The sequence below is a fragment of the Lynx canadensis genome, chromosome B1 (assembly GCF_007474595.2).
Source record: "Lynx canadensis isolate LIC74 chromosome B1, mLynCan4.pri.v2, whole genome shotgun sequence".
NCBI lineage: Eukaryota > Metazoa > Chordata > Mammalia > Carnivora > Felidae > Lynx > Lynx canadensis.
In genome coordinates, this window is record NC_044306.2 from 142,614,029 (window position 1) to 142,722,737 (window position 108,709).

Sequence of the window (108,709 nt, forward strand, 5' to 3'; positions counted from 1 at the left end):
AAAAGTGTTTGCATGTTCTACCAAACTTCTAATCAACAGTGTGACTCTGTAGAGCACCGTATTGGGGGGGGGGGGGGGGGGGGCGGGGCGCGGAATCTGAGACCATGTAGAAATCAGTGGGAATGAATTCTGTGATTCACACCATCTGTCACAATTTGCCTGGTTGGAGATGGGGGATGATATAACATAAGCCATGAATTTACAGTCCCCATTCTAGGTTGAGTAGTAATTGACATTGCATAATGTACCAGAAACAATACCTGTAAAACTTTATAGGCCTAATTTTTTAAAATGTATATTTATTTTGAGAGAGAGAGAGAGAGAGAGCGAGCACACGCATGCAAGTGGGGGAAAGGCAGAGGAAAAGGGAAAAAGAGAATCCCAAGGAGGTTCTATGCTCAGCCCAGAGCCCATCACAGGGCTCAATCTAATGACCATGAGATCATGACCTGAGCTGAAATCAAGAGTCAGATGCTTAACTAAGCCACCCAAACACCCCTTTATATGTCTAATTTTATTGAATATTCGGATTCAGATTTAAGAAGGGGGTAATGTTCAAAACCAGGTTCTAGAGTCTGACAGAGAACCCTTCATTATATAGGATAATTCGAAGAAAAATAATCCCTCCCAAGGAAGCCAGTAACTTGTTAGAATTGGAAAATGATTTCTTCCACCTTTTAATTTTTAAGAAAAATTTATTTTATAAATTATGTAAAACTCTAGATCACCATGTTACAACTTTAATCTATGGAAAGTGATATTCTAAATTCCATTTCCTCTACTAACAGAATTTAAAAATTCTTCATATATTATTAAAGAATGTCACAGTCAGCAAAATGGTTAAAATGAAAAACATAAACCAATTAGTGGCAAGGATATGGAGCAGGATGTGGAACTCCGACATGTTGGGAGTGTATATTGGTACTATGTTGAAAAGCTGTTGAGCATCATCAACTATAAATGAGCATATACCTCACTTATGATCCAGTAAATCCACTTCTTAGGTATTTATCCAACAGAAATGCATATATGTGTTCACCAAAAGAAACAGACAAGAATGTTAATAAGCAGCATTATTTGTAACCCTAAGACTTCACCAGATGTACAAGAATGTTCATATCAGCATTATTTGTAATACCCTTAAACTGTAAACAATCCACATTATCAATAGTAGAATGGAAAACTGATACATTCATACAGTGGAATATTCTACAGCAATTAGCATGTGAGCAAAATTACAACTACACACAATAATATGAATTTCATAAACATAATGACTGAATGAACCCAGACCTCCCCCTAAAATACTTATGATAATTATTATTCTACTTACATAAAGTTTAAAAATAGGTAAAACAAGTATGTGGTCTTAGAAGTCGTATTGGTCACCTTGAATAGGAGTAGTTTCCAAGAAAGGAATGAAGGGGTTTCTGGGGTGCTGGTATTATCTATTTCTTGATCTATGTGCTACGTACATACTCACTTTGGGAAAATTCATCAAGGTGTTTATATATATATTTTTAGATTTTTTTCCTACAATTTATTTTTTATAATTTACATCCAAGTTAGCACACGGTGCAACAATAATTTCAGGAGTAGATTCCTTAATGCCCTGTGCCCATTTAGCCCACCCCCCCTCCCACAACCCCTCCAGCAACCCTCTGTTTGTTCTCCATACTTAAGAGTCTCTTATGTTCTGTCCCCCTCCATGTTTTTTATATTATTTTTGCTTCCCTTCCCTTATGTTCATGTTTTGTACCTTAAAATCCTCATGAGTGAAGTCATATATTTGTCTTTATCTAATTTGGCTTAGCATAATACCCTCTAGTTCCATCCACGTAGTTCCAAGATTTCATTCTTTTTGATTGCCAAGTAATACTCCATTGTGTGTGTGTATATCCTATATATATATAAATACATATATATGTATATAAATACATATATATGTATATGTATACACACACACACACACACACACACACATGGGGCATTAAGGAATCTACTCCTGAAATCATTGTTGCACCACGTGCTAACTTGGATGTAAATGTGTATGTATATATACATATATATATATACACACACATCTATTCATCCATTGATGGACATTTGGGCTCTTTCCATACTTTGGCTATTGTTGAGAGTGCTGCTATAAACATTAGGGTGCACGTGTCCCTTTGAAACAGCATACCTGTATCCCTTGGATAAATACCTAGTAGTGCAATTACTGGGTCATAGGGTAGTTCTATTTTTAGTTTTTTGAGGAACCTCCATACTGTTTTCCAGAGTGGCTGCAACAGTTTGCATTCCCACCAGCAGTGCAAAAGAGATCCTCTTTCTCCGCATCCTTGCCAACATCTGTTGTTGCCTGAGTTGTTAATGTTAGTCATTCTGACAGGTGTGAGGTGGTATCTCATTGTGGTTTTGATTTGTATTTCCCAGATGATGAGTGATATTGAAGGGTGTTTATATTTCTGAATTAAGGTTGTAAGTCAATGAAACTTGCCTTAAAATTAGTGGGCAATAACAACAATGTACAGGTTTACAGCACAGTTGGAACTTGAATCCTTATAGTTTAACTCTAGGTTTGTGATCTTAATCACTATTATTTTACCAATCTAACTTACAGAAGTACTCACTCATACTTGCAAAAAGACACACATATGTGTTCATCAAAATGATATATGTGAAATAACCTAAATATCAACCAATAGGTAATATATATATTACCATACACCTGGTAATGAATGTACCCCGATATATATTACCAGATGTATGGTATTTATGTTAGGTAATGTATATATTACCATATACCTGGTAATATTTTTCTATGATACCATATACCTGGTAATATATACATTACCTAACATAAATACCATACATCTGGTAATATATACATTACCTAACATAAATACCATACACCTGGTAATATATATCGGGGTACATTCATATTATGGAGAAATACAAAACCTTTTAAAAAATATAATAGTCATGGAATAATGCTTGATATTGAGTGAAAAGTTAATTGTGAAATATTAAATACAGTACAATACAACCCATATTTATCCATATGTCAATAGGCAGATGTAGGAACAGAATTTGTAAAAGTATAGAAGATTCACATGGAAGTTGGGTGGGGGAAATCAGAAGTTTGGCTCTGATTGAACCTTTTTACCACGGGAATCTGTTCATGTGTTTATATTTGTTTAACAAAATGAAATTGACAATTCTCCCCTCCAAAAAATAAATAAGCAACTTTTTTTGCATTCAAAGAATATTTCCTATTGTATATACTTTCAGATTAATAAATATTTTGAGTTCAAAGAAATATAGTTATTGATTTCACAGAAATCATAGGAGACATTTAATAAAAATTCAAGGAATGAATGGGCCTTAGAGATTTGTTAATCCTATCAGTGCTACTAATTCTTCCTAAATATCCATCCAAGCTATAGTGAGCTAATGTAGTGGGCATCTATTGGTTTTCCTCCCCAGCACTCAACAGCTATTTCTTTTGGTAAAAGCACTTCAGTATTCTGCTGTGGAATTTCTTCTATCCTACTGCACACACCTTAGGTAAGATGATCAATTCTGTTTTCTTTCAACCAAAGAGTAGGTGTGTAAACTAAACTAGGCCAACCAGACTCTCTCCCTTGAGAACTTAAATCTTGAGTGGAATGACATAAAGTCAGAAAACAGAGCTGATTCAGTACGGGAAGAAACTGTCCATTGGTTCTTGCTACTTAGATTCCATTAGCTGCTTCCTAATCTTTCCCAATACCAGTTGTTTGGCTTTTCCTTAGATTCTGTGAATCATCCCATTTCCTTAGAACACATTCCTTCTCTGGTTAAGTCAGTCAATTTCCATTGACAGCAACTGAAGAATGCTATTGATACAGCTGAATGTAAATACACTCAGTAAGAAGAATCCACAGCATCTATCTAAGTTTTGTTTATTAACTTTGTGCCAGAATTTCCTTCTTTATAAAACCTACATTAGTTCTAACTCTACTTCTGGAGCTTCATAGTATCCAAGCTCCATCTTGCAATGGCACATATTTAAAAACTACTATCAACTATACCTAAATACTTTCTCAGCAAAAAACTCATTTTCTCAATTAAAATATGTGTGACTACTTTAACTCATTAGAAATGGCTATAATAGGGGCGCCTGGGTGGCGCAGTCGGTTGAGCGTCCGACTTCAGCCAGGTCACGATCTCGCGGTCCGTGAATTCGAGCCCCGCGTCGGGCTCTGGGCTGATGGCTCAGAGCCTGGAGCCTGTTTCCGATTCTGTGTCTCCCTCTCTCTCTGCCCCTACCCCGTTCATGCTCTCTCTCTGTCCCAAAAATAAATAAACGTTGAAAAAAAAAATTTAAAAAAAGAAATGGCTATAATAAAAAAGACAGACAATTCCAAATGTTGATAAGGATGTGGAGAAACTGGAACCTTCATTCCTTGCTGGAGGGAATATAAAATGGGATAGCTACTTTGTTTTTACTTTTTTAATATTTATTTATTTTTGAGACAAAGAGAGAATGAGCAGGGGAGGGGCAGAGAGAGTGGGAGACAGAGGACCAGAAGCGGGCTCTGCACTGACAGCAGTGAGCCTGATGCAGGGCTCAAACTCACGAACCACAAGATTATGACCCGAACCGGAGTCAAACACTTACCTGACTGAGCCACCCAGCTGCCCCTGGGATAGCCACTTTGGAAAGCATTTTATATAATTAACATATTTATATGATTTAGTGTTTTTAAATTGAATTTATAAATAATCACCTATTGTAATGTCATCCTAGGCAATGATACCCATGAAATCATGGGTATCTTTATACGTTAGCTATATTTTTCTATGATATATTAAAGATTACTTAACTATTAATTTAAAATGTGGTTCACTTACCATTCAAATTCATTTCTTGTGCAACTAATGGTATATACTTATTGCCCTTTGGGAACCACTGGGTTTTTTCTATTTAGAAAAACATATAAATTAATTTTCATTAAAGCAATTGCCAACTTAGTAAACAATACTATAAAATTTATGTAACATATGATGAGATACAGAAAGTGTTAGACCTTTCATGTAGCAAACACTTAGTGATTGCTTTTGGTTGCCTTTTCTCAAGAGTAAGTGACTGAAGAGCTGGGAACGTGGGAAACCTCCAGAGTCAAGAAGTCTCCTGTCTACTCTGTATTCATGATCACAGCCATGCTCTTACAGGAGCAAAGGCGACTTCCACATAGGTAGAAGGGAAAAAAGGAACTACAACAAAATGTTATTTAAAGAATTATGGGCCATTGTTTTCTTTTAAATTTTCATTGTTTTTCCTTTCTCTGCTTTGCCAAATTTATTTATTGCTCTTCTATTTTTTTTAAAATAAAACAATACAGTAAAACTTTTTGTTCCGCAGATCAAAACTGAATATTTCATCCTTCAGATGAAAACTGAATATTATTTCAACCTATTCCTTATAATAGTTACATTTCTAATTTGATCTTTTGATTCAAAAACAAAAATGTAAGTAAAGATACCAACTTCTTCCTTATTTTTTGAAGTATTGATAGTTACATACAACCTTTGGTGGCTAATTATGTTACTATGTACATGTACTAAGTTCTCAGAGCAACGGAAATAGATATTTGCCCATTATTACATGAAAAATATACTAAAAACCTGAATTACAAAAAAAAAAAAAAAAACCCAAAACTGAATGCCCTAAATGGCCAAAGTAGAACACAAAAACAATGGGTTCTGAAAAATGGACCTAAAATCTTCTTATAATTATATCTTGATTATTCTTAAAACGCTATAGGTTAAGAGATATGATATATGGAATTTTTCAGAGAGCCATCTAGCCTAATGGATAAGGTGTTGGACTCTGGATATGTAGAATTTGCTTTTATTTTTTTTTAAGTTTATTTCTTTATTTTTAAGAGAGATCATAAGTACATGAGTGTGAGTGAGGGAAAGGCAGACAAACAGAATCCCAAGTAGGCTCCACACTGTCAGTGCAGAGCCCAATGTGGGGCTCGAACTCAGAACCATGAGATCATGACCTGAGCCAAAACCAAAAGTTGGATGCTTAACTAATGGAGCCACCCAGGCACCTCAAGGGATTTGCTTTTAATTACTCTAGCAGGGATAAGGATAAACTGGGGAGTTGTGGATAGATGAAAGGGATAGATGTAAATAGCACAACTGCATAGTGCTGATAATTGCTGAAGCTGGGCGGTGAGTAAATAGGTAAGTAAATTTTTCTGTATTTTTGAAAAATTTTATAATAAAACAGAAACAAAAAACTCTAAATACGCACTATTACAATGACAACTACAGCAAACGCCATAGTATGTTCAAAATAGAATAAAATTTATTAAAAACCCGTTATGAAACAAAGCTCCAAATGGTCTATATAGTAATTTTGCTTTTTTATCTGTATACTCAAATGAAAAAACAAGTATTTACCAATACGCACAAGGCTATTTAAAAGTTGTATGAAAGGTTATGATCGCCACCTACTGGACATTCTGCGTAACTGCTTGCTACAGGAAAAACACTACTGAATTAAGTGCCCCTATCCCACGCCAAGCATCTGGTCTTTCACAAAATAATCCTATTAATACCATTAAATTTAGGTTCACGTGTGTGTTTATATTAATAATGTTAGGTTACATAACTTTTAACAACGTGAAATGCCACCTTCAAAAAGATCATAAAATTTTGTCAGAAAGTATAGTGGTGACCATCTTATGATGTCCTTATATTACAGAAGAAAGATGCCAGATTTTGAAATGTTTTCTCATAGAGTGAGAGCCAGAATTCAAATTATTTACACACAGAGATAGACCAGAAACCTATAAATTAGTCCTGGCTCTTAAATTTGGCACATTATCTTTTTATCATCCCCGTCTTTTAAAATCTCAACTTTTAAGGGGCATTAAGGAATCTACTCCTGAAATCATTGTTGCACTATATGCTAACTAATTTGGATGTAAATTTTAAAAAACATTTTTTTTAAATCTCAACTTTATTGCAAATTTTACATTTTTTTATGAGCTAGCTAACTGCATATACTAGTGATTCTCAACCCCAGTGCATTAGAATTAACCTGTGGAATTTTTACATAAACTGTTGCTGTTACTACAGCCAGAGATTTTTTTTTATCTAGCCATGATTAAAAGAGCCATTAGTAAATAACAGAGGTTCTCAAAGTGTTGTCCATAGAACAGCAACATCATCATCACCTGGGAATTTGTTAGAAATGTGAAAAGGTCAAGGTCCACCCAAAACTGCTAGGCAGAGCCCAGAAATTTGTGAGTGTGAGTCCACCAGGTAATTTGGAATGAGGCTAAGTTTGAATAGTACTAGTACTTAATATAAAATTTTTTAAGTTTTTAATTTCTTCAAATATAAGATTTAATTTATTGTTCTCTAAGAACAATATAAAAGAGAAAGATATTTACGTTCAGAGTTATCTAGTACAATTCTGTTTTTCCAGAAACATACCATAATAAACACTCAACTTTAGTTCTAGTTAGCCAAAAGGAAAAATGCGTAATGGAAGGGTAGGGAATAATTTGTCCATAGGCCAGTTAATTAAACCCTGGAATGTTCCTGCCCAGAGTAAGTTTTCCAACCATATTTCCTTGTTCAGGTTTGATCTGATCACAAAGGCACCTTTCTAAGACATAATTAAGACTCCTACCCATACCATACCTTTTAACCCAGTAATGTCACTGCAAGGAATAGAGAGGAAAATAAATTACAAATCCAAAGCATTATAAATAATAGAGGAGGGGGATCTGAAAGTGAGTTAAATGCCCAACAATTAAGAAATAATTCCATAAATTATAGCATCAACAGGATGGAGTATTATTCAACCATTAAAATGATGCTTTTCCTAGAAGACTAATTAATATGGAAAAATGCTTACTTTATAGCATCATGTGTATGTTCTGTCTCTCTCTGCCAACTGAAAATGGAGAGCACCAAAATATTCATGCTGGTTATCTTTGAGCAGTAGGATTATGAGTAGATTTATTTTTTATGTTTATTAGTGTTTCTAAAACTTTCAATTATAAGAGCATACTTAATCTACTAATCAGAAGAAAATCTACAAACATAGTAATAGAGCTTCTACTCTGAATTAGGATCTCTAAATAATGATTAATCAGTAAGTTTTCAAAAGACAGTAATTGGGGAAAACAAGTAAAATACCTTTTTCTCTCCATCCTAACACTACTTTTTTCTCACACCACTCCTTCTAACCCTTTTATTTCTACTTTCTCACATCCACTCTGCCATAACCCCATAACTAGAGATACCAAGACACTGAAGTATAATTCTTCAATATTTTTAAAATTTTAAAGTGTTCACATAAATAGGTTGATTTATCTTTTAAGATATATAAAAAGGAGGTACCATACCCCAATGGTTAAGAGAACAGGCTTTAAAATCACACAGATCTAGGTGTGAGTCTTAGGCTAGGGAAGCTCACATAGGTTTCAATTTCCTTACCTGTGAAGTGGGAGTACCAAATCCCCCTCACCGAACCGCTATGAGGATGAAATGAGACAGTGCAGTAAAGGCATAAGACGGTAGGTGGGCACTCAACAGAAGGTAACTGCTGTTACTATTTTGTAGTTACTGTTAACTTTTGTAGTTACTGTTTTTGTTAAACAGCCTTTACATTTTAATTTTCCTGTGGGGGGAAAAAAAGCTTAATGGGGTACAGTGATTGCTCATGGTCATTTGGACTTCTCTGACAACTTCCACTTCAAAAACAATTTGGGAGACCTACATGAAGCTGCCAAAATATTCTTTACGAAGTGAAGATCCCACCAATGAATTTATCAATGCTACTATTTCATGAAAGAAGCAGCATTTGAACATCCGTTAAAAATAAATAAATAAAAAAGTAGAAGATAGTCTCTGAGTGAAGGAGATCATTCCAAAGAAAGGACAGTGGGCAACTGCATGCCAAGATTGTCCTTATGTTTTTTATTTTTTCACCTACCAGTAAATACTTAAGAGATCAACACCAGTTTGCAAACTGACACTTGGTGAAAGACACTTAACTTTCTAGCCTGATTCTTCTCCATTAAATGAAATTGTTCTATCTACATCATGAGATGTTCAGTCAACAAACACTAACCAAACCTATTACTTGCTATTAAGCAAAGGAATTCAGGCTCAAATGAGATTAAGTATATGAAAACACTATACACTGCATATACAGCACAAAGCACCATAAAATTATACACTACTGTTACTGCAAAAAACCACAAATATTATAAATTAATTCCTAAAAGAAAAAAAGCTTTCCCACCTACATTTTAACGTCTTAGTCATTTTCTATATGCATGCTATCACAAATGATATTTAGAATTTTTAGAAAAAACACTTTCCATATTTTTTCCATAGAAAATAGACGTATTTAGGATATAGCTCATGACTCTGCCATTCTCTGTCCTATGAAAATTGAGAATATTACTTTTCCCTCAGAATGGTATGACTCTCAAGGGAAAGTTATTAAGCTAGAAATTTCTGCTACAATTACCAGCGTGCAGAATCCAAATTCTAAGGAAGACAATTTAATATAGGTTCAGACAGAGAAAATTTTTTCTTATTTCTGAAAGTGTTGTAAGATTTTTCCAAGTGTTAAAATCAAGTATGATGATTAAGAAATAACAAGACACCAAATGTAGAAATTATACAGCTTTATAATTGTCTCCATTGCTTCTTAATCCACTGAAAAGAATTTCATAATGTAACATTTTTAGGCATCTTCTTTGTTATTTTCTTTGGTTTCTACTTCTTTAGGCAACAATGGCTCGATCTTTAGTAACAAACCTTCACTTGTTGAAGTACGAAGGAAAGCTCGTACCACAAAAGGTCCTGGAAACAAAGACAAGAATCAACTTTTATTTTACTCCACAGATACATAATGAGCAGATATAAACATACAACAACAAACCTTATATAACTCATGTTATATTTTCCACTTGAAAAGTACTGATATTACTAAACTAAGATTTTGAAATATAAGGAACACAAGATCATTTGTTTTCTAGAGTAGAAGACAAACTAAAGAAACTCCAGCATATTAGAGATTTACCCTTGAAACTACATAATCTATAATAATTCATTTCTCTCTTCCAGAAGATGATCACCTAGAATTTATTTTACTGCAAAGTCGAAAGTGAAGGGAGCAGGTGGTGATATTTACATGTGATGGCAATATTCTAAATATTTATTTGAAATATCAAGATGCTATCTCTGTGTTACTAAACATTTAGTAAAATTTCCTAAAAATGAAAAAGCTTTTCATAAGAACAATTAAGAGACTTCATTTAAAATGGCAAAGCAAGATAGAGACAGTTCAAGATGGCAGCATAAGAAGATCCTTAACTCACCTCTTCCCACAGATACAGCATATCTACAGCTACATATGGAATAAATCCCTCGAAAAAGTCCTGAAAACCAGATGAGCAGTATCTCCACAACAAAGGATAAAAGGGCTGCATCAAGACAAGTAGGAATGGCAGAGACAACACTGTCTGCAAAAACCCCACTCCAGGCAAGGCGACTGAAAATCGGGAGGGATCTCAAAAATACAAAACTTTTCCCTGAGGACAAGGGCTTTGTTCCCCAAACTAGGCACCCCAACCACTGTGTCCTGTATCAGACAGATGAGCTCCCAAAACATATGGCTTTGAAAACCAACAGAGTGCACCCAAGAGAACCACAGAACTGGAAAGAACAGGGAACTCAGTGTTAAAGGGCTCACACATAAACTCATTCCACAACCTGGTGCAAAAGAAGCAGTGTGAAAAGCACTAGGCCATATGTGAAGGAAACCCACTTATTAATCTTAAAACAACTGCTGGAAAGAAGAAACCTGTTGAAACTTTCTTTGGGGATAAGAGTGCATTTTTGCCATCTCATTCAACCTTGCTAATGCCAGCTGGCAGGAGCCATGCTGGCAATCCTACTCTAACCTATCAGCGCCACCGAGCATGCTCTGCCCCCCTTCCATGCCACATCCAGAGCACAGCTGGTGGGCAACCTCGCTGTGGGGCAGCCAAACTGCAACCAACCAGGTGAGCAACCCCACCCAATAGGGCAGCCTGTTGCACAGGCAGCCAGTTGAGACCCAACCCACCCCCTCATTGCTACCATACCCGTGCCATAGACAGACAAGTACCCCACACCCGTCCCCACCCTCCCCGCACACAGCTGGCAGGTGCATGAAGCCCACACAGGGGATACCTTGAGCACCAGGCTCTGGTGGCTGGGGGATTACACTTCTAAGCCCCACAGAAAATCTTGTACATAGGCCACTCCTGATTGGGAGAGGTAGCTGTTTCAATACATAGAAACACACAGAATCAGGCCAACTTAGGAGATAGAGGAATATGTTCCAAATGAAAGAACAAGGCAGAACCTGAGAAAAAGACCTTAATGAAATGATCATAAGTAATCTGCCTGACAAAGGGAGCAAAGTAACAGTCATAAAGATGCTCACTTGGGGGAAAGCATGGATGAACACAGGAGAACTTCAATAAAAAGACAGAAAATATATGAAAGTACCAAACAAAAATCACAGAACTGAAGAATAAAATAAGTGAACTGAAAAATACATTGGAGAAGCTCAACAGCAGACTGAATGAGAAACAGATCAGCAACCTGGAAGACAAAGCAATGGACTCACTCAGAGAAGGAAACAAAAAGAAAAAAGAATTTTAAATAGTGAAAATAGCTTAAGGAACACAGAGGACAACTTCAAGCAGAGTAATATTCTCATTATAGGGGTCCCAGAAAGAGAAGAAAGGGGCAGAAAACTTATAAAAAAGAGAAAAATAACTGAAAACCCTAACTTGAGGAAGGGAATTGACATCCAGATCCAAGGTCAGAAAGTTCTAAATAAGATGAAACCGAAGAGATTCACACTAATTAAAATGTCACAAGTTAAAGACAGAATCTTAAAAGCAGCAGGAGAAAAATAACTTGATACATACAAAGGCAGCCCCATAAGGCTATCAGCAAATTTATCAGAAGAAACTTTGTAGGCAAAAGTGACTGATAGAACATATCCAAGGTGCTTAAAGGAAAATATCTACAACCAAGAACACTGTACCTAGCAAGGTTATCATTCAAAATAGGAAAAGGGATAAAAAGTTTTTCAGATAAGAAAAAGGTAAAGGAATTCATGATCATTTAATCAACCCTACAAGAAATGTCAAATGGAATTCTTTAAGCTGAAAGGAAGTAGTGCTAATGAATGACAAGAAAACATACTTAGTAAAAATGTCACTGGAAAATGTAAGTATATTGTAAAAGTAGTGCATGTACTCACTTATGAAACCAGTATAAAAGTCAAAAGACAAAAGTAATAAAATTAAACCTATATTAATTAGTTAATGACATCAAAAAGTGTTAAAATGTACATCAAAACCATAGAACACAGGGGATGGAATAAAAATGTAGAGTTTTGGAATGAGTTTCAATTAAGTTGCTACCAGATGAAAACAGACTGTTATATACACAGAATGGTATATGTGAACCTCACGGTAACCACAAAGAAAAAAACTTATAGCAATATAAAAAGAAAATGAGAAAGGGATCTAAACATAACTCTAAAGAAAATTATTAAGACCAGAAGGAAAGACAGAAAGAAAAGAACAGAGGAACAAGGAAAAAAGCCAGAAAACAATTAACAAAATGGCAATAAGTACATACCTATCAATAATTACTTTAAACATAAATGGTCTAAATCTTTCTTTTGTTATTATTTATTTATTTTTTTTAATGTTTATTTTTGAGAGAGAGAGAGAGAGAGAGAGAGACAGAGTGCGAGCAGGGCAGGGGCAGAGAGAGAGGGAGACACAGAATCTGGAGCAGGCTCCAGGCTCTGAGCTGCCAGCACAGAGCCCAATGCAGGGCCGAAACCCACAAACCATGAGATTATGACCTGAGCCCAAGTTGGACTCCCAACTGAGTGAGCCACCAGGCGCCCCTAAATCTTTCAATCAAAAGACACAGGGTGGCTGAATGGATTTAAAAAAACAAACAAACAAAAACAAGACTCATCTATACACTGCCTATAAGAGACTCAGCTCAGAAGTAAGGACTGAAAGTAAAGGGATGGAAAAATATATTCTATGCAAATGGAAACAAACTGACAAAAAGCTGATGTAGCTAAATTTATTCAACAAAAAATACTTTAAAACAGACTGTAATAAAAGACAAAGAAGGGTATTACATAATGATTAAAGGGTCAAACTGGCAGGAAAATATAGCATGTATAAATATCTATGCACCCAACATAGAAGCACCAAAATATATAAAGCAAATATTAATACACCTAAAAGGAGAGACAGCAATAGTAGGGGATTTTAACACTCCACTTACATCAATAGATAGATGATCTAAACAGATAATCAATAAGGAAACATCACCCTTAAACAACACATTAGACCAGATGGACTTAATATATTTATACAGAAAATTCCATCCAAAACAAAAACAAAAAATAAAAACCACATTCTTGTCAAATGCACATGGGACATTCTCCAGGACATATCACAGATTAGGCCACAAAGCAACTCTCAGAGTATTGAAATAGTATCAGGCATCTTTTCTGACCACAATGTTATGAAACTAGAAATCAGTTACAAGAAGACTGGAAAAAAACACAAAAACATTAGAAATTAAATAACATGCTACTGAACAACCAATGAGTCATCAAAGAAATAAAAAGGAAAAATCAAAAATACCTAGAGACATATGAAAACAGAAATACAACATACAAAAACCTATGCGATAAATCAGAAACGGTTAAAGGAGAGAAGTTCATAGCAATACAGGCCTACCTCAAGAAACAAGGAAAATCTTAAATAAACAATCTAACTTTAAACAGAAAGTAACTACAAAAAGAAAACAAATGAAATGCAAAGTTAGGAGAAGGAAAGAAATAGTAAATATCAGAGGGGAAATAAATGAAATAGAGAATAAAAGGACAATAGAAAAGATCAATGAAACTAAGAGCTTGTTATTTGAAAAGATAAGCAAAATGAACAAACATTAATTAGACTCACCAAGAAAAAGAGAGGGTGGGCTCAAATAAATAAAATCAGAAATGAAAGAGAATTACAACTGATACCATAGAAATACGAAGGATCATAAGAGACTACTATCAACAATTACATACCAACAAACTGGACAACTTAGAAAAAATTATTAAATACCTAGAAACAAACAACTTCCAAGATTGAATCAGGAAGAACAGAAAAATCAGAATAGACTTATAATAGCAAACAGATTGAATCAGTAATCAAAAACTTCCCAACAGACAAAAACCCAAGATTAGCCAGCTTAGCTAGTGAATTCTAACAGACATTCAAAGATTTAGTATCTAGCCTTCTCAAACTCTCCCCAAAACACTGAAGAAGATGAGAGAATGCTTCCAAACTCATTTTATGAGGCCAGTATTACCCTGATACCAAAATTAGACAAGGACACAACAAAAAAAGAAGAAAATTACAGGCCAATAATCCTGGTGAACATGTATGTGAAAACCCTCAACAAAATATTAGCAAACCAAATTCTAAAATACATAAAAAGAATCACACACCATGATCAAGTGGAATTCATTCCAGGATGAAAGGATGGTTCAATAGGTGCACATCAATGTAATACAGATTAACAAAATGAAAAACAAAAATCATACGATCACTTCAATAGATGCAGAAAAAGCATCCAACAAAAGTCACATCCATTTACAATAAAAACTTTCAACATAGTGCTTAAAGAGAGAACGTACATACCCCAACGTAATAAAGGTCATATACAAACCCACAAACAATATCATAATCAATGGTGAAAAGTTGAAAGCTTTTCCTCTAAGCTCAGGAACAAGACAAGGATGCCCACTCTCCCTACTATTATTCAACATAGTATTGGAAGTTCTAGTCATAGCATTCAGGCAAGACCAAAATAAGGCATCCAAATAGAAAAGGAAGATGTAAAATTGTCACTTTGTGCAGAAGATATGATATCATATATAGGAAGAGCCATAAGACTACACGAAAAGACTGTTTGAACCAGTGAACAAATTCAATAAAGTGTCAGGGTACAAAATCAATAAACAAAAATCAGTTGTTTGTATACACTAACAACAAACTATCAGAAAGAAATTAAGAAAGCAATCCCATATATTATTGCATCAAAAATAACAAAATACCTAGGAATAAATTTAATAAAGGAGGTGAAAACTTAATACATGGAACACCATAAGATGGTGATGAAAGGAACTGAAGATGATACAAAGAAATGGATATTCCATGTTGTTGGATTAGAAGAATTAATATTGTTAGAATGTACATATTACCCAAAACAGTCTACAAATTCAAAGCAACCCCTATCAAAATTCTAGTGGTACTGCTCACAGAAACAGAACGAATGATTCTAAAATTTGTATGGAACCACAAAAGACCCTGAACAGCCAAAGCAATCTTGAGAAAGAACAAAGCCAGAGATACCAAGCTTCCTGATTTCAAAACTATACTACAAAGCCACAGTAAATTAAAACCATATGGAATTAACATAAAAGACATATGGATTCATGGAACAAAATAGAGAACCCAGAAATAAAGCCACACATATATGGCCAATTTACAACATAAAAGGATATACAACAGAGGAAGGGCGGCCTCTTTAATGAATGGGGTTGGGAAAACTGAACAGCTACATGCAGAAGAAGGAAATCAATACCTCCTACCACATACAAAAATTAATTCAAATAGATTAAAGACTTGAAGGTAAAACCTGAAACCATAAAACACGAAAACACAAGTGGTAAGCCCCTCAACATCGGTCTTAGTAGGTTTTCTGGATGACTCCAGAGGGCAACAACAACAACAAAATAAACAAATGGGACTACATTACATTAAAAAGCTCTGCACAGCAAAGGAAAGCATTCAAAACAAAAAGGCAACCTAGTGAATGGAAGAAGGTATTTGCAAATCACATATTTGATAAGGGGTTAATATCCAAAATTTTATAAAGAACTCATATAATTCAATAAAATAATAAATAAATCCACTTTAAAATTGGGCAGAGACACTCTCACCACTGTTGTTTAACACAGTGTTGGAAGTTCTAGCATCAGCAATCAGACAACAAAAGGAAATCAAAGGCATCAAAATTGGCAAAGATGAAGTTAAGTTTTCACTTTTTGCAGATGACATGATTTTATAAATGGAAAATCCGACAGACTCCACCAGAAGTCTGCTAGAACTGATACATGAATTTAGCAAAGTTGCAGGATACAAAATCAATGTACAGAAATCAGTTGCATTCTTATACACTAATAATGAAGCAACAGAAAGACAAATAAAGAAACTGATCCCATTCACAATTGCACCAAGAAGCATAAAATACCTAGGAATAAATCTAACCAAAGATGTAAAAGATCTGTATGCTGAAAACTATAGAAAGCTCATGAAGGAAATTGAAGAAGATATAAAGAAATGGAAAAACATTCCATGCTCATGGATTGGAAGAATAAATATTGTCAAAATGTCAATACTACCCAAAGCTATCTACACATTCAATGCAATCCCGATCAAAATTGCACCAGCATTCTTCTCGAAACTAGAACAAGCAATCCTAAAATTCATATGGAACCACAAAAGGCCCCGAACAGCCAAAGTAATTTTGAACAAGAAGACCAAAGCAGGAGGCATCACAATCCCAGACTTTAGCCTCTACTACAAAGCTGTCATCATCAAGACAGCATGGTATTGGCACAAAAACAGACACATAGACCAATGGAATAGAATAGAAACCCCAGAACTAGACCCACAAACGTATGGCCAACTATTCTTTTACAAAGCAGGAAAGAATATCCAATGGAAAAAAGACAGTCTCTTTAACAAATGGTGCTGGGAGAACTGGACAGCAACATGCAGAAGATTGAAACTAGACCACTTTCTCACACCATGCACAAAAATAAACTCAAAATGGATAAAGGACCTGAATGTGAGGCAGGAAACCATCAAAACCCTAGAGGAGAAAGCAGGAAAAGACCTCTCTGACCTCAGCCGTAGCAATTTCTTACTTGACACATCCCCAAAGGCAAGGGAATTAAAAGCAAAAATGGGGGCGCCTGGGTGGCGCAGTCGGTTAAGCGGCCGACTTCAGCCAGGTCACGATCTCGCGGTCCGTGAGTTCGAGCCCCGCGTCGGGCTCTGGGCTGATGGCTCAGAGCCTGGAGCCTGTTTCCGATTCTGTGTCTCCCTCTCTCTCTGCCCCTCCCCCGTTCATGCTCTGTCTCTCTCTGTCCCAAAAATAAATAAACGTTGAAAAAAAAAAAATTAAAAAAAAAAAAAGCAAAAATGAACTACTGGGACCTTATGAAGATAAAAAGCTTCTGCACAGCAAAGGAAACAACCAACAAAACTAAAAGGCAACCAACAGAATGGAAAAAGATATTTGCAAATGACATATCGGACAAAGGGCTAGTATCCAAAATCTATAAAGAGCTCACCAAACTCCACACCTGAAAAACAAATAATCCAGTGAAGAAATGGGCAGAAAACACGAATAGACACTTCTCTAAAGAAGACATCCGGATGGCCAACAGGCACATGAAAAGATGCTCAACGTCGCTCCTCATCAGGGAAATACAAATCAAAACCACACTCAGATATCACCTCACGCCAGTCAGAGTGGCCAAAATGAACAAATCAGGAGACACTAGATGCTGGAGAGGATGTGGAGAAACGGGAACCCTCTTGCACTGTTGGTGGGAATGCAAACTGGTGCAGCCTGTCTGGAAAACAGTGTGGAGGTTCCTCAAAAAATTAAAAATAGACCTACCCTATGACCCAGCAGTAGCACTGCTAGGAATTTACCCAAGAGATACAGGAGTACTGATGCATAGGGGCACTTGTACCCCAATGTTTATAGCAGCACTCTCAACAATAGCCAAATTGTGGAAAGAGCCTAAATGTCCATCAACTGATGAATGGATAAAGAAACTGTGGTTTATATACACAATGGAGTACTACGTGGCAATGAGAAAGAATGAAATATGGCCCTTTGTAGCAACATGGATGGAACTGGAGAGTGTGATGCTAAGTGAAATAAGCCATACAGAGAAAGACAGATACCATATGTTTTCACTCTTATGTGGATCCTGAGAAACTTAACAGAAACCCATGGGGGAGGGGAAGGGAAAAAAAAAAAAAAGAGGTTAGAGTGGGAGAGAGCCAAAGCATAAGAGACTCTTAAAAACTGAGAACAAGGGGCGCCTGGGTGGCGCAGTCGGTTAAGCGCCCGACTTCAGCCAGGTCACGATCTCGCGGTCCGTGAGTTCGAGCCCCGCGTCAGGCTCTGGGCTGATGGCTCAGAGCCTGGAGCCTGTTTCCGATTCTGTGTCTCCCTCTCTCTCTGCCCCAACCCCGTTCATGCTCTGTCTCTCTCTGTCCCAAAAATAAATAAAAAACGTTGAAAAAAAAAATTAAAAAAAAAAAAAAACTGAGAACAAACTGAGGGTTGATGGGGGGTGGGGGGTGGGGGGAGGGGAGGGTGGGTGATGGGTATTGAGGAGGGCACCTTTTGGGATGAGCACTGGGTGTTGTATGGAAACCAATTTGACAATAAATTTCATATATTGAAAAAAAAAATAAAATAAAATTGGGCAGAGAATCTAGACATTTTCCCATTTCATGGCCAACAGGCACCAAAGATGCTCAACATCATTAATCACCAGGGAAATGAAAATTAAAACCACAATGAGTTATCACCTCATAGCTGTCAGAATGGCTATTATCAAAAATAACAAGTGTTGGCAAGGATGTGGAGAAAAAGGGAACTCTCATGTACTGTTGGTGGGAATGTAAATTTGTGCAGACCCTGGAAAACAGTATGGGGATTCCTCAAAAAATTAGAAACAGACAACCATATGATCTAGCAATTCAACTTTTCAGTATCGATCTGAAGAAAATGAACACACTAGTATCAAAAGATATATGCACCCCTATGTTCCTTGTGGCATTATGTACAATAGCCAAGATACGGAAAAACCTAAGTGACCATCTATACATGAATGAATAAAGATGGGGGGTACACACATACACACACACACCACAACGGAATACTACAATACTATTCAGACATATTAAAGAATGAAATCTTACTATTTGTGACATTAATGGACTTGAGGGTATTATTATGCTAAGTGAAATGAGTCAGAAAGACAAATATCAATGATTTCACTTATAAGTAAACTCTGAAAAAACAAAACAAGCTGACAAAACCAAACCAAACCCAGTCTCATAGATACAGAGAACAGAATGGTGGTTCCCAGGAGGGGAAGGGTATGAGGGGAGGGGGCAAAGTGGGTGAAGGGGATCAAGAGATACAAACATTCAATTATGAAATAAATAAGTCATGGGGATGTAATGTACAGCACAAGGGATACAGTCAATAATGGTCTATTAACCTTGTATGGTGACAGATGGTAACTAGACTTATGTGGTGATCAATTTGCAACATATACAAATGTTGAATCACTACGTTGTACACATGAAAGTAAAACAATATTGTAGGTCAATCACACTTCAATTAAAAAAATGACAAAAGAGTATACATTGGTTTTTGAGATTTACTGTCCATCATTCCACTCCTGTGACAGCCTCAGAAGATCCTATACTGAAATCAAACTGCTCCGTGGAATATAAGAATGCGTACACATACAATTACTAAGTACTATGGCCATATCTATGACAGCAGAATTAACAAATGAGGTATTTATTCACCAGTGTGTTTAACTCCCAAAGAGATAAAAAAATAGCTTAAGATTGTGTTTTAATTATACACTTGGTTATAAAACTAAACCTGACAGAGTCCTATAAGGCTAAGTCTATAAATGAAGAGTCTATAGTGTAATGAACCCTTTTTTTTGGCTGCAACCAGCCAGGAGAGAAATATGCACAGACTATGCACAGCACAGAATGGAATAATAAGGACACTGTAGGTGTTCCTAGCCTATTAAACAGCTTTCATATCTCAATCAAGTTTCACTGCTCTCCATGAATCACTGTTTGTAAGAAATGTCTCTCAGGACATAATTAAAAACTTTGTTCTTTTCTAATGTAAGTAAGATTAAGAAAGACAATTGCTAATGCCAGTGACAAAGTGAATGGTCTGGACTCAAAATATTTCATAAATGATTTTAGTTTCTATTTAACACTACTGTAAGTTTAAGGTGATCAGTTACAGTTTTCTTTCAAAGTTTATTACATTTAATGATAGAAATAATGTGGGAATTTACAAAGATTTCATGATATGTTTCTTATTCATGTTAAAGAGGTCTCTTATCCAAACAACTACAGCAACATGTTAATAAGGTAATTAGGAATCCTTTGGAGAATTAAATTTTATTTATTTAATCCCTGAAAATACTACTGCTGTTGTATATTGTACTTGCGTATCAGCTTGATTGTTTTCTTAGTATTTTACACTTTTTTTAAGTTTATTTATCTATTTATTTTGAGAGAGAGAGAGAGAGAGGCAGGGGGTGGGGGCGGCGGGGTGGGGGGGAGAATCCCAAACAGGCTCCATGCTGTCAGTACAGAGCCTGATGAAAGGTTCAATCCCATGAACCATGAAATCATGACTTATGCCAAAATCAAGAGTCAGATGCTTAAACAACTGAGCCACCCAGGCACCCCAATATTTTACATTTCTAAAGAAACAGAAAGCTATAGGCAAGTCTACCCAAGCAAACCACTCACCCAAACTGAGGGGTCTGTGCTTACAAACTTCACTGATAACTGCTTGCAGATTTGCCACTATCTGGTCACTTGGCATATCGAGCTGAAAGAAAAGGATATATAACATTAATAATGTGAAAGTGAGAAGACAATACAACTTTTAGTAACTGCATCAGTATTTATTTTAGGCAGTGTCTTTCAAATATTCAACTAATGCGAACTATTAAAAGACCTTACTCTGGAAGAAAAAGTTTCTGTAACTCTTCTTTTAGAATGCTACATTCACATGTCCTTACATGTCAAGACTTAATTATCTTATGGAACATGTCATAGTAAAGTATTTTGAAGTTGTTCTACTTGAAACTCCTTAATTTCCAAGTAATTTCCCCAAAGCACATCCTGAGACAGAATATACCATCCCCTGATCCCTACTCCCAAGGAATTAGTGATATTTCCTCTTGAAGTTTTTTTATTAATTTACTTTTACAGGAAACTAAGAAAATGTTTAGAAGTTCATGCTTTCAGGAATACAAAATAAAACTACTTAACACACACACTCACACATCACATATCTGATACAGAGACATTTTCAGTATGCTATGGTAACACTCTATGCGGTAATAATTACCCCACTACTCAACAAAAATTACAGTAAGTAAATATATACTGAACAAGCACTACTCATAAAACTCCAAAACCTAGCTCCTAAATTTGTAAAGTCCCTGTGTTTATCATTCAAATTCAATGCATGTTACTCTTCTAAAATACACTACTTAAATTAGTTATATTCCATCCCAGTGTTTAAAGGATTTTAAGCTTTGTCAAATGAATCAATTTTTTAAAATTCGTGTAAAACTCATAATAGCATAACTGGCAAAAATCACATGGTAACAGTTCAAGTTCAAGCAAGGTTTCTGTTTTCCAACGACTCTGAGACCATTGCAAGAAATGTGCTGGGTAATAAGCATAAAGAGAATTCCTCATGAAAAAATTATTCTCATTACCAACAGACAACATTTATTTGACACTCACTTGAACATGATGCAATACCAAACTCTAAATGAGAAGGTTTGGACATTATTGGAGGAATTTTCACTTTATGCCAATCCTTAAGTGGGAGTTCTAATAGGAAAAAAAAAATCAAGCAATGCTTAATTCACCTTCTGAAGTCCACAGAACTTACAGATTTTAATCTGCAGTGAATCAAGTAGTTCACTGGCAGAAAAGGCACCTTACATTTGCTATGTTAAAAATCAAATCAGTCACTGAAAAAAATTAAAAGAAATGGGGTGCCTGGGTGGGTCAGTCGGTTAGGCATCTGATTTCGGCTCAGGTCATGATCTCGCCATTCGTGAGTTCAAGCTGTGCATCTGGCTCTGTGCTGACAGCTCAGAGCCTGGAGCCTGCTTCCAATTCTGTCTCTCCCTCACTCTCTGACCCTCCCCCGCTTGTACTCTGTCTCTCTTTCTCTCAAAAATAAACATTAAAAAAAAATTTAAATCAAAACAAAAACCTTATTCTCCACATTAATCAAATTGTCCTTTTTATCATCCACTGAAGTAACAGTTACAGCTCTAGTAAGTTCATTCACCCTTTGTTAAAGACCTACAGCTACCTTAAATTTGGGAAAGTAATAGATACAAGAAAAAGCAAGATGTCCAACATATTTTTTTTTACTATTTAATAACTATTAAGTTATGCTCTACATTGTTATACTATCTATAATACACTAAACTCAACTATACTTTCTGTAGACTTATACTGCCTACAGTAAGCTAAAATAAAATGCTACACAAATGCAACATGTGCTTTAGAAATACAAAACAAAGACTTCCTCAGCAACTTTCAGAACTAGGATACCTTCAATGATTTCATTAAGTTCTAAAATATGTAAAAAGGTTTTTAAACATAGTTTACATTTTTGTCCAAATTTTAGCACCTCTAATCTTTAGTACTGTATCCTCTGTGGAATTCTAAAATATATTTATAACCATAACACTTCATTTTACCTTTTCTTTTAGATATTACACAAAATTATGAAAAATTATATATATATTATGAAATATATATTATATATTATATATATGATTTACATAATAACTTGTTATTTTTTTAATTTCTTTAATGTTTATTTATTTTTGAGAGAGAGACAGAGAGACAGAGCATGAGTGGGGGAGGGGCAGAGAGACAGGGAGACACAGAATCCAAAGCAGGCTCCTGTCTTTGAGCTGTCAGCACAGAGCCCGACAAAGGGCTCGAACCCACAAACCGCAAGATCATGACCTGAACTGAAGTCGGCTTAACCAACTGAGCCACCCACGCATCCCTAATTATGATTACTTAATGGGCTACTGATGCTAAGATAATTATGGACCAAAAAAAAAAAAATGTATGCATGCATGAATTTTATCAAAACTAGCACACGAAATGTACTTGGGCTGACAGTAATCTAGAGAGAACTCAGGAAAGCAACATTTGCAAGCTTTTCTACCAATATCTCAGTTACTCTGCACTTCCATGGTGCTCTCATACAATATTCTCATGCAAAAAGGCAAGGATGAACCATTTTGAGGAGATGGTATTATCTGTTAGATTCTCAGTATCAGAGCATAAGACTTGGTACAGCAGGAAAGAAAAAAAAATGGGACTGGTGGACCTTGACTATGGTAAGCACTGTATTTGCATATGTGTATATGTGTGTATTTGAATATCTAATAGTCACAATACTATCTATGTTTAGCTAAAGACTGTTTACTATAGGGCAAGACAGTTATTCCTCATTCTGTAGCACACATGGTGTCAAGAAATGAAAATTCTGAATCCTACTTCTGCTTAACATCCCTCCCGTATTATGTCAGAAATAATTCCCTAAGCAGACTAGAAGGAAGATTTACCAAAGATGTTTGGGTGGAGGTGAACTCTGTGACTCTCTTTGCTTTAACTATCAGATTTTCATCTTTCCATGCAATTCCTAACCTGTCTTCATGAGTTTCTACAATTATGAGAAACTAAAAATCTGCTGTTCCTGACCATTTTTTAATCCCTTTGAGATGCAGATGTATGCAAGGCAAACTGTATTCATGAAAGTGTCTAAGGCAACAATTTTTTTTCCAGGTTTTTAAATTCCAATTGGTTAACATCAGTGTAATACTAGTTTCAGGTGTAGAACTTAGTGATTCATCACTTACATATAACACCCAGTGCTCATCTCAACAAGTGCCCTCACTTAATGCCCATCACTCATTTAGCCCATCCCCCCCCAACTCCAGTCCAGCAGTCCTCAGTTTGTTTTCCATAGTTAACAGTCTGTTTTCTGCATTGCCTCTCTTTTTCTTTCCCCTATGCTCATCTGTTGTTGTTCTTTTTAAATTTTTTTTTTAACATTTATTTTTGAGAAACAGGGCATGAGCAGGAAAGGGGCAGAGAGAGGGAAACACAGCATTAGCAGCAGGCTCCAGGCTCTGAGCATTCTCTACAGAGCTCAAAGTGGGGCTCGAACCCATGAACCATGAGGTCATGACCTGAGCTGAAGTCAGACACTCGACCTACTGAGCCACACAGCTGCCCCACCTGTTTTAAGTTCCACAAATGAGTGAAATCACATGTGACTGACTTATTTCACTTGGCATAATACTCTCTAGCTCCCTCCACATCCTTACAAATGGCAAGATTCCATTCTTTTTGATGGCTGAGTAGTATCCCATTGTGTGTGTGTGTGTGTGTGTGTGTGTGTGTGTGTGTGTGTGTGTGTGTGTCTGTATATGTACACATCTTCTTTATCCATTCACCAGTCAATAGACATTTGGGTTCTTTCCATAACTTGGCTATTGTTGATATGCTGCTGTAAATATCCAGGTGCATGTATCCCTTCAAATCAGTATTTTTGTATCCTCTGGGTAAAACCGGCTAGTGCAATTGCTGGATCAAAGGGTAGTTATTTTTAACTTTCTGAGGAACCTCCATGTGTTTTTCAGAGTAGCTGCACCAGTTTGCATTCCCACCAACGGTGCAAGAGGGTTCCCCTTTTTCAGCATCCTTGTCAACATCTATTTCCTGTGTTGTTAATTTTAGCCATTCTGACAGGTGTGAGGTGATATCTCATTGTGGTATTGATTTGCATTTCCCCGACGATGAGTGATGTTGAGCATCTTTTCATGTGTCTGTAAGCCATCGGTATGTCTTCTTTGGAAAAATGTCTATTCATGTCTTCTGCTCATTTTTTAAAAAAATATTTATTTTTGAAAAAGAGAGAGAGAGAGAGTAGGGAAGGGGCAGAGAGAGAGGGAGACAGAGTATCTGAAGCGGACATCGTGCTGACAGCAGAGAGCCCAATACAGGGCTCAAACTCACAAACTGCAAGATCATGACCTAAGCTGAAGTCAGGCGTTTAACTGACTGAACCACCCAGGCACCCCATCCTCTGCCCATTTTTTAATTGGATTGTTTTTTGGATGTTGAGTTTGAGAAGTTCTTTACAGATCTTGGATACTAACCCCTTACCAGGTATGTCATTTGCAAATATCTTTTTCCATTCCAAAGTTTGCCTTTTGGTTTTGTTCACAGTTTTCCTTCCTGTGCAGAAGGTTTTTATCTTGATGTAAGTCCCAGTAGTCTGTTTTTGCTTTTGTTTCCCTGGCCTCGGGAGATGTATTAGATCCCTGGCTGTGACCTTTTCTTGTTTTTTCTTTTGAGACAAATTCCTCCATCTTGGCATTTCGTCTCTGTCTTCTGTGTATTATGAAAGCCTGTAATGTTTCCTGATCCTGAGAGTAATGGCTTTATGAAGAAGAGGGAATCTAATTTTCAGGGCCTAGCACTTCAAGAAGTGTCTCTGGAGTGTGCTGTATGCACTCTGCTGCTGTGTTATGGCTGCTCTATCCCTCAGGTCAGTCCTCTCTCTGCAGAGTTTCTCCTTGGCTGCAGTGGGGAGCATTTGGACCTTAGCCAGAAATGTGGCAAGTTTTAACTAGGTGTGCTCTAGTCAGCTTGCTAAAAGAGACCTGATGCCATTTCTACTAGACTTGAACTTTTGCAGAACTCTATGGTCAGCAGACATAGTGGGTGTGGGGGCTTGTGCTGGTCTTCTCAGGGAGGGGTCCCGCTGGCACCAGTCGTTAGGCAAACTTACCCCAGCAGAGCGCAGGGTGGGCGGGACTTGGTGTTCAGCAGGTTAGGCAGCCAATGTTGGCACTGTGCTGTTTACTGAAGTTGGTTTATGCTGAGGGGTTGGGGGAGTGAAATGGTGCCCACCAGTTCTTTTGTCCCTGGACAGGCAATGCCACCTCTCACAGATGCGCTCCAAAATGTACTCACAGTCCCTCCCCACTCCTTAGATGATCTTCATATTGCACAGCTTGCCCTGGGTTGTTTGCCTGCCTCCACTCCAGGAGGAGTACAGCACCCTCAGGTCTTTATTACAGCCAAGCCTGGGGACCTTTGAAAACTCCAGTCTTGGAGCCCCAGTGGCTGCAAAAACTCAAAATTCAGCCCCTCTCCTTTTCCCAGCCAATGGCTTTGGGGAAGTGTTCTTGTATCTATCCCTGTGTGTTCCACTCTCTCTCTCTGGCCTTTCTCCACAACCAGGACTCCCTCCCCTCTGCAGCACCCTTGATCAGATACATTTCTCTCCTAAACCAGGTCTCCACACTTCCTACCTTCCTCCAAGCAGCCTCTTCTCTCCCTCGAATTGTGGAGTTTGTTCTATCAGTCCTCAGGTCAATTTCTTGAGTATTCAGAATGATTTCAGAATTACCTAGCTGTGTTCAAGGAGGACACAAGGCAAGCCTAGGGTCCTCCTACGATGCAACCATCTTAGCTCCATCTTAACTCCGCCCCGCCCAAGCAATGACTCTTAAACTTTTTTGGGTCATGAAACCTCACTCCAGAAAACTGCACACAAGCACACAAAAAAATTACCCTATGCTTTCACAGGCTTCATGGATTATCTGATTAAAAGAAAGGGAAAGAGAGAAGAAAGGCTTCTGAAAAAAGTGTGTCAGCTAAAAGGGATCCCTAGTCACACTTTTGAGAACTGCTAGCCAAAAGGTAAGTCTTAAAATATTTTGGAAGACTAAGGATTACAGTGTAGGAAAATAATCTGACTGAATTTTTTACCTTTTACAGAGGATAAAAAGAAAATACACACACAAGCAAAATACATATACATGATTTTTAAACAATCACATGATCCTCCTAAAGTGGCCAACTACTGTCACTATAAATGTTCTGACAGCCTCTAAATGTATGATCATCTCTAAGTGGAAACTGTAAAGAGGACTGCTCCTTTGGAAAGCACTTGTTAGAACATCTGGCCTCCCAAATCTCTTCCAAATGCAATGTTCTAAGATTCTGCAGATGGGCAAATCCTCTTAATCACCATGACTCCTTACAGTCTAAACCAACGAAAGGAAGATAATCTGTGTGTCCTCTATACAACATTAAGGAAAGTAATAATAATAATAATTGATTGATTGAGCAGCTCTATTTATTGAGTAAATTCTCTGAGCCAAGCTCTATTCTAAGCATTAAACATTCTCATTCATTTCTCCTAAGAATCCTTTGAAATAGGAACTACTGCAATTGCTCTCTTACCATTAGAAACTGAGACCTAGGGGGCTCCTGGGGGGCTCAGTCAGTGGAGTGTCTGACTCTTGATTTACGCTCAGGTCATGATCTCGTGGTTGGTGGGACTGAGTTCCACGTCAGGTCTGTGCTATCAGCCTGCTTGGGATTCTCTCTCTCTCTCTCTCTCTCTCTCTCTCTCTCTCTCTCTCTCTCTCTCAAAATAAATAAAAACTTTAAGAAAAGAAAAGAAACAGACTTGGAAAACTTTGTTAACTTATCCAAGTGCACACACCCTGGTAAGAAGTAGCTCAGCAGCTATGTTCATGAGCTCTAAAGGCAGAGAAATGTAAATCTGAACCCCATTTCCTCTACCTTGTGACCATGGACACAGTTTTTAAGTGTTGGTAATTCTTACGAAAGATGGAGTATAAGTTTTGGGAAAATACAAAAGGAGTTTGTTATAAACTAAGAGCTGAAAAAGAGGAAACTAAGTGAAATACTTAATGGAAAAGAATATGCATTTAAGTGGGAAAAATATGAATTTTTCTTTCTGCCAAATGAATCCTTTACTACCCTCCAAGCTTTTAGGTGGTTACACCCTATCATTCAGCAACCCTCTCTTGGCCCCCACTCTGTCCATCATCATCCTGGAAGCTAGAAACAGAAAGATGAGTAAGAATCAAAACTTGCCCTCAGGGAGCTTAGAATCTGGTCACTAAAATACAACATCACAGGTGACACTCTAACTATATGAACAACGTTCTACAAGGGCACAGAGGAAGAAGTGATGGACTTTGACAGAGAAGGCTACCCAAAGAAGGTGATACATGGGCTTAAAGATTAAGTTAGTCTTAAAAGATGAAAAGTTTTGAGGAACAATGAGGATCTTCCAGGCAGAAGGAGCAGCATGAGCTAATGTGATAACAAGGTAGAACAGGTTACCATTAAGTGACTCATTATATCTAGGCCTAGGGTTGCAAACTCAAATTCAAATGCCTACAGTGGCCAGACCAGGTAATGTGCAGGATTGAAGAGGCCTAGGTTTGAGTGCATATGTCTACAACACCTGTGTGACACAGGCTGTGCAGAGGTGGATAGCAACACTCCATATGGAGGAGATAGTAAGCTACTCGACACTAATAAACTGTTACACTGAGGGCTGTGGGTCCACTGTTACCAGAATCCCCGACTTGTCAAGAACCAGAAATCTGAAGTTCTTTGTGATATCATCTAGTTTTTAAATGCTGATTCAAGAAAACAAAACAAAACCACTATCCAGGCCCAATAAAATAAGTTTGGGGACCTAATTCAGCCTGTAAGCTGCCAATTGGTAACTCCAGACTTTAGCCTGCCTCCCTGAAAATAGCAAGAAATGCTAAATTTGAAATTGATGTAGTGATTCGAGACTACAAAGAGATGTGAATATAAAGATAAAGATTTTATTTAGAACTGTGAGCAGTGAGAAGCTATACAATGTTTCTTAGCAGACAAATGGTATATCTGATCAATGTCTTACAAAGAATTCTAGAGGAAGGGTATGCATAAAACAGTTGGCAAACTTTCTCTATAAATGGTCAGACAGTAAATATTTGGGGCTTTGCAGGCCAAACAGTCTGTGTTGCAACTACTCAATTCTGCTATTTTAGCAAGAAAGAAGCCATAGACAATACACAAATGAATGACTGCACCTGTGTTCCAACAAAACGCTACTTACAAAGACACGTGGAGAGCTAGAAATGGTCCCCAGGCCAGTTTGCAAACCCCTGATGTGGAAGACAGACTGAAGGATGTTTGAGGAAGTGAATGGGCAAAAAAAGCCATTAATTTTTGTGCAATGAAAAAGATTTTTGTTTTGTTTGGTTAACAGAAAGCTTTGTTGGGTGCTGAGAGATTTTTGGTATCCTACTACGTATCCATCTACTATGCAGATGAAGCAAAAAAAAAATGTTTTGTCAGGCTAAGAATTGCATTGCCATTTAAAGTAACAGTAGGGAAAATGCTTAGCAACTGTTTTAACAGCTGTTGTAAGCTTAGATATGTGTTTGGAAGAAGATGTTGCATGGGGCTTTTCTGGAAGTTTCTTCAGGACTGATTATCAGGTCCTAAATATGAAAGCAAAAAAAGGCATTTAATACCCTATATTCTAAAGAAAGATACCAACAATTAAGGCCGCCAAAAAGGTGCTATTATAATCAACACCTACCTAAGTAGAAGCAGGCCAAGTGAGGGGAGGCAAGGCTCCAAGAAGCTACTCTGTGGAGATGGGGGGGCACCTGTCAGAAGGGGAGACTAGTGGGCTGAACATGTGGTATTAAAGACCTCAAACCAATAAGGGCTGGCCAGAGAAGCAGCAATGATCAAGTGGGGGCAACAAATTCAGGCAGATAAGCAGAGGCATGTGCCTTTCCTGCCTTAATACCCCAGGGTAGTCAGGCCTGAGAAACAGATTGGGGCAAAGTATCTCAGAAGTGAATCAAGTCATTGCAGAACTCTAAGGTCTAGAGTGGGAGGTTTTGTGAGTGAAGACTTCATAAGCCCTCCTCACATCAGATCACATAAACAATAAAAACCTGGTTCCAAACTGAGCAAGGGAAATCTTTGCATGGGAGATTAGAGTTCTGAACTGCATCAGACTGCACTTGTAATTACTGACAGTCACTGGAAACTATGAGATCTATCTCATGTGCCAGGGAAGGGAACACAGAAAGGAAATCATACCCATGGCACAATAAGAAAATGGAGGAAACTATTCCATGTTTGTATTCCACTAAATTCAGACTTCAATAGTTATAAATTTATACATACTACTTCTATACATATGAAAGACATGTCAAGATTAAAAAGCAGTTAAATTGGCCTTTTTTAGGTGTACAGTTGCACACATTGTAACTCACACATACAATTGAGTAACCACCATAATACAGGATACAGAAAAAACTTCCTGATGTGATCTCTTAGCTACTGCTACCCTCGCAAACCCTGATATGTCACTATATAGTTTTGTCTTCTCAAAAATGTCATACAAATAATAACAGTATGTAACCTTTCCTCTTTTCTTTCCTCTGTAATTTTTTAAAAACTGTGCTGAAAATACAAAAAATTTACCACTGTAATTATTTTGAAGTATACAGTTCAGTGGTATTAAGTACATTCTCATTTTTGTGCAACTCTCACCACCATCTACCTCCAGAACTTTTTCCATCTTTCTTGTCTAAAAGTAGGGCACCTGTCGATGGATGAATGGATAAAGAAGATGTGGTGTGTGTATGTATGTATATACACACACACACACACACACACACACACACACACACACACACACAATGGAGTATTACTCGGCGATCAAAAAGAATGAAATATTGCCATCTGCAACTACGTGGATGCAACTAGAGGGTATTACGCTAAATGAAATTAGTCAGAGAAAGACAAAAATCATATGACTTCACTCATATGACTTTAAGATGCAAAACAGATGAACATAAGGGAAAGGAAGCAAAAATAATATAAAAACAGGGAGGGGGACAAAAACATAAGAGACTCTTAAATATGGAGAACAAACAGAGGGTTACTGGAGGGGTTGTGGGAGGGGGGATGGGCTAAATGGGAAAGGGGCATTAAGGAATCTACTCCTGAAATCATTGTTGCACTATATGCTAACTAACTTGGATTTTAAATACATACATACATACATACATACATACATACATACATGAATAAGGGGCGCCTGTGTGGCTCAGTCAGTTGAGCAGCTAACTCTTGATTTTAGTTCAGGTCATAATCTGACAGTCGTGAGATCAAGCCCTGCAGCAGGGTCCACATTAGGCGTGGAGCCTGCTTGAGATTCTCTCTCTCCCTCTGCCCCTCTCCCACTCACGCTCTCTTTCTCTCAAAAAGTTAAAACTGTGCACCCATTAAACACTATTTTCCCCATTCTCCCTTTCCCCATCCCCTGGCACACTTCAGAGACTTTGCATGTTCAGTTCCAGAACCACCACAATAAAGTGGAATATTGCAATCAAGTGAATCACCGTTCTACTGTCTGTCTCTATGAACAGGATGGCTCTTGGTACCTCAAATAAGTGGGATCATAGAGTATCCTTTGTCAACTGGTTTACTTCACTTAGCATAATGTCTTCAAGGTTCATACATGTTACACATAGCATGTGTCAAATTTCCTTCCTTCTTAAGACTGAATAACATTCCATGGTACATACAGACATACCTCATTTTCTTAAGCTTCACTTTATTGTACTTTACAGACACTACATTTTGAAAGTTTGTGGCAACCCTATGTCAAACAAGTTAATTGGCACCATTTTTCCAACAGCATTTACTCAATTCATACCTCAGTCATATTCTGGGAATTCTCACAATAGTTCAAACTTTTTCATTATTATATTTGTTATGGAGTCAATCGATGCAGGAAACTGCATTATTGACTTGTTTTAAGAAACTGCCACAGCCGGGGCGCCTGGGTGGCGCAGTCGGTTAAGCGTCCGACTTCAGCCAGGTCACGATCTCGCGGTCCGTGAGTTCGAGCCCCGCGTCAGGCTTTGGGCTGATGGCTCAGAGCCTGGAGCCTGTTTCTGATTCTGTGTCTCCCTCTCTCTCTGCCCCTCCCCCGTTCATGCTCTGTCTCTCTCTGTCCCAAAAATAAATAAACATTGAAAAGAAACTGCCACAGCCATCTCAACCTTTGGCAATCACTGCCCTGATCAGTCAGCACCCATCAGCATCAAAGCAGAATGTCTTGATATCAACAAAAAGATTACAACTCGCTGAAAGTTCAGATGATGGTTAGGGTTTTTTAGCCATGAACTATTTTTTAATTGTTCTTTTAGACATAATGCTGTTTCACACCTTAACAGACCACGTATAGTATAAAAATAACTTTCATATGCAGTGAGAAACCAAAAAATTCATTTGATTCACTTGATTGCAATATTCCACTTTATTGTGGTGGTTCTGGAACTGAACATGCAAAATCTCTAAAGTGTGCCTGAATATACGTTTTGTTTATCCATTCGTCTGTCATGGACACTTGGGTTGCTTCCACTTTTTGGCTATTTGAATAATGCTCTTATGAACATGGCTCTACATACACCTGAGTTCCTGCTTTCAATTCTTTTGGGTATACACAAGTAGAATCTATGGATCTACTGTAATTCTATGTTTAATTTTTTGAGGAACTATCATGTCATTTTCCATGGCAACTGCACTATTTTATATCCCTACCAGCAATGCACAAGGGTCCCGATTTCTCTGTATCCTTGCCAACACTTATTTCTGGGTTTTTTTTTGATAACAGCTATCTCAATAGGTGTGAAGTAGTATCTCACTTTGGTTTTAATTTGCATTTTCCTGTTGGTTAATGATGCCGAGCATCTTTTCATGTCTTTATTGGCCATTTGTATATCTTATTTGGAAAAATGTGTGTTCAGATCGTTTGCTCACTTTTTGAATTATTTATCATTTTATTACTGAGTTACAGTGGCCCCCCACTTTATCCATGGGAAACAAGACCCCCAGTGAATGCCTCAAACTGAAGATAATACCAAACCTCTAAATTATGTTTTTTCCTATACATTCATATCTGTGATAAAGTTTAACTTACAAATTAAGCACAGTTAAGAGATGAACAATAATAAAATGGAACAATTATAACAATATTCTGTAATAAAAGTTATGTGAATGTGGTCTCTCTCAAAACATGTTATTGTACTATGCTCACCCTGGTGATGATAGGGGATGATAAAATGCCTACATGATAAGGTGAAGTGAGGTGAGTGACACAGGTGTTGTGATATAGTGTTAGGCTGTCAGTGATCTCCTGACAGTGCATCAAGGGACCATCTGCCTCCAGACTGCAGTTGACCATGGGGGAACTGAAACTGTGGAAAGATAAACCACGGATAAGGGGGAACTACTGTATAAGAGTTCTTCATGTATTCTAGATACAAGTCTCTTACCATATATATATGATTTGCAGATATTTTCTGCTATTCATTTGGCTGCCTTTTCACTCTGATATTGTCCTTAGATGTACAAAACTTTTAAATTTTGATGAAGTCCAATTTATCTCTTTTGTCGCCTGTGCTTTTGTGTTAGTATATATAATCTTTTGAGACTACTTTCACTTGGGTTATAGAATGTAACCTTCTGGGATTCATTTAGGTGGTTCCATCAACAGCTCACACCCTTTTTTTTTTTCCAACGTTTATTTATTTTTGGGACAGAGAGAGACAGAGCATGAACGGGGGAGGGGCAGAGAGAGAGGGAGACACAGAATCGGAAACAGGCTCCAGGCTCTGAGCCATCAGCCCAGAGCATGACGCGGGGCTCGAACTCACGGACCGCGAGATCGTGACCTGGCTGAAGTCGGATGCTTAACCGACTGCGCCACCCAGGTGTCCCAAGCTCACACCCTTTTTATCACTGAGTAGTAGTCCACTGTACGATGTACCAGACAGGTTTTTTTTAATCCATTCACATATAGAAGGACAAATGAGTTTTTCCCAGCTTTTGATGATTATCAATAACAGTTCCTATAAACATGTGTTCAGATATTTGTGTGAACTTAAGTTTTGATTTTACTTTAAATGCTTCAACTCTATGGGATAAAACCCCAGAAAATTTGTGGGCTATACAATATATGTTTAGCTTTATAAGATACTACCAAACTGTTTCACAGAGTGGCTATACCACTTTGTACTTCTACCAGAGAAGTGTGAGAGTTTGTCCATAATTACATCATTATTTAAGTAATTTTCTGCATGACACTTCCTTCTTTTTGGGACACCAATAATATGAAAGTTAGATCTTTGTTACTGGCCTCTAGGACTCTAAGGCTTTATCTTTTTTTCCAATCTTTTGTCTTTGTTTCTCAGGTTGGATAATTCCTATGATCTATTTTCAAGTTATATCCTCTGTCATCTCTATTAATTTCATCTCCAGTAGTTCATAAACAATTTTCATCAGGTCCCTTTCCCAGGTTGATCTTCCCAGTACTTTCTGGTTCCCTCAGGCTCTCCTTTTGGAATCCTGCCCAGAAAGCTGGGGCTTTATTTACCCCATTTTGCTACTTATTCTCTGTAACTGTTCCTGCATTGGGAGCTAACTGACAGAACAGAAAGAGAAAAAAAGCAAAGACAGTGTGCCCTATCCTCTTGTGACCTCAGATCCTCCAGTCAGAAAGGAAGGTTCCCCTGTCTCAAATTTTAGGTACCTGTATCCTCTTCGGCACCAACTGTCCTCATTAGGATGCATTATCTCTATTTCTCAAGCCTGAGGTAAAGGGCTTCTCCCAAAGCTCTGTCTGCACCAGTGTCCACTTCTCAGTTTCAAACTATGTTGAGAACAGGTCATGTGACAACACAAGAGAAACATGGCAAACTCACCACCAGTAGTGAGTGGTGGTACTTCAAATTCTAGTCTTCCCTAATACACCTGCTACTATTTATTTTTCAGAGTCTTCAAATAGCTACTCCATGCATTCTGTCCAGGTTTTATGATAGTTGCATTCAGTGCGAGACAGGTTGTCATGTGATTACATCATCTCACCTGGAACCACAACTTCAGGCTTATGTATTATGTATTTATATTTTAGGGTTGGCAAACTTTTTCTGCAAAGAACCAGATGGCAAATATTTTAGGCTTTTAAGGCCACATATGATTTTTGCTGCATATTCCTTTTTTTTAACACCCCTTTTTTAAAAGACCATTCTAAGCTCACAAGTAGTACAAAAACAGACCAAAGAGCCACTGTTTGCCAACTCCTGTATTAGAATACATTATTTGTCTCCAAATATATACAAATTCATGCAAAGACAAGTTGTGATAGGAGTTATGCTTTACATCACTTTAACAAATTCTTTATCTTTGCCAAAATCTAAATGGGAGAAGGAGGGTGCTCTCAGGCAAAAGCAACTTTCATCATTGCTTATAATAAAGCTACTTAGAAAATGCTTAATTTTGTCCTTCTTTCTTTCTTTTTTTTTTAAACAAGGCTCCACACCCAATGGGGGAGGTGAATTCATGACCCTGGAATCAGAGGCTCTACCAACTGAGCCAGCCAGGTCCTCTTTATGTTTCTATTTAATATATTTGATAATTCACAATAGGGTCTTATTGGTGTTTTATTATTTACTGCAAATACTATATTAGCGAATGTTATTTGTTTGAAAGTAACACTAATGAAACTCACAAGGAATTATCTTTCAGATCTATTCAATTTCTTCTCCCAACATTTGAATAAAGACAGAATTCAGTAAAAGCTATCAAACTTATCACTGGCTTTTGAAATAAAGTTAACAGGGGCACCTGGGTGGCTCAGTCAGTTAAGTGTCCAACTTCAGCTCAGGTCATGATCTCGTTGTTTGCAAGTTCGAGCCCCCTGTCAGGCTCTGTGCTGACAGCTCAGAGCCTTGAGTCTGCTTCGGATTCTGTGCCTTCCTCTCTCTCTGTCCCTCCCCTGCTTGTGCTCTGTCTCCCTCGGTCTCAAAAATAAATAAACATTAAAAAAAATTTTTTTAATGAAATAAAGTTAACAAAAGAAAGCTGTTTATGCAATATAATGACAACTACTTATTAAAAAATGAATTAACAAACAAAGGGAAGCAAGTTGGTTTACTCCCCTTTTACACGTTATCACACAAATGTTTTTCAGCATGTTATTCTATTAATCAGTGATCACTACATTATTACGTTAATACAATGAATTAAAAAGAAAAGTTAGCTGTTTCTCTCAAATGTTATGGTTTTTCTTATGCTACAATTCATATCTGGTAAAAGGTGAAACTCACACTTTCAATTCCCAAAAGTTCTAGGAAATTATCTAATTTCATAACAGTATATAAGTAAGAAAACTAGAAGTGATAATAAACACTTTTTGATTTAATACTCCTACTGGGAAGAACACTGATAAATATCCATCCAAAAGATATAATGTAAAAAATACTATAAGGATTATTCATCCCAGTTAAATATGCATAGCTCTCACAATAAGGGATCAAGCAGAATGCTGGCACATATTGGGTTCTGGATAAATAGTTTCTCTTTCCTCTTTTTTAGCCCCATACACTTGGATATCTAAGATCTATTGCCAATCTACTTCCTTCACTTTTTTTTTTTTTTTAATGTTTATTTATTCTTGAGAGACAGAAACAGAGCACGAGTGGGGAAGGAGCAGAGAGAGAGGGAGACACAGAATCCAAAGCAGGCTCCAGGCTCTGAGCTGTCAGCACAGAGCCCGATGCAGGACTTGAACCCACGAACTGTGAGATCATGACCTGAGCTGAAGTCGGCACTTAACTGACTGAGCCACCCAGGCACCCCCCCCCCACCCCGACTTCTTTCACTTTTAATATGAACAAGCACAGAATTTGACTTTACATTCTATAGTTTATTTTCTTCTGTTTTTAATTCCCTTATCTATGACACAGCATGCTATAGTATACCACCAATAATGTAACAAAAGAGAAGTTAATTATCAACTGGAAGGAATGGAGAAAAAGGAGAGGGGAAGTAGCACTGAGCTATGAACCAATGGCCTACCACCTTTTATCCAACTGTTGCTTGTATCTAACTGATTTAAGCAATATTCCTAGCTTGCCACTTTCTCAACTTATAAGCCTCACTGCTGTAAAATAACCCTTCAATTTCCAGGTACTATGTTATCCACACCTTGCTGTTCAACTGAACTTCAGCATATTCACTTTTCCTGTTGTAACATGTTTGCTAAAACTGGAGGCTCTGATTTCAACATAAGATTTTACTATGTTTACATTCTCTTGCCCTGAACTTGTTTATTTTTGTTATAATATACTTCAGCTTTTATCAGCTGCCACATTAACAATATTCTTGCCACAAAACAATTCACTATTACATAAGCAAAGCATAGTGATACATGCCTATGAATGAACCATGTCCACAACCTTAAAAAGGAGAGAAAAGCACATCAAAGTCATTGCCTTTATATTAAGTGTGTCAAAGATCCAAGTATTTTTGAAATCTGAACAAGAAACACCAGTTAAATCAGGTCTTGGCATGATACAGTATAAATGTAAATCTGAGCTGTCTTGCCCTGTTTTTTTCCTTTTAGAAAATGAGTATAGGTTTTATCCGCCAATACCATTAACATTTACAAGTCTTCAAAATCTGGTTATTTATGTGATTGTAAAAGGGCTACAGCTGTTTGTATTTATTTATTTTTTGAATGTTTACTTATTTTTGAGAGACATAGAAAGACAGAGTGCGAGCTGGGGAGGGACAGAGAGAAAGGGAGACAGAGAATCTGAAGCAGGCTCCAGGCTCTGAACTGTCAGCACAGAGCCTGAAGCAGGCCTTGAATTCAAGCTGTGAGATCACGCACGACCTGAGCCGAAGTCAGACACTTAACTGACTGAGCCACCCAGGGGTGCCCCTACAGCTGTTTTTCTTTAATGTTATGATAACTGTGCATGTCAAAGCTGGTCTATGACATAATGTATATTTTAAAGATATCCTTCAAATTTTCGATCATATTCAGAGAAGTTTTTAGAAGTCTTCCTCATTGCAAATTATTCAAGGTTTTATGTTCTAAGTATATATTAATTAAAAGAATAGAGGGGTGCCTGGGTGGCTCAGTTGGTTAAACCTTGGACTTCAACTCAGGTCATGATCTCACAGTTCATGAGTTCAAGCCCTGAATCGGGCTCTGTGCTGACAGCTCAGAGCCTGGAGCCTGCTTTGGATTCTGGAGTCTCTTCTGGAGTCTGCTGGAGTCTCCTTCTCTCTCTGCCCCTCTCCCACTTGTACTCTCTCTCTCAAAAATAACATTAAAAAAAAATTAAAAAAAAAAGGATAGAAATAGTTTCTAAACAGAAAAAGAACAAATGACATACATATTTTTAAAGTACATAGTTGCTTTAGAATACTCTCCTTTTTTTAACTTGATTTTTTTTTACTTGATACTAGTGGGATCTTGTCCTGTGATATAAGAAAATAAATAGGAAAAGTAGGACTCCATTCACTTAAAGGAGGAATCAGTGTTTCATAATAAACTTACTAATGCCACTAACTTGGAATTAGTAATAATTCAGAGACTGTCAAATATGTTTTTTAAAAATTTATAATGTAACAATTTAATAATATAAGATTACAGAAAAACACTTAAACATCTTTAGAGAACAAACTTTTATATTAAAAATTGTTTTTAAATAAATAATTAAAGATATAGCATTATTAACTTGGGCAACATCTACCAGACAGCTTTTGATTAGATACCTTATGTAATCAAAGTTAATTAACTCACATGTCACTGAGAAACTATTCTGTGGTATTCATTTCCCACTAATTCATACTAATTTTCCCATAAATTTAATTATATTTTCATCTTCCCAACATGTAGGTGGATAGCCAGAGAGAGGGAAGAGTAGAAATGAGGTAAGAAAAGCAAAAATAAAGAGAGGAAAGAAGAAAATAAAAAAGAAAAACTTCAAAGAGCTATTAAAAGAAAAAAATAAATAAAAAAGAGAGGGTATGGAAGAAAGAAGGGAAAGGGGAACCTGAAAATAAATCTGACTGCTAAACAGTACTACCACTACTGCTATTATTATTATTACTATTATTGTTGTTGTTGTTGTTGTTATTATTGAACCAAGACTCATCTAATCTCCTCCTGCCAGAGTTCTGAAAGCCAAGTCAAGGGAGAAGAGGGCAGGGGATGGGGGGAAGAATTTCTCAGCATTCGGTATACATAGATTCACTTATCTCCATTTTCAATTTTAACTCCTGATCTCCCCCAGCTTAAAAACTCTCTCTTTTAATCTTTACAACCATCTGCCAGCATGGGAAAGGGCAGTCACCCAGTGTCACGAAGTATGTAAGAATCTTCAATAGTTTTCAACGAATCTCCCTTATTTCAGAGGTCTCTTGCCCCATTCCCAGACATGCCACTAATACCTGGTTCCAGAAGTATCTAAAGCCAGATCCTGAGCCTTTTTAAAGATTCTGAAATTTAGACTGTACTAATTTTTTGGCTTTCTCCATTGCTGACTTACATTTGGCATCTTCTAATCAGTTATCACTGTGGTGTTCAATCCACTATCTTTACCTGGAAGGCTCATAATACATGCTATTTTCAAGTGTCATTGGTATACTTGAAAACAGACTATTAATGTTATGCCACAGGCCACAATGAAAGACTCAAGAAATTTTTAAAAGTAGAAACTACAAAGGGTGCATTCTTCAACAAGAAGGCAGTCAAACTAGAGTACAACAAAAAGTTAAACAAGCTAAAAAAATTTCCAAATTTTAAAATATTCTGCCAAATAAGTTTAAAAAGTACCATGACACATTATTTTAAAAATGACAAAAAAAAACCTAAATATAAAAACATATAGAGAGGCAAATTCATATTTAAACTCTTTCATTAAAAAAAGTAAAAACTCAAATCTCATACAAAATTTAGAAAATTAAAAAACCAACAAGAGCAAAAATCTCAGGATAACAGGATAAAGAAAAACAACAAATCAATAAATTATAAATAGAAAAAGTACCAATAAATAAATTCTAAAAGCCATATTAAAAAATAAAACTACTTTGGGGGCACCTGGGTGGCTTAGTCAGTTAAGCATCCGACTTCAGCTCAGGTCATGATCTCACAGTTTGTGGGTTTGAGGCCCCCGTCGGACTCTGTGCTGACAGCTCAGAGCCTGGAGCTTGCTTTGGATTCTGTGTCTCCCTCTCCCTCTGACCCTCTCCTTGCACTCTGTCTCTCTCCCTCTGTTTCTCTCTCAAAAAACTAAATAAACATTAAAATAAAATTTAAAAAAATTACTTTGGAAAGCATATACACATAAGAGAATGTTCTAAGGTTCTGCATGAGAAAATAGGGGTGAAGTGTTACAATGTCTGCAACTTAATTTTATGTGTTTCAGAAAATAAAAAGGATATCTACTACGTTCACTAAGCAAACTAATTTTACTAAGCAAATGCAACAAAAGTGGTGAATTTAGGTGATGAGAATATAGTATGTAGGTGTTCATGGTACTATTCTTTCAACTTTTCCATTCATTTAAATTTTTTCAAAATAAAAAACTGAAGAAAAATATGAAGACATTGGGGGTATTTACAAATAAGAGCTTAACTAGAAGTAAGAATTTATAAAGCAATAAATTCCAAGAAAATGTGTGGTATTTAATTTCTTTACTTTCTTACCAGAAATATAATGAATATGGTTTAATTGCCTTTCAGATTTTCTTTTCTAAAGTGCTATGAACCCAAGGAGCCTGCAGTGTTCTCCGATAAAATGAAGATAAAACATCAAGATTCCTGATTTTATGGTTTTTCATAAAATATTATAATGAAAAATCACTTTATTTTAACATTTATTTATTTATGAAAGACAGAGAGAGACAGACAGAGCGTGAGCAGGGAAGGGGAAAAGAGAGAGGGAAACACATAATCCGAAGCAGGCTCCAGACTCTGAGCTATCAGTACAGAGCCCAACGCAGGGCTCCAACTCAGGAAAGGCAAGATCACGACCTGAGCCTAAGTTGGATGCTCAACCGACTGAGCCGCCCAGAACCCCCTGAAAAGTCATTTTAAAAATCCTCACTTCAGGGGTGACTGGGTAGCTCAGTCGGTGAGGTATATGACTCTTGATTTCAGCTGAGGTCATGTTTTCACTGTTGACAAGATTGAACCCTGTGCTGGGCTCTGTGCTGACAGCATGGGGCTTGCTTGGGATTCTCTCTCTCCCTATCTCTGCCACTCCCCAGCTCATGCTCTCTCTCTCAAAATAAATAAACATTTTTTTAAAAATCCTCACTTTAGGGGTGCTTGGGTGGCTTAGTGAATTAAGCATCTGACTCTTGATTTCAGCTCAGGTCATGATCCTGGGTCATGGGATCCAGTCCTGAGTCAGGCTCCACACTGAGCTTCATGAAGCCTGCTAGGGATTCTCTCTCTCACTCTCTTTCTCTCTCTCCTTTGCCCCTCTTCCCCACTAGCATGCTTGCATTCTCTCTGAAATTAAAAATTTTTTTTAAATCCTCACCTTATGTACCTGTATACTAGAAAATAATTCCTTTGAAAAGTTAGAAAAAGTTAACTGGAAATATATAGTAGGCCCTCACTAACCATTCTTTTGAAGGTCAAACACATTTTATAAAGTATGGAAAATTCTGACAAGTTGCTGTGCTGACAGCAAAACACTTAATAAAGAAGCCAAAACTACAAAAACAAATTAATCTGAAACTAAGTAGATTCACAGCACATTGCACCCTTTAAAAGGTCCAGTGCTCATTACAATGCAAATCTATGTCTTTATCCTTAAACTTGATCCAACTTTGTTAATCACAAAAGATTTTTCAACTAGAATTCATTTGAAAATCAAAGCCTAAAACCTATGAAAACTATAATAAGTACTTTTACATATGTAAGATACTAATAAACTGGACTCAGACATAAAAGTTAGCTTAGTTGCTATTTGAAAACATACATACAGAAACACGGGTCTGATTTTATAGGCTCTTTTAGGAGTATGTATAATAGGCCATGAGAGGCATATAATTCATTATGATATTAAATAGTATGATAGGTTAAATACACCAAGTAAGCAACTATAAATTTTCCTTTAAACTATACTACATGTCCTCTCTTCTGGATAAACGCTTTCTACTACAAGTCTTAATGTGCCATATTTTATAGCTCTAGTAATTTCTTCCTAATGAAAAGTTCTGTCCCTTGATCTGCACCATTCTCAGCACTACAACATTACCATGCTTGTTTCTGAAATATGTGAGACAGTCAACATTAACCAAAGTGAAAGGAGACAGAGAACATTTTAGTATTTGATAAATATAAAAGTACTCTATGTATCTCTGTAAGATGGAAAATCCAATATTAATAGAAAATTAGAAAGAATTTTTACCTTAAAATGAGGGAAAATAAGAAATAAAGGAAAATAATAAGAGAGCATATCAACAAGGCAGCTGTCCTATAATTACACTTAGAAGTGTTCTGAAAAAGTAGGCTAGAGGCCAAGTATGTTAAATCACACAAGAAATCTATCAGTGAGAAAAAAATAAGGCATGTTCTGAAAGCCTCACAGCTAACATAAAATGGATTTGTGGTATGTTATAAAATACTAATAGGCACCCTGTGAAAAGTACTTCAAAGTCTTTATTCTGGCAGGTTTATGCTTTAATATCTGGACACAGTTTAATTTTGTTGTGTAATGTCAAAATATACACTAGGCTAAGCATTCATATAAATAGAGGACAGGATTCTTAACTCTGACTCTCATTCTGAGAAATTCGACAAATTACACTTTTTACTTTCAATATTACTCCATTAAGATTGTTTGAAAAGTTAGGTCTAAATCAGTCAAATTTTTATAATAGAAGACACTGATTCACTATCTATACATTTAAAATGGCTTTTAATTATTTCCAACTGATCTTCAATTGGCAGCAGCTTTTGTTATTCATACATTTGTACATTCATTCATTCAACAATTACTTATTGAGCACCTATGATTTACTGGGGATACAACAACAAACAAAATGAACAAAAATTCCTTTCATTTTCTTATTCTTTAAGGTTTCTTGGCTCCTCCTTGGCTGTACCAAAACCTTAATTGTTTCCCAAATCCAGCCAGTCTTTTTTTAAATAAAGTTTTTTCTGGGCACATGGCCACTCAGCTAGCACAGACCTTCGGCTAAAGCCATGTCAATTAGTTCTGAAGCACGGTATGCGGGCAGAACTGATGAGGTCAGTGGTTCACATGCTTGAAAGAAAGATGCTTTCTCTCCACCTCCTTCTTGCCTCCTTCACACAGGCTACACATGTTATTGGCAAGATTCAACCACACAGAATAAAAAATGCTGGGAGATGAGAAAACAGCAACAACAACAACAAGGGTGGGGGGGAGGGTAGGGTGCAGAAAGGGAAAGAACCTTGACCCCTGGATGACTCTGGGACAGAACAACCCTAAGCTACCCACCAACTAGCTCAAACCTGGGAGAAAAGTAAGTTTCTACAGTGGTTAAGTCACTGTTATTTGGTCCCTTAAAACAGCTGAACCAATAGAGATGTATAGCAGTCCACTTGTCATTTTGTGTATTATTATGAAAAACGATCTTTAATTTACCTGGTATATATTTTCAAACTCCTCATAGAAGCCATCCTTGACCTACTTGCTGCTATGATTACATAAATCACTGCTCTTTTTTTTTTAATGCAACTTCTTCACATTTTATACATATTTCTATTTTTACACTTATCACACTTTCCTATAATTTATTTCCATACTTATCTCACTACTAGGTATCTTTCTTAAGAAAAAAGGTATTATTCTTTTTTTGTATCACATTGTGTCTGGCACAGAGTCAGTACTTAATATTTGTTAAATAAAATTTATACATTAAATTGGTTGTTTCTTGTTTTTATTTTTTTTATTTTTTAAATTAGGTTGTAAATGAACTAATTTTTCCTATTCAGAGATACAGTTTAAGAAAAATCAATAGATGAGGATTTTTTTTTATGTATGAAGCAGTGAAAATCTCTAGTTCTTTATGGGTCAGAAAAATCAGTCCCAAACTGGATAGAAAAGACCTTATTTTCAGTAATTAGCAAATGCCAGGCAATCTCAGTGTTTGTAAATGCTTCAATTTCACAAGCAGTCAACCTTTAATGACCATAGGTCTTGTCAATTTCATTTAGTAGACGCTAGCAAGTCATGGTAGAGGTGAGTCAGACAGGGTCCACAGCAAAGGGAGCCATAGGAGCCCACACACACAAAAAGAAAGTGGTGGAGAATCAGGGCAGGCCTAGAAAAGTGAGAAAAAAGGAGCAAGAATGGGGAGGGGAGGTACATGAGGAAACTCAGAATCTTAACAAGTAGAACAGAAGACTGGAACCCAAGAAGAAACCAATGGTAATGTGTACCTTGGAATTTTTAAGCTGTTAAAAGTACACACAGACTCACACACACACCAGTAATGTATCACCTAACAAACTGATAAAGTGATTACATTTGATAATATCTAATGCTGGTGCGTGAGGCACCATAACACACCATTTGATGAATTACAGATTAGTGTAAACACTTTGGAGGGTAATTTAGCAATACTTACAATAAATTTTTGAATATACATTCTATTTCTAGAAATTTATCTTATGGGTATACTTGGCAAAAACCAGCAATATATATTTGTAAGAATGTCATTAAAGTATTAATTTGTAATAGCAAAAAATTGGACATGATCTAAATGTCCATCAATAGCAAACTGATTCTTGTACATGCACACCAGGGAATACAACTCTACACAACCATTAAAAAAAAAAAATAGCAGATCTCTTTGCATCTTTGAAGATATCCATGCTATTTTAAGTGGAAAAGAAAGGTATTGAACAGTGTGTGTGGTATAATACCTTGTATGTAAGTAAATTTTTCTAAGGGTGTTTATGCTATGCTTTAACATTTCTAGAATGACAAAAATCTATTCTTTTAAAGTTTATTTATTTTTAGTAATCTCCACACCCAACATAGGGCTCAAACTCGTGACCCCGAGATCAAGAATTGCATGCTCTTCCAATTGAGCCAGACAGGTGCCCCAACAAAAAACTATTAATAAAAGTTCTAGAAGAAAACATTGCAGGGAGAGGGGCTTTAGTGTTTCCTTTTTGTAAACTGATTAAATTTAACCAAGTGTATATATTAATTTGAAAATTGTTAACTGTCAACAGAGTTGACAGAGTCCAGGCAGCAGAATTATGACTATTATATACTGTTTTTCTGTATTATAAACACATACAAGTCCTTTTAAAATGATCTAATTAGTACCTGAAATCAAACTACTACTATTTAGAATATATACACTAGCCAGGTATATAATTATGTCTCAACATTTTAAAGACTCTACATTAGTTTCATTTCTTTTTCATGAAAAGAACCATAATTTTTAAAACTTAGGGCTCAGTTAAAGAAATGTGCTTTTTCTCTCCTGTGTATCTTTACTTTTAGTTTTATGCTTTAAAATCTTTCCCTTGAATTTGATCACTTAGCAGCTTACTTTTACCCCAACCAACATATTCTTCACACTACGAGAAAAGGTGACTACATGACAGTGATATAACTGACTGAAAAATTAAATATTCCAGTGATGACCTGTTGTGTTTGCATGATGTTCAACATATCATTTAAAAGGCATTTTCGGGGCGCCTGGGTGGCGCAGTCGGTTAAGCGTCCGACTTCAGCCAGGTCACGATCTCGCGGTCCGTGAGTTCGAGCCCCGCGTCGGGCTCTGGGCTGATGGCTCGGAGCCTGGAGCCTGTTTCCGATTCTGTGTCTCCCTCTCTCTCTGCCCCTCGCCCGTTCATGCTCTGTCTCTCTCTGTCCCAAAAATAAATAAACGTTGGAAAAAAAAAAAAAAAAAGGCATTTTCATTGATAGGAGCACATGATCTGATAGCACGCAGTCACAACCAATTTCATGAATATGTAAATTATAGGTACAAATGGTAGGAAAGATTAGGAAAGAAACTAATTTACCTGTAAGTAACATTGCTGACAAGTGTTAGATATTGGCTGGCTAGAAGAGCATTTGCAGTTTTGATATACAAAGGCATTAGTGTTGAGTTCTAACACCCAAGATACTAATCTTCACGTCAGATAACTAAGAAAGATCATTCAATTGATTATACTTATCACATTAATACAGAAGGAAAACCAGCTTAAACTAATCAAGATCAATTTCATGTTCCATCAATACTAGAACTGGATCTTAAAGCAATGTGGCAGTATAGACCCTTTGAGAATTGTAACAAGGGATATCAAAATCTCCTCTACAGGCAAATAGAAACACAAAATTAATACATGTCACTCTTCCAAAAACACCTTTCTAGATCAAGGGTCAGCAAATCTCTTTCTCTAAAGATCCAGAATTTAAATATGTCAGGCTTTGTGGGCCACATACAATCTCTGTAGCAAATTTTTTGTTTTATTTTTTACAACGCCTTGAAGTTGTAAAGAGCATTCTTAATCACAGGCTGTACAAAAACAATCAACAACTGTATTTGTCCCATGGTCTATAGCTTGTTGACGACCTCTGCTCTAGACACCTTCCTTCCTTCTAGATACCACATGAGGAACCCTAATAGGCATGTGATGCTGTCTGTGCTCTTTCATCTGCATACTGCATCTGAATCTAGTCCTCATATCACACAGGGGGCAAAAACGAACAAAAACCTTCACATCTTCAATATTTTCAACTATATTTCCAACATCACTCATGGAAATCTCAAACTTTTAAGGAAGATACATTACTTTGCTTAAAATCTTTTTATCTCTGATAATAGATAAAATTCATATAATAGTTATATTACATACAATTGTAAACACATTTCTATTCCTTTTTAATTTTTTTTCAACGTTTTTTATTTATTTTTGGGACAGAGAGAGACAGAGCATGAACGGGGGAGGGGCAGAGAGAGAGGGAGACACAGAATCGGAAACAGGCTCCAGGCTCTGAGCCATCAGCCCAGAGCCTGACGCGGGGCTCGAACTCACGGACCGCGAGATCGTGACCTGGCTGAAGTAGGACGCTTAACCGACTGCGCCACCCAGGCGCCCCTCTATTCTTTTTTAAGTAACTATAATGAGGTATACCTGACATACTCTACATTTATTAACTTGATTGAGTTGTATTTTGCATATCATATTATTCACCATTTTCTAATTTATGTTTCCAATGACTTTTTAGTAAGCTCATCAAGTTGTGCAACAATCACCATAAATCAGTTTTAAAACATCTTCACCATCCCAATGTCACCCTCATGCACATTACTGTTAATGCCTATACTTACTGCTCCTGCCCCTGCCCAAGGCAACCCCTCATCTGCTTTTCATCTTTTCATATAAATGGTATCACATAGTATGTGGTTTCTATGTCTGATTTCTTTCACAAAGCATGTTTTTGTGATTCATCCACATCAGAGCATGTATCCATAATTCATTCCTTTTTATTACTAAACAGTATTCCTCAGGATATGTTGCACATTCTTAAAGTGTCAATTAATTAAGTTTTGACATATGTATATACTCATGAACACATCACCAGTCAGGATAACAAACATGTCAATCATCCCCCAAATTCCCTGTGGTCCTTTGTAATCCCGCCTTCCCATCCTTCCCCATTTACCTATGCCCAGAGAAACTACTGGTCTGCTTTCTGTCACTACGCAAATTCACATTTGCGAGGATCTTACATAAATAGAATCATACAGTGTGTACTCCTTTTGTCTGGCTTCTTTCACTCAGTATCATCTTTTCTAAATTCATCCATGTTAAAGTATGTATCAATCATGTGTTTTTTGCTAAAGAATATTCTATTCTATTGTTTATACATTCACCTATTGAGGGACATGTAGAATGTTTCCAGTTTTTAGCTATTACAAATAAATCTGTTATAAGCATTTGTTCAAAAGCCTTTGTATGGGGGTGACTGGGTGGCTTAGTCAGCTGAGCTTTGGCTCAAGTCATGATCTCACAGTTCATGGGTTCGAACCTTGTATGGGGCTCTGTGCCGACAGCTTGGAGCCTGGAGCCTGGAGCCTGGTTCGGATTCTGTGTCTCCCTCTCCCTCTCTGCCTCTCCCCTGCTCATGCTCTGTCGCTCTCTCAAAACTAAATAAACATTAAAAAAAAAAAGTCTTTGTATGCACATATGTTTTCATTTGTCCTGGGTAAATATCTAAAAGTGGATCATCTAGCAGGTGGATATTAAACTTCTTAAACTGCCAAGCTGCCAAACTGTTTGCCAAAGAGGTTATATCATTTTACACTGCCACAGCAGTATAGTGTTCCAATCTCTCCATACCCTTACCAATACTTGCCATGGTCAGTCTTTTTAATTTTAATCATTCCAGTAGATGTATAGTGATACCTCATTGTGGTTTTAATTTGTATTTCTATAACAACTAATAATGCGGAGCATCTTTTAGTTTGTTTGTCATCTGTTTGCCATGTGTTTGTCACACCTTGATGAGGTATGTTCAAATTTTTGCTGATTTTTATTTTTCTAAATGTTTATGTATTTATTTGAGAGATAGTACAAGCGAGGGAGGGGCAGAGAGAGAGGTAGAGAGAGAATCCCAAGCAGACTCCGCACTGAGAACGCTACACGAGGCTCAATCCTACAACCGTGAGATCAGGACCTGAACAGAAATCAAAGAGTCAGACGCTTAACTTACTGAGCCACCCAGGTACCCTTTTTTATTGATTTTTAAAACTGGATTGTTTTATTATTGAGCTTTGAGAACTCTTTATAAATTGTGGATTTATCAGTTATATGATTTGTAAATATTTTATCCTGGTCTGTGATTTATCTTTGAATTCTCTTAACAGTGTCTTTTCAAGAGCAAACACTTAATTTTTATACAGTGCAATTTATTAATTTCTTTTATGGATCATGCTTTTCATGTCACATCTAAAAAAAAAAATTCCCTAACTCAACTTTTTCTTCCAGAAATTTTATGGTTTTAGGCTTTACATTTAAGTCTTTGATACATTCTGAGTTAATTATACATGGAACAAAGTTATGGGTCAAAATTCATTTTACTGTATACAGATATGCAATTGTTCTGGTACCATTTCTTGAAAAGACTAATGTTTCTCCATTAAAAATGGCTCTGCAACTTGTTTTAAATCAGGTGTCCATATGTATGTTGTTTTGGGTTTCTTGGCACTCTGGTCTATCCCATTATCATTTTGTGTTTTTTGACATCAATATCACACTATCTTAAATACTATAGCTTTATAAATCTTGAAATCAGGTAGAACGCTAACTTTGTTCTTTGTCAAAGTTGTTTTGGCTTTTCTAGATCCTTTGTATTTCCATATGCATTTAAATCAACTTGCCAGTTTCTACAAAAATAAAAAAAAAAGGCTAAATAGAATTTTAATGGAGAATGTACTGAATCCATACATTACTTTGGGGACCTGATATCTTAACAATATTGGATTTACTGATCCATAAACATGGTATACCTCATCATTTATTAGATCTCCTTTAATTTCCCTCAACTACGTTTTGAAACTTGCAGTATATGGATCTTTCACATCTTTTGTCAGATTTATCCCTAAGTATTTCCTAGTTTTTGGTATTAGTATAAACTGTATTATTTTGAATTTTAATTTAAAAAAAAATTTTTTTAATGTTTATTTATTTTTGAGGAAGAGAGAGAGAGAGAGAGAGCGAGCGAGCACAAGTCAGGGAAGGCAGAGAGAGAGGGAGACACAGAATCCAAAGCAGGCTCCAGGTTCCAAGCTGTCAGCACACAGCCTGACACGGGGCTCGAACCCACAAACTTTGAGATCATGACCTGAGCCGAAGCCGGTCGCTTAACCGACTGAGCTACCCAGGTAGCCTGAATTTTAATTTCTAATTGTTACTGTTATGTAGAAGCAAAATTGATTTTTGTGTATTTGTATTCTATAACCTTTCTTAACCTACTTATTTGTTTTAGTAGCTAGATCATATCATCTGCAAATAATAACTAATTTACTTTTTCCTTTCTAGTGAGGATGCCTCTTTTTTTGCCTGATTGCACTGCCTAGAATCCTTAGGTCAATGCTGAACTGAAGTAGTGACAGTGGATATCCTTGTCTTGTTCCTGATCTTAGGAGGAGAGTATTCAGTTTTTCACCACTAAGTATAATGTCAGTCAGCTGTTGTATTTTCATAGATGCCCTTTATCAGGTTGAGGACATTAACTTCTCTTCCTAGTTTGCTGAGACTTTTTAATCAGGAATGAATGTTGGATTCTGTCAAATGTTTTCTCTGTATCTACTGAGATGATCAGATGACTTTTGATTTACAGTTTGTTAATACAGTGAATTTTAATGACTGATCATCGAGTTAAACATTGAATGTTATCATTCTTAGGGTAAACCCTACATGGTGATGACATGATATCCATTCTATATTGCTAGGCCCTACTGGCTAAAATTTAGTTTATAATTTTGATATCTATGTTTATGAATGATATTAGACTGTTATTTTCTTTGCCTGGTTTTGGTATTAAGGTAATGGTGATTGTCTTAGGTGAAAGAGTAAATCAGGTCCCTGTTACTCTATGTTGGCCAAAAGCAGAAGTCTGCTTTATAGTTATTATGTCATTATTTCATCTATCCCTTCCTATTTTAGAAAGTACGTGTTATTATTAACTTCTTTTTGCATTTAGGAGAAATGGAGAATGGAGGAAAACTGAGGCTCAGAGAGCAAGGTAACATGATTCTAATCTGGAATTAGGATTCTGATTCCAGACAGTATGAATTTAAAACCCACTCTCTTAATCTCCTACTATAACATTCATGTAGTATCCAAAAAAATTCTTTTTAAACACAGAAATTAATTTCTTTTTCATTAAGAAAAAGCATTCTATCTCTAAATGATACAAGTAGTCTGACCTAGAGCTCATGTAATCACTTAATCACTATGGTATTTGTTGAGAAGAATGAATGCCAAGGTTTCTTATACACTGAGTCAGGATCCATATAAAGTATTAATTACTGAATATACTGAAAACCTTACTTACAAAAAAGAACGGATCCAGATGGAAAGAAATAATCTTATAGATGTCCTATAGTCTCCAAAAGTCCAACCAATACAGAAAAAATAATTACTGCTACCATTTCAAGTTTTTATTTAATCTTCAAAACCACATTGTAAAATAAACATTGCTACGCAAATTCTATAGGTCAGGAAATCCAGACACAACAACATTAAGAAACTTGTTTAAAGTCTGCTATCCTGTAAGTAGTAAGACAGGTATTCAAACCTAAGTCTCTACAGCTCTAGAAAATCCTCGTAAAATTGGCATTTTTTTCTTTTTTACATTACGATGTTGTCATCCCAAACAAATATTGACAAGGGCTTTTTGGAAATACGGAAAGTGCAACATCAGATTCTAGCAGACCACAATGCCATACAAACTGGTACTAGGCTTTGATGGTAATAATGGCAATGAGGGGTTTCCCAATCCCTGATGAGATTAAACCTGTTTTGTCCTCTTTCTAAAGCAAGTTCTCCTTCCATAAAACAAGTTGAGTGCCTTTTCTCTACTTCTGATGATCTATAGTGGGCATAGCTCAATTAGCTTAGACTACTAGCTTAGATTACTAGCTATAATGCAGAATTCCTCTTTTTTTTTTTAAGTGTATTTATTTATTTTGAGAGAGAGAATGAGAAAGCAAGCAAGCAGGGAAGGGGCAGAGAGAGAGAAAGAGAAAGGGGGTGAGAGAAAATCCCAAGCAGGCTCCACACTGCCAGTGCAGAGCCCAGTGTGGGGCTCAATCTCATGAACACTAAGATCATCACCTAAGCCAAAATCAAGAGTCCAACATTTAACCATCTGAGCCACCCAGGCACCCCCTAACACAGAATTCCTCTTAAGAGCAGGATGAGTAGAGGAATAACAGCTATTCAAATAATTCCAGGCATGAGGCAAGATGATTCTGGATAAAAAGCCTGGACTGAAAAGACTGCCAGTGTTCAAATATCTATTCTGCCTCATACTAGACCTTGGAAAAATTACTTGACTTCTTGGGGCTTCCATGCCTTCATCTATAAAATGGATTGATAATTTTTCCTCTCATAGTATAGAAGATTAAAAGAAAGAATATATGAAGAGTGTTTAGAATAGTGCCTGGCACTTGCTAGGCACTTTTAAATTTTTACTATCAATATCACCATTATTCCTATGGTTACTGAACAGAAAAAAAATATTTTGAGATTCTTTAGCATAAAATAAGATATTAGCAGGGCACCTGGGTGGCTCAGTCAGTTGAGAGTCCAACTCTTGGTTTTGGCTCAGGTCACAATCTCATGGTTTGTTAGTTCATGGAGCACCGGGCTCCATGCTATCGCCTGCTTGGGATTCTCTCTCTCTCCCTCTCTCTCTCTCTTTCTCTCTCTGCCCCTGCCACCTCACACCTCAGCCCACACACACATTCTCTCTCTCTCAAAATAAATGAACTTAAAAATAAAGAAGATTTGAACAAATAACTACATATCTAAAAACACAGTCCTATAAACTGGATATTATCTATAACAATGTTCTCGGGGCACCTGGGTGGCTCAGTCAGTTAAGTGTCCAACTTCGGCTCAGGTCATAATCTCACAGTCCGTGAGCTCGAGCCCCATGTCAGGCTCTGTGCTGATAGCTAGGAGCCTGGAGCCTGCTTCAGATTCTGTGTCCCCACTTTCTCTCTGCCCCTGCCCCACTCATGCTCTGTCTCACCCCTCTCTCAAAAATAAATAAATGCTAAATTTTTTTAAAATAAACTTCACATGAATCCTTAATTATTTCAAAATAAAAGAAATCTTGCAGAATGTTCCCTTCAAAAAAAAAGCGTCCTAAAAACAGCTTTGGAAATTGAGTTCCAGGATCTTCTATAAGTAGGCAAACAGTTTTTAAAACACAAGCAGGGATAATGAAAACAATTCATAAAAATAAAGCAAATTACTCAATTCCATTAAAGTAGTATTAAATACCTACAATGGGCTAAGCATTATGCAATGTCCCACAAGGGATATACAAGATCTAACTATACTCTCAATAAGCTTAGAATGTTAGAGAGCAAAAAATACATATATAGAATAATCAAATAAGACAAAGTACAAGTAATTACCATTGAAGGGCACATGAAAGAATTCTCAAGTACTATTCAAATTTATAAGTTCAACCTATAGAATAAAAAATTATCCATCTGTATATTTAATGCTATTCTTGATACTAGTGCTAAGAACAAGTTTGAAGGACTTGTCACTTAACAGTCACGTTTTAAACAATTTAAAAAAATGATTATTTAGTAATTTCCATTGTAACTTACTGTTGCTATTTTGGTCTTGAGAAAGTTCCCCCTTTCTTCATCTACCTTAATTTCATGTCCAGTTTTAAATAATTCAAGCATTTTGGGGATGTCACGGCCAATGGACTCTGGTTAGAAAAATTAAAAATCCAAAGTTATCACTACATATAAACAAGTAACAAAAACTACTTAATAAGAGAAACATTCATCAGGTATTAAGATATAGCAAACAAGCTGTGGCAGACAGACTTTAGAGTGGCCCCAAGATGCCCATTTCCTGGTGTTTATGCCCTTTCATGATCTCCACCCCATGAGTGTAGATGGGTGCTGCAGCTTGCTTCTAAACCAAGAGACAGAATGCTTATATGTACTTGATTACATTACATAAAACTGTAATGCCCATCTTGGAGGAGACTCTCTTCTTTACTAGCTTTGAAGAAACAAGCTGCAATGTTGTAAGTAGACATATGAAAAGGGCCACAAGACAAGAAAAGGAAGCCCTCAATCTAGCAACCTGCAAGGAACTGAATCCTGCCAACAATCCACATGAGTCCAAAAGCAGATCCTTCCACAGTCAAGTCTCAGATGAAACCACAGCCTTGATACTTTGAAGCTTTACGAGACACAGAAGCAGAGGACCCAGCTTAGCTGTACACACATTCCTAACAGACAGAAACCACGAGATAGAAAATGTGTGCTATTTTAAGCCATTAAATTTGTGATAATATTGTTGCACAGTAATAACCAATAGATAAGTATATGCAAGGATGATACTTATCATACTTTAAAAACATTATGGGCAGGGGCACGTGGGTGGCTCAGTCAGTTGAGCATCCAACTTTGGCTCAGGTCATGATCTCTTTGTGAATTTGCGCCCCGCATCGGGCTCTGTGCTGACAACTCAGAGCCTGGAGCCTGCTTCAGATCCTGTGTCTCCCTCTCTCTCTGCCCCTCCCCCACTTATGCTTTGTCTCTCTCTCTCTCTCTCTCTCTCAAAAATAAAAAAATTTTTAAAGTTAAAAAAAATTATAAAAAAAAATTAAGGACAAATTAAAATCTGTAAGATTTTTTATGATAAAAAACTAACAGCAAAGTCTTGAAATCTTCTAAGAACTTTTTACTTACTGGTGCATCTAAGTGGCTCCTCTCTCCTTTCTCTCTCTCCTCTCTCTCTGCCTCTCCCCAACTTGGGTTTTCTCTCTCTCTCAAAATAAATAAACTTAAAATAAAAAGATGGGAGATTTTATACCAAGTTTGTAAGCTGACAACAATGATTTAGGAAAGCGTCTAAGAAAACTGACAATGTAGCAGAGAGAAAGGAGAGGGGAATCCAGTGCACAAATGAAGAGGGTTGGCCTCTGGTATTAAGATAGACTCTTCATTTATAGTGACAGGAAGGAAGGTGTTGTGGTCATCGATTCAGGTTAGTCAAAATAACTCTTGAGCTCTATGTGTAAGGCACTACTCTTAAGAAAGAAATGTAAGCAGAGATACAGATGATTTAACCAGGTACCTGTTTTTTTGTAGACCACTATTAGCATCTTGCTGTTTATATTACACTAGTGGTCATATGGTTTAGTACTAGCTACATCAGAATGTTATACTAAAAAAGTAGCATTTTATACTAGTTTTTCCATCTGCCCGTCCCTTTTCTCCCTATCAATTACAATTAGATTGTAAGTTCCTTGTGGATAACTGCTTTCATTCACAGTGAAGTGTTCCTGAACAACTCCCCAGATGATCCTCGGAAGTTATATGCTGAAGATATACTGTGCTCTCTATAGAATGAGATCTTCATGTTGACTTATCATGGGGAGAATTTTTGGAGACATATATGACTGGTGTGTTTTTTGGTAGTCACACATTTCTCATAATATTTATTGTTCTTAAAATAATTCACATTTTCTATGTAGAAAATTGAAAATTTTTCAAGTTACCGTGTCATGAAACATAAAAAAACATGTATTTTTATACATTAAATTTGAGTTAAATGTTAATGACTAAACAGTAGGAAGGTGGAGTTTATTTTTGAAGTCTTCAGTGTGACCCTTTGAATATTCTTAATTTTTAACTTGATTTCATTTTTCTCCTTTCTACATCCAGTTCTTTGTCTTTCTACCATAATGGAGGACAAAGTGACATTAGAATCCAATAAATTTAGTTTCAATTCTTAGCTCTTTTTTCATGTCAGCTTCTGTAGCCATTTGAGTAATAATGAGCTGCCTCTAGACTGTGATTATTATTTCTACTGATAAATCTTGAGATTTTCCCAGTTCCTTTCCCTTTTTTATGGTAAAGCAGGTTAAGTGAATTTCACATGAAAGTAGGTAAAAAGTGTGGGGTCCTGGGTAAGAGTCTACCTTCGTTTTTTGGGGCTAGAGTAAAACCTTATTTAGGAGGCGATCCAACATGGCGGAAAAGTAGGGGGACCCAAAGTTCCCTCATCCCTCAAACACAGCAGTATTGAGGCCACAGGACTTTGAATTCCAAAAGTCCAAGCTGCAGAGTGACAAAGACGTTTCCAGGGACCCATGGGGAGAACCTGGCAGGCCATAGGTGCAAGATTGCAAACTGGGAGAGATAAAAAGGGCAACTTAGGCACAGATGGGAGGGATCCCCTTCTGTGGAGACACAAAGGGATAAGAGAGGATGAGGAAGCACAGGACTGTATCTGGACAAGAGAAAAACAACAGACCAGGACACACAAGGATCCAGTCTCTAATTGCAGGGCTTTCTCCGCACCAGGGCCGGCTGCCATGTTCAGGCACCTGAGGAGGAGGTGAGTCAGCTCTGGGCTCGGTAACTAGTTCAGAGGCACAGTCCACAGTGGGAGAAAGCAATCCACTCCCTGGAGTGCTGTGGGAAGAAGGCATATGACCTTTGAAAGGACAATGACTGCCTGTGCCGGCCAGCCAGAGGCCATATATCGGGGCACAGAGCAGCACTTCCCTGGAACTGGGGTGCACGGAGCGGGGCCCTTTAAGACAGTGGGGTTTAAATCCCAGCCAAGCGCCAGGGAGGCAAGAGAGTCAGTGGAGCAGGACAAACCGTGTGCCCAGCACTGTGAGGCAGCATAGAAGCGGCTCTTTCCCAGGACTGGGGCTCACAGGGCAGGATCCTTTAAGACATCAAGGTTTAAATTCCAGCCAAGTGCCAGGGAGGTGCGGGATTAGCGGAATGGGACAAACTGCCTCATTCACACCAGTGGCACTGTGAGGATGGCCTGTACAGAGTCATTTGGGACACCAGGTCTGTGGTGGTGAGACTGGGGTGTCGTCATTTCTCACCCCATCACCAACAAGGTGGAGCTTCAGGGAACAGACAGCGGGCCCACAGGACCGGCCTACACCAAACCACACCCCTCTGTGCCTGATAACTGCATATGTAGTGGAGCAGGACTGACACTGACAAACCAGGCAGCCCCTTCTCCAGACCTACAAGGGTAGACACATGAGGGTAGTAGCAGACCTATCTAATGAAACTTGGCAGGCCAGAAAGGAATGGCAGGAAATTATCAATGTGCTGAATAGTAAAAATGTACTGAATCGTTTATCCAGCAAACCTGTCATCCAGATAGAGGAGAGATAAAGGTTTTCCCAGACAAACAAAAACTGAAGGAGTTCATCACCACTAAACCAGCCCTACAACAGATCCTAAGGGGGAATCTGTGAGTGGAATGTTGCAAAGATCACAAAGGACCAGAGACATCACTACAAGCATGAAACCTACAGATCACACAGTGACTCTAAATTCATACCTTTCAATAATAACACTGAATTTAAATGGACTAAATGCTCCAATCAAAAGACATAGGGTGTCAGAATGGATAAAAAAAAAACAAGACCCATCTATTTGCTGTCTACAAGAGACCCATTTTAGACGTGAGGACACCTTCAGATTGAAAGTGAGGAGATGGAGAACTATCTATCATGCTACTGGAAGTCAAAAGAAATCTGGAGTAGCCATACTTACATCAGACACACTAGATTTTACACTGAAGGTTGTAAGAAGAGACGAAGAAGGACATTATATCATAATTACAGGGTCTATTCACCAAGAAGAGCTAACAATTATAAATGTTTATGCACCGAATTCAGGGATACCCAAATATATAAAACAATCACAAACATAAGCAATCTTATTGGTAAGAATGTGGTAACTGCAGGGGACTTTAATATTCCATTTACAACAATGGACAGATCATCTAGACAGAAAATCAATAAAGAAACAACAGCTCTGAATGATACACTGGACCAGATGGACTTGACAAATATATTTAGAACTTTTCATCCTAAAGCAGCAGAATACACATTCTTCTTGAGCTCACATGGAGCATTCTCCAAGACAGATCACATACTGGGTCACAAAATAGCCCTCAAAAAACATAAAAGAACTGAGATCATACCATGCACACTTTCAGATCAAAATGCTATAAAACTTGAAATCAACCACAGGAAAAAGTTTGGAAAACCTCCAAATGCATGGAGGTTAAAGAACATCCTACTAAAGAATAAATGGGCCAACCAGGCAATTAAAGAAGAAATTTAAAAATATATGGAAACAAATGAAAATGAAAACACAACAATCCAAAACCTTTGGGATGCAGCAAAGACAGTCCTAAGAGGAAAATACACTGCAATCCAAGCCTATCTCAAGAAACAAGAAAAATCCCAAATATAAAGTCTAACAGCACACCTAAAGGAACTAGAAGCAGAACAGCAAAGAAACCCCAAGGCCAGCAGAAGAAGAAAAATAATAAAGATCAGAGCACAAATAAACAATATAGAATGCAAAAACACAGTAGAACAGATCAGTGAAACTAAGAGCTGTTTTTAAAAAAAAAATAAACAAAATTGATAAACCCCTAGCCAGACTTCTCAAAAAGAAAAGAGAGAAGACCCAAACAGATAAAATCATGAATGAAAATGGAATTATTACAACCAATCCCTCAGAAATACAAGCAATTATCAGTGAATACTATGAAAAATTATATGCCAACAAAATGGACAACCTGGAAGAAACGGACAAATCCCTAAACTCCCACACACTTCCAAAACTCAAACAGGAAGAAATAGAAAATTTGAATAGACCCATAACTAGTGAAGAAATTGAATCAGTTATCAAAAATCACCCAACAATAAGAATCCTTGGCCAGATGGCTTCCCAAGGGAATTCTACCAGACATTTAAAGCAGAGTTAATACCTATTATTCTCAAGCTGTTCCAAAAAATAGAAATGGAAGGAAAACTTCTGGACTCATTCTATGAAGCCAGCACTACCTTGATTCCCAAACCAGACAGAGACCCCTCAAAAAAGGAGACTTAAAGGCCAATATCCCTAGTGAACATGGATGTAAAAATTCTCAACAAGATACTAGCAAATCGAAATCAACAGCATATAAAAAGAATTATTCACCATGATCAACTGGGATTCATTCCTAGGCTACAGGGCTGGTTCAATATTTACAAATCAATGTGATACATCACATTAATAAAAGAAAGGATAAGAACAATATGATCCTCTCAATGGATGCAGAAAAAGCATTTGACAAAATACAGCATCCTTTCTTAATAAAAACCCTCAAGAAAGTTGGGATAGAAGGAACATAACTAAACATCATAAAAGCCATATATGAAAAGCCCACAGCTAATATCATCCTCAATGGGGAAAGACTGAGAGCTTTCCCCCTGAGATCAGGAATACGACAGGGATGTCCACTCACACTACTGTTGTTTAACATAGTGTTGGAAGTCCTAGCATCAGAAAACAAAATGAAATTAAAGGTATCAAAATGGGCAAAGAAGTCAAACTTTCAGTTTTCACGGACGACATGATACTCTACATATAAAACCTGAAAGACTCCACCAAAAGGCTGCTAGAACTGATACGTGAATTCTGCAATGTCACAGGGTAAAAAATCAATGTACAGAAATGGGTTGCATTTCTATACACCAATAAGAAGGAACAGAAAGAGAAATCAAGAAACTGATCCCATGTACAACTGCACCAAGAACCATAAAATACCTAGGAATAAACCTAACCAAAGATGTAAAAGTTCTATATGCTGAAAACTATAGAAAACTTATGAAGGAAATTGAAGAAGACACAAAGAAATGGAAAAACATTCCATGCTCGCGGATTGAAAGAAGAAATATTGTTAAAATGTCAATACTACCCAAAGCTATCTACACACTCAATGCAATACCAATCAAAATTGCACCAGCATTCCTGAAGGTAGAACAAACAATCTTAAAATTTGTATGGAACCACAAAAGACCCCGAATAGCCAAAGCAATACTGAAGAAGAAAACCAAAGCAGGAGGCATCACAATCCCAGACTTTAGCCTCTACTACAAAGCTGTAATCATCAAGACAGTGTGGTATTGGCACAAAAACAGACACACAGACCAATGGAATAGAATAGAGAATCCAGAATTGGACCCACAAATGCATGGCCAACTAATCTTTGACAAAGCAGGAAAGAGTATCCAATGGAAAAAAGACAGTCTGTTAAGCAAATGGTGCTGGGAGAAATGAAGAGCAACATGCAGAAGAATGAAACTAGACTGCTTTCTTACACCGTACTCAAAATGGATGAAAAATCTGAATGTGATACAGGAAACCATCAAAACCCTAGAGGAGAAAGCAGGCAACAACCTCTTTGACCTCAGCCGCAGCAATTTCTTACTTGACACATCCCCAAAGGCAAGGGAATTAAAAGCAAAAATGAACTATTGGGACCTCATCAAGATAAAAAGCTTCTGCACAGCAAAGGAAACCATCAACAAAACTAAAAGGCAACCGACAGATTGGGAAAAGATATTTCCAAATGATGTATCGGATAAAGGGTTGGTATCCAAAACCTATAAAGAACTTACCAAACTCAACACCCGAAAAACAAATGATCCAGTGAAGAAATGGGCAGAAGACGTGAATACACGTTTTTCCAAAGAAGACATCCAGATGGCCAACAGACACATGAAAAGATGCTCAATGTCATTCATCATCAGGGAAATACAAATCCAAGTCACACCAAGATACCACCTCACACCAGTCAGAGTGGCTAACATCAATAACTCATGAAACAACAGATGCTGGCCAGGATGTAGAGAAACGGGAACCACTTGCACTATTGGTGGGAATGCAAACTGGTACAGCCGCTCTGGAAAACAGTGTGGAGGATCCTCAAAAAATTAAAAATAGAACTACCCGATGACCCAGCAATAGCACTACTAGGAATTTATCCAAGGGATTCATAGGTGCACGTTTACCCCAATGTTTACAGCAGCACTTTCAACAAGTCAAATTATGGAAAGAGCTTAAATGTCCATCAACTGATGAATGGATAAAGAAGATGTGGTTTATATATACAATGTAATACTACTTAGCAATGAGAAAGAATGAAATCATGCCATTTGTAGCAACATGAATGGAACTGGAAGGCATTATGCTGAGTGAAATCAGTCAGAGAAGGACAGATATCATGTTTTCACTCATATGTGGGTCTTGAGAAACTTAACAGAAGACCATGAGGGAAGGGAAGGGGAAAAAAACTGGTTACAAACAGAGAGGTAGGGAGGCAAACCATAAGAGACTCTTAAATACAGAAGACAATTTGAGGATTGTTGGGGGGGGTGGGGTGGGGGAGAGGGGATGAGGAGAGGTGATGGGCATTGAGAAGGGCACTTGTTGGGATGAGCACTGGGTGTTATAGGTAAGCAATGAACCATGGGAATCTACCCCAAAAACCAAGAGCCCACTTTACACACTGTATATTAGCCAATTTGACAATCAATTATATTTAAAAAACAAAAACAGAAAGAAAATAGATAAAAAGTTTTTATTCTAATTTTTTTAACATGTATTTATCTTTGAGAGACAGAGAGATAGAGCATGAGCAGGGGAGGGGCAGAGAGGGAGACAAAGAATGTGAAGCAAGCTCCAGGCTCTTAGCTGTCAGCACAGACACGGGGCTTGAACCCACGGACCACAAGATCATGACCTGAGCCAAAGTCACACACTTAACCGACTGAGCCACCCAGGCACCCCTGTTCTTTTTGTTTTGTTTTGTTTTGAAGTTTATTTATTTCTGAGAGAAAGAGAACGAGCATCAGCGGGGGAGGGGGGGACAGAGACAGAGGGAAACACACAATCTGAAGCATGCTCCAGGCTCCACACACTGTCAGCACAGAGCCCAATGCAGGGCTAGAATTCATGAACTGTGAGATCATTACCTGAGTCAAAGTCAGATGTTCAACTGACTGAGCCACCAAGGCACCCCTAAGATGTCCCATCTTAAAATAAAACAAGTCTCCAACTTCATAGTACCTTCCAGCAACCATTCAATGCTTCCCTTAAGATTATAGTTTTCCTAATAATCCAGTGAAGAAATGAGCAAAAGACATGAATAGACACTTTTCCAAAAAGATATCTACATGGCTAACAGACACATGAAGAAATGCTCAACATCACTCATCATCAGGGAAATACAAATCAAAACCACAATGAGATACCACCTCACACTAGTCAGACTGGCTAAAATTAACTCAGGCAACCACAGATGTTGGCAAGAATGCGGACAAAGAGGAACCCTTTTGCACTGCTGGTGGGAATATAAACTGGTACAGCCACTCTGGGAAACAGTATGGAGGTTCCTCAAAAAATTAAAAATAGAACTACCGTATGACCCAGCAATTGCACTACTAGGTATTTATCCAAAGGATGTAGGTGTGCTGTTTCGAAGGGACACATGCACCCCAATGATTATAGCAGCACGATCAACAATAGCCAAAGTATGGAAAGAGCCCAAATGTCCATCGACAAACAAATGGATAAAGATGTGGCATATACATATACACAATGGAGTATTATTTGGCAATCAGAAAGAATGAACACTTGCCATTTGCAACAACGTGGATATAACTAGAGTGTGTTATGCTAAGTGAAATTAGTCAGAGAAAGACAAATACCATATGACTTCACTCATATGTGGAATTTAAGATACAAAACAGACTAACATAAGGGATGGGAAGCAAAAATAATATAAAAACAAGGAGGAAGACAAAACATAAGAGATTCTTCAATATAGGGAACAAACTGAGCACTGGAAGGGTTGTGAGAGGTGGGATGGGCTAAATGGGCAAGAGGCATTAAGGAGGACACTTGTTAGGATGAGCACTGGGTGTTATATGTAGGGGATGAATCACCAGATTCTAGTCCTTAAATCATTATCGCACTATATGTTAACTAATTTGGATATAAATTAAAACAAAAAAAGTATAACTTTTCGAAACAGCTGTCTCTCCTTTCTCTATTTCCTCTCCTTCTATTTTCTCTTAAACCTACATCAATCAGGTTATCATCCACTGAAAATAGTACCGTCAAGGTCACCAATGATCTTCACAATGACAAATCCAATTATCATTTCTCAGTGCTCCTCTGACTTGACCTGTCAAGAGCATTTCACAGTATATCTCTACTTTTCCTAAAATACTCTGACTTGTCTGAAACATACTCTCACTGGCTATTCCACTCAATATTGTTGGCTGAGCCACCACCCTCACCTAGGTGATATACAAAGATTAGGGCTCAGGGCTCAGTCATTTGACTTCTCTTTCTATTCAATCACATGTGGCTTTAAAGACCATTTATCCTCTGATAACTGCCAAACTTATATATCCAGACACAACTTTTCTCATGATCTCCAATCACCTACTAGAAATCTCTATCTAAATGTAGGTAGGTAATTTGTAAGGAGTACAAAAGGACAAATGTTTGCTGAAGGAATGAACAAAGGGGCTCCTGGGTGGCTCAGTCAGTTAAGTGTATGACTTTGGCTCAGTCATGATCTCACGGCTCGTGGATTCAAGCCCCATGTCAGGCTCTGTGCTGACAGTTCAGAGCCTAGAGCCTGCTTTGGATTCTGTGTCTCCCTCTCTCTCTGCCCCTCCCCCATTCATGCTCTGTCTCTGTCTCTCAAAAACGAATAATTTTTTTTAAAAGTTAAAAAAAAAATGAACAAATTAATGACTTCATAATTTTGAGTCTGATATCATAGTGATGTTTAATGATGAATGTGAAAGAATACAGCTTGAGAAGAAAACAGAAATAGTTCTGCGTTAAAACATACTGAAGTGAAGGTTCTGACAGAATATTGAAAACATATAGTGTACAGTTAGAATCAGAAACCAGAACAGAGTGATAGATTGAGGGTAATGATGCAGATTTTAGTTTTTAGGCCAATTCCATCCCAAAACAAATAAAATCTTCTCCCTTTGACCTTACATATTCCTTTTTCTATATCTTTATCTTCTACCAAAGCTTGTTAATGTTAATTTGCATTTACCCAATGACCAAGATGTTGAGCATCATCTCAAATGAATGGCCATTTGAAGATCTTATTTTATAAGCTGCCTGTTCAGTTCTTTTGTCCCTTTTTGAAAAGGTGGGTTGACAGTCTTCTTACTGAGTTATAAGAATTCTCTGTATATTCTGGATATAAATCCTTTGTCTGATATATGCATGGCAAATATTTTACCCTCATCTGTGGCTTTTTGTTTTCTTAGTGGTGTCTTTTCATGAGCAAAGTTTTTAATTTTTATAGTCCAATTTAGCAATTTCTTCTTCTGTGGCTTATGCTTTTTGTGTCCTAAGAAATCTTTGCCTAATCCAAGACCATAAAAATTTTCTTCTAGAAATTTTTCTTCTAGAATTTCATGGCTTTAGCCCTTATAATTAGATCTGTGTCCCTTTTTAATTAATTTTTGTGTTTGATGTGAGGAAAAGGATATCTAGTATTTCAGAAACATTCATTGAAAACTATTCTTTCCCCACATAACCTTGGTACCTTTACCAAAAATCAGTTCTCCCTTAGGCTTGGGTCTATTTTTTTTTAACTTTCAATATTTGATTTATCCTTATGCCATACCACACTTTCCTGATTACAGCAGCACTAAAAGGCAGTGCAAGTAATGCAAGTCCTCCAATTCTGTTCTTCCTTTTTAAAATCATTTTTTTATTCCAAGTCCTTTGTATTTCCACTTACATATTAGAAAAAGTTTGTCAATTTCCAAAAAAAAGAAATAAAAAAGTTTTTTAAGCTTTCTGGGAGCTTGATTAGGACTGCACTAAATCTATAGAAAATCTAGGGAAAATTCCCTCTTAACAGTATCATCCTTCAAATCCATGGCAATGCCATGTCCCTTTCCTGATACTTTCAGCAACATTTAGCAGTTTTCTGTGAGAAGGGCTTGTACATCTTTTGCTAAATTTATTCCTAAGTATTTTATTTGACTTTTTTATGCTCTTATGAAAGGAGCTCTTTTATAAATTTCACTTTGACTAGCTATTGCTAATATAGAAATACAGTTGACTTTGTGTATTTATCTTATATATTGTAACCTCAACTAAATTCATTTAGTATTCACTCACTTAAGATCATAACTTCTGGGCATAAAGACAGTTTTATTTCCTCCTTTCCCATATGTAGGCCCTTTATTTCACTGACCTTCAGTACAATGTTGAACATAAGTGATGAGAGTAGAAATCTTTACCATTCCTGATTTTAGGTAGAAAGCATTCAGTCTTAAAATGATCGCATCACTAAGAATGATATGAGCTGTTTGTTTTTCATAGATGTGCTTTTTCAAGTTGAAGTTCACATCTATTCCTAATATTCTGAGTTCTTAGCATGAATGGCTGTTAGATTTTGTTAAATGTTTTCCTTGCATCTACTGAGATGATCTTAAGGTCTATGTCCTTTATTAGCATGATATATATTGATGTTCAGGTGCTAAACCAACTTTGTAATCCTAGAATAAACCTTATTAGTTAATATTCACTAACCTTTATAGACATTCATACATACATACATAATACTGGACTCAATTTGCTAATATTTTGTTAAGAATTTGTGCTTCTGGGGCACCTGGATGGCTCAGTTGGTTAAGCATCCAACTCTTGATTTCAGCTCAGGTCAGATCTCACAGTCGGGGATCAAGCCCTGCATCAGGTTCCATGTTGAGTGTGGAGCCTGCTTGGTCTCTCTCCCTCCCTCTCCCCCTTTCTCTCTAAAAATAAATAAATAAATAAATATGTTTTAAAAAAAAAGAATTTGTGCTTCTATGCTCATGAGAGATACTGGTCTGTAGTTTTCTTTTCTTGTGATGTCCTTGTCTACTTTTGATATCAGGGTAATGCTGAGCTCATTAGAGTTCATTAAGTGTTCCTTCCCCACTATTTTCTTAAAAAGGTTGTGAAGGATTGGTGTTATTTTTGCATTAAATGTTGGATAGAATTCACTGGTAAGAAGTCATGTGACCCTGAACTTTTCACTGTGGGAAGCTGTAAATTACTACATGAGTTTTTTTAGTTGATATAGATCTATGTAGCTTTTCTATTATCTTCTCAACACTTTGGTGATTTGGGTCTTACAAAGAATTTGCCCATTTCATTGGCATAAGGTTGTTCCTAACAGTCCTTGTCTTAAAAGTCTATTTTGTCTGGTATTAATATAGTCAATCAAAGTCACTAATGCTTAACTGTTTTCATGGTGTATTTTTACCTGTCATTTTACTTTCAGTCTATGTGTGTGTTTGAATATAGTGTGTCTTCTGTACACACCATATAACTGAATTGTTTCTTCTTTGTTTTATAATCTCTGCCTTTTGGTTGGAGTGTTCATTCACCCTGTTTCCAAAATTAACAAAACTATAGGTATGGCTGGATTTGGGTCTTTATTTGGATGTGTTTTCTATTTCTCTCATTTCATATGTTCCTCTATTCTTCCTGTACTGCCTTTCTTTAAGCAAAAATATTTTAGTGTAAGTTTTTAATTTTTTATTCCTCTACTTAGTTTTAATCTTCTCTCTTTGTGTATGTTTTTTACTTGCTACAGATATTACAATGTGCACATTTATCTACCACAACCTACTTCATCTTAATAGTGACTTCCAGGAAAACAGAATAAATTTGTGCCAACCTATCTTCATCTTCCCTCTGTGACCTGATATTATGATCATGCTCAAACCTGTTTCACCTCCTGTATATTTCATAATATACACTGGGCTAGTCAAGACAGAAATTAGGGAATCATTATACATTTCTCTCTCTCTCCTTTACCCCCTGCATCTAATCAGTAATTCCTGTTGACTCTACCTCCTCAATATCTCACAACAGCCTTCCTCTTCTCCGTCTTCATTGCCACTGCTCAGATTCTGTCCTTACTCATCTTGTACTTAGCCTACTGCATTAGCCTCCTACTGGTCTCTGTTGAGTTTCATCATTTTCCCATTCCCACATTATCACTTACACAGCTTCTACATACAGTCATTCTTATATGCAAATCTTACACTATTCTTCTGAACAATATTTTTCAATGGCTCCCAACTGCAAAAACGATAAAATCTATCTCCACAGTACATCACACAAAGCCTTCCAAGATCTGGCCCACTGCCTATCACTGTCTAACCCCACTGACCACCGCTATCTGATACAACATTATGTACCAAATGACAGAAAGGTATTTATAATTTCCTGAACACAACTGAATTTCTCATTCTTCTGTGCATTAGTACAAGCCATTTTCTCTACCTGGAATGTCCTCCAGGTAGAAAATACTTATTCATGCTTAACCTCTCAATTTAACTGCAATCTTCCTTATATAATTTGATTCTACATAGTCCCTCACTTCTCTCAGCACTTTGGAGACTGTGCTCTAGTACACTTTCTGCATTTTAGTGCAGCAGTTTGTTCTCGTCTCTCTCACCTCTCAATTTTTATCTCCTTCAAAATGGGAACTATCTTTTTGCTTTCAACCCTCAGTACTAAGTGCACTGCGTGGCACATAGTAGGTACTCAATTATTATGTGCTTATTCAATAAATGAGCTATGAAGGTAGAAATGATTTATGAAGGCATGAAAAATAATGAATCCCCCCTAAAGTAATTACAGAGAAAAAACAGCTACCTTAGGAACTGTAGGGAGCCAATTATTGAGGTTCATTTATATTATGTACTTCTCACGGGGCCTGTGCTAAACTTGCATACATTATAACAAAAACACTACAGAAAGATGTTATCATGAAACCCATTATGCAGATGAACAGAGGCACAAAACTGTTAGGTAAGCTGGTTCAAGGTCACAGCAAGTGATAAATCCAAGACTGAGAGAAGTTTATGTTAACCACTATCCTATTCTGCTTTTCAGTATAGCCCAATGTTAAATCTTCACTGCTGTTTCTAGGGCTCTGCTATCCCTTATTGCTATGTAATTGCTCTCCTCTTTTTTCATTTTCTCTTTTCTTTGTATTTTATGTTCTTTACTTCTCTCTTTTTTCTTTCTTCTTTTCCCTTTCTCTTCCTCTAATTCTATCAATTTCCATAATGACATAATCAGAACTAAACTATATGATCAGATATTTTACCCTAATATTCTCTTTTCTTCCTTAAGAACATTATAGGGAAGAAGCAAGTAGAATAAAAGAAGACAGGGAGGACAAAGAAGGAATAGCTAGTGAGAAAGGAGGCAAGTTAAGATTGTACAGTATAAAAGAAAGTTTCAAGAAGCAAAAAAATAAAAACAGATCTGTGAATGTGGCAAAAGAAAGAATGATTATTACTGGCAGCAACATTTTAGCTGAATCACTGAAATCAATATTACATTGTATGTTAACTAAAATTTATATAATAAAAAATAAATAAATGTGAGACCTAAAACCATTAAACTCCCAGAAGAAAACATAGGCAGTAATCTCTTTGACATCAATCTTTGCCACATTTTTCTAGATATTTCTCCTCAGGCAAGGGAAACAAAGAAAAATAATCTAAGGGAACCACCCCCAAAAATAATAACCTTTTGCACAGTGAAGAAAATCATCAACAAAACAAAAAGGCAACCTATTGAATAGGAGAAGATATTTGCAAATGATGTAACTGCTGGTGGGTTATAAAGATCTTATACAACTGAACACCAGAAAAACAACCCAATTAAAAAATGGGCAGAGGGGGTGTCTGGGTAGCTCAGTCAATTGAGCGCCAGACTCTTGATTTCGGCTCAGATCATGATCTCACAGTTTGTGGGTTCGAGTCCCGCATCGGGTTCTGTACTGACAATGCAGAGCCTACCTGGGATTCTCTCTCTCCCTCCCTCCCTCTGCCCTTCCCCCTCTTGCTCTCTCTGTCACTCTCTTAAAATAAATAAACTTTAAAAAAGTAAATAAGAATAAAACTAAATTTTTAAAAAATGGGCAGAGGACCTGAGTAGACATTTTTCCAAAGAAGACATGCAGAAGGCCAAAAGATACATGAAAAGATGCTCAACATCACTAATTATAGGGAAATGCAAATCAATACCACAATGAGATATCACCTTAAACCATAAGAATGGCTAGAATCAAAAACACAGGAAATAACAAGTGCTGGGGAGGATGTGGTGAAAAAAGAACCTTTTGTGCACCATTCGTAGGAATGTGAATTGGTGCAGCCCCTGTGGAAAACAGTATGGGGGTTCCTCAAAAAAACTAAAGATACAAATACCATACAATTCAGTAATTCCACTGCTGGGTATTTACCCAAAGAAAATGAAAATGCTAATTTAAAGAAATATATATGGACCTCTATGTTTATTGCTGCGTTATTTACAATAGCCAAGATATAGAAGCAACCCAAGTGTCCACCAATAGATGAATGGATAAAGAAGGTGTGGTATATAGATACAATGGAATGTTACTCAGCCATAAAAAATTATGAGATCTTGCCATTTGTGACAACATGGATGGACTAAGGGGGTATTATGCTAAGTGAAATAAGTCAAATAAAGAAAGGCAAATACCATATGATTTCATTTGTATGTGTAATCTAAAAAAACAAAACAAACAAAAAAGCAGAAACAACCCATAAATACAGAGAAAAATATGGTGGTTGCCAGAGGGAAGGAGGGAGATGGGTAAAGGGGGGAGTGGGAGGTACAGGCTTCCAGGTGTGGAATGAGTAAGTCATAAGGATGAAAGGCACGGCATAGAGAATACAGTCAATGATACTGTAACAGAAAAAACAAAACAAAACTAAAAATGCTACTAACAGTGATGCTCTAAAAAATATAAAAACCTGTAATAATTAAAAATCCAGTGATAATGGGAAGTGGGATGTAATAGTTTCTATAGGATAGTCATGGAAGGCCTCTCTATTTAGGTGATATTTGAATGAGAAAGTGAGCCAGGCAAATAAGCAAAGAGCATTATAGACAGATGGGCCAGTAAGTAGTCCAAAGACCAGAGAAGAGAGAACATTCAGTGTGTGTGAGGAAGGGCAAGGAGGCTAGAGTAAAGTAAATGAAAGAAAGAGTAATAGAATCAGCTGTAATATATCCAGAATTCATCTATAATTATAATTATTCCTAATCATCACTGGAGTCTTTCATACATAAATAGTTTTTAAAGTAATACATGAGGGGGGAAATTCTGAAAAATTTCAAATTCATTACTGTGCAAAAATTTTCTATGTCTTAGCATTTTTAAAAATATAACCAAAGAGTTCTAAGTGTTTTTACAATGCAAGCAATATTCTTAAGTACAGCATGTCACTCAATGAGTTAAAAATACTTCACATTAGGTTTCAATATATTTACATCCACTATTCTCAAATATGATGCAACACCAACTTCCATACAGAAAGCAGTGTCCTACTCAGTAATATGTGAATACTCTTTGGACAAGTCTGCTGCAACATTCTTTTGTCAAGACTCCAACTGGAGCACTGATGTTCAATTCTAAGAGCAATGTGTTAAGAGGAACACACATTAGTGAGTCCAATTTCCTAATCATGTCCCTTTTCCATCTACCTGCCAATAACTTAGCATGGTTTAAAAGAACTCAACTATTTCCAATCCTCTCTCCCCCTCTCTCTGCCCCTCCCTCCTCCGGTCATGTGAGCTCAGTCTCTCAAAAATATATTTTTAAAAAATTAAAAAAAAAAACTCAACTATTTCCATATATGCCATAATACCCCCAATGCATTAATATGTGTAATAAAAAACTAATTCCATTAAGTCAAGATATTTTTCATTAGTAAGTGCTAAAAAATTGGTTAGCAATAAAAAATTTATAATATCAACAAAACAGATCTTTATTAGAGATGAGAGAATTTCAGAGGACACTTACATTGGGGGGGAAGCTAGTTGACAAGCAAACTGAAACCCAATTTCTTCAAGAAATTTAAAAAGCACGTTTTAGATGTCTTTTTTTTTTAAAATAAAAAAGAAATAATACTAGGAATAAAAGCCAAATATGCATTTGAAAAACAGAGAACTTGCCTACAGTTACGTAAGCAATTAAAATAAAATGAATAAAAATGCAGCATTAAACATGCTGCAAAATGTGCACACTCAATCCAGCCAAGACAGTTACACCCACTCCCATTAGTAAAACAAAATGTAAGACAAAATGGGAAACTAATGAGCTCAGCTGCAGGGGCTTGTTTGTTTGTTTTTTAATTTCATCCATTTGCTCAAAACATAGTTTCTATTTTACCCTAAAGTCTTTTGTTGGATATAAGGGGAATCAAATGTTCCTAAACAAAAATAGGAATAAGCTCTGAAAATGCATAATACAAGCTCATTTGTTCTAATGCACATCTGGTGTATTCTGTCTTAACATCTTTGACAGGTTAATCATTTGTCTTCATGTTTAAAGAACACAAGTGCTTTGCCAGTGCTGTTGAACAGATCCTGAGGGGGGCAGGGGTGAAAAGAAAATGTTAGAGAAAGGTCTATTTTTTCAAGATGCTTTGTTTAAGTAAGTGGCAGTGGGGCTACATATCTAGAAAACTTGAGGGTGGTATACAGAAGCTATAAGTTATTATGAAAGTAGGAAATAAAGTCAATTAATAAAAATAAACATTTTATAGTGTTTTTATTTATTTTTGAGAGAGAGAGAGAGACAGAGCGTGAATGGGGGAGGGGCAGAGAAAGAGGGAGACACAGAATCTGAAGCAGGCTCTAGGCTCTGAGCTATCAGTACAGAGCCCAACGCAGGGCTTGGACCCACAAACCACAAGATCATGACCTGAGCCAAAGTGGGGTGCTTTAACCAACTGAGCCCACTCAGGCGCCCAAAAATAAACATTAGGGACACTTTTCTTATTTGAAATAAAGAAGGTATTTGAAAACCTTCCAGGCTACAAAACAATAGTCTCAAGCTTTATGATGCAAATGGTAATATAAAAACTCAAGGCTAAAGAATAAAGAAAATAGGGGCCAAAAGGATTATTCAGAAAATGGATAAAGTAGCAAAGGTGACAAAATTAATTTCTGTGAAAAATCAGTTCACTGCCCAAAGCAAGGAGATGGCTGGATACTGATATATTTGGTATCCAGTTTCAGTTTGAACTGACTATATTTAGTATGTTTGGTTTTAGTGAGCTTGAATTTAATTAGAAACTACAAAAAATATGAGAAATATTTTCATCCAATTCAACTATGGTTCTGGTTTAAATTTTAAAATAACATTCAGTTTCAAGTCTTACTTAGGAAAGAACAGAAGTCTGATTCCATGACAACAAACACTACTGTAATGGATATCCCTAATAAAAACAACCAAATTCAGTCCGATATCTAACAAGCATGTGTTATTCAATGCAAGTTAACAAACATAAACAAACAAAACTCTAGGACAAGAAAAGAATTGGACAGTCCACTTGAATTTGCTTAAAGTACTGAACATGATCTATAATTCAGGTGTTCATGTATGATGACTTTTAGAATTTTTTTTTAGCTCAACTTGAGTTGAAATTTGAATACAGTCTACTAAAACAATTTTAAAATATTTGTTCTGTTTACACTACAAAATTTTATCCAAACTTCAGCACACCTAAAACGAACCATGTCAGAAAATGAACTCAATTTTCTTCCCAAAACTATTGTTTCCATTAATATCAACTTAGAAGATCCCAAGGCTTCAACATTTCACCATCTGACTCCTCCCTTTCTCTCCCTCAAACTGCTCATTCCTAACTATTAGCACAAAGACCTAGTGTCTTTGACATTTGTCTCCTTACTCCAGTCTCATTATGAAGACTTTAAATATTACCTTTATTAGTCTCTGGCAATTGTGCCTAAACTTGTCTCCCAACTTCTAGTTTTGATTCATGCCAATACATCTTACAAACTCTTGTTAGATTATTAAAGCTCTAAGGAACTCCCCATGTTAAAAACTTCTAAGGGATTCTTGCTAAATACAGAATAAAAGTCCAAGCTTATTAGGATCTTATTCAAGATCCTTCTCAGGGCTCCTGGCTGGCTCAGTCAAAACAGCGTGCGACTACTCTTGACCTTAGGGTCGTGAGTTTGAGCCTCATGTTTGGTGTAGGGATTACTGAAAACTCTAAAATAAAAAAAAGATCCTTCTCAATATGGTATCAGTCTTCCTTTCCAATATAATTTCCCATTATTCTCTTTCATTTCAATGTATGGGTACTATTCACTATAAGCCAAAGAGAATTAACTGGCTTTTCATGTACATGGCCTATATAATATCTGACTTACTTCAACGTATATGACTAATAGATTCTTTTTATTTAAAATAATATTCTCCTCGGGGTGCCTGCGTGGCTCAGTCGGTTAAGTGTCCGACTTTGGTTCAGGTCATGATCTTGCTGTTTGTGAGTTCGAGCCCCGCATGGGTTTCTGTGCTGACAGCACAGAGCCTGGAGCCTGCTTTGGATTCTGTGTTTCCCTCTCTCTCTACCCCTCCCCACTCACGGTCTCTCTCTCTCTCTCTCTCTCTCTCTCTCAAAAATAAATAAACAATTGGGAATGCAAGCTGGTGCAGCCACTCTGGAAAACAGTATGAAGGTTCCTCAAAAAACTAAAAATACAACTACCCTATGACCCAGCAATTGCACTAATAGGCATTTATCCATGGAATACTGCTGTTTTGAAGGGACACATGCATCCCCATGTTTATAGCAGCACTATCAACAATAGCGAAAGTATGGAAAGAGCCCAAATGTCCATCGATGGATGTATGGATAAAGAAGATGTGGTATATATATATACAATGGAGTATTACTCAGCAATCAAAAAGAATGAAATCTTGCCATTTGCAACTATGTGGACGGAACTGGAGGGTATTATGCTAAGTGAAATTAGTCAGAGAAAGACAAATATCATATGACTTCACTCATATGAGGACTTTAAGAGACAAAACAGATGAACATAAGGGAAGGGAAACAAAAATAATACAAAAACAGGGAGGGGGACAAAACATAAGAGACTCCTAAATACGGAGAACAAATAGAGGGTTACTGGAGGGGGGATGGGAGGGGGGATGGGCTAAATGGGTAAGAGGCATTAAGGAATCTACTCCTGAAATCATTGTTGCACTATATGCTAACTAATTTGGATATAAATTTTAAAAAATAAAATTAAAAAAAAAAACTCCTAAGAACCATGAATGAATGAATGAATGAATGAATGAATAAATAAATAAATAAATAAATAAATAAATATTTAAAAAAATTAAATAATATTCCCCTTAATCTACTCATCCAATTATTCAAGGTACAGTTTTTTGTTTATTTAAGTAGGCACCATGTCCAAGGTGGGGCCCGATTCACAAGCCGGAGATCAAGAATCCCACACACATTACCAACAGAGCCAGCCAGGTGCCTCTCAAGTCACAGGGTTTTTTGTTTTTTGTTTTTGTTTTTCAAGTTTATTTATTTTGAGAGAGACAGAGAGAGAGAGCACAAGTGGGAAAGGGGCAGACAGAGAGCAAGAGAGAACTCCAAGCAGGCTCCACACTGTCAGTGCAGAGCATGACGTGGGGCTTGAACTCACGAACTGTGAGATCATGACCAGAGCTGAGATCAAGAGTTGGACACTTAATTGACTCAGCTACCCAGACACTCCTCAAGTTACAGTTTATTTATTTATTTATTTATTTTTTTTAAAGGATTTTTTTTTCAACGTTTATTTATTTTTGGGACAGAGAGAGACAGAGCATGAACGGGGGAGGGGCAGAGAGAGAGGGAGACACAGAATCGGAAACAGGCTCCAGGCTCTGAGCCATCAGCCCAGAGCCTGACGCGGGGCTCGAACTCACGGACCGCGAGATCGTGACCTGGCTGAAGTCGGACGCTTAACCGACTGCGCCACCCAGGTGCCCCTCAAGTTACAGTTTAAATGTTACCTCCTTCAGCATGTCTTCTCTGATTTCCCTACTCCTGTATAAATTTCTCCTGAACACCTTTGGCACCTTGCGAAATTTTCATACAATACTTCACGATATGGCTATCTATGTAGCAACATTACCTCTTACTAGATTTCATAAGAGGGAAATATCCATGAGGGGAAAGTTCTTTAAGGGAAATATCTGCAGAGTCACGCACAAAGTAAGCATTTATATATATACATATATACGTATACATGTATATGTACATATATATATATATATATATATATAAATGGAGAAAGAGAGAGAATGCTGAAATAAATAAGCATACATATTACATTGATAAAGAGGTATAAAATAGTATAATGATAACATACCCAGGGGGTAATATGTGCCATTAATTTCAAACTTGAATATGGCCTAAATTTAAAGAACTGGTATTATAAAGTAACTAGGTTTTCAAATTATTAGATTACCGATATTAATGCCAAAGGAAAAAAAAGAATCAAATCTACATGTTCTTATATAACATGAAATTCAAACACCAGAACATATTATTAATTCTATGTATATATTAGGAATTTTGTTTTATAACTAAACATACATATTAGAAAGTTATTGACAGCATAAAATAACAAAAAGAATTCTCCCTTACTTCTAGTTAGTTTTGGAAATCTTTTTTTCAGTTTCTTCTTTAATGGATTAAGCTCAGGCATTATTTCTGGAACAGCTACATAAAAGTCTGATTGAATTTCATCATCCAAAATCTGAAATTCAGGGGAAAAAGATAACCTTAAATTATATGAAAAGCTTTATCCTTCTAAAAATAAAAGTATAATGTAGTAATTTCCCTTATACTTTCCCTTAGAAAGCAGACATTAAGCAAAATTCTTTTCTTCAAACACAAAGATCCTACAGACACATTTACCAATTATGAAAAACATGAGAACCAAAACATTTTCTGATGTTCTTTTAAAAACAGCCACATCCTTTAAAAGAAAGAAAAAGCAAGAAAGCAAGAAAGCAAGAAAGCAAGAAAGGTTTCTAAACATTACTAGGTTTAATGTTTCCATGGGGCTATGTTAGGCAAAAGTGTAATAAAGTAGAAGACAGGACTAATGTGTACCTGGCGCATACAATCCTACAAAGTTGAATTCATATGTCCATTAAAACTAAAGAAACAATGTTGAAAATTTTGCAATATATCACATGTAAAATTAATACCACTCAAATAACCACTAGCAACCAAATCACTAGCAACCACACTGCTTTCCTAAATTTAGAGCATCAAAAAAACTAATCTATAATTATTTTCACAAAGAACTGAAACTAAAATTCTATTTGCCTCCAATAACTAAAAATAAAAGAGGAGTAGGATGGTTGAAGACAAATTCACTTATAATTTATTTATCCATATTGTAATTCATTTTAATAGCAAAAAGAGTAATACTTAATTTTTAAAAGACAGTTTTAATTAATTCAGGCAAACATCCAAATTAATTAGTAGACTACTACAATTAGTTGATTACAAAATGAAGCAACTTTTTAGAATAATACTGCCTAGACAATAAATATTTTACCAATGATTCTTTTTCCATATAATATTTTACCACAATATGTCATTCAAAGACTTGGTTTGGGGTTACACAGTAAACCCTAAAATCTTGAACCATGGCAAAATTAAGCAGATTCTGGCATTTTATCTTCCTATTACTATTCTTATTTTTACAAATTCTTTACTCCCTAAATAACTTACTATGGTCCCCTTAACAATAATATTTGCATTAAACGAGCACTTACCACATTTGCCAAGCATTCTGCTAAATATGTCACATGATTTAGTTCATCTAGTCTTTACAATAACCCTAAAAGGCCAGTACTAATATTGACCACACATCCCAGATCAGGAAACAGACGGCTCAGGGAGGATTAGTCAGTCTATGCAGTCATAAAGAGCAGACCCAGATTTTAAGCACATGTAATGTGGTTCCAGAATCCAGGGCTCTCATTCATAGAAATATGAAAGCAGAGGCAATTTTGAAATGTCAAAGAACTGCATATGAAATCTCTACTCTAAGACCTTCCATACTGGAAACTAAGCTCTACTCTCTAATTCCAAAGAATTTCTGATATTGTTTATTTTTTAAAAATTAAGAGAATGTTAAAATTTTATTAAGTTAAAGTTTATGATGCATCAGAAAGAACTGGGTACCACCCTCTGACTTTGACTCAGATTATGAAAACATAATCTCTTTGTATTTTCCATTAGTGCTACTCCCAAAAATCATTCTGGAGACTCTTCCTTAAAAATCCAGAATCCTAGGGGTGCCTGGGTGGCTCAGTCAGTTGAGCGTCTGACTTCCGCTCAGATGGAGATCTCATGGTTCGAGCTTCACGTCAGACTCTGGGCTAAGAGCTCAGAGCCTGGAGCCTGCTTCAGATTCTGTCTCTCTCTCTCTCTGCCCCTACCTTGCTCGCACTCTCACTCTCTCTCTCAAAAATAAAACATTGAAAACAAAAAAAAATTTTTTTTAAAAATCCAGAATCCCTAACCACATTTAGAGTACTGTTGGGGCGGGGAAAAAAACAAACGACAAGGACATCCCAAAGGAAAGGCTCAGTTCAAACTTTCCTGAAATCAAAATCTGGATATGGAACAAAAGTAAGTTTTCAAATCACTTTCTCCTGTTCTAAAACCAAAAAATGTTAAATGATTAAATTTAGAAGATTTTAGAAACTGTTAAGGAAAATCACTTGTATTTTCAGAAATAACTCCCAAAATTCAATAGACATGCCTCTTCTTCTCACCTCTTAAAAAAAAAAAAAAAAAAAAAAAAAAACAAGTTGTTCTGGTTTCAAGCCTGCTCCACAAATGCTTTACTTTCTCCAGGCAGGCTACAGAGCCACTTGCTGTCTCGTGCTGAGCCTATGCCACTCTGAAGCGGTTGAGGAGTACAAGTCAAGAGTAACAAGAAGTATCATATTACTACAGAGGTCAGATACTATTCCTTGTGATCTGTAAATTTAATCACACTTTTCACTCTAAGAAGGCAAAACAAATATCTGATCTTCAAATCATGAATAATTTAAATTTCATTTTAAATCTTGCATTCAAAATCACAGAGTCATAGTACCCTTTCCAGTCTACCCACAAAACTCTCACAAACATACAGGAAGCAAGGAAAAAAAAATCACAATATAAATCAGGCATAATTAATATTAGACTGTCTGAATAGTTTTTTCTTAGCTTGATTATGAGACTCAAAAGAGTAAGAAAATTTTTCACTGCTTTACAAAGCTTTACTAACCATTTATCAAAAGATATAAGCACAGTGGTTCTGTTCCACATGCAATAAATCAATCAATGGATGGCAAAGATAACAGAACAATTTCTATAACTAATGAACATGAAACAACACTGTACCTTCTGAATCAGACTAGTTCCTCCGGCAAATGCAGCTCCATTTTCTTCTGCTATTTTAATCTCTGATGCATTCTATCAAAATACAATAGTTTGAACATCAATCTTTAAATAAATTCAGTCTGCTTTCAAGTATTTTGTCAGAAAAAATATTACATTTCAAAGTAAAAATTGTGGCTTTTACTCTTAATTAAAAATGTATCAACTGTGTATTAGTTGCATCAGAAATATTATATCTGGAACAAGTTTACTTTGTAGGTGATTAAGGTGTTTCTTGACTATGACATGACGAAAAACATTGAAATGACATATTAGGAACCTACCAAGCCCAATCTAACTCTCCAATGCCTTCAATACATCATATTTCAAAAATAAAAGATTAAAATACATTTAGTTTTGCTAATTTAAATGGAGACATCAAACCAATATAGAAGAGGAAAAATTATGTTAAAAATGATAGTATCAAAACTATATTGTACACCTAAAACTAATATAACACTGTATGTTAACTAAGTGGAATTAAAATAAAAACTTAAAAAAATTTAGCCAGTTGTCTGAAAATCCAGAAGAAAAATATACAGTATTAGTTATTTTCTTTCTGTATGTTCCGTTTATGTCATTTGGTTTTACTTTGAAAATATATCACTCCCTTAAGTTACTCAAGTTTTGTAGCATTCCAACAGCTCTTGGCTCCACTTTGCTGGAAAGAAGTTAAAGAATCTCTTCCTTGAAAGTAAGGCACATACAGAATAATCAAAACACTCTACAAGACAAATTCATAAATACATTACAAATAAATGTTTATAATACAAGATTGACAAAGAGCCATATGACTATTTGTTACAAGCTCGACTTTCCTGTCTTTCCAGACTAGATATTTTTAAAAGTGTGGTCTCTTGGATGCCTGGGTGTCTCAGTTGGTTAAGCATTCGACTTCGGCTCAGGTCATGATCTCATGGTTTGTGAGTTTGAGCCCCACATAGGGCTCTGTGCTGACAGCTTGGAGCCTACAGCCTGTTTCAGATTCTGTGTCTCCCTCTCTCCCTGCCCCTCCCCTGCTTGTGCTCTCTCTCTCTCAAAAAAAAAATAAACATTAAAAAAAAATAAGAATAAAAAAAAGTGTGGTTTCTGTGTCTACATAGGACTAAGTGGGCCTACCTTTAAAATAATTTTATTGTTTTTGTTTGAGGAGAGGACTTAGTGCAAGTAGCAGGAGCTAGCAGGATGGACGAATTCTCTATTTCTCTTTAGTTTCTTGTGAGAAACATAATGTGATAGATTAATAATGATAAAATTAATGTTCTAATTTAGCTCTTTCTGAAACTAATGACATAGCCTCAAATGGAAAAAATGACTATATGAATAGTCTCATTCAGCTGATCTAAGCACTGATTAATGTTATATGTAAAGAAAATTAAATTATATAAAAAGTTAACAAAGGTTACTCACCCCTGTAAATACAGCAACTTTATTGATTTCTGAAACGAACGGGTATGGAAAACTAAGAACACTGGCAAATGGCTCCACTTTTTTCTAAATACACAACAATGGAAAAATAATTATGAAAAATTCATTTATATTTTCTATGTCTCGCATCTATAAAAAACAAAACTGACATTTTATTTTCAACATTTTAATTTTACCATATGTCCTTTAGTCCAGAACTATTCACAGATTATAATTTAAAGCATAAAGACTATATTTCAGGATGCCTGGGTGGCTCAGTCAATTGAGTGACCTCCTGATTTTAGCTCAGGTCATGACCTCATGGTTTGTGAGTTCAAGCCCTATGTCGGGCTCTGTGCTGACAGCGCAGTGCCTGCTTGGGATTCTTTCTCCCTCTGTCTCTGGCCCTCTCCCACTCTCTCTCTCTCTCTCTCTCTCAAAATAAATAAACATTTAAAAAAATAAAATAAGAGACTATATTTCTTTCATAAGAAACCATAAATGAAAGTCTAAATCTCTTAACCTCCATACTACCACAGCACTTGGCTTCTATCTCCATATCATTCATCACAGCCACTCATATATTAAGAGATGTACTTGCATATCCATATCTTCCTGAGCACCTAGTACAATGATTTCTACATAATGGATATCAATAAATGTTTACTGCCTTGCAGTAAATTCAAAAGAACATGCAATTTTTGTCACCATCAAAGAGGACAGGAGTGTAGCTATGCATACTGGACAACAAAAAATATCCAGCTAATCTGCTCAGTAGGAGATCCCTAGTTTCCACCATTGGCTCTAAATAATTATGTGATATTAACCCTAAATCTAAGACAGGCTGCCAAGCCTGAAAGGCTCTTCTGTGTGGGACTATTTTGAAACAACATGGACTGCCCCCACCTTCCAGAGATATTTGAGAAGACAGTTGGAAAATCCAAAATATATAATGGCATGCATTGAGGCACCCAAATATGGGTGGAGATTCTACAGGACCTCAGAACTAATTTGTTCAGTTTCCTAGCCAAGGACCTGTCTAGCCCTGTGGCTCATATCACTCAGAAAGAATTCAAATGGAAACAAGTTGTAGGCCCACAGTTTTGGTGCAGTTTTAAGGTCTAGAAGAAAGAGAAAATGTGTTGTTCCCTAAATAAAACTGAAAGGTTATCTTTTTAGCAAAACTTTGAGTAGAGATAACCACCTGAGAATTTTTGGGGGGTGGGGGGATTTTTTTTTTCAGAGGGCGCAAACTCTTACACATATTTTAGTATCAGACTCAGTTTTATTGACTGGCATTCCTTTGCCATTAACATGTCACAACCGGGTTTCAGTAAATTTTTTAATGGCAAGTAATCACAATAAAAGCATCCCCTGGGGGAATATTGGCTTGTTGTACAAGCACTCTATCAAAAACAAAAAAATGTCTTAGGAAGACAACAGTACCCTTTCAATGTTATTAGTTTACAAGTGGTTTTCACTTATGAAATGAAGTCTGTCATCCTACAATGTCTTCATCATAAACTACAGTTAACCTTTGAAGAACTCAGGGGTTCGGGGCACTGACCGCCAACACAATTGAAAATCTGCATATAACTTGACTCCCCAAAACTTAACTACTAATAGCCTACGATTGACCAAAAGCCTTACTGATAACATAAACAGTCAACTAACACACATTTGGTATGTTATATGTATTATATACTGCATTCTTATAACAAAGAAAACTAGAGAAAAGAAAATGTTATTAGGAAAATAAGGAATAGAAAATATATTTACAGTACTGTACTGTACTTATCAAAAAAACTCTGCATGTAAGTAGATCCTCACAGTTCAAACCTATGTTGTTTAAGGGTCAACTATACATTAATGGCTGACTGAGAAAATGATCATGTTGGATACTACAACATTTTTAAAATAAAAGGACAGTAACACTATAGTATAAAATAAAATTACAGCATGGTCAGTATAAACTGTTTCTAATAAATAAGAACTAAGAAATGAGAAAGACCTTGATTCAAATCCTAATTCTACCCTCTACCCTGTGACCTAGAAGAAGTTACTTCAGTTTCTATGTCTCAGCTTCCTCTTTTGAGATTATTATAGGATTAAGTGAGAAAATGCATGCAAAGCACTTAGCATTGTGGCTGGCACACAGGAAGTTTCCATAAATGTTGGTTGTGATAATTAAACACTTACCAAGTCCTTTACATGCATTATTTCATTTAAACCTCTGAAAAACCGCATAAACTAAGCATTTTATCTTCCTTTATCAAGAGAGAAAAATCGGGGGCACCTGGGTGGCTCAGTTGGTTAAGCATCTGACTTCAGCTCAGGTAATGATCTCACAGTTCGTGGGTTCAAGCGCCACATTGGGCTCTGTGCTGACAGCTCGGAGCCTGGAGCCTGCTTCTGATTCTGTCTCCCTCTCTCTCTGCCCCTCCCTGCTCATGCTGTCTCTCTCTCTCAAAAATAAATAAATGTAAAAAAGAAAAAAAGTTAAAGAGGTAGAAATATAGATCTGAGGAGGTTAAACTGTAAGCCTAAAGTCAAAGAGCAAGTAAGTGGTGACATCAAGCTTCTGACCTATACTGTAATCTGATTCCAGAGCCCATTCTCTTAAGCACTACACTGTACTCCTCCTCCTAAGTGTTCAACTATTGTTGCTGTTGAGGTTGTTCAATTATATTCAAAACCTGTACCTTTCAGTTTGACCAAAAAAAGACATCCTTGGAATAAAAATTAAAACACTGCTTCCAAGAAAATTAGATTTCTTAAGACAGTTAAAAAATTTAGAGCTGTAATGGACCTCAGCTCTAACTCAGCATTTTTACTACTTTTAGAGTTTTATAAACAAAAGTCTTCCATGGAACTGCATATAAAGAGTGCAGAAAGGTTTTGGCTAAAGCAAGAGTGACGGGCATGGCACCCCATCCATGCAAACTTAGTCTCAACGCAGGACTCTAAGGAACACACCTGAAGCAACTGAGCTAATCCCAAACTCTCATTTACAGAAAAGGAATAGGACACCCAGGCAGCTTAAGTCATTTTTCAAAGTTACAGCAATACCTCAATTAATTTTAACACCAATTTGCTGACATTTGTACCAGTGATTTTCAGGTGAACAGGAGATACATGTTCATCAACTCTGCAGAATATGTTCAACATTCTACTTTATATTTTGAAAGTAAAGACAAACATTTTTCATCCTGAAGTACAGAAAAGCATAAGATTTTCTAAAAATTGTTATATGGAACAGGAACTTGAAAAATTAAGAAACAGCAATTCATATAGCCACTGTTCACAAATTTTTTTTAATTGAGTCTACATACCTTCTTCCCCAGTGCCATATCCAGTGTCAAATCAAGATAAACACCTTGCTTTGGATTAGTAAAGTCTAGAATTTGAAATTTCTTAAGTAAATGAATAGCCTTCTCCACCTCGTGTATCTGTCTTGGATATAAGCGTTTTAAGTAGACATCATCCTCAGGTTCGCCTTCCATAAAGGAATATGACTTTATTTTTTCTGTTTCATCTGTTTTCTCATCTGATGTTTTGTCTTTTACACCTTTTTTTGTGCTCTTTGCAGGCCTTAAAAAAAGATAAATTCAAGATCAGTTACTCGATACATAGTCCAAGAAACTGTTTTTTTAATATTTCTTTCTTATTTTTGAGACAGTGAGAGCACGGGTAGGGGAGGGGCAGAGAGAGACAGGGACAGAAGATCAGAAGCAGGCTCCGCACTGACAGACAGAGCCCGATGTGGGGCTTGAACCCACAAACCGTGAGATCATGACCTGAGCAGAAGTTGGATGCTCAACCAACTGAGCCACCCAGGCGTCCCAAGAAACTTTTTTCAAAAAAGCCAATGAATGTAAGACAGAAAAAATAATGAAATATAAATTTTATTTTATTTTAATTTTTTTAAAGTGTATTTTAATTCAAAAGCATAGACTGTTTTACAGTTTTTCTAATTCAACGAATTATCAAGTGAACTTTTGTACTGTTTGCAGGTGATACAAAGTTAGATAAGGCATTGATGCTGCTCTCCAGAAATTTAGAGGAGTAGAGGAGACAGACATGCAAACAGATAATTTCAATACAGTGGGATAAGTACTCTGACAGTGTTAGCAGAGCCAGGCCAAAGCTATAAGGAAGACTTTTAAGCCAGCCTAGTAAATTAAGGAAAGGTTTTAGAAGAGATGACCCTAACATCGATTCTTCAAGGATAAGAATCAGCCCAAGTATATACCCAAAAAGACCTATGACCACATGAAAAAGTGTACACAAATGTTCATAGCAGCATTACTAATGGCCAAAATGTAAAAACAACCCAGATGTCCAATAACCCAGATGGATGGATACATAAATGTGGTATATCCATACAATAAAATATCAATCAGCAGTGAAAAGGAATGAAGTACTGATACAAGCTACAAAAAGCATGAACTTGAAAAACATTATGCCAGTGAAAAGAAGCCAGTCACAAAAGACCACATATTGTATGGTTCCATCTATATGAAAGAACAAGAATGGGTAAATCCATAGAGACTAAAAGTAGATTTAGTGTTTGTCCGAGCCTGGAGGAGGGGGTTGGAGAAATGGGGCATAACTGACAACGGGCATTGGGTTTTGGGGTAAGTTAACAAAAATGTTCTAAAAATGACACTGTTGGTGACGGCAAAAGTGTGAATATACTAAAGACCACTGAATTGTACACTTTAAATAGGTGAATTTTATGGTATGTAAATTATATCTCAATAAAGCTACTATTTTAAAAAGTAGAGTGGGGCACCTAGGTGGTTCAGTCAGTTAAGCATCCAACTCTGGATTTCCACTCAGGTCATGATCTCCTGGTTCATGAGTTCAAGCTCTGCATCTGGCTCTGTGCTGACAGTGTGGAGCCTGCTTGGGATTCTCTCTCCCTGCCCCTCCCCTGCTTGTGTGTGCTTTCTCTTTCTTTCTTTCTCTGTCTCTCTCTCTCTCTCAAAATAAATAAATTTAAAAAAAAAACACTAAAATTAGCAAGAGAAAAATTAAATTAAAAAAATAAAAAAATAAAGAGTTAGCCAGGCAAAGAAACACATAATAAAAGTACTGAGTCATCAAATAGAATATGAATACATACAGAGAGCCATTATAAATTCTAACTGACTAGAGAAAAGTGGACACAATTTTTCTGCAAGGGACCAGACAGCAAATAATTGATGGTCACTTATCTCAATAGCTCAATTCTGCCACTATGTGAAAGCAGCCATAGACACTGAAGAATGAATGAGTGTAGATGTGTTCCAATAAAGCTTTTTTTATGAACAATGGCTTCAATTTCATAATTTTCATGTGTCACTAAAAAATGTAAGAACCATTCCTAGTTCATGAACCATACCAAAACAGATGGCAGACCAGATTTTTTGGCGCACTGGCCATATTTTAGTGACTCCTGAACCAAAGGGTAAAACAGAGGGCACAAAACATCAAAAGATGAGGCTGGATGGGGCGCCTGGGTGGCGCAGTCGGTTAAGCGTCCGACTTCAGCCAGGTCACGATCTCGCGGTCTGTGAGTTCGAGCCCCGCGTCAGGCTCTGGGCTGATGGCTCGGAGCCTGGAGCCTGTTTCCGATTCTGTGTCTCCCTCTCTCTCTGCCCCTCCCCTGCTCATGCTCTGTCTCTCTCTGTCCCAAAAATAAATAAAAAAAAAAACGTTGAAAGAAAAAAAAATTAAAAAAAAAAAAAAAAAAAGATGAGGCTGGAGAATCTACATCATAGAGGGCCTTCACTAGAAACAATGAGAAGCCACAGCACAGTAGTGACATCTGTATTTTCGTACAGACTATTCCCACTATAAGAGATGGATTTGAAGGAAGCTGGATTGGACACAATATAAAGACTATTCCTTCCCTTGCTTCCCAAGGAGATATGACAGCCTCCAGAGCAGTGATGGTAATAGGCTGAAGAAGATAAGACATTAGACATTCACAAAGAAAATACAGCAGGAAAAGAAGGGGGGAAAGACTCTAGAATACTTCCTAGGCTTCTGGCTTGTGTGACTAGGCATAGAGCTGTATCATTAAGACCAGAAATGAAAGCAAAACAGGTTTCTTGAGAGGAAAGTAGTCACAGAGATGAGTTCGGTTTGGGGCAATAGAGAATTTGGTGTGGGGTTGGTTACATCATTAACTTCAATTCTTTATCCCCTCTCTCAAGTCCCTTTGCTGAGTAACTTTGCAATTCCTCCCACTTAATGGGGTACAGCATGTTTCCTAGCACCTTGATTGGCCATGTGACTAGTGTGGCCAATATAATAAGCAAAAGTGACAGTTTTTCTGTTCTAAGTTTAGCCCAAAAAGAGGCTTCATATGTTTCCACTTGTATGTTTGTATTTCTGTCATTTTCATAAGAACATGCCTGGGCTAGTCCAAAGGCAGGAGAAGGAGAGATACATGAAAGAGACCTGCCCCCACAGAACCCCAGGCTAGATTGGACAATTCTCAGCTGACCTACAGACTCACAGATGTGCAGCAAGCTCAGCCAAGGTCGTAAGAAACACCCATCCAAAGCTTAAATCAGCTGAGCCATAGATGTGTGGGCAGTGATAAGTAACTCTTGAGTGGTCTGGTATATAACAAAAGCTAACAAGGTGTTTACAAAATATCTAGGAAAATATGTTCAGCAGGTAATTGCAGGTAAGAGTTTGAAGCTAAAAAAAAGAAAAAAAAAGACAACTAGAGATAATATATTTTCTCAGCATTAATTCAAATCATACCTATAATCTTTTAACCATGAAGTTTTAAAATAATTAAATAATATTCTAGAAAAAGGTTTGGGTTCTGTGGTAGGCAAAATAATAGCTTTCCAAAAAGGCAATATCTACATGGCAAAAAGGACTCTGCAGATGTGCTTAGGGCTAAAGACTTCCAGATAGGGAGATTATTTTGGATAATCCAGGGAGTACAATCTAATCACACAAGTCCCTGAAAGCAGAGAAACTTTCCCCTTTCACCTGCATCTGACAGAGGTGGGAAGTGACAAAAGAAATTTGAGCATGAAAGGGAATCTGCCATTCTTGGCTTTGAAGATGGAGGAAGGGGCCCTCAAGCCGGGGAATGTGGGTAGCCTCTCAAAAATGGGAATGGACAGGATACAGATTTTCCCCTCCAGTCTGGAAAGAAGCCCTGCTGACACCTTGATTTTAGCCCAGTGAGATCCATGGCTGACTTGACCCACAGAACTGCAAGATAATAAATTTGGGATGTTTTAAACCACAAAGTTTGTGGTAATTTATTATGGCAGCGACAGAAAACTAACAGGGGGTCCTATAAAATTTATGTGCAAGAAATAGATGATGGCAAAATAATTTTTTTTTAAAGAAACTAGGGGTGCCTGAGTGGCTCAGTCAGTTAAGCCTCCAACTCTTGATTTCGACTCAGATCATGATCTCACAGTTCATGTGTTCAAGCCCTGCATCAGTCTCCACACTGTCAGTGCAGATCAGAGCCTGCTTGGGATTCTCTCTCTCCCATTCTTTTAGCACTCAACGAATCCTAATTACCACAATTAACAGCATCCTCCCAGCTAACAAGCAATTCAACAGAATAGCAGATAATGACAATGCTCATTTTTAATGGGACACAGGTGTCCTTCTGGACTGATGACAAGTCTAAGCAGGTGCCCCAGTGGATGGATACAACACACCTCAACAGCTACTTTGGAAGTAGTCCACAAAATTCTGAACCTTCCAAAGTGGAGAAATCACATTTTTTATTTTATATTTAGTAAAAGAACAGGGAGGCCAATAAAGAAGGAGCCTGGAGAACATGTTTTTTTGTTTTTGTTTTTGTTTTTGTTTTTAGTTTATTTATTTTGAGAGAGAGAGAGAGAAGCAGAGAGAGAAGGAGAGAGGGAATCCCAACCAGGCTTGATGCTGCCAGCTCAGAGCCTGACTGGGGCCCAATCCCACAAACCATGTGACCACAATCTGAGCCAAGATCAAAAGTAGGACGTTTAACCAACTGAGCCACCCAGGCATCCTGAGAGCGCCTGTTTTGGTAATAAAACCTCCATCTAAAATAAAACAAATAAATGTCCTAGCTGTAACCTATAGAATTTACTTTAGATAAATGCTGATTTTACCAATAAATTTGTAATCATGGCTGAACCTGTCCATTCAAATTGCAATTAATATCAAATTCCCAAGGACTGAAATGTGATTTTTATGTTAATAAATATTTGCAAAACTCAAAAGAAGTCTGATACATAAAGAGACTGAATTGAGATATACAGCAATTTACTTATTTATACTTTTTTAAATTTTTTAATGTTTATTTATTTTTGAGAGAGAGTGCGTGTGTGTGCACGCGTGCGAGGGAGGGGCAGAGAGGGAGGGAGACACAGAATCCAAAGCAGGTTCCAATTTGTCAGCACAGAGACCAATGCAGGGCTGGAACCCACGAACTGTGAGATCATGACCTGAGCCGAAGTCAGATGTTTAACCAACTGAGACACCCAGGCACCCCTACTTACTTCTACTTTGATCTCTGTTTCACAAAATATTTGAGGTGATTCAAGAAAAATATTTTTAAGTTACAAAGGGAAGCACGGGTTGTTGTTGTTTTTTTTTTTAATGTTCGTTTATTTATTTTGAGAGAGAGAGAGAGAGCACATGCATGACCTGGAGAGGGGCAGAGAGAGGAGAGAGAGAATCCCAAGCAGGCTCCACACTGACAGCACAGAGCCGGGTGAGATCTTGACCTGAGCCAAAATCAAGTTAGATGATTAACTGACTGAGACACCCAGACGCCCCTATTGTTTTTTAAGATTTATTTTATTTTAGAGAGAGAGAGAGCACAAGCAGAGGAGAGGGGCAGAGGGAGGGAGGGAGGGAGGGAGGGAGAGAGAGAGAGAGAGAGAGAGAGAATATCATATTCTGAGCGTGAAGCCTAACACGGGGCTCAATTCCACAACCCTGGAATCAAAACCTGAACTGAAATCAAGAGTTGGATGCTCAATGTACTGAGCCACCCAGGTGCCCCAGAACAGTTTTGGATAAAGAAAAAAAAAAAAAAAAGCATAATACATTATAACACAGGTCAAATAGGACTCTAAAAAAACACTTTCTTCCAAAATTAAAAAAACACACAATAAAATCTGTCAATAATTAATTTTGTAGACTGACTGCCTATTTTCCATGACCCTTCAAAAAATGGCTATCTTTATTCATTAGAATCGCATCCAGAAGAACTCTGTTGCTCATGCAAATATAAGGCCCTATCAGGAGAGTTTAAATACTGTGAATCTTGGGGAATAAAAATCATACTAAAAAGGGGTTTGCCAACATGAGGGAGAAATACCTGGCAGTCTGAATCAAAGAGAATTTTGCTGCAGTTACCTTGGTACCTCAACCACATACATTAAATGAGTAATAAGAGACTACTCAAGTAATAACTCTCCCCTTGCCTCATCTGTCCCTTAACACCGAAAGTGTAAAAGAAAAAATAATTCCATAGTCATACTCAAGTGAGAAAAAAATCAGTGCTGTAATAATTTTTTTAATGTTTATTTATTTTTGAGAGAGAGAGAGAGAAACAGAATGTGAGTGGAGGAGGGGCAGAGAGAGAGGGAGGCACAGAATCCAAAGCAGGCTCCAGGCTCTGAGCTGTCAGCACAAAGCCTGACACAGGGCTCGAACCCTGAACCGTGAGATCATGACCTCAGCCAGTTGGGACACCCAACCAACTGAGCCACCCAGGTGCCCCAAAATCAATGCTGTAATAAAGCTCACTTCAAGACCTCTGAAGATCTGTGACCCCAGAGATCCAAGTCCCTTCAAGGCTGAAAAACCCTTTACACAGAGGAACTGGGGGATAGGATCCGGGCAGCACGGTGATACACAACTTCTGTCAAATTACACTGAGCTAAACAGAACTAAAGACAAAATGCCTAGGGCATGTAATTATTAATGGAATGCAAATATCTGGACATCTTATTTCTTAGTGTAATCCTGAAAATAAATTCACTAATATCTCTGACACTGGTTTATTCATGAAACTAAATGCAGAAGTTCTGCTTATGCTTACAATGTGAAAGCCAAAAGAATAAAACAGTCAATAATAATATAAACAAATGAAAATTAAAAAATAAAAACTGGAAAGAGCACTAACAATAAGAGAGTTGGATAAAATCATGACTTTTCTTGAATGCATCACAAAGCTGAGATCACAGGGCAACTAAGTAGCCTTAAATCCAAGGAGAATCAGTCCACATTCCCCATGCCCCCTCCATATGCATACTCAGGACACTCTCACCCATGGCAGAGTATAGAAGGCAAGCAGGTAAGAAGAAAAAAAAATCAGCTACAATTTTAGGACTACTAGAAACTCCCTGGGAAATCCACACACAAGGGGAGTTCACACTCAATTTACAGGCCCTTTCCACAGACCTCCACCAGATGCTCCTGGGAAAGACTGGAGCAGGCCAGGAGACTAGAAAACCTTCCTGAAGAGTGCAGGCACAGAGTTAGCCACTGCTGCCAGAAAGGCATGTAACCCTGAAAACATGTAGGGCACAGGTGTAGGGAAAAGAAAGAAAAAAACACCAAAACTTCTACCCTTAGGGGTAGGTCAGGAAACAGTCCTGAGCACAGTATCCTCACCAGTACAGTAAAGCTGGGGAAGGGCCTGGACACTGGCACAAGACCTGCAATAAATAAATACCAAAAGGAGAAGGGACAGAAATACTGAGAAAACCCCATTCCCAAGGTCCAGCCACACTGCATCTACTTAAGAAAAAGGCTGGACTTGGAAAACAGAATATCCCTCCTCCACCCATCACCAGCCTAGCAGGCACTAATAAGCAACAGCAATCTATACCAGGGGAGGGGAAAGAGTATGCAGAGAGACCCCCCTCTGAGGCACAGCTGCACAGGCAAGGCAGAAAATAGAGCATAAAACAGAAACGCTGAGAAAAACCTTCTAGCAACCCAGCCCCCACCCTAAGCACAACGTAAAGTACAGAAATGTGAAGCTGGTGGTAACCATAGCAACAACAAAACCAAAACCTAGCTCAACTTCTGACTGGACTGATTGAACACTGTGACAAGAAGAGGCATGTGCATTCCCAGGCATAAATACTAGGTACTTCGGTCTCAACTGTTCTACACAAGATGTTCAACAGTCAAAAAATTTGAGATACATGAAAAAAGAGCCTATTATCAACAGAGAAACAGAACCAGAGTCAGAGATGATCAAGTGGCCTTTCTTTATTAGGATCTGCCACTGGCAAACCATGGGTATATGCACATACATGGAGGAGTGAAGAGATTCAAGATGACGAGAGAAGAGAGAAGCAAGCACAAGCCTCTCCAACCTGTCTCAGCTCTGATTTAAAAAAAAAAAAATTTCCATACAAAACTATTTCTTACTATATTATAAAATCGGTACCTTAAAAAATTAAAACCACCACTAAAATTACAAATACTATGATTCTCATCAAGCTACTGAATAATTCTCATTTGTCAGACATGAAAGAAATCATCTAATAATTTACCAGTTTTATTTTACGTTGCATATTTCTCACGCTATAGTTTTTAGATGAGTGAAAATTGTTTTTAAAGTTGCACTGGAAGAGAATATGGGGAAGACATAGAATGAAAATTTTCTATAGGATAAAAGCAAACATTTAAAGATAAAATATTCTAACAGTAATTAATATCCCTAATAAATATTTTCAAAAAGCAGAAAAGAAGACAAACTGCTCAAAAGAAAAATAAGCAAAAGATATAAATTAGAATACAATGAAGAAACAGAAATAAAGACTGAATATATCAAGAGAGGTTAAGAATGCAGGCACTCATTCACTGCTGGAGGGATAGGGATGTAACCAAGTAGAACCCAATACTCCTCTAACTTAACAACAAAAAAGAATCCACTGGGTACTATGCACACTGAAAAGGAAGGCTCCTTTCTAGTTATATTTCTGCCACCTCCCTCTTCATCCTGTATCAAGCCATAGCAGACAGTATTCGTCCATATCATTCACTTTCATGCTTCTGTACCACTGAAATACTTTTCTCTCAACCCCCCTGCAAAATTCTTTCAGGACCCAGTTCAAATACTTCTTGCCATACCCTTTTCCAGGTAGAATTAAGTTACCTTATATCTGTGATCCCATAGAACTTGGTCCATTTCTCTTCCACAGCAATTAAAATAAAAGGTTATATATAGTACACAATATGTACTAATTTATTTTATGTAAAGAGCTCCTACTAATCAAAGAATTGGAATAGAACATGAAGAAAATCCGTAATAAGCAATATAAATGGTTTTTTAACACATGAAGATATACAACCTCAATAATAATAAACATAAATTAAAACTTGAGTATACCATTCATTACCCAGCAAATTGTCAGAGTTCAAAAATTTTAACTACACTGTATATGGAAAAATAGGCATTCTAATACTGTTTACTGGCAAGAACATAAATTGTCAATATCTCTATGAAGGCAATTTGGCATTACCTATCAAAATTATAAATGCACATATCTTTTGATTCAAAAATTCTATTTCTCAGAGTTTATACTACAAACGTATTCATAATCTTTGACAAGATCTATGTACATGATTATTCACTGCAGGATCATTTGTATTAGCAAAAGATTAAAAAGATAAATGTGTATCATAGAGGGAAATAGGGAAATGGTTAAATAAATTATGGTATATTCACATGATGAAATATTATATGCAGGTCATTACAGCACTATTTTACAAGAGCCAAAACATGGAAACAACCTAAGTGTCCATCAACAGATGAATGGATAAAGAAAATACGGCACATGTATACAATGAAATATTTATCATTCAGTCATAAGAAAAGAATGAAATCTTGCCATTTGAGACAACATGGATGGACCTTCAGGGCATTATGCTGATAAAAGTTAGACAAAAAATAACAAATACCATATGATCTCACTTATACATGAAATCTTTAAAAAAAAAAAATGAACTCACAGATGCAGAGAACTAATTGGTGGTTACCAAAGGCAAGGCAGGGGTGGTGAAATGGGCCAAGGTGGTCAAAAGTACAAACTCCCTCTTATAAAATAAATAATCATGGAAATGTAATGTGTAGCAAGGTGACTACAGTTAATAATACTGTATGGTCTGTTTGAAAGTTGCTAAGAGGGTAAATCTTCGAAAGCTCTCATCACAAGAAAAGAAAGTACATCTCTATATAGTGACAGATATTAACAAGACTTACTCTTATGGGGATTTCCCAAAATATATAAATATTGAATCATTATGTTGTACACCTGACACTAATATATTATGTGTCAATTATATCTCATTAAAAAAAATAACTAGACAGCTCCATCTAAAACTATCTCCAAGATATATCATTTTTTTGAGTTTATTTCTTTATTTTGAGAGAGAAAGAGAGAGCAAGTGCAGAAGAGAGGCAGAGAGAGAAGATCTCAAGCATGATCTATGCTGTTTAGTGTGGAGGAGCCCGATGTGGCTCTAGAACCCACGAACAGTGACATCATGACCTGAGCTGAAATCAGGAGTTGGATGCTTAACAGATTGAGTCACCCAGGCACGCCTATGATACGCTGTTAAGTTAAAAGCAAGCAAGATGCAAAACGAGGAATACAGTTAAATAAGAAACAATTCTGACATTAAATGTATGTGTTTTTTTTTCCTACACCAACCAATCATCTGACATCAGCCAAGTATCCAACACTTGAACACAATTCTGATACTATCTACCTGGATTTTGCATCAGATCCCACAAGTTAAGGATTCAATCCCACAAGACTGCCCCCACTTCGGATGTCAACTGTAATTCAGGGCCTCTGGTATTTCTGGCCAAATGGCTAGAAATCAAGGCGTCCTGTGACCCCCTCCACAGACTTCATAATTTACTAGTATAGTTCACAGAGCACAAAGAAACACTTACTTAACATTTACCAGTTTATTATACAATAAAAAATATGATAAAGGATACAGACGAACAGGGACATAGGGGAAGGTCCAAAAGAGTCTAGAGTGTAAGAGTTTCTCTCCCCAGTGGGTCTGGGTGAGTCACCTTTCTGGCACACGTATATATTCACCAATCCAGAAACTCTTAGAACCCCACAGTACTGGGATTTTTATGGAGGCATAATCAATTATGAACTCAATCTCTAGCCTCTCTCCCTGGCAGGGCTGAAAGATTATTCTTTTTTTTTTTTTTTAATTTGTTTCGTGTTTTATTCATTTTCTGAGAGAGAGAGAGAGAGAGAGAGAGCGAGCGAGCAGGGGACAGGCAGAGAGAGGGAGACACTGAACCCGAAACAGGCTCCACCAGAGCCTGATGTGGGGCTCAGACTCAAGAACCATGAGATTATGACCTAAGCTGTAGTCTGACATTTAACTGAATGAGCCACCCAGGCACCCCAGGGCTGGAAGAGTCTAATCATGGCTTGCTCTTTCTGGTGACCAGCCCTCACCTAAGAGTCTACCAAGATTTGCCTTATTAGAACAAAAGATGCTCCTATCACCCAGAAAATTACAAGAGGTTTTAAGAGCTCTGTATCAAGCACTGGGGGCAGAGACCAATATAAATATTTCTTATCATATCACAAAATCTTAGCTCCAACACTTACTAGCTCTGTGACCCTAGGCAAGTTATCTAATCTATCAGTGCCTTACTTTTCAACTCAAAAACATAACATTATAACAACAGCTTGCACATAAAGTTGCTGTGGAAAATAAATTAATTATTGAATGCTAGTGTTCAATATATGTTAAGTATTACTATAATAAGTCATATTTTTTTCTTTAGGACTATAAAAGGTCAAAGAAGCAGAGATGATAAACTTTTACAACTATATGTCCCTGTACATATTTATGGGACAAAGCATAATGTTTTTTAATCAAAATTTTAAATGAATGCAAACAAAATGAATTAAAAAAAAATACTTACTTTGTAGCAGCAGCAAAATATCTGCTGGGCACCCAAACATTTACAGAACAAGGATAAAGAGATGTCTGACAAGTCGTCTTGGAAAGACCATGCTTTTGACGATGTATCAAGACTTGAAAGAAAAAAAATACATTAATCATTACATCCATACTTTTTATATTCTTAATGTTTCCAAAACAAAAAAACAAAAATATTAAATATTTTATGAGTCTCAACCATTCTTTAAAAAGTGTAATAGTGGGGCACCTCAGTGGCTCAGTCAGTTAAGTGTCTGACTTCGGCTCAGGTCATGATCTCCGGGTTGGTGAGTTTGGGCCCCATGTTAGGCTCTGTGCTAACAGCTGGAGCCTGGGGCCTGCTTTGGATTCTGTGTCTCCCTCTCTTACTGCCCCTCCCCTGCTTGCACTCTGTCTCTGTCTCTCTCTCTCTCAAAAATACATAAACATCAAAAAAAATTTTTTCAGTGTAATAGAACCTACAATACGTGAAACTAAAGCCAAGTAAACATCTAATTCAACAATTGTCTTCATTTTTTGTTTAAGATTTTGTTTTTAAGTAATCTGTACACCCAATGTAGTGCTCAAACTTACAACCATGAAATCTACAATTGTATGTTCTACTGACTGAGCCAGCCAGGTGCCCCCTGTCTTCATTTATTTTTAACTTAATGTAGTTCAGGTTCAACAGAGTATGTTAGCTCTGCTATTATGGAATATATATCCTGAATTTCTTAATAATTTAATTTTTTCTCTTTTTATATGTATAATACATTCACAGAGTTGCCCAATGTACATCTGAAGAATAACAGCTAAGTGGAGGGAATTGCCTTACCAGAGATCAATGTGTTATGAAGTTATGGTAATTAAGACACTTTGCTATTGGCACAAGTATAGAAAGACAAATTAATAAAACAAAAATAGCCTAGCAACAGACCCATACACATGTGGATATTTGAAATATGACAAATGTTATTGTAGATCATTGTACAAATAATTCAATTAGGTGGTGTTAAGAAAAGAGATTATTCATAGGGAAAAGAATAGATTTAGATCCCTATCTCATAACACACACACACACACACACACACACACACACACACACCACACACACCAATCAAATTTAGATGGACCAAGGATTTACATTTGAATGGCAAAACTAAAAGCTTTCAGAATACAGGAAAGTATCTTTTTGATCAGTTAGGAGGGACCAATTTCACAAACAAAACGCAAAAGCACTGGCCAAAAATGACTTATTAGTGTTAAGACTATCTGTTTATTAAAGAAAGTGAAAGACAAGCCAAAATTGAGAGAGTAACAACATATATAACAAAGAATTAATATCCAGAATATGTAAGATCAACCTAATTAAAAAAATAAAAGAGGCGAACAGGTTTCTAACTGAAAAGGCAACATAAATCATGCATGAAATGCATGGAAAAATGCACAATCTCATTTGTAGTCACATAAATATTAATTTAAACCACAATAAAATACCATTTGACATTGCTGTTTAAAGTAGGCCTCTAAATTAACATTACACCAGCATGTAAAATAAACCACATCCCTAAGTATTTTGCTGCAGCTGACAATATTTTTTTCATAAGACTTCTTCAATGAACAGTGCTTTGATTTCATTGTGGACAGGTAACAGTTTCTAGATGAGAGCATTTAAGCAGCAATGTTTTACATACATCAGACTGGCCAAACTTTTTTTTAAAAGTCTGGGGTTGCTGAAAATGTTAAGGATAAATTTTACACATAGCAGATAAGAGTATGAATTGGAATACCATTATGGAAAACAATATGACATAACTCAATGAGTCTAGGCATACACATATCAATGATGCAGTTATTCCACTTCTAGGAATATATCCTAGAGGAACTCCTGCCCATGTATACTAAGAGACATGCACAAAAATAACATCATCATAACATCAGGAGACTTCTGGGGAAGATGGCAAAGTATGAGGACCATAAGCTCATCTCGTCCCAGAGACACAATTAGGTATCGGCCAATTCAGTGTAAGTAACCCAGAAAATAACCCAAAGATTGGCAGAACAGACTCTCCACAGCTAAACGTAGAGAAGAGGCCACTTTGAAGAGGGTTGGAAGGACAGGGATGCGGTTGGGAGCCACATGGAACTGCAAGACTGTCCACAAGAGGAAGGAACACCATGGGCATAGAGAAAGCAGAGAAATAAACCCTCACACCAAGACAGCCCAGAGGAGGAAGACCAGTCCTCGTGACATTTGGCTTCGAAACCAGAGGGACTGAATTTCCAGAGTTCTTACAATCAGCGAGGCTTAATATTTGGAACTTTAAAAGAAATCAGCAAGCTCAAGGGACAGACAGGTGGCAGAGCCAGGAGGGCAAAAGGAAACTGAGCCCTTGCCCTTAAAGAGACAGCACAACAAACAGCCCCATGGAGATAGAGCACAGAAACAGCAGGTTGAATAATGCCTCAGGTATATGAGAGGGAGATATGTTTATACAAATCTCATTGTGTACTGGAGAGCCAGGGTCCTTGAGAGACTTCTCCAGGAACAAAATTGCTGGTGAGTGCCATTTCCATGCCTCACCCCCAGCATAAACACACCAACACCTTTGGGAACCAGCGCAATGCCAACACTTGCTAACTTGCTAACAGTGCACCCTGCCCCCAGTTCTCCTGCTGACATGCCCCTTCCAGCCAGGCCTCCAATCCAGGTCTCCTCCCACAGCAGATTCACATAAACATTTCTAACACCATGCATCGCTACCCCAAGCACTTCTGCAGATCTGCTGCCTCCAACACAACCTGACTCAGTCCCTAGTTCTGGAGGTCCTGCCCTGCTAACTCAGGGCCTTGCTGGCACCAAGCACGCTGCCCCCATGTTCACCTGAAGTTAGATGCTCCTGGATCTCTGACAAACACCTGACCTGACTCAATTAGAGCCCAAGGGGGCCCCAGACTGGCCCACTGACACCAGAGACCAGATCCTGCCCATAAAAGACAAAGAGAGCCACTGCAGATGACTGGACTGAAGGCAAACATGGCTCAGCCACAACAGCAGGGCACATTCAACACTCACGGGAGACACACCTGAAGTTCCAGGTTCTGGTGAATAGGGGACACTGACATTGCATTGCAGGGCACTACAGAACCTATTCCTCATAAGGTCCTACTTTCAAGAGCAGGAGACATAGCTAACTTTTCTAACATGCAAAAACAGACACAGAGAGTTAGACAAAATGAGAAGACAGATGAGTTTGTCCCAAATGAAAGAACAGGACAAAATGACAAGAGACCTAAACAAAATGGAGATATATAATATGCCTGATAGAGAATTTAAAAATTTTTTTAATGTGTATTTATTTTTGAGAGAGAGACAGAGCACGAGTATGGGAGGGACAGAAAGAGAGGGAGACATAGAATCTGAAGCAGGCTCCAGACTTTGAGCTGTCAGCACAGAGCCCAATGTGGAGCTCAAACCCACAGACCATGAGATCATGACCTGAGCTGAAGTCAGATGCTTAACCAACTGAGCAACCCAGGAGCCCAAAGAATTTAAAGTAATGGTCATAAAGATACTCATTAGGCTTGAGAAAAGAGTAAAGAATCTCAGCAAGACCTTTAACAAAGAGATAGAAAACATAAAAAAAAAAAAGATGAAAAACTCGATAACTGAAGTTAAAAATACACTAGATGGAAAACAGTAGCAACCTGGAGAACAGAGTAATGGAAAGCAATAAAGCTAAACAAGAGAAAAAATAATAAATGTGTAAGTAGACTTAGGGAACTCAGCAACACCATCAAGGGTAATAACATTCACATTATAGGATTCGCAGAAGAAGAAAAAGAAAAGGGGGTAGAAGAAATTTACTTGAAGAAATAATAGCTGAAAATTTCTAAATCTAGGGTTAAAAAAAACAAAAATCCAGATCCAGGAGGTAGAGATCCCCAAACAAAATCAAACTAAGGAAGTCCACCTCAAGACCAACTAAAATGGCAGAAAATAGTTATTAAGAAAAAAATTTAAAAGCAACAACAGAAAAGTTACATCCAAGGGAAACTCCATAAGGCTATCAGCATATTTTTCAGCACAAACTTTGCAGGTCAGAAGGGAGTGCTAGATATATTCAAAGTGCTATGGGAAAAACAAACAAACAAACAAACAAACAAACTGCAGCCAAGAATACTGTGTCCAGCAAAGTTATCATTCAAATAGAGGGAGACAGTTTCCCAAACAAAAATTAAAGGAAGTCATGACCAGTAAATCAGCCTTATAAGAATGTTAAAGGGGACTCTTTGAGTGGACGGTAAAGACCACCAGTAGGAATAAGAAAAGTAGGAAACACAAAAGAAGTAAAAATAAGTTCACCTATAAAAATCAGTCAAGGGATTTACAAAAATAAAAGCATATAAAGTAGGGCACCGTATATCTATAAAGTGGGAGGAGAGGAATAAAGAATGGGTTCTAATTGAAGTAACAATCAAATTAGACTGCTGTATGCATATTATATATAAACCTAATGGAAACCACAAATCAAAGACCAGTAATAAATATGCAAAAATAAAGAGAAAGGAATCCAAGTATATCACTAAAGAAAGACAACAAACCATAGAAGAAGCAAAGAACAACTCCAAAAAGAACCATAAAACAAGTAACAAAATGGCAATAAGTACATACCTACCAACAATTACTTTGAATACTCCAGTCAAAAGACAGCACAACAAAATGGATGAAAAAGCAACACCCATCTATATAGGGCTACAAAAGACTCACTTCAGACCTAAAGATGTGCAGATTGCAGTGCCATGTCTAGCTCAGTCAACATGAGACTCTTGATCTCAAGGTCATGAGTTCACACCCCACATTGGGGTAGGGTTTATTTAAAAAAAAAAAAAAAAAGTACATGAAGATTGAAAATAAAGGGATGGAAAAGCATTTATCATGCAAATGGAAGTGAAAAGAAAGCCAGGGTAGCAATACTTATATTGGACAAAATTGACTTTAAAACAAGGACTGTAACAAGAAAGAAAGAAAGAAAGAAAGAAAGAAAGAAAGAAAGACCCTATATAATCATAAAGCATAAAACAGAACAAGAAATATAACAACTGTAAATATTTATGCAACAAGCACCCAATACATAAAGCAGATAATAAGAAACATAAAGGGAGTAATCAATAGCAATAATAACAGTAGGGGACTTTAAAACCCACTTACATCAATGGATATCATCCAAACAGAACATCAACAAGGAAACCATGGTTTTGAAAGACACATTGGACAAGATGGGTCTAACAGATATATTCAGAACATGGTACATTCTACAGAATAGGTCACATATTAGGCCACAAAAGCAAGTCTCAACAAATTCAAAAAGATCAAAGTCATACCATGTATCTTTTCTGACTGCAACACTATGAAACTAGAAATCAAGAAAAAATCTGGAAAAAACACTAATACATGAAGGCTAAATAACATGCTACTAAACAATGAATGGGTCAACCAAGAAATCAAAGAGGAAGTCAAAGAATACATGCAAGCAAATGGAAATGAAAACACAGTGGTCCAAAATCTCTGGGAGGCAGCAAAAACTGTTCTAAGAGGACAGCTTATAGCAATACAAGTCTATCTCAAGAAGCAAGAAAAATCTCATATCAAGAACCTAACCATGGGGCGCCTGGGTGGCGCAGTCGGTTAAGCGTCCGACTTCAGCCCGGTCACGATCTCGCGGTCCGTGAGTTCGAGCCCCGCGTCAGGCTCTGGGCTGATGGCTCAGAGCCTGGAGCCTGTTTCCGATTCTGTGTCTCCCTCTCTCTCTGCCCCTCCCCCGTTCATGCTCTGTCTCTCTCTGTCCCAAAAATAAATAAACGTTGAAAAAAAAAAAAAAAAAAAAAAAGAACCTAACCATATACCTAAAGGAGCTAAAGAAAGAGGAACAAGCAAAATCCCAAAACAGCAAAAGGAATAAAATAATGAAGATTAGAGCAGAAATATATAGAAAAAACAAAACAAAACAATAGATCAATGAAACAAGGAGGTAGTTCTCTGAAAGATCAACAAACCAATAAACCTGGAGCCAGACTCATCAGAGAGAGAGAAGACTCAAATAACCAAAATGAGAAATGAAAGAGGAGAAATGACAACTGATACCACAGAAATACAAAGGATTATAAGAGAGCATTATGAAAAATCATATACCAACAAATTGGACAACCTAGAAAAATGGGTAAATTCCTAAAAATATATAATATACCAAAACTGAAGTAGAAAGAAACAGAAAATAAACAGATCGATTACCAGCTATGAAATTGAATCAGTAATCAAAATTCCAACCAACCAACAAACAAAAGTCCAGGACCTGGTGGCCTCACAGATAAATTCTATCAAACATTTAAAAAAGAGTTACTTAATTTTCCCAAACTATTCCAAAAAGTTGAAAAGGAAGGAAAGCTTCCAAATTCATTCTATGAGGCCAGCATTACCCTGATGTTGAAATGAGATAAAGGCACTAACAAGAAAGGGAACTAAAGGTTAATGTCCCCGATGAATATAGATGTAAAAATCTTCAATAAAACATTAGTAAAATGAATCCAACAATACATTAAAAAACTCATTTACCACAATCAAGTGGGCTTTATTCCTGTGATGCAAGGTAGTTCAATATTCTCAAATCAATCAACATGTATATCACATCAATAAGGGATAAAAAACATAGTATCATTTCAACAGACGCAGAAAAAGCAACAAAGTACAATATCCTTTCAAGATAAAAACCCTCCACAAAGTAGGTTTAGAGGGAACATACCTCAACATAATAAATGTCATGTATGAAAAACCCATAGCTAACATCATCCTCAATGGGGAAAAACTGAGAGCTTTTCCCCTAAGGTCAGGAAAACGACAAAGATGTCTACTCTCACCACTTTTATTCAACATAGTACTGGAAGTCCTGGTCACAGAAATCAGACAACAATAAGAAATAAAAGGATCCAAATCAGTAAGGAAGAAGTCAAACTTTCACTATTTGCAGATGATATGACACTTTATACAGAAAACCCAAAAGACTCCTCTAAAAATCTACTATAACTGACAAATGAATTCAGTAAGCTCACAGGACACAAAATCAATATACAGAAATCCACTGCATGTCTATACATTAATAATGAAGTAGCAAAAAGAGAAATTAAGAAAGCAGTCCCATTTACAACTGCAACAAAAATAATAAAATACATAGGAATAAATTTAAACAAAGAGGTGAAAGACCTATACTCTAAAAACTATAGAACACTAATGAAAGAAACTGAAGAGGACACAAATGGAAATATATTCCATGCTCATGTACTGAAGAACAAATGTTGTTAATATGTCCATACTACCAAAAGCGACCTACAGACTTAATGCAATCCCTATCAAAATACCAACAGCATTTTTCACAGAACTAGAATAAATAATCCTAAAATTTGGATGGAAACACAAAAGACCGTGAATAGCCAAAGCAATCTTGAAAAAGAAAAACAAAACTGAATGTATGACAAAGCAAGATTTCAAAATATACTACAAATCTTCAATCAAAACAGTGTGGTACTGGAGTATCCGACTCTTGATAGCGGGTTCGTGAGTTCAAGCCTCACGTTGGGCATGGAAGCCTACTTAAAAAATAATAAAAGGGCACCTGGGTGGCTCAGTCAGTTGAGCATCCAACTCTTGATTTCAGCTGAGGTCATGATTCCAGGGTCATGGGATCGAGCCCCACATTGGACTCCACACTGAGCATGGAGCCTGCTTGGGATTCTCTCTCTCCCCCTCTGCCCCTCTCCTTCTCACTCAAATAAAATTAAAAAAAAAAAAGAAAAGAAATATTATTCAGCCATAAAGAATGAAATCTTGGGGCGCCTGGGTGGCTCAGTTGATTAAGCATCTGACTTCAGCTCAGGTCATGATCTCGCGGTCCGTGAGTTCCAGCCCCGCATCAGGCTCTGTGCTGACCGCTCAGAGCCTGGAGCCTGTTTCAGATTCTGTGTCTCCCTCTCTCTGACCCTCCCCCGTTCATGCTCTGTCTCTCTCTGTCTCAAAAATAAATAAACATAAAAAAAAGTTTAAAAAAAAAAAAAAGAATGAAATCTTGGGGCGCCTGGGTGGCTCAGTCAGTTAGCGTCCGACTTCGGCTCAGGTCATGATCTCGCAGTCCATGGGTTCGAGCCCCACGTCGGGCTCTGTGCTGACAGCTCAGAGCCTGGAGCCTGTTTCAGATTCTGTGTCTCCCTCTTTCTCTGACCCTCCCCTGTTCATGCTCTCTGTCTCAAAAATAAATAAATGTTAAAAAAAAAAATTAAAAGAAAAAAAAAGAATGAAATCTTGCCATTTGCAACAACATAGATGGATTTAGAAATTATAATGGCGGGGTGCCTGAGTGGCTCAGTCAGTTAGGCAGCAGACTCTTGATTTCGTCTCAGGTCATGATCTCACAGTTTGTGAGACCATGCCCCACATGGAGCTCACACTGCTAGTGCATGGAGCCTGCTAAAAAAAAAAAAAAAAAAAAAAAAAAATTATAATGGTATGTGAAGTCAGTCAGTCAGAAAAAGACTAATAACATAGGATTTCACCCACATGTGGAATTTAAGAAACAAAACAAAGAGATAAATCAAAAAAAAAAAAAAAACCACACAAAAAAACAAAACAAAACAAAAAAAACAGACTTAACTATAGAGAAGAAACTGATGGTTACCAGAGGGGAGGTGGGTAGGAGGATAGGTGATACAGGTGAACGGGAGGGATTAAAGAGAACACTTACCATGATGAGCACTGAGCAGTGTACAGAATTGCTGACTTACTATATCATACAACTGAAACTAATATAACACTGTATGTCAACTATATTGGAATTTAAATAGATCATTATCTTCATAACATTTTTATAATGGCAAAACTGCAGAAACAAACCCAAACATTTACCTACAGTAGAACGGATAAATTATGGTATATTCCTATAATGGAAAGCTAGAGAAGTATAAAAATGACTATATTATATGGATGAATTTCACAAACATAATTTTGAGCAAGAAAAGTAATTGGCAGGGGCACCTGAGTGGCTCAGTGGGTTAAGCATCTCACTTCAGCTCAGGTCATGATCTCTCACTTTGTGAGTTTGAGCCCCACGTGGGGCTCTGTGCTGACAGCCCAGAGCCTGGAGCCTGCTTCAGATTCTGTGTCTTCTCTCTCTGTCCCTCCCCTGCTCGCCCTCTGTCTCTCTCTCTCAAAAATAAATAAACATTAAAAAAAATTTTTTTTTTTTAAATCACACATGGTAGGAGTGCCTGAGTGGCTCAGTCAGTTGAGTGGCCGACTTCAGCTCAGATCACCATGTTGCAGTTCGTGAATTCAAACCCCACATCAGGCTCACTGCTGTCAGCGTGGTGGCCGCTTTGGATCCTCTGTCCAAGACTACACGCGCTCACTCTCTCTCAAAAATAAATGTTAAAAATATCACACATGGTAAATGAAGGAACAGCAATCATCCATTCAAGGTTTGGCAAACACTTCCAAATAATAATTCTAATTGTACTAAACAAGAAACCAATAACCTTGGCAAGATCCACAAAATAATAATTCTCTTGAATATAATAATTCCAACCTACTATAAAACAATCTACCACCATTATTTGGAATCCCAAGTCAGGACAACCAGAGATTAACTTTTCAACAGAAATCTATGAAACTGTGACGGACTAATAAAAAACAAATTGCAAAAATACCACTACGTTGACCCTTGAACAACACAAGTTTAAACTACGTGCATCCACTTTTATGCAGATTTTCAATAAATACAGTATAGTACTGTAAATGTATTTTCGCTTCCTCATGATTTTCTTAATAACATTTTTTCCAGCTTACTTTATTGTAATAATACAATATATAATACATATAACGTACAAAATACGTGTTAATCAACTGTTATCAGTAAGACTTCCAGTCAACATTAGGCTATTAGCAGTTCCATTTTTGAGTTAGGGGGAAGCGAGGGAGAGGGAGGGAGAGGGTGTGTGACAGTTACCATGGTCTGTCCCTGTTCCACTAGCTGGGGGTAGACTCAATAAAGAAAGAAACTAAAAAAAATAAGAAACTAAAAAAAATGTTATATGCATATTAGCAACTGCATGGGAATGGGGGGGGCACACTCCTAATCCCTACACTGTTCAAGGGTCAGCTATATTTAAATAGCACTGTTAGATCATCATACCTGTGTTTTTAATCCCTCTGTAGTCAATTTGTCTATGTGTATTATTACATGCCATTAACACATTTCTTCTCTCCTCACTCTTAGCAGAAAACCTTGCTTGCTACTTCAGAGAAAATAGAATTATCTCAACTACTTATGAACCTACCTGAATCTGTACTCTCAAGTCACTCCCACGCCCACCCCTTGGAAAAGAGAAATTATTCCCTCTCCTTTGCTAGTTTATTCTTTTTTTTTTTTTAAACATTTATTTATCTTCAGAGAGAGAGAATCTCAAGCAGGCTCCACACTATCAGTGCAGAACCCAACGTGGGGCTCGAATCATGAACAGTGAGATCATGACCTGAGCCAAAATCAAGAGTAGGCTTAACCGACAGACACCCAGGGACCCCTCCTTTGCCAGTTTATTCTTATACCTGAAACTGAAAGGTTAGAGTTCTGTAATCCTCAGTTTCCCTAGGAGATCTTATCCATCTAGTCTTTGCCTTCCCACTACACCCACCACACTCTGGGCCACCATCATCTACCATATGATTACTGCAACAAATTCAAAACTATTCTATCTTCTACCCTTGGTCTTCTCTATTTCTTTTCTACCTACCAGTAAGACGGATCATTTAAAAGTGAAAATATCATGATATCCCTAAAATGCTTGGATGACTTGATCATTGAATAAAGTAAATTCCTAACAAGGTCCTCCATGAGCTACTTCTAACCTACTGTGATCTTCATCTAACAGGACTCTCTTTCATACTTGCCATACTTTAAATACACTGGCCTCCTTTCAGTTTCTAAGACACACCCTGTTTTTTAACCACTTTAGTATTTTCAAATATAAAATTAATCTTCCCTCCATCTGTAACATTCTCCCCTACCCCCCCCCCCATTCCCTTTCCATAGCTAATTCCTAAATATCCTATGATCTTTGAGGGATATTTCAGGGACTCTATTAAACGACTACTTCAGAAAAGTCTTCCTTGAAGATTCAGAATAGGCTAGGCCTCCTCACATACACTCCTATAGCACCTTGTACTTTCCCCTCACATCACTTAGGACAATTGTAATTAAAGAAAATAACTAGCCAATTAATGTCTGCTCCTCATAAATGATAAGCATCATGGGGAGGGAATGTGTATAGCTTACCCACCATTTTTGTCCCTATCACATAGCACAGTGTTTGTTTAAACACACACACACACACACACACACACACACACTAAACATCTGTTGAATAAAGCAAGTAAATTCGAACAAATGAAAGCACAAAGTGGATTTAAATTACTTTAAATATTATTCATTACAACACATGGAAGAGGGGTGGCATTTTGTTGAAGATCCATTGATTTTTTCATTTATTCAACAATGAATATGCCAACAAAACATGTGCTAGCACTGCTTTAAGCATTTAGTGAACAAACCAAACAAAAATCCCTGTCCTCATGGAGCTTACATCCTAGCGGGGGGAGATAACACTATTAAACACAAAATGGTAGTGATGGAGAAGGGGGAACCCAGTGGGTAAAAGTGACTGAGTCAAGAGGACAGTGGGTTGCAACTTTAAGTTAAAGTAGGCCTCATCAAAAAGGTGACATGTGAGCAAAGACTTGAAAGAAATGAGAAAATTACTCATACAAGTATCTAGAAAAAGTGTTTGAGACTCACCCCAGCTGGGAGAAAAAGTTCTCCCAAGGCAGAAATGTGCTTGGGGTTGATGAGAGAACAAGGAAGCTAGTGTGGCTAGAGCACAATGAGTGAGGGAACAGGGTAACTGTGAACAGGTCAGAGGGTAAGCTGGGTAAATGGGGGTGGGACTAAGCAGGAACAAGATGATATGGAACACCCTCGGGCAGTGCTATCCAATGGAAGTATAATGTAAACTACATGTATAATTTTAAATTTTCCAGTAGCCACAATAAAAAAGGTAAAAAAGAAACCAGTGAAATAAAAATTAACATATTTTATTACAGCTAATACCACAAAATATTATTTCAACATGTTATCAGTATAAAAATTTCAGGTGTTCTACTGTTTTTGGTACTAAGTCCTCAAAATCTAATGTGTATTTGACACGCTCAATTCAAATTAGCTATGTCTGAAGTGCTCAATAGTGGATAACAACATGGACAGAACAACTGCAGGCCATTCTAAGGACTTTAGATTTAGAAAAATGGGGAGACTTTCAGAATTTTGAGCATAAGAGTAAGTTATAGGACCGATTTCACTACTTGTTGAGAATATAGAGAAATCCAGGTGAGGAATGGTAACAGCATGCAAGGTAGTTGCTATAGAGTTGTGAGAAGTTAGATTTTGGATTTTATTTCGAGGGTAAAATCAACAAGATTTGTCAACTATTTATTTAACGTGAAGTATGGGGAAAAGGGGGAGTTGAGGATATTCTCAGGTTTGGGCCCAGACAACTGAAACATTGAAGTTATCATCAAATGACATGAGAAAGACCACAGAATATGAAGAGCTTGATTTTAGACAAGTGTTAAGTGCTAATAAGATATACAAGTGGAGATCTAGAACTGGCAGATGAGTTTAAGAATCTAAAGTTCAGGAGATGTCCCAACTGTAGATATAAATTTGAGAACCATTAGATATGGACAACAAACATAAATTTGAGAGCCATTAAGATATAGACAATAGTCAAAGCCAGGAGACTTAAATGAGATCACCCAAGGAGTGAAGAATTTATATACAAAAGACATGAAGATGAAAGATGGGATCTTGGCCCCTGAGACATCCCAAGGTAAGAGGAGGAGGAACCAGCAAAGTAATGTGAGAAATGACAGTGAGATAAAATTAAAAAAAAAAAAAATTATGAGAGCAAGGAATCTTAGAAGACAAGAGAAGAAAATGTGACAAGCAGAGAATAACTTTTAGTTCTCTTTTTGGTTTGTCTAATGTAATGTTATTTCTGTCATACACGAAGATAATGTTATTAGTCTCTTTTGCTCATTAGTAATCAGGCGCTGTGATCTCTTGCCACCACTCTTTTAAGCAACAACTATCCCAAATAGAGAATGCTGGTCTTGACACTAAACGTTCAAGAAGCTCAAAGAAAAACATAGGAGGCAGTTAAAAAAAAAAATCACTGGCCTGTGAGTGAAGCTTCAGTTCTTCCTCCAGCTACTGACTAGTTATATGAACTGTGACATACCTTAACAGGATGTTTCTTCCTCTGTAAAATGCGAGTGATGCTGGGGGCTGCCTCCACTTAAAGAGCTACCTTAATTAAGTAACAAAAAGTATCAGTGCCTCAAAAACACAAAACAAAAATTAAAAAGCACTGTACAAAAAAAAAAAAAAAAAAAAAAGCATTGTACCAAAAAAGGGCTGTCCTCCTAGACAATTGGAGCTTCCTAAGTGCTGAAAAGATCTGCTACCACGAAGTACTACACAATTAGTCTCCAAATGATAAATGTTGATGCAAATTAGGCAAGGTCTAGACGTTAAAGAATTGCCTGCAACAACGTACTCCCAAAAGCACCCACGGGTATTTTGTGAAGTGTTCAAGTTTACAGACGTAGGTCACTCAAATATACCACCTCTTCCATACCAGAACTCACTTCTCTTAATCAAATTCCTTTCCCGCGCAGCCCACACCCCCAGTAACGCAGACAGAACCGTGTCTTGGCCTCAGTCCCTACGGGTGACTGCCGGGGGCGGGGGGGCCGGTGGCAGTGTGCATCCCTCCCCCCACCCCCCACTCCACCCCTAAGGTGGACGGCTCCAGAAAGGAGTGAAACCTCTGATAAGGTCGCTTTTAAGTAGCAATAACCCTCTGGAGGACTTAGAACCCCAAAACAGCAGGAAACTTTTCGAGCCCCAGTGCAGACCCCTGCTTAGGAGAGTCCGGCTTACAACTGGAGTCTCCACGCCAGAGCTATTTTCCCCCTAAGCGCAGACAACTGCTTGCTTTACCTCTACCGAGGTATCTTATGGTCGCCGCCATGTCGATGATTCCGGATTGTGTTGACGAAATGGGTCCTACGCTTCAACTTGGAAGAAACTTAAAAAGGGTTCCTCTCCGGAATTGGCAGAGGGGGAAGGATTAGAAAGAGCAAGAGGAAAAGGGGCGGGAACCAAAACAGGCTCTCAAGCCTGCAGGGAAGGGCGAACAACGCCTGTGCCCCGTGGCGGTGTTACACTCAGTCTCCCGTGCTAGTCTTCCGTGCTAGGACCCTATGTTTCGTGGTTCCGGTAAAGCAACTTAAACTATCTTCAGAGAAATCTCCTCGTGGAAAATACGGTCCTGTTGGCATTGCCCTGTTTTATTTCTT

At 37.1% G+C, this 108,709-nt stretch overlaps 1 protein-coding gene across 1 annotated transcript; it reads right to left on the bottom strand.

Moving 5' to 3' along the window:
• Window positions 1–9,704: 9,704 nt before the first annotated feature.
• On the bottom strand, window positions 9,705–108,443 carry MRPL1 (mitochondrial ribosomal protein L1). Its single transcript, XM_030313623.1, has 9 exons — window positions 108,351–108,443; window positions 94,196–94,307; window positions 82,569–82,827; window positions 79,240–79,323; window positions 77,794–77,865; window positions 75,025–75,136; window positions 53,225–53,331; window positions 20,805–20,886; window positions 9,705–9,897 (listed from the first exon to the last, which is right to left on the bottom strand). The coding sequence occupies exons 1-9, from the start codon at window positions 108,379–108,381 to the stop codon at window positions 9,779–9,781; spliced, it is 978 nt and encodes a 325-aa protein (XP_030169483.1). The 5' UTR covers window positions 108,382–108,443; the 3' UTR covers window positions 9,705–9,778.
• Between the last annotated feature and the right edge of the window lie 266 nt (window positions 108,444–108,709).

Bases quoted from the DNA above. Each gene is read 5' to 3' on its own strand.
- MRPL1 (XM_030313623.1), bottom strand. From the start codon at position 108,381: ATGGCGGCGACCATAAGATACCTCGGTAGAG. The intron at 77,866-79,239 runs GTGAGTAACCTT...GTATTTTGATAG, and splicing joins AAGTTGCTGTATTTACAGGG to AATGCATCAGAGATTAAAAT. The intron at 75,137-77,793 runs GTACAGTGTTGT...CCTGAATTTCAG, and splicing joins GAACTAGTCTGATTCAGAAG to ATTTTGGATGATGAAATTCA.